Source organism: Aptenodytes patagonicus, chromosome 9, assembly GCF_965638725.1.
Source record: "Aptenodytes patagonicus chromosome 9, bAptPat1.pri.cur, whole genome shotgun sequence".
NCBI lineage: Eukaryota > Metazoa > Chordata > Aves > Sphenisciformes > Spheniscidae > Aptenodytes > Aptenodytes patagonicus.
In genome coordinates this window covers 7,821,227-7,965,405 of record NC_134957.1, presented here as the reverse complement: position 1 = coordinate 7,965,405, position 144,179 = coordinate 7,821,227, and the positions used below count along the sequence as shown (strand labels likewise).

At 37.9% G+C, this 144,179-nt stretch overlaps 1 protein-coding gene across 2 annotated transcripts; it reads left to right on the top strand.

The window, feature by feature from the left end:
- The first annotated feature begins 64,992 nt into the window (after window positions 1–64,992).
- KLHL4 (kelch like family member 4) lies at window positions 64,993–115,074 on the top strand. Of its 2 annotated transcripts, XM_076347006.1 has the most exons (11): window positions 64,993–65,720; window positions 91,364–91,537; window positions 91,997–92,133; window positions 95,096–95,292; window positions 98,456–98,668; window positions 99,740–99,926; window positions 106,547–106,771; window positions 108,677–108,839; window positions 111,917–112,129; window positions 113,666–113,837; window positions 114,550–115,074. In XM_076347006.1, the coding sequence occupies exons 1-11, from the start codon at window positions 65,299–65,301 to the stop codon at window positions 114,607–114,609; spliced, it is 2,163 nt and encodes a 720-aa protein (XP_076203121.1). In that variant the 5' UTR covers window positions 64,993–65,298; the 3' UTR covers window positions 114,610–115,074. The 2 variants fall into 2 exon arrangements, with proteins under 2 accessions (XP_076203121.1, XP_076203122.1); XM_076347007.1 differs by lacking the exon at window positions 106,547–106,771.
- The last annotated feature ends 29,105 nt before the right edge of the window (window positions 115,075–144,179 follow it).

Here is a 144,179-nt window from a genome sequence, read left to right as displayed (position 1 = left end):
ATCAGATACGGCCTCTTTTCTTTTCCCTCTACCATGATCATGGCAGGCATTTCTTACCTGTGAGTTTGCAGAGTGCTGCTTGCCTGGCTGCAAAGAAACTGAAAACACCCGTCTCCCCTTTGCCTGTCTTGCATAGAGGCACTTACACGTTCTGCCAAAGCAAACAATGGGAACTACGCTGCCGTGATTTTTGTGGACTACCAGGGGACTTATGAACTTCTTAATGCAGACAAAACTTAATGAGGCACGATGGCTCTGTCTTCAGAAAAATGGGAGGCTTTGCCTGGAGGCAGGACAGTGCCTTCTTTCTGTCTGTGGACAGGACCAGCAGCAGTTCTTGGATAGCAGTCTCTGCTGTGGAATATGATCTGCTGCCAGTTCACCAGTGCATTCAACACTCAGGAAAACCCTCACCATTATTTCAGCATATGTCTTTACTGCTCTGAAAATACAGTTTACCTTTCGAGGGGGGGAATGGAAGCTGATGACAGTGCTGATCTATATTTAAGCCTGAAGGACTCTCCAACGCCTTTTACAATGGAAGCACAAGCCAGTGCAAACCCAACAAGCCATGGCAGTATAACAGAGCCCGAGGTGCTCACACTAGCAACCTCCCAATCAGAACCTTTCAAAATACCTGATGTACACAATTTCCTATACACAAGAGCAGGAAAGAGAGATCTATTGGCAAAAGTGGAAAAATTCTTATGACTTATAAAATCTGGAGATGGAGAGTATGGTGCTGTGCAAATCACCTTTTTAGAAATCGGTATATGTTTTAACAGGAGTTCAAACATTAAAAAGAAAAAAAAAGGAAAAAGGAAAATAAAAGGAAGGGGAAAAAGGAAAGGAAAACTTGAAAATATTTTACCACCCTCTAGTGGCAGAATATGAGATGGACAAGAACAGAAAAGTTTAAAAGTGCGTACATGTATTTCTTCAGCTATCGAGAAGAAATTTTTAAAAAGCCTTTATTTTGTATCTTGCTGAATCATACTAGGTAGCATAAGACACAATATGAAGACAAAACTCACACTGATTTAATTCTTAGACGTACTAGTGTAGAATGCTTCTTACCATGACCTTGAGCTTCTTAAGAAAATTTGTTTAAGATATCATTGACCAATGGGATTATTGAAGATACTTTGAATTTTTCAATTAATATTAACCAATGAAACTGATCCAAATTTTTGAAGCCCATTTTATACTTAACGGAACACAATCTTTATAGCTTGCTTAAGGAACAACACAAAGTTCGGTCAAGTTCATTTTTTTATCAATTTTACACATGCCACTGATTTCAAAACTCCCTAAAATATTTCAGAGCTTAGAAAATTAAAATATGTTTAAGATTAGAAAATACACACATATATGTGTGTCAAAACATAGGGCAATTATATAGACATACGAACCTCACTGAATGTCTGCAAATCTTTCTGTCCCATCCCTAGTTCAGGCAATAGATTCCTAGCAAGTCTGCTAGGATATCAGCTTTTAGCATGATCTTGAGATATTTAAATCAGTTGTTGTGGTGTGGTTTTTTTTTTCCTTTTTTTTTTTTTTTTAATAGGTGGATAGATGGGAGCCTCAAAAACATCTTTTGATCTAACATGAAAGGCTGAAAACACTGGACTATACTGATGTAAATTAACTGAACCAGTACACCCAACATCAAAGCATCTCCATCTGCACCAACATTGTGTCCTCATGCCAATGCTCAGCCAGAAGGTTCCAGGGAAAGGTCTTTCTAAATTGTTAATAATTGAACTACAGGCTGACCTTAGCAAATACTTTCCATAAATCACTGCTACCACACTATTTTTTAAGCTGACCTTTTACAATTTTTAATGTGGCCCCTCCAACAATTAAAATTCATCCGTACTAATTCTTCATCTGATCTAGGTCACTGCTAGGTAGCCATTCAGTTAGCAAATTTGCATCAGACTGTTTTGGATCTTGTCTGAAAATTAGAGATATCTTCAAATGCCTAATCAAGTAGAAGTAAAATAAAACAGAATATTATGCCCCTCCCAGCATCACTAAATGCACCAGTTCTTCACTAGACCAGTGGATGGTGAGTTACTGTGGAACATGGGGAAAACACCCAGCAGTACAGATCTCAAAAAACACAGTATAGCATGCTGCGCAAACATCTGCGCGGCTCTGCCGGAAAGCAACCCAAACCCCAAGAAGTTGACTCCTGCAGAACCAGGTCAGATGTCTGAAAAACCAGAAGATGAAGCCAGTCAAGCTTTCCAGAGTGCTAAGTAGTACAGTACAGACTGAATGGTCTTTGTGGTGCTATTGCAGCTTAGTATAGGGCCTGAGAGAAAAACTCTGGCTAGAACTGAGCTGCCTTGGTGCTACTGGTGTCCAGAAATACATACGACACACAGACACTTGAGATAGTCTTGCATAAAACCTGCTTGCCCTGCAGAGTTTATTAATTTGTCATTCAGCTATGCAAAAACATCTATATCGCTTTCAACCCAGGCTGTGAAATGGCCAAGAAAACAAGTCTTTGCTTCTCTGGGAAAGACCATACTTCCTTTCCTCAAAATGCCACAATGCCCCTGCTTCGGGGGATATTCCACTATCGCTCTCCTTCTGTTGAGACATATGACTACAAACCTGCTCTTCTCACAAGCAGATAAATGTTTCCTCTCAATCACAGTAAACTATGTCTGTCGGCTGCTCATTTCCTCACAGTAGTTCATTGTATATTTTGTATTGAATTGTATTTTTGCATGAAATTTTCTTGCCTAATTTAAAAATGGAAAAAACCCCAAATAAACAAACCACTGAAAAACCCAAGGAAAATCACTAAGCTATTTGATTACTACAGTTTCTTGTTTCTGTTAGTAGCTGCATTTTACAAATAGCTGAATATCTGTACTGAGGAGAACATCAACTATCAGGACATACCTGTAAGAAGTTGACAAAGTCAGTTCTTCTGAGCCTGAACTCCTTCTCTGAAGCTCTCTGGACTTGGCCACTCTGGAAAACAAAGGACAGTTTCTCATTTTGCATCTTTGTTATGCTCTGCCATTCCTCCAACAGCTCCTGCACTTCTGTGACCGGGCCACTGCACACTCACAGGTATCCTTCTATCGTTCCTGACCATCACATTTCCTCACTGACAAGCCATTCAAAACTGATTCACTTTATCACCACTCCTGTCACCTACAGCGTTACAATCTATGTTGTTTCTGCTTCAAATCTATCATTAGAGAAATCTTATATTTTTATGCCATACTTCCTTACCTTCTTACTGTGCTCCCCACCCTCCCTTTTTGGAAACTTCAGTCTTTAACAGAAAATTTTCTTTCAAGAAAATTCAATTAGGTATAATATACTCCTTGGCAAAAAGATACTAGGGAACTTAAAGAGTGAGTACCTTCAATCAACTTCCAAAACAACTACAGAATACTGTATTAACTAGCTACCTGCAGTCAGTGATTACCTGCAGTCTTTAATTTGCTCAAGTCTCTAAAAATTTCTCATTGTTCATATTATACGCAGCATTAACAGAAAGTTGTCTTTTCAAGCAGTTTCTGAACCAATTATACATATGAATTAGTCTGAACTTTTCAACTGAAATTTACTTTTTGGGTCGATTCCACCCTCTATAATCATTAACTATGGAGCAGCGATTGCTAAAGTTCCTGTATCAAGTCCCATGCATTACTGTAATCCAATAATATCACACACACTATTCTAATACAAGCAAAGTACTGTATGTTTTCAAATAGTTCTTTTGCACCTTCAGCTATTTGTAAAATGCAGCTACTAACGGAAATGCGAGACCACAGTAATCTTTGGATCTCAGAAGTATTTGATCCTTTGTAGTCTTATTCCTATTGTAGTCCATGCAACAGCTACAACTTTGATTTTGTACAAACAATTTTTCTGCCACATTTTTTCTGCTCAATCAATCTGTCCTTGTGGAAATGACAACTATCAATTCCACCTGGCTAATATAGATGTGCTTGAGGAAAACAAAAACGTCACTACTTTCAATTACAAGAGCAGAAGATAAACGTCAACTCATTATAGAATACTTAAAGCGTGAGTCTAAACTTACTATGAATTACTTTCTAAATCTAAATGCCAATATTATACTTAGGTTTATTGATTTAGACATATAAACCCATTTACCTTTCTGGATCAGAGTTTGCTTTTCTTTTGTAAGTACCTGGTTACTAAGGCAAGGATAACAGTAGTGGCTTTGGATAATAGAGTTTGCCTCAAGTGTCCGGCTTCATTAGTAGGTGGCAAAAGCCTAGGTTTTTTTTTTTTCAGTTTTTGTGGCATGCAATGCATATAGCACTTCAATGCATGCCAGACCATTTTTATATTTTACATAATGCTCGAGTCTGAAATTAGATGCTGAAACTCCAATTCAAAACAGCACTTTGACATATACAAACAGTAAAGGGACTTAAGAATATGCTTGAAGCTAAACAAGTTCTTCATTGTATTGAGGCTTCAGAGAGGCCCTCTCCAAATTCAGTTAATTGGACAAGAGTTACTGCATCAAAGACAAACCCACACAATGAAGTTCACAATTCTTAGTTAGTCTTTTCCATTCCTTATATAATCGCCTGTTCTGCAAATTCTAATGAGAATCATGTCTCTAAAAAACCAGTTTCTCCCTCCCCTCCCACCCCTTCTGATGCCTCTACTACATGTTCTTGGCTACAGAAATGATGATGGTAAAGGGTCTAACAATTCCCTTTAAAATTTCAGAGATTTTCTCAGTAGCCTGGGAAAACTAAGTTACTTTCCTGAAGATCCACAAACAAAACTTGCTACTAAACTCTGACGTGACCAAAATTTTAAACAATAAGAACCTCAGCAGCAGGCAAAAGGATGAAAGAATAAACTTGAGGAAACCAATAATTAATTAATATCTTCTAAGTAAGACTGATACTCACCAGCAAGTCTCCTTCCCGGAGCTGTCTGTACCCAACACAGCCCTGCCACGATCTAGAGTGCAAACAGGTTCAACCCAGCCCTCAGCCTAAGTGCTGAGCCCACGGCTGCCCCTCAGCTGAATGGCTGCCCAGAGCTGCCCTAACACCTGGCAGAGCTGAAGGAGCAACGTCCTCACTGCTGCTGGCGGGATTACAAATAACACCCTTCACAGCTGCTGGCAGGAAAGCTTGAGGAGCCTTTATCAGGGTAATATTGGGTGCAGGTGTTGGACCGGCAATGGGGCTGCAAGGGCGGCCTCTGTGAGGAGAGGTCAGGGCTGCCCCGTGCCGGACGTGGCCGGTTCTAGCCAGTCCCACCACAGGCCACAGCTGAGCCAGTCGGAGGAGTCGGTGGTGCCTCTGGGAAAGCACGTCTGAGGAAGGGACAACGCTGCCGGGAGCGAGGGGAAAAGTGCGAGGAATGGCCCTGGGAACAGCAAGGCCGGGGAAGGAGGAGGGCGAGGAGTGCTCCAGGCCTGGAGCAGAGATTCCTCCACGGCCTGTGGAGAGACCATGGGGCAGCAGATACCCACGCTGCAGCCCGGAGAGGACCCCATGGCAGAGCAGGTGGATATTTCCTCACCGGAACTCTGGCACAGGGGAAAGGCGTGAGGAGAAAGGAGCAGCAGAGAGGAACTGTTACGGACAGACCACAACCCCTCCCCATTTCCCCTGCACTGCTTGGAGGGTGGGGGGAAGGTAGAAGAGTTGGAAATGAAGGAGTGAAGCTGAGCCTGGGAAAAATGGTGTGTATGTGTGTGAGAGGAAGTGTCATTGTTTCACACTAAGCAAATCTATTTTAGTTGCTGATAAATTAATTTTCCCCAAGTTGAGTCTGGTTTGCCCATGGTGGTTATTAGTAAGCAATCTCCCTGTCTTTAACTTGACCCACAAGTTTTTAATCATATTTTCTCCCCCTGTCATGTTGAGAAGGGGGGAATAAGAGAGCAGCTGGGTGGGTATCTGAAAGCCAGTCAGGTCAACCCACCACACTCAGCTAGGCTTCGCTCCAAGACTTTGGCCCTCTCCCTCTGGCCCTTCTGCACATGGGTGTCAGCAGAGAAGTCATTTGCTGATGCAGCTTCTCTCCATCTGCATCTCCAGATGCTCCAAAATGCCCACCTTCTTCAATAACAAGTGGTAATACTCAGTTTCCTACTTTATATGAAGCATAAGTTCCATGCTTTCTTCTCTAGGGCAACCCGCTTATAAGGGAAGCGGTAGATGATAGAAAGTGCACAACACAGGGCTGCTACATTTTCCCTACCTTGCCTGCTTCCTATTCCCATAAATAGCCTAGGCAAAGAGGGATGAGGAATTAATTTTCATCCCCACAGCACTCGCTACCACATGCTGGAGGATATGTTATATCAGGCAGGTCTCTGGCAGTATCTACTATATTTACACATTTTCCTCAGTCTTTGTTCCCCTTTTTGCCAGAAACACCAAATGATGAGTAAAGCAATGTACATTTGGAGAAGTACTCTGTAACATCTCAGATATTTTAGTTTAGCCAACTTTTCCCCCAAAGGGCAGCACTACCCAGTATAACTGAACAGTGCTGAGGAATCTTAACACATGCACTGCCTTGCTGAATGTCTCAAAGGAACATTTTAATGAGTGTCAACCAGTTTTCATGATCCAGCTCTAAATGTAAACTCATAGGAGACTTAACAGAATGGCATTCAGCTTCTGCTGTGCAATCAGTTGCTGCTTCCTTCTGATATGTTCCTGCCTGCCCAGTAAATTCAGGCACAAACACTTCAAACAGCGGGAACCAAATACTTATGATGGAGATTAAACAAAGAGAGATCGGCACTTTCCTTCTGGAAGTTGTGAGGCAAAGTAGGTTTTCTTTCCTAAATGCTATGGCGCTTTGGTTTTCTTTTCCAATCAGGAAGAAAATTATAGTCTACAAGTAGTAATTAGTGTTTACTCTAGATGTCTACTCTGATTTTTTTTTTTGGCTATTAGGTTTACAACTGACTTCAAAGAATGTTTCCCGATTGAAATCATAACCAACCAAACAGTGAGCAGTAAAAGTGTTATGTTTTGGTTCCTATTACATATTTATGATACCAAATATAATGAATAATTTCAGAGTGGAGATTATCCATGCAAAATGATGTCTTGAAACGTATGGTCTACAGTAGCCAACAGATTATTTGCCATGCTATTGTGCAGTATTTCTAGGCTGGGATGCAGAATCCTCTTTTGCTGTCAAGGTAAAAGGTCTGGAAATAGCAAAAAACTGACCAGTGATCTAAACAGCTGAGATAAGGGCGCATACTGATCAGTATAATGGTAATTCTATCCAACCTGAACCTTCTTTTGACCTTTCGTTTTAGAGGAAAGATAGAACAGAAACATATAGAGGTGATGGTTTTCACCCAGCAGAAAGCTGCTGGAGTTGAGGGTGAGGAGGAAGGGGGATTTCTGCACCTTCATGCACTCTGGCAGGTTATTTACTCTATGCAATAACATGTAGATAACAGAATCATCCAAACCGCTCCTGTGATCTGCTGCTGAGTTAATCTATTTTTGCTTTCACCTTTCTTGCAATGTGAAGAGCTAACAAGCTAATTTAAATTTTGGTGCTCTACAGCCAGCATTTTCATAGAAATAGAATGGGAAAACATCTGACAGCATAAAACACAACTGTGGTGCTATCTGCAAGCACACAGAACAGTCTGGTAAAGAGCACAGATGCTGAGATGTTCTGCAGCCTGTTTCAAGTTCTTGGCTTTGTATATCCTAATCTGGATTTGAGTCAATAATAATTGGGACAATAAGGTCAGGAAGAATAAAGGACAAACCTACAATACTGTATGCTGTATCTGAAAAAAACCCTTTTGATAAAAGAACCTTTTTATGGGTGGGGTTTTAGACACCAGTCATCCAGGATGGGGAGAAAAATGACTTTGTGCACCAGAGTTGTGTAAAGTGACTGCACACTTTGATCCTTGGGTCAGGATCCTCACAGATCTGGAAAACAAAAATGATGGTGAGAAGCAAAACCTATCACTAGTCACATGCACCCTCACTTTCTACATATTTCAGACAATCTGCAAAAGAGAGAGAATCAAGGGAAAAGCATACAGAAATCTTTCAAAACTTTTCAACCAGAATGGCATCTGGTAGAGATTCCTGACCCTGTTTTTTAGCAAGATCTGTGACACTTTCTTTTGGCCCTGGGAGCAAACAAACTTATTGCCAGCTGGCTCTATTTGTGGGAGCTGTGGGAGCTGTCTGCTCACATGGACAAGGATTCCTGTTGAAACTGCTCACTCATTTCTTCCAACTCTCTTGTATGTGAATTGATTAGAATTGGGCTTCACTGGTGACATTCTACACTCACAGCTTTGTTGCTTCTCAGCAGACTAGAATGAACTTACTTTCCCTTATTAGTTTAGTAATACATGATGGTGGAAATGTCTGTGATCATCTCTCCGTGGTTATTCAGGAGAATCTCATATGCTGTGGACATGACAAAGTCTGAACATCTTGATGTGAAGGAACTGCTACTCAAAAAAACCTCTGACCCGAGTCAATTGCTTGTCTGAAGAGACTCCCAAGCTCTGATGAATGTGTTCACTGTGAGTATTCTCATCAGTGGAGGAGGATATAATTGTATATATCTGACACGCTCCTGATACTCTACATCAAAGCTCCAACGAAAAGAATGATAGTTGGGGAGTGATCATTTGCTGAGAAAGTGACAGTCATTCTGACAAGTAAACTGTATAAAGCCACAGCTGCAGGACCCACAGATGAAGGCAGATGATGTCATGAACGCACGCAGCTCCATATGTTCCATCAGAGACTGGCAGGTTTATAACGTAATGGGCTGTCATGTTGAATGGAAGGTGATTAGAGGACCTGTTTAGAGAAAGATAAGTCTTTACAGAAGGATAGCGTATGATCGTCCCAATGAACTCTGTGGACTGAGCCAGAACAGGACATGAATTTTTAGAACTGTGGCACTTTTATTACTGGCCCAAAATGTATAAGTAACAGCAATTAGGGCTCAATTTGCTGAGCTAAATTAAAAAAAAAAAAATCTTTTTTACTTGAATACTTATCATACACAACATGAAATTGCTATGTGATTCATTCAATATTCCATAATCCTATTTTTCAATAAAAGTCATTCTTCAAAGATAACAGTTTCCATTAAAAGGAGTTGCACTCAAATTCTTAATCTGGTAGTGGGAAACTATATAACAGTTAAAGAAGTCAAGAGAAATCCTTATGTTATTGAAGCATTTTCTGTCTAATTATCTGTGCATTTCAAGCATTATTATCGGCGTTTCAGTGCTTTTTACAGAAATCCTGATCAAAACCACCTAAAACTGAACCTACATCTTCAAAATCCCAGCCCAGTACTGATATTCATATTTAGAACAGACCTCTCATATTTGTTAAAAATATAAATAATATTGATAAACATTAAAATTTCATGTGTTACTCTTCTAAATATCTTTGACAGATTTATAGACAATCTAACTCATAAATGGAATTAGGCTCTAAACAAAGTCAGGGACATTACTTCACTCAGGTAAATTTTTTTATCTCAGCATTCTGCTTCCAATACAGATTTTTTTTAAAAGGCCAGAAAAGCGTAAGTACTTCAAAGAGAGATGTTATCCTCCTTATAATTTTCTTCAAATACAGTTATCTTATATTGTATTTTATTTATCATTAAAATATCATTAAAAAAAGCAAATAATCTTTTTCTTGGAAATGTCTTTTCTAAATTAATTTCTAAAATCATGTGAAGACAGCTGCATTCACTATGTAATGAATATTTGTTTGCATTGTTATGAAAATGCTCTATATTACTAATGGTGCACTTATATTTCAAACATAGCACCCCCCAAACCTGTGCAATGAATTATGAAATGATCCAGCAGAGGGACCCCTTCAGTTAAAAACAAAAATCATCCATGACTCAACCCTTGAATCAAAACCCGCAAGGGTTTTATTTAGGCACACGGTCCCAGATAGTGCCTAAATTAGTAAGTCGCACAAAGTGTAGCAATATTTCTGATACAAGACAGAGAGGTTTAGAACATAATAATGAATTCTCTCTTTGTGTTCATACATTTCCAATAAAAAGATGTATAACGTTACTTTGCTATGTGATATTTTAAGAATACCATTCAATTACATATTAGTTGGGCTGACTGGTACCACCATCCCCAAGTTGCTGAAGAACACTCTGTCAATATTAGAGGTAAGAAAATTAGCTAGACAAATCGTATGTTGTTACCTGACAGTAAAATAGGAAACAGTGCTATGGCGGGAGCAGAAATTAACATAAAAAAATGTCTCTTCCTTATTTAAAACATTGCCTTCCTTAGAATTAAACAGGATGTCCATTGGAATTTGTCCAAATGAAAACAATCTCAAACTGAAGTAGCACAGAAGAAATGTCTGAATTCATAAAGCATCCTATAATGATGGAATTGAAGCATGTTGATGACTGGTACTGAAATACATATATTTAGAAAGTACGGTTCTGAAGCAAACACTTCCTTGATGTATCTTTAATTTGAGGGGACATTTTATCAGGGAATGTATCTTCTGCAATAGTTGCCATGGCAGCTTACCCAGTCATGCCGTTGTAGAAACGATTAATTTTTCACTTAACAAGAACTTGGTATTTTATAACTTTCTGCTTTTTATTCTTAGATTCTGTGAACTCCCAGAGTATTATTTCTATCTATTCATAAGTGGTAAAACCTTTGTAACCAATGCTTATTCACACATCAATATGACAAAACCCCATGCTGCTAGAACATTTATTCTAAAAAAAAAGAAAGCAAGCTATGAAATTCTGCTAATGCAAATTCAGAAAAGATAGCTTATTGTGCTGCCTGTTTCACAGTGCCTTACAATGGTCTAAGATATTTATTACATGTAAAATGCCACTTTACAACATGGGCCATGACATAGCTCTGGCATTACATCAAGACTGAAAAGTAAATCAGGTTCCACCCACAACAAATTTAACCAGGTTGTATTTCTTTGGTAAGTACTAATAACACTCAGATATGGTTTTGAGAGACAAAATAGCTGTGGGGAAAAGCATTTTGTTTTATCATCACTATTACTGTTTCATAAATTAGGTTATTTACACATAAAATGTAGTCCGGAATCTGTAACCCCCTTACCTTTAAGGGTATGCCTCTTTCATTAATAGACAAAATTCACAATCCAGCAATTTACTGTGATTAGACAGGAAACCGATGGCAGACTTATCTTTGAACCTATTTATTAATGGTGGTATAAAAAGACCCATTTTTCTGAATGTAACGGTGATATAATAATAATAACAAGACACAAGGAAGCCATTTCCCTGTACACAACATGATACTTTCACTGTGCCCTTTGTCTAAAAATTCATCTCCTTCCCCATCAGGCTGTCTTGAAGCTTCCTTCCTTCTCTCGCTGCAATTCTCACCCATTCCCTTATGTCATCTTAATATCTCAAGTCCTCCTTCAAACATTCTTACACTTTCATGGCCTTGCAACATAAAGTGACTGTCAGGATGTCAGCATAAAGTGATTATATTTTTTTCCATTTTTCATCAATTTTGACGGACGTGTAAAAATTTACCTAGAGTTAAAAAAACATTTGGTGAAAGAATTTTTTAATTAAGTATGCCAAGATGATGGAGAAGTTTATAAATGTGTCAGAATAGCAACATGGAAATAACAGAAAACAGTTTGCAGAGAATTATTTTATGACAGGACAGTATTGATAATTTTTCATGATAAAATTTTCATTTAGTGTTTCAACAAAAGAGACAACTTAAACATTAAAAATAAATGCTCTTCACTATTCACAGGCTATCTTGATCTCTAATTTTCACATTCCTGACACTTTTTGGGTTCTCCTTTTCCCAAGCACTGCTAGAAAGGAATGAAATCCAATTGTATCTACCAGTACATACACAGGATTTTTTTTTCCCCACGTAAGCAATGGGATGATAACTATCATGCTGAAGACAGATGGCAGATGCTAATTTCTACGCAGCTGATATACAGCGAGTTTTTGATCACCCTGTAGGGAAAGAATACAGCAACTTCTAAGTTAGTTTGAAAGCCTCATTAGATGACCTGAATTTGCTGGGCAGAAAGCATATGGTCAGCAAAACTAGAAAGAAATGAAAAGGTATGTGATTACTTTTCCTGACTTCTCAAACCTGCCTATTTGAGTCTATTTGAGTATTTCTACAGAGGTTTCTTACCTAAATATATGTATGAGGTAAGTAAGTAACTGTGAAGTTGAGGAAATCTAAATAGTATATATATATCAATATCTATGTAACTATATATATATAAAACTATATATATTAGAATCTCTGCCCACGTTTCTAATCCTTGAAGCTTTACAGCACTTACAGAGTAATAGTGGCTAAATTCTTAGCATCTTGGGATTACAGAAACTCCTCACTAGTCATTTAAAAATGTTACATTTCTGGAGCACAGGGTTAAAAAGAAAGGGAAGAAAATATAAATTCAGATCTATAGGTCTCTAAAAATATTTCTCATTTTTTAAAGGTTATGGTCTGACTGCACTTCATTGCTGAACACTTCAGATTTGCAGTAGTGCTCAGCTTTACCGCATAGAAAATATATGCCACATGTCATTTACTAAAAACTGAACTCACAGTACATCAATGTGCTTGAAGACCATATCAAACACTGCGGTTCCTGTAGCACAGGTATAACAAATTTAATTCCAAATGCACTTAAATATGGAATATTCTTCCTGTACTTTATCTCTACTATAAAGCTGTCCCTGCTATAAAACATTTATACCAGAACACTACTTTCTCCCTCTCATCAGCAGGTGGCTTCCTTTCTCCTATGTTAAAAGTTCAAGAGCTTAGTCCTACAAGACACCAAGTATTTAAACAAATGGCCTTTATGAACAACTAAAATTTGGTTTAACTAGTAAATAAAAAATGTTAAAACAAATTATTAATACTGGGAAAAAATTGGGGTAGAGGAAGTATGAAATCTCAGAGTTTGTTTCTAAGAGAAGTCAGTTGTAATGTATTGTGTTCCCACAACCTGAGAATCTAAAAGGCAGCTCCGACTCCTTTGGTGTAGGTTCTGTAAAGCACATTTAGCATATTGCTGTAAGATGGATAAACAGTATATTCAGGTAGATGGGCATCAGTACAGAGTCAAGACACAAAGTAATTCTCCCAGCCTACTCAGTAAAGCTTTTGCAGGAATGATTTTGTATATTGCATTTCAGGAGGAACACGGAGAGTGTCTAGATGACAGCAGTGAGATGGATTCAGGTCTACAGTATCTCATAAGTGAGGAAAATGCATGCAAAAAAAGACTGCAAGAATCTGGTTTACTCTACGCTAAAGAAGAGAAGATGTCTCCGAGTCTCAAACACTTCCATGAAGAAAAAGGGAATAATCTACAAATACATAGAGGATGACCAATAAATAATGGGCTTAAATTACAACAAGAAGGATTTATTTAGCCCTTGAGAAAAAATTTCATTGTTAAAGACAGAGAAAACTGTCATGGAAGAGACTGTGGCGTCTCCACTGGAAGACGCTTTTGAGAACAAATCAGACTTCATCCATCAGGAATTGCAGTATTTGATGCCTCCTTTGGTATTCAAGCTTGCTAACCATTCGAGGTGCCCTTTAATCGTACTTTTCAAAATCTGTAAATGGCTCCTTTATGTAAACAACACAAACATCACTGCATTCCCAGCTCAGTAAGAATTTAAAAGTATATGCACACTTGTGTTTGCTCAGCAAACCAAAAATTTTGTATGTTCTCCAGCCATAATCTTTCTCATATCTTACCTCAGTTAATAATACATATCCAAAACACTATGATAAGTAAAGAGAAAGAAAGAAACATGGAAATAGGAGACCATGAATTCACCCAAGGGAACCAGGAAATGATAAATATTTAATGTGTTTTCAAACCAAAATCATGAAATCCAATAGTCGGATGAGCTATCTGTGGAAAGGATATTGATTTTCTTTTTTTCTCTCCCCCCCCCCTTCTTTTTCTATTTTTCAGCTCTGGATATTTATATTTTATTACAATCTAGCTACAAGCTCCTATATAGCAGCCTCTGCATATTAGATCTTTAATGATTGGACTGGCAGCCCTGGTGATTGCTGGAAGTTTTCTTACTAGTGAAATAAGCCAGAAGATAGTGACAACAGCATCACATTATAACAATGCTTCTTGCTATTTTTAGGATCAAAAGCATTCTGAAGACCATTTAAAAAAAAAAAAAAGCTAACTACTGGTAGCACAGATAACAACAGACAAACAATTAACAAGATGAGACAATCATTTAGGGAACCGAAGATGAATAGTGATGAACATGTAGCTGGAATGCTGTGAAGAGGAGGGAACAGGAGCATCTTTGTTGTTTTTACTGGCAATACCTAAGCTGCTGGCTATCTCCAAACTCAACATTCAAAAGAAGTAAGTCATCAAAAACATTAAAAACCCCCGAAGGAAGGGGAACCACCAAAATAGAGAACTATACTGTTCTTTTTTTGTAGTGTCAATCTGTACTGACGTTAAAGTTTGTGTAGTATCAATTATCTATACTACACTACTTCAAATCTAATGGCAAAAGATTTTTTGAAAGCTCAGCTGGAGAGATGAACTTGCTATAAATTATTTTCAATGGTATTGCTTGACTTTTTTTTTTATTTCAATGGCATTTATTTTTCCCCAAAGCAATTTCAACTATTGCCTTACATACCTTTTGTTTAATTTAAAATCAATAAAACAATGGGCATATACTCTTGGTATTCAAAAACAACATTTCTCCTTTGTTTTTACAGCACACAAACCAAACAAAGATCAATACTTTATCTTTCTACACTTGAATAAAAAGGGTAATAAAACAGCAGGCTCACAGTGCTATATAATATTGATTATGGAGCCTTTCAAGATAAATTACTAAGATTTAAAAATAATTCTTGGTAAGCCAGCACTACAGGTTTTTTTATCAGTTGCCACAACAGTTTGGGGGAATATGTGCATCAGTATATGAGCTAAAATACATTACACAAGGTGTGATTCTTTGTAACACTCTTACTGAAAAATGTACTCATAGACCATGTTTAAAAGCGAATATGTTTTACATTTTTTCTGTAGGGGAAAACGATGCAAGTTTCATGATAAAATTCGTTGATGACAGTCCAATAGTCGTGCAATATGTGGAGAATCATTTCTAACAGCACAGATTAGCGTTCATCTGGAGTCAAATCATGGTTATTAGCAGAAGAGAAATTTAGGGGAAAAAAAAAAAAGGTTATTCTGAAGGCATTGCTTCTTTTTTAGAAAAAAACCCCCACTTTTCAAGATACGGCTTTTTGGTGAATATTACAGCACAGTCAAGATCTACCTTAGTATTATCTATAAAGTATGTTTTGGAGAGAAATTTAAGCTAACAAATTTTTATGCATCAGCTTAAAGGGCAACTTTTTATACGTTGTCTTGAAAGAATTGCTTTAACAGATCTTTAAATTTAAAGTTCATTCCAATATGAATGTAGCTCACTTACCAATTTTATTTTCACAGTAAAACTCTAATGAATCATTAGCTGCCATTGAAATATGCACATAAAAACCTAAATTTTAAATGTTGAAAATGTTCAAAGTTATTGAACAGTTTGACTCAGAGGACAATGAGCCTAAACGGAAAATGTTTTTAGCAGACTGGAAGTGGTGGTATATTGCTGAATATTATTCTGTAAAATAAATGAAAGCCGTTATCAAACCTCCTCACTGTAATTCATCTTAACGTGTTCACTGGTCTCCTAAAATACAAATTGCCTACCAATACTGCAGCATAAAATATGTAACATTATACCATGTGCTTTATCTTGATCCTCAAAGGATATTCTTAGTTTACAAAAAAAAATAAGTCCAGTTGTAACTCTCAAGAATTGTTATTTCTTAGCTTTGCAACTATCTTGTAGGAAATCTTTCTGTCATTTCAAGGAGGCTTAAGATTTCTGGAGAAATTTGCTAAGGTATTTAGTAATTTTACTTGAAAACTGGATTCTTCTATTTACACGGGGTAGTGTTGTACTTTGTGCAAAGTCCCATGGCTAAAAAAAAAAATTTCCTGGGTAAATGGCTGTATAATGTGATGATGGCAAAACCTAGCCTACAGTTTTCAAGTTTATAAACTTGGAGGTCAGGTAACTTTTCTTGCTAATTTCTCTGAGATTAGTGCTGCCAACTATTTTGGAGCACATTATCATTTGATTCAAGGGCAAATGGTCTACCTGAGGACTGATACCAGTGCCATAGTAGTCAGAGAGATACCACGCTAGACGGCACCAAGGTTGGCGTGCTCATAACCTGAGTGTACAGCCTCTGCCACGCGTCAGGCTCAGGAAGTCAGATTGTCGCAGCAAGGTGCAGAGCTCCACACTTACCTGCAGGAAGCCGGCAGAGCTCAGCACAACGCTTCTGACTTTACACCGATTCCTTCTCACAGCTCGATGGACACACCAACTATGAGGAATCTTTTTCCACTTTCAAAGGGATTGTGTGACCTTTTTCAAAGTTCACCAGTGCACACTAAGAGTGTCCATAAAAGGAGTAAGTAGCTATGCAATGAAATTTTCCACTTTAGCTAACTGCACACTAACTCCCCCAGACACATATGTCATCGTAATATTCTGAACTGCAATGCAATGTGCAAACGCTTCTCTGACAGAAAGCTTCATGTTCTACCAAGATTTTAACATTTCTTCAAGGTTTTCTCTCAACAGTGAATGTGGGTTCAATCCAGATAAGGATTCCTTAAGTCAAAATCCAAAAGCTTACTCACTTTTTCCTAGCAAACATAAAGACTATACTAAAAAATAGCCAAAAAATATACCCTCCAAAAGGTGAGAGTTTAATAAAAGTCTATGCTGCTTTGAGACTTAAATATAAGTCAATGTTGATATCAAATGAAGGAAAGCAGAATCAAAATTTCCAGATTTCTGGAAAATAAAAATTTGAATAAAAATCAACAAGAATTTAGACATCTAAATCCCAATTTCAAAACTCAATAATTTATGGAATTTAACAGAAACATTAAGAAGGGATTTATGTTATTGATTTTTTGATGCCCAAGCAACAGGAAGTAAGGAATCTAAGCGTCTGGTGCATTCTTCATTCTTTTCCAGTGTAGCATGTGATTAAGAATTTTATTTTTAAAGTATTTACAGAAATGTTTGTTTTTTGTCGTCACTATTGGCTCCTGACTTAAAAAACCAAAGATTTAAATAATATCCACATTTAGAGAAATGAAAATTGAGGGAGACAGACCACATAGCCAGCCATGCTGATTTCCAGCAATTTTCTGTTGCAAAATTCCGTTTACACATGAACCTTTAGAAAGAAAGATGAAAAGAAAGATTCCTCATCTCTGTAGGCTTTTGGATGCGATTTTAGGAAAAAAACAATTATAAGTTCCAGTAAGCTTTTATAGTCCATTTTTGTGTCTGACAATCTTAACTTAAACTAAAGTATCTGGCACCCTGAGCTTGACCAATGGTTAGCTGCTTTTCTTTTTTGATATATGCTTCGCAGAAAGCAGGAGTGAAATTCAAGGCTATATTTATCTTTCTCACCTGGCTATGTTAATCCAGAAGACATTTATGTAAGCAGATAAAAAAAGTCAGAGGTACACACAGTATTCTATCATGTTTCTACTAAAATCACCTCAGCTTCTGAAAAAAACCCACCCTGTACTTTACACAGCATACCACTATTACAGCCCTCACATAGGAAGCAAGGGAAAAGTGCCATCATATTCTCATGGAGAAATTCAGTCATGAGTGCTAATGCTAAATTCTATACAGCTCAGATAGTGTTTAAGGGATCAAAACTAGTTGGATAAATTTTGACAGAACTGTATCCTGATGGAACATGTTTCCAACCAAACTGGAAGCATGCAATAAAAATTAAGTGGAATTTTCTTTCTGAAAACATCCTGTTTCAGCATTTTCCAATTTAAGCATCTCCATTGTTAGTTCCAAAATTGCCACTGGTTTTTCATTCAGTATTATACAATATTAGTTAAAAGATTAAATGAAAATCGAATTAAAATTAAATTAAAGTTAAAATTAGTGAGCCCCCACAGAATAGTAAGGTAACAATTTCTGGAGCGATTTCTGAAATAATTATATTTAGAGTCTGGAAAATTTCCTGCAATCCTAAGTAACTCACAGTGGTAGTGGGCAGGCACAACACAATCTTGAGGCTACATGTTGTTCAGAAAGCAGAAAGTAGAGACCTCAGGAAATGATCCTTGGCAAAGGCGTTGTTTAATGTAGATGCTGAAGGAAGTTAAACGGAAAACATTTATCAGAAATTTCCGTCCAGAGAGGAGATATGCTGTTTTAGGGAAAAATGCAAATATTACTCAGCAGACCAAGGGCAAAGGAAATAGGAAATGGGCTAGAGAGTTCTCTGAAATAATCTGTCACTGAAATGTGAGAAAACATACTCGTGTGTTGGCAATTCTTTTATTTTAAAGCCTTCCACAACTCGAGATCCTTTTGCAGCATTGTGCCATTATCTGAAAGTTGGCTGCTTCCAATTCAAACTTCTTAAAGGTAGGATAAAAAGCTTAATTTAGTTCCTATCTTGACACATCATTTGCATGTTTATTATTTGAGCCTTTGGAATAACTCGTAGGAAAACCATGAGCTTATCATAGAAACAATACATCTTAGAAACATCGTAACAGTTGACTTTGCTGCTTTTTACAGCCTGCAGAGAAACACCAATGATTCAGTCAAAGGCTTTTAGGAGTCTCTAGATAAAAGGGCAGAGTACACCTCTGCGAAGGGTGTCACCGCTGAGCCTGCCGGTGTTCGGACAAGGGGTGGAGCAGTCCTTTTGGTAGCCGATGCAGAGAAGAGGAAACATCCTCCTCGTATGCAACACTAAACTTGTGTCTGGGTAGAGAAAAAGATTGTGCTTTGAACGGTGCATTTTTAACCTTGAAATACTTGACTATACAGGCACTAAATGTCAAGAATGCCTTAATTACAACTGTATATTTTAGATTATGTAGATTATGGTCAACTTCCAAAGAAATTCAACCTCATTAATGATTTAAATTGCAGGTAAAGCTGCTTGTATGAGTGAAGACAAAATATATGCTTATTAACATTTATCTATTGATATTTTTATCATAATATTATTGGTGAAATGAACAGAACAGTAAGTCCTTGAGCAGGGGAATATACTAACAACCCTTCCTTCAGCCATATCTTTTATTCTCCACTTTGATGAAAGAAAAATACTTTCTCAAAGGTAGAAATGAATGTTAGAAATCATAGCTGCTGCAATTAGAGTTGCATTATCTTTTGGACTCCAGTATCCCTGAGTTCTTATTCCACAAAATATTACTGGAATTGTAGTAATGCCCTCAGTTTGACAGATGCTTTCCAGGCTTATCTGAAAACACAGTGGGAAAGAGAGAGAAGTACATGATATGGAATATTCACACTGTTTAATTCCAGATACCAATAATATGAAACAAAACTCTCTAGATGCCTCAGCAGAAAGAGAGGCTCCTCCAGAGGGTGATTTAGGGCAATTAAATTAGGCCCGTTTTTCTGAATTGCACTCGAAAGGCTCATAAAGCTAGGCAAAATGAATATGTCCTACAATATCTGGTATCAAGAACACACAAAAAAATTGCAAGCCAGGAAGAAGCAATACGCTACGAAAATAATCAGCATGATTGCAATCTTGCACTCAACTGGGTGCTTGTCTTTGTATACCTGCTCTCCTGTCTTCATTGTTCACTGTTCATATCTTTTCTCTCACACTACTTTCTGGTTTAAACTACAGTACCATGTGTTCCTCACCATTTCCTTAATTTATAACATAGATAAACAAATGACTTCATCAAGAAGGATTCAACTAGATAGTGTACTCACATGCCTAAATGCTTACAACATTTCTGAAGTAGGCTTTAATTTATTGTACACGAACAGAGGAAGTGGATCTTTATAAAGCATCTCAGTGAGGAAAAAACAGTTTAAAAGTATCTCATTAATAAAGCTTGATAACATCAAGAATGCTAAAGTGACCATGGCCGATGCAGATAAAAGTCACAGTAAAATAGTGAGAATACAACAGAACTGAAGAGCAGGGCATAAGTACAGAAGCAATTTAAGCTCGGTTTTGTTGAAAGAGAAAAGGACAAAGAAATTACGCAAATTAGTTGGGAGATATGATCACATCAGAAAGCACTAAAGACATTCTCAGCAGCTTTGTTTTTATTTCTGTAATTCATTATTCTTCACTTGGTAATACTGGGAGGACTGTGAGGCGTTCCCCGAGTCGTACGGCCGGATCTCTGGGTATGTACCGATTTTGCAGGGCGCGGATGCTCTGCAGTGAGCTCGGCAGCCCTGGCTCCAAGACGCACATCCTGGCGGCTTCTCAAAAGCAGAATCAAGAACCCTGAAGCCCTGAGCCTGCCCGTTGAGCACACTGGGGGACCGACTGGAGTATTACAGTACTGGCTTATTTTCCAACTGTTCCTTTGAAAGGAAACCTGAGCGCACAATAGAGCAGGGCACCGCGTGGTTTCCTCCCGTGCGGAAGCAGGATGCAGCAAAGCATGCCTGGAGACCAGCATGGGGAATGCCTCAAGAACTGCTCTAAAGCATAGACTCAACCTGTATTGCCAACATATACCAATGGCTCCGCCACACCAATAAATGAAAAGGGTGCTGAAGTAATGTGTATATTGCACTTTTTATTAATAGGTAAGTCAAATGGCTTCGCAGGGAGGAAGGAGTTAAGAAAAGGGAGAAGCTGTATACATGAAGAAAATAATCCAGTTACCTCCAAGTTTCCTGACATTTATATCTAATTAGATAGTTCTCTTTTTTTTAAACACTGGGTGTCTGAAAGCTATGTAGGTAGTGATGACAGCTAACTATTCATATGCCTATGTAAAGTGAGATATCAGATTCAGATAAATTTGTCTAGGAGAGTTCATTTAAAAAAAACCAAACACACCACCTTGCTGGTAGTATCAATAAAAAGCACTAATCTTGCCTAATTCTCTTACGCAGTAGAGCTGACTCGCATTGGATTAGGTTTGGGGAATAAGTTTGGGAATATCAAGGGGATGAGGAAGTTTGTAAGCCTCTTACTCTTCCTATAAATACTGCATGGACAACCATAAGGTTTAGGTTCAATTGTAAGAACCACCAGTCTGGTTGTTTATTTTTAAACAGTTCATTATTTCTGCTGTTAACTGTTGGTAGATATATTGTGCCACCCACTGAAAAACAGCCAGTATATTTATTGCTTTTTAGTCCTGCAATTAAGAAAGAGATTTATATATTTTTGTTAAAATCTGAACAATTTCAGACTGTAACAAGAACATATTGCCTTTACTCACACTTAGAGCTTTACTGTCAAAAAACTAATAAACAAACGGAAAACACTCAGCATAGAGCAAGATAATACATCATTTTAAGTACCAATTTCTGCAAATACCACATCTAATAAGTCTTCTGTATTCATATTACATATGATATTCTGTATGCTATATATATTATATACTCTGAGGCAGGAAAACAAGAACTGAGTAACTACATCTCTAACTCTTGGGGAATTGACCATTTTTCATTTGGAGAGCGCCTGTTAACACAATTACAGCCATGCAAAGCAAGGTTCCTTAACACTCTGTCTGTTTTGATGAGATGTAATTGATTTAAACCTGTATGGAGTCAAATATGCTCTCTGTAAATATAGAAGGTCAAAATAGGCAGTGGTGCCAGGACATGTGAAACAACTGGATCCACAAATGTCCATTTTAGAGAACAAGAAACAAGTTACTCCTGGGGCACAGAAGAAATGAGTAATCTCTATATAAAATACACATATGTGATACACAGCTATTATAAAATTCCCAGTTCACCTCCTTTTACAGTACCGTGCTATGCTATAGTGGTACTAAACAAACAACCTTAGAAAACTTCATCCTATAGTTGTCCTGTAATGATATATCTAAAATATTTTTAAAATTACTAAGTGGTGCTAAATTGTCATTGCATCCTACCACTTCATTTTGGACCAAACTGTGCAACACCTATTTTGCACAGTTTAGCAGTACGTACTTTGCCACAGAATATACAAGGATAAAGTAATCCTTAGGGTAACTATGTGTTCAACAGCTGTATTCAAAAGTTTGACTCCATGAGTCTTCAAAACAACCAGATGAGGCTGGATTTAATTATTCAACTTCAATATCAAGAAATATAATTGCATAATCTAAAGTGTGCAACATTTGAATGTTTTGCTCAGAAAAGGAATGGGATTGGCTACTTCTGTTTCTCTTAAGAAAATATGAAGTCTTTACATAAAACCTTGTTTGCTACATGCTGGATAACTATCTTGTCAATTAATAAGACAGTGTCAGTTTTGTTCCATTAGCTGAAGATACTATAAATTACATGTAAAATGTCCAAGGAATAGTAATATCTAGTAATGCCATCCCTTGGAGGCGTTCTGGTTTTTTTTCCTCTCTCTCTCTACACTGCAGTGTAGAGAATTTTTAGACAGAAAGTCCCCAAATTTAGCCCACAGACTGAAGCATAAATACCCAGAAGGGGAAATCAGCTCCATCAAAGTCTGTATGTCATATTATATTTACAACCAGATCCAAGTGTATGATGATTGGTATAACATAATCTAGATCAGGCTCACTGAACAAGGTCAATGGGATGGAAGAATTGGCATCCTTCTCACTTGCTCTTACCAAAGAATATATATGTACATCTGTTATAGCAGCAGATAGTCTGGCCGACACTGTCATTTTTCCCTGTATGCAAATCCAACATAGCACCTTCTCTCAAACACTCTGGAGTGTATACTACAAATAACTCTGTACTATAAATAACCCGCAAAAATATGCATCAAAAAAATTCAGTATCTTAAGGCAGTCTGCTTAGCTTTAATGAAACTCTAGGAATTCTTCAATATATGACTTATTCTCTGAACTGAGCAGTGGGCTAATTTTACTCTGTAACTCTGTGACTCAATTTAAAGATGGCCAGTGCTGGATCAGGACAAATAAAATAAGCAGATAAAGGATGATTAAAGATTACAGCATTTTTAAGGCTCTTTGTAAACTTTACTGTTAAATGATAACAATATTCATAAATGAGTGGATTCAAAAGTCACTGAGAAAGGGATAAACCCCATTAACTCCAGCAATCCTGCAGGTCCTGTTTCTCTGGGCAACCCTGGATTGTCACAGTGTATTTCATGGATCCTTGAAATTACATGTGTAACAATTAAGAATCACAGAATAATTCAGGCTAGAAGGGCCCGCTGGAGGTCCCAGTCCACCTAGCCCAACCTTCCCGTCAAAGCAGGGTCAGATATGAAACAATGAAATTTTAATAAAATAAGATATAGAAAGGCATATAAAAATAACAGGAAAAAGATGACTTTGCAATAGATACTCGCATATCAGATTTTCAGTTAGCAACCTTTAATAATCACTGGCACACATTTAACAAAATTAAGGACAAGAATGTTTTCTCTAAAAAGACTGATGTAAATTTTTTTTTTCTATTTATTTATACTTTATGAGCATAAGAATTGTAAAAGAGAACCAACAGTCTACCTGGTTTGCAGTCTTGCAGAGGAAAGCAATGTGGTATCACATGGTTGAGACTGAGGTATGGAGACATATCTCTTTATGACTTAACTCAGACACATATCAGCAGTCTGGTTTATCAATATTGTAGAAAACAGCTAGACAATATCACATTTTAGATGTGGGCTGAAAAGATCGATCGAAATTTCTACTAGACTGAAATGGTATCCCTGTTCTTTGAACTCCCTCAGGTCATGTGTTTGGGAGAGCAAAACAGTTCGTGATTCTCACAGGCAACCTGGTACAAGAAGGTTTGGTGTGGCTTTATTGTCTGATACGGTTAGATACAAAGGAACATCAACCCCTTCCACCCCCCCAGCAAAATCCACAGAGAAAAGCAAACTGCAGTGCAAATAATATTTCAGCTATTAGTTTAAGGGATTTAAGTCTCTTAATTTTATAAAAATGTTTAAAAAGAAAAATCACATACTAAAAACTTGTGTATTATAATCCAATACTCTCTTTCAGTTCCAATTTTTGCTTCTTTTTCCTGTGCCTACTGTTCATGCTGTCAACATTTCTTTGGTTCATTTTGGTTGTATCAGTATCCTTAGAATTACAAAATGAATGTACTGTATCAAAAAGCCTGAGACATAGAAACTTGTATAGCAGTTTGTATTACACTATGTCAAAATGGGAAGGAACATGTGACCCCGTTATCAACTTGCAATAGCTGATATAACACACATCAAGTCTCTAGAGATACCAGGAGCATATTGAAGCTACTCATGTAATACAAGCAGCAAATCATATGCTAGCGTTCATGAAACAGGGAGCTAGTGATAGTCAAAGAAAGTGGTTTACAGCATGCAAGATAACTTGCAGCAGATAAATAATCCACAACAGCTAAGAACTTTTGTACTTGTGAGGATATCCTATTCAAGTAATTTGAAATACAATTAGATCCTATTTTAATTTCCATGCTTGTTTTGGAAGGCATAATGAAAAAGTATCTTTTAAAAAAATAAGAAATTTGTCCACCTTCCACTTGTGAATGTTGACTTAATCCACACGTCAACAAAGTGCTTTTTCATTTTACATACTTAACTACGCAGTGGGACTTCAGGTTAAACACATTTGAATGCTTTCTGAGGTGAAAATCATGATGATGCATCTATTTATTTCCTTTTCCCTAACTATTTAGTTAAACTAGTTCCTTTTTCTCAGCACTCCACTAACTGTTTTTCATTCAGACTTTACAAAAATCCTTTCCACCCCACTGGCTCAAAACCTTGTCATTCCAAATTACTCGGGACATCACTTCCCTCAACATGCCTCGCTGAACTACTGCAACACCTTTCAGTTTACTGTCTTTCTCCGCTTACCTGGCTCATTCTCTGTATCAGTCTTGCAGAATCTTCCCTCCTTTGTAGCCGCTCCTCCATGGGAACAAACAGCTTGTAGAGGAGCAGAGAAAGAGTAGAGAGCCTGGACAGAAACCTAACATTTTCTGCACACTTCACAGTTTTACAAACTCCTGATGATGGTAAACCATTTGGTACGACTGAAGTGAATGGAGACGATGAGAGCGATTGGCAATGAGTACCTAACTATATGACAGTGTTAGGAAGAAGAAATACTGTAAAGTTGAGCAGAGGTAGAAAACACGTAAGAAGTAATTCTATATAACCCTAGAAAATGTCTGGAGGCTTTTTTTGAAACATGGTTTTCGGTACTTTTTCAGAAATTTTGTTCTTTGCTGACAGCAATATTTTTACAGTTTGGAGCACAGCATTTATTATTCATCTTTTACTCAGTTATTCTGAGTTATTATTCTAAGTTATTCTAAGTTATTCATAGTTGGTTGTTTATTCATCCTGTAAGGATTACAGTCTTTCAGTAAATGTTAAGTAAGAATTTGAATATATAATTTAGTTTCCTGAGTACATATCCAGTACAAAACCTCTGTTAAAGAAAGAAAAACCTGCATGGTTTTAGAGAACAGCGGATCAAAGCTGCCTGTGAAAAGGAATGGTGTCTTAATAAGAGAACAGGGATTGCTTTCCAAAGGCCAGTCTTAATCCTTTCATACAAAATTCATATATGGAAGTAAACTCAGGTCATGCTTCGAATAAGTTATTTCAGCAATTAAGTTATGAAGTCTAACTTGAGCATTTGTCTAAAAATACTAAGCACATGACCATAAAAAGCTTAAAACTGAGTTCCTTTAAATCCTAATGCATTGTGGAGTATTATTTAAGATAGTCAGAAAAAAGGGCCATGAAAAGGAATGTAGTATTGCTGACACAGTTTGATGACAGATATTTTCTGTTTAATATACTGACTTTAAATAATTAATTTTTGAACTGTGATTTTACTGCACTAGAAAAGCTGTACACAAATTGAAATCTCTAACTATGCATAGTGCAAGAGCTCACAAATTCCGTCACAAATGTTTTCAAGACTTACACATAAAGACATTATGGTAGAACTGGAAAACATAGGAAATAAAACTACTATCTGTCTCCATTTCTATTCCTAGTAGCATAAAATCTCCTGCAAGAAGTGAGATCAAATACAAAAGGTGTGCCATGATATAACCTACTAAAGATACTAAATGCTTTAACAGCGAGTTACGAACAATTCTCCTTGGCTCTTGGATGCTTATTCTCATCCTAAAATTGTTTTTTTTAAGCCATTAAGAGATTTTTAGCAGGACTAAGGCTATTTGTAGTATAAAATGTAATAACTCGGCCTCTAGTACTAATGCCATTCTTACAAGCAGTATTTTGGTAAATAGTGTCTCCCGTTCAGTGAGCGTGTAAACCTAAAAAACTAAAAATCAAGCCTAAGGTATGGAAAAGAAACAACCTGCTACTCTATCCATTAAATAAAAGATTTCACTGTAACTACTCCATGAGTTTCTGTTCACACTTTCACTTTTGTCCTATTAGATGCTCCAATTAATAAATGGCAATTTACGGTTTAAAAGAATGGTGTTCTATCACTTTTTTCATACTGTACGTATATGCAGCATTAAACTGATCTTCCACTGATTTCCACTCTCTGCAATGACTTTACACTCAAGCTTCTTTATCTATACGTTTTTCTCATTGAGAATTTAGCTGGTGTTATTAATGTCAGGTAATTATGTTGATAGAGTTTTACCAGTAAAGTGTCTCATCTCAGAATTTTGAAAATTTGTCTTAGTATGTGCTTATACTCTGGAAGGGTAAAGTGCACAATCCTTTAACGGCCTTAGGTATTTGGCTCTATGCATCCAAAGTCAGATAAAAATGATAGTAATTGAGAAGGGATAAAAATGTAGCTGTGTTTCCCTATTCAACAAAAGACAGAAGTAGAAGGAATCTATTTTATATGAAATTTACTTCCTCATAATTTAGAGTTTGGAAACATCTTCATGAAGAAGGGAGATATTTAAGTCCTGTATTGCTTAAATAGATACTGAAAACTATTTTGCTGGTATCTGTTACTGAATTGCTAACAGAGAATTAGCTTCCAAGAGGAATCAAACAGTTGGAGGCCTTATTTGAAAATATAAGAAATAAAAAGTCAGTCATTGTCGTGGTTTAATTTCATTTAAGGAATCTATAAATTTTCCCTCCATGTGAATATCTCAGTGATGCTTCTTTTAAATATATTTTTTTGGAAGCAGTATTTTCTAGATAAGAAATAATAATTACACGTCTTTCATCTGTTTGGTTCATCTGCTCCTACAGTTAATTTCTCCTTCAGCATTTTAATTGACTGTCAGTACTCTTCATGCTGTGGGAAGTGTTAAGTCACAATAGATTTATAAATGTTACAACTGTATTTTAAGAGGGACCAATAGGTTTATTATTATTATTATTATTATTATATTGTAATCGTAAAAGAGCTAGCTTATGTTTAAATGGATTTGTTCAGTTTAGAAAACTCATTGTTTGGAAACAACCTATTTTAATGTCTTTGTGAAACACAATGCAGACCCAGGAAATGGCAGCATGCTTATGAAACCATTACCGCGTGTCCCATGGTTCCTCTCATCTCGTTCGTGCCCTGCTCTGAGAGTTCATTATCATCACACAGAATTAATGTGCTCTGTTCTGCTGAACTCACAACACAATATGCTGAACACAAAGCTCTGTGAACAGCTCATGGCTGAGCTAATAAATCCAGCCTTTCAGCTGTTCCAGTGTTTACGGTGTAAACCCAACCCAACTGTCCCCTTGTCCTTGCTTTGAGAAAGGATATTAAGCATCAATACAACAATAACTTCTAAACCTCATCCCGCTCCTTGGAGATCTTTTTCCCTAAAACGTGCTCCTGCTTTTCTGTAAGCTGTCAGGGTTTCTGTACCTCCTCTAGCCTGGCCTATTTTTAAAAGCCAAACAGAAGTGTCTGTCTCATGCTTCAGTAGACCTTTGTGTTTTTAAAGTCATTGTTGCACAAGCTTACTGTCTCTAGAAGGCTGTACAACAGCTTCCTGACAGCTTGTTTTGAAGAATTTTCTACTTCCTCCAATTTTTTCTCAGCACCTTGGTAGATTTATTTCTTAACTGATTACATTACTATGTAATATAGACACTTCAAACAAAGAAAGTTTCATTAGAAAGACTTACTTTCCACCAAATCTTATACAGCAAAAATTATTACTGTGTTGAAGGAAAGTACAAACCTGGCAACAACTTCTCTACAACTTCTTATCCATCTAGCATTATACACCTTTGAACTTGGAATGATTAACCTAAAACGTGTGAGAATAGACTGCTATTTCTTTCTTGTCAGAGATATATAATTTTTGTAATATAACTGTAATATAGTTTGGGAAAAAAATTGTTTTCAAAATGCAATATATATCTATTTTACTTATGTGAAGTTACTTCTAGAAACTAAGACAAGCTTTTGTATTTGTTCCAAAGGCATTTGTATTATTTAAACAAACATTAACAGCTAGATTATAATTTTTATGTGTTTTAAAAAACCCTCCAAGTTGATCTCACAGTGTTTCGTATTTAGAGAATCACGTAATCCTCAAGAAACTGTGTTTATAAATGAGGGTACAGTTATTAAGATGAAGCATCTACTGCTTATTGTATTGAAATGCACAGTATAGCTAAAATCTGTTTTTAACTGTCACTGGAATGAAACCAAGAGTACAGTTTGCCTCCTTGTTGCAAATACTAACAAATAGGTACAGATATGTACTTTTTCTTCATTTTATCTCTGTTTTATCCATCTGAAAATGGAATGTCCACCTCTGGTCTTTTTCTTTGGAACGTACGGGGCTAGTGACGCACTTTCTCCTTAAACACTAATGACTGTGAAATATTTCAGTACTACAAATACTGCAGAATGAGAACCATTTATGAGAACCAACTGAAAACCCGGGACCATTCAGTCATTACATCCCCCAGAGGACTTTTGTCCACTATTTCAGTCAGCTTCAACCTCAGAGAACATCCAGCTCCCACACCAGGAGGTGGGCAGAGCTGTGAATGGACCTCCAGGAACCTCCAGTTCAAGAGATCCTTAAATGAAAGGCCTTCATTGACAGATGAAGACCCAAACAAAGATGGTTTCCGGATTTCCAGGATTATTAGTGTTTTTAGTACTATTATCAGGATTAGCAATGCTTCCTCCTGTTTTTCTTTGCACTCTCAGGATTGAAGGAATGGTAGTAAGGGCAAAATTATTTTATTCAGCCAGGAATATCCCCAAAAATAACCTGTTCAAGGACAGAAAATCTGACATTTTCTGCTGATGTCTAACTTAAACAAAGCCATTTAGGAATACTTTGGTCTGGGAACAGACATGGAAGTGGACCCATCAAAATCTCCCCTCACCATTAGGAATTCAACAGACTAAATGAATGCCAGACCATAAGCCTACTAGATGGATGCCTATAGAAAGCCCCAGCAATCAAATAAAAACTATTTCTCAGAGAGCAAAAGAACTGTTCCCCGGACTATGTTTTTGTCACCTGTCCATCTTGGTATGGAAAAAAAAAAAAAAAGATATTGGTGTATGGTGAGTGGAAAAGGGCATGACAAGCAAGACTGAATAAGTCCTGTGAGTACAAGACTGCTAAAATCCTGAAAGCAAGAATGAGAATTGTTTATGATTGGAAACTTTAAGTATTTCTTGAATGAGGTCCATATGAAAATTTGAAAATACGGGTCTCACAAGCCATGAGCTACAAACCTACTTCCCTTCTGAAGGATCTGGTAATGATGATAGTAACTAGGATTATCATCCTGAAATCAGTTGAAACTGGATCTCTTTACACCACGGAACAGATTAATGGTTTGCAGCAGCAAAGTTACTTCTAAACCCCTTCTCTAATTTACATAAAACAATTAATATTCTGAAAGAATGTCGTCTGGTGTATTGGTGGAAATATAATTAACAAAATAAACACAGCATTTACATCAGTATTTGTTCTGATAAACAACAAAATGTGCTGAAGACAATGCTTTTCGAATAAATTGGTATTTGTTTTTTTATGGATGGCATGAGTTGGCCTAAAAGCTTGATTATCATTCAGGATTTTAATTACAGCCATAGCAACAAATGCTTGCAAATTCCAACAATAGCTGTTGAGTTTTTTAGTCTTAATCACTCTTCCCTCACTATAGGGAATATATTTTTAAAATGATTTATTGTTTAAACAGCAATTTACCCGATAGTGCAGGAGATCCCTCAGGAAAATCAATAAAATCTTAACCCTAAGGGACCTGACCAAGGCTGACTAGCAGATAAACTACAGATGCTCAGAACCAAAACCAGTTTAGTATCAAAACCTAAATTTAACTTAAAAAACTCCCATGGTAAACATACTGCCTCTAAAATTCTATCTACTTTAAGCTCTACAGAGGATTAATGGCTTTCTACTCCTGAAAAGCAACAAAAGCCTCTCTCGTTGTCTTAGGCAAACCCACAGAACATTTCACAGTCATGTGCTGTTTTCAGGTCCTTTAAATATCTTTCTTTTGTTGGCATCCATAATGATAATCATTTCCAATACTGTTTGTTCTATATTAAAAACTGCTGAAGTTTAATATTCTCCACTAGAAGTACATTCATAATTAATTTTCTACCAGTTGATACATTTTAACAGTGCTTACAGCATCAATTTTTGGACTCAGCTGAAAGTCATAAAAAATAACAGGAATTCTTGCGTTAGTACTCCAAGCTGTTTTGTTTGCCATCCTTCTGTTTCATTTGGTTTTGTTGTCTTGAACAATGTCATCAACGTAACTAGAAAATGAATTACAAAGAATATTTCTGAAGTCAAGAAGGGAAGGATTTAAAAAATAAAGAAACCCCAGATATTTCCTTTGTTGGGTTGGTTTTTTTTTTTTTAAACTTAAACATGACACATTTGTTGCTTTAGTATGTATTATCCAGCTTGCGCACAGACCTTTCTGTTTGACCTAATTATTTTTTGCCAGAGTATGCATTTATAAAATGTACATGGCTCACACCCAGGGATCTCAGAACTACAAGTTCCTTTTTTTTTTTTGTGCAAGAATTGTTAAACCAATAGCTGTGCACAGTGAAATCTGCCTTGAGTTTCTCTTTTCACTCCATACATTTCAGTCTGAAATTAGACAGAAATGTAAGACTTTTCTCATTTACTTCTGTTCTTACATTATTTTTGGTTTGTCTTATACTGGCCTGCTTTAGAGTTCTTGTTTTATTCACATCTATCTTCAAACTAGTGAGCAACTCCGTAGCAGGATCTGCCACTGTGAGAACATGAGGATGGTCACTGGGGGCGAGACCAAAGGTTTCCTCTCACAGTGACCAAAAGCAGATGTCAGGAAAGCGTGCAACAGCAGAGCAAGCATAGAGCTGAATGTCCCCAGAGCTAGACATGGTTTCTTGTATTTAGTAATCCTAATCATTCTCTCTCTGTAAACTTGTCCGATCTTTCTTTAAGCCTGTGTCAACTTTTAGAACCCCTAACACCCTTTGGTAGGAGTATTACAGTCTAATTCCTTCTCATATAAAAGCCCCACTTCCCTCGTTCTGAATCAGAGCAGCACATAGTATTTGAGAGGGCCACAAAAATGATCGGAGGGATGGAACACCTCTCCTGTGAAGAAAGGCTGTGAGAGTTGGGGTTGTTCAGCCAAAAGAAGAGAAGGCTTCGGGAAGATCTTATTGCAGCCTGTCAGTACTTAAAGGGGGCTTATAAAAAAGATGTCGGCAAACTTTTTAGCAGGGCCTGTTGCGGCAGGACAAGGGGGAATGGCTTTAAACTAAAGGGGGGTAGATTTAGACTAGATCTAAGGAAGAAATTTTTTACACTGAGGGTGGTGAAACACTGGCCCAGGTTGCCCAGAGAGGTGGTGGATGCCCCATCCCTGGAAACATTCCAGGTCAGGCTGGACGGGGCTCTGAGCGACCTGATCTAGTTGAAGCTGTCCCTGCCCACGGCAGGGGGGTTGGACTAGATGACCTTTAGAGGTTCCTTCCAACCAAACTATTCTATGATTCTAAGAAACAAGTGAATCATGAATTCACTCATTGGCAAAATGTTTTCTCCTCTATTTCTTTTCAAATTATTCCCAATTATGTAGAAATGAATATTATTATTAATAAATGTTATAGATTTTATCTTTTTTTTGGTAATTTTTACATTTTCATGCGACTATATTTATAACCCAGGATCTTGCTCCTGGGTAGTAACACACAACTCAGAGCCCATCATTTCATCCATGCATAATTTGACATTTCTCTGTATTGAATCTCATCTGCCATTTTCTTGCGCAGTTACTGAGCTTTGCTGACTTCTTGTTCAAATGTACAATGTTTCACTGTCAGGCCCTGACTTTGCTATCCCGCTACTCAGCATCATCAGGAAATGTTAACAACTTATAATTCAAATCCTTTTCCCAATTGTTATAAATAAGCTGGACAGCAAAGGTCCAAGCACAAAGCCTCACGTTTCCCCCAAGGTTAAAAATGACCTTTTACTCCTACCTCGTTTCCCACTTTAGCCAATTATTTATCCATTTATGGACCGTCCTTCTTATCCCATTGCTGTATAGTTTACTTAAAACATTTGATGATGATCTTTGTCAAAATTTTTTTAGGAATCTATGTAAACTACAGAAACAACAACGTGCTTTATGAACCCATCAAAAAACTCATATGTATTTTGGGTTATAATTTCCCTTCTTCCCAAATACAGCAAATTTATCCATGTGTGTACTAATTCTATTTTTAGAAGTAATACATCTGACAAAAACATGAAATACATAGGCCTGTATTTCCCTGAATCTAGAAGGTCTCAATAAGGCATGAAAAAAATAAAGTCGTCTAACTGTGCAACAGGGAGTGGAGAGTATGACAGATAAGCAGCAAAGCAGCAGACTGACTAATCAGCAGGATGCCTGTAGTCTTGTTATAGACTGACGTAGTTCTCTATAAGACTTCTTCTGTTATTACATACAAGAGGATACGCAGACCAGGAAATATCCAGATGTGACACTTGGAAACAGACAGCAGGAGCTATAAACACATGGATTCAATAATTATTGGTGCTTGTGTGCATGCTTAATATAAGGATATAATGAGTAATCGATCAGAAACTGAGATGCATGATGGATAACAGCAGATAAGAAAATCTGGGAAATGAAGAGCTGTAGCTTGGTTTCTCTGGCTTATGGATGAAGAGTAAGACTTTCAATGCTGTTCATCAGTGACAGTATAATTCTTGCTACCTCAGATGCAATGTCAGATAAATATATTTCCACGGCAAATCCGACCTTGAATCAGGTTCTGCTGTTTTTTAAAGCCTACCGAGGCCTTTCCTTGGAAAAATATTCTGCAAAAAACCTGCCATATTTGAATACATGTTTTAATGATGCTTAATACTGGCATCTAGATACTTTTCAGGACTACAAAAAGAGAGAGAGTTGTTTTCAGTGCTATGATGCCACATATGGGAAAAAAGGTTGTATTAATTCACTACTAAGTGATTTTGGGAGTGTCTTAGAATACCCAACCAGACAAATCCAACTAGAAGTGTTTTTGTTCTGGGCAATTTTAGAAAGCTGTGTTGCCCTCCACTCCCTAGCTACACGGTTAACATTCATTATTTCTTTTCCAGCTTTGTCCCTTACTCTCTACTGACATTTCTATAAGCAGCCAACAGAAAGATTTTCTTTTTTTCTTTTTAGGCATCTTTCCTAAATATCAATTAATGTCGATTTCTATTTAGACATTTGTTTTGAAGAAATCAATACCATTTACATTTTTACTCCAAATGATATTATTGTATTTAAAAATGTCAAAACTTCTACAAGGAATCACTGCTCTATAACAAGATCATTTCTAAAATGTCAGTATTCATCAATGCTTCAGCAAATATGGGCTGGTACAACTATCACAGTTCTAAGTGCTAATGGTTTTGCTAGTATTTGATTACCAAAAAAGTTTCCTTTGGTCATAGGAACTACTAATCTAGAAACACATTTACAAATCATCTCATGTTAATATTCTCTGCCTTGGAGGTATTTGAGCATACTTGCTCAAATCAAATATGTAAAGAAGAACTTAGGAGAACCGTATTCTGTTTATCCTTTCATGTTCATGTGAGCAGGGTTAGGTTCTAATAGCTGAATTTTAAAGAAAACGTTGATGGTCAGAGCTGCTAGCTTTATTAAGATAAAATTACTCCTACTGAAATAGAAGACCTGCTTCTTCTAGTTACAGCCAGTATTTAATTTTTGTACCTTTTAGCCAGTTCTCACTCTATCGTGTGTGCAAATGAAATACAGCTTACATACGTAATTGAATTAACATGAAATTCTCATCAAATAAAAAATTACTTTTAGTCAGACTTCAGAAGAGAGCCCTTGGTAGAAATGCAAAGATAGCGTGTCGAATACTTGCTCTGAAGTACATGAGGTTCTCACTCAAAGTGCTATTTTCTCACCTATCTGAAACTCAGGATTCTCTATCACACAAAAAGATGTCTGACATGTATCTACCCAAATCCTACTAGAACACTACGAACCTCATTTATAATCTTTTCATTTTAGTTTAAAACATGTTCCTGAAGAAAACACTCCCTTTTATCATGCCGGTTTTGCTAAGACTGTGATGTTTCTTTCACCATTTATTATTGAAATTGAATAGCCTACAGATGCATCATAATGAACAGTAGCTATATACAATCTATCTCCAGGCTGTCCAACAAGGTGACACTGAAAGACTTTAATTTTAAGTTGCATAAAATTGTCTTTCTTACTAAGCTGTAAGGTATGAAATGGTTCATGTTTTGACAGCTTATTTAACAGGCTTTGCTAACTTCACAGGCAGTTTTATCTTTGGCCATAAAGCAACGTAACTGGAGACAACCAGTTCCAGAAGGAAGAAAATGACTGAAAAAATGATATAAGAAATAGTAAAAATGCATAGACTATAAAAAGAAAGGAAAAAAAGCTATTTTCTAAAATAAAATAAATCATTTCAAGTTTATGCTTTGCTTTTCCTTCTGCAACAGCTCTAATATTCAATGCAATCTGCTGAACACGCTTGTTATTCTAAGGCACATACCATGACTGTGTCACAATTTTCCTGTCTAATTAAATAGAAACAGCTTTCTGAGTCATATCCAAAGAAGCATTGCAGTCTTGCTAATACACTCTCACATGCGCACGTGCTGGAAAGGCTTTCACTCTAAAATAGCCTTTTATCTATTCTCACGTGGCTAAACATCTCGCATCTCTGTCTGCATTTCTTTTTTGAGAATTCCCCTTTAACCCTTGGTTCAATATTTCATATAGCCTTGAAGATCAACCTTGAACATTTTCTTTCATGGAAAGTTTTGTATTCTGTATATGACTTAAACAGGAGAATTAAGATTTTGACTGGAAAAAAAAAGGACTTGACCAGAAATACTAGTCTATAGCTAAATTAATCCGAAAAGTCTGTTTCCATTGTGCAAGAGGCAGTATTAAAGAAAATGTTTGTTAAAAGACAGGGATAAACATGGAGCTATCTCCATCAGATAAACAGTATATGAAAGAATATCAGTAAGAAATAGTATACTAAGCCACAAAATATTAGACTTACATGTTCAGCCCTGTAATTACTCTTCATGATTAAAAAGCTTTGCTCAAGACTCTTAAAATCTAACTATTCAATTAGCCTGTGTATTTTTATTTTCTCTCTAGTAATATTTCAGAGTTTATGAGAATTTTTCCTGAATGTTTCATGCAAATATAACACTAGGTTGTATTTAAAAAGGTATTCCTATGCATATGTTCTTGAAGTTGTGATGCTTTCATTGTATACACAGTACAGGGATTACTGCAAAAATATCAGCAGAAAAAGGGGGGGGGGGGGGGAAGAAAAGTATAGCTATCAAAATAAATGAAAAAAACCCACTTTAATTTTATTACTGGAGAGAGTTCATTTTATGCAGTGATTATTTAGGAAGAACAAGGAAAAAATATGTGTAGGCCACTTATTGTTTTAAAACTGAAGTTCCCTACAAATTTAAAACACTGCTTTGTACACAGAGTTAATATTTTGGAACAGCTGAGTAGCTTTGATTATACATTAAAGAGAGCAGAACTTTCAAACTGGGTGTTTTTTAATCTGTCCTCCAGGAAGGAAGAATCTGGTACTCAGAACACACCAAATATAACATCTATGTTTGTAGGTACAGTGCCCAGAAATGTTCTCATTAAAAAACAGACCAGAATAGGAAAAGCAGTATTTGTGCCTGCTCTTCATATAAAACTAAGTGGTTAAAGTATTCCCCCCCAGCTGTGATAACCTATTCTATGCTGTTCTTAGCCTGATGCAAAGCCATCTTCCTAGGAAAGGGCTGTATATGATCATCAGATGTTATAATCATGAGATTACAGACTGCTCTCGGGTAAACGCCACTAACCTTCCTGTAGCTGGATCAATGCACAATCAAGTGCATTAAATGGACAAAGAAAGAAGCAAGGCTTGCAGCAGTCATGGTGCTTATCTTGGAGAGGAGATAGACCTTTTCTGCATTTGCCTTATGATTATTTAATAAGATACACATTCTTGGAAAGTGGGTAGGAACCTACATAGCACTTCCAAGAAAAGTGTCCTATCCACTGAATCAGAGAATTACACTTTTCAGTTATGCACTTTCGCTGGCCCAGCATTGATTATTTTCAGTAGTGGAACTGTTTTAACTGGAAGGTATGGGAGACCAAATCTAATCATAGGGATAGAGTATTTTTGCAGGAGAGGAGAAATTGAGAATTCCAATTGATTACCAACTCCAGGCTGTGACTAATTACTTACAGTCTTATATGATATATCCAAGAAAACAGTCTCACACACTAACCAGTGTGGGGAAAGAGTTCATCGGGTAAAACTCTCTCTTAGGTAGCGCTCCATCTGTATGAAAGGCGCACTTTGCAGTCCAAATAATATTTAACAAGAATAGACTTTACCTGAAATGAGGCTGATGATAACTTCCAAGGAACTGCCTTCCTCATAGAAAAATGAGACAGAACAGCAAGAAATGTTCACTAACTGTTCTCTAAATAAGCAAAGCGGGATGGAATGGCAGTTAGAAGGTGTTTGGGTTTTTTTTTCAAACATAATGATGTTTCCATGCTGCATAGCTTCAGAAAACTTATAACAGATTAAATAATTGATCAATTGGCAAAAAATACGTTGACCTTTCTCAGCTAATCAATTCCTTTTCCAAAATAAAAATACTTTTTTTTTAAAACTAAGAACAATTGTATCATACAAAAGGACTGAACCAAAGTTCTAACAACATGGTAGGTTCATGCAAATATCACAGAAAAAAACCCAGATCGGATTCCAAAGCTTAACTTCAATTTGCATCTTTTGTGCAGTTTCCACTCAAAAAGCTCAGTTTCATTGAACAGAGAAAGACTTACTCATTAAGTACCTTCAGGTATGAGAAACTTGGGAAATAAGTGAGACTATTATGAAAAACTACAAAGAAATAATATGGAATCTTTCATATTACCGAGCATCAGTGTTCAAATCCCTCTGCAGCCATTGTCATACATTATGCAAGTGTTATAATGAACTTGTACACAAATGTTAATTAGAAATTTCTTGGAAGTTTTAAGAACAGGAAGTGTTTAGTGAGCTCTGACAAACACTCTGCTAGACACATGTCCTTTTCCTAGCATGACTTACTGACAATTTTTATTCAAATGCAACTGCAGGAGGATCCCTGATACAGGTCAAATTTGGACCACCCTGCTCATGCACTAAAGACTAAAGTTCAGATGTAACTTAAACTGTTACATACAGTTTTATTAGGCTGTGTATGTGGCTGATAGACCTTAAAATCATTTTATATAGATTTCCAAAATATCCATGCCAATCTGTTAGGAAATACCTTTGGCAGTACCACAGTTCCGTTTACCACGGAAAGCTAACTTACAGGAAGCATCAATCACATGACTAACAAAGTCATTTAAAACAAACTGAACTCAGTAACTTCACCGTCACCACAGAGAAAGACAGTTAACTAAACAACATGCTGGACGTACCACTAACTGCTCCATGCTAACTCAGATAGGGACTTATTGCTATTTACCAAAGTTAAATACAAACCTTCTTCCAACTCAGATTTTCAAACTATGTAAGCATGACTTGACCAATGCCTTGCCAATATTTTGCATACATCAGCACTTTACACATTTTTGTATAACCTGCCCATTTTAACATTTGCCTTGGTATCATCTAATTCCTTTACTATGCAAGAGAAAGACATTCCTCTTGAGTTGTCCCATGAGTATTAATTATTCACTAATTTCAGTAAAGATAGAAGTCAGATACCTACCAGATCCAAAGTCTTGCCTACAATTAATTAAGCCTGTGGAAGGGATGTTAAATGCTGTGCTACTGGCTAAATGTTCTCAGCAGCCTATATCCATGTATGCTCGCTGTGCCCACTATTAGTTGTATACCAACCACCATCACCATGAAAGGAAAGAGCTTCAGATATAACTAATATATATATAACTAACTAATATATATAACTAATACAGATATAACTAGCTATATATAACTTTTATTTCCTAGGCTTTTCTTGTTTATGTTTTTTTAAAAAACAAAGACCAAAACTAATCAGAGAGACTACAAATCCCAATAGTCACTTCATATATTTATATCTCTTGCTCACTAAAGTGTAGAGTTTAAAACATGGAGATGGGAAGCAACTCAGGAAGCACTAAGCTGCAGTATCTGTCACCTATTTGCTGCACATACCGGTCACTCTGTTCCAATCCTCTATGTCATGGTAGTATCCTTAGGAAAATTGGTGTCTGCCTGCTGTGTAACCTGGCCTATAGTAATAAGAAAGCTTTGCAGTTAATGTTTGCTTACATTCTGGAAAAAAATCCCTAAAAAAAAAAAAGTGTTTTTGAGGATATAAAGAAACTCGGCATTTCAATTCTAATCACAAAATCACAAAAATGTATAGATCACGTCCACATTTGGATGTAAATATATTTAATAAGAAAGAAATGAACACAAAGAAGAATAACATACATCTATTAAATTTCAAAGCATTGTGTGCCTTAAGTTTTAGCATGTTCTCTGCTTTTAAACACATCTTCTCATAAAGAGCACCAGCGCTTTGAGCCATGTCATTAAGATAAATCTAAATTAACAAATCAATGGATGTGTCGTTAATGCCTAACATGTTAACATAGACTCACTGGTCCAACCAAAAGCAATGGACTTCTTAAGACTGCATGGAGAGAAAAAAGAACAAATTTCATGATCTGTGATTTTAAACAATGGCTGTGCATGTCTGAAAAACTTTAAAATACTGCTGTATTTTTTCCCTCTGCTTACATACTGTATATATTCCTTCACAGACGCACTTAATTGACTGGAACAATTCTACCTGGCTTCAGTGATTTTATAATTTGTCATAACCACCTCACTAGCTGTTGAGGAGACAGACTTCTTCCTCATACTGCCAAAACAATCCTATGAAATATGGTTTGGTTTAATTAAAGTATAATTAATGTCTTGAATTTTAATTACTTCTGCTGTGATCTGGAGATGAAAATATTCTTCTGCCAGAATAATACATTTAATATGAAATGGACACACTTAGTATTAATACCCACTCTTTATCAACTTCAGTAATGAGTTCCTTTGATTGAACAGGCAGCATTTGGAAAAAAAAAAACCCAAAACCTACAGCTTTTCTGCCTGTCAGGATATAAATGTAGTTGCTGAAAATGGAACTTGTTCATTTTACATGGCTTGCAAAAATAAAACTGCAATCTGTTTTTTGAATGCTAAAGGCTATCTATTAGATTTTCCTTTTTATCTGGTGATGTGACTTGGAAAAAATATTTCATGGTTAACAGGCAAGGAATGTTGAGCGACATGTTGACATCAAAATATTTTTGCTAAATGTACATGTTTTAAATTTTAATTCTGTTCTGGAGGGATGTGAGAAAGGAAAATTCCCTACTGAATTAAATACAGAGCACTTTCTGTTTAGAGTAGTGAACCCATGTCAAGTTACTTGGAAAATATGGTGGAAATATTTATTACACAAATTGCTAAGTGTACTCATAATTTGGCTGTAAGACTTCATCATTGTCAAATGTGACACGGTTAACATATGGTTTACTACTGCTGACCAGAATTTAACAGCTGACAAAATACTGGAGCCAGGGGAAAAAAAAAACCCAGTTTATTCAGTGTTTACTAGTTTACCATTAGAGAAGTTTATTTTTTTTCCTTTCTGAGCTTGATAAATATTGTTCATTTAGGAAGAAAAAAACCCCCATACCTTTCAAAGACATTTAATAGCAAGTGACAGAAATGGATGATTCTAAAAAAAAAAAAAATAAAAATCTAAGATCTCTCATAGACACCACCAGTTTTCTGTTGGTGCAGAAAAAACTTTCAGTTTGCTTTTGAAGATTCATGGGGTTTGAGAGGTGCTTAATCCTTTAACATCATAACAACATGAGAGGCAGTTTTAGCTGGAGTAGTTAATTCAGTTTTTTAATTGGCTAAATTTCATGGCTCAAAATTCATTTTGTGAATGGGAAAATATAGCATTTCTACCACTTAAAATGAGTACGGTGTATATAAAGGATTTATAACACACAGTCTCCTCTGTACTAAATCAATGATCTAAAAAAAAAGTGTGCTATTGTTGCCACCACCTTCCTTCCTTTCTTCTCATGCCTTTGTTTCCATTTATGCCTCCCTGGGATTCCTTCACTTACTCCCAGAGGAGAAGGCTTAACAATCAGAGCTAAACCAAACTCAAACAGTGACTATAAACATTAATTCCCCCCAGGTTCAGAATGAAATACCAAGGTATGCAAAAAAAATCTTACACGTTCAGAAAAACAGAACTACAAACATATGCAGTAACGTATGCCTTAAAATGAACAATATATTTATTTTAACTATTGAAATGTTTTTAATTTTTGAAGACAGGAAAACATCTTAACTAGTAGTAGCGTCATTAAAAATCTGGCAAACTAAGTTATCAAATGCTAAATTTATTACAAATACAACAAATGTAGACCTAACATACCCCAGCAGTAATCTACATTAAACCTGAATTACCTCCTGTCTTTAGTAGGAGCTTTCCTTATAGGTACTGAATATATGTGAGAATTGCAAAAATAATTGAAATATTATTGGGTATTTGGTTTAAAACATGAATTTATTCAAACAATGAAATGCAAATATTACACCAAGACACACTCCATCTGCCTTAGTGTGCAAGAGGAAAGTTTTTCTCAGCATTGCTCTCCTCCAAAAGCTGCACCTGAAAATCTTCACTGTGTCAGAGCTGGCTCAGCCCCTCAGCAGCGAAACAACAAAATTCAGTTTTGTTACTCCAAAGATGAGGAGCAGCAGCCTGTGTAGTGAGGGATGGGAACGGGTTGAGTTTGAAGCCAAAAATGAGACCGAGATAGTCCCAGTGCAAAGTAAGAGGCAATTACTGCCTTTCAGCAAGCTTCCCCAGCTCTCGGAGTCACCAACGTAGCTGCACGCAAAGATAGTGACTACAGCAATCCCGGCTTTCCAGAGCTCTCACAGGCCATCTTTCATGGTTATTCTGCTGTCCCAAGCAACCTCAGCCTCTGTGCAGCTGATGACTTTTCCTGTGTCTAAAACTGTCCGTGTCCACAGAATACCAGAACTCAGCACTTGCTTTCATGATTAAATGGAAATGGGGAGTGCTTGCGCAGAGGACACCATCTAACACAGGAGACGGCATTAGAAAGTTGTTTTGCTCATCCCCAATGCAGAGAGAAAGATCTCTGCTCTTTGTCCACTATTGAGATATCCTTCAAGCTGTACAGCTATGAAACTCCCAGACAAAACAGCACATGATGTGCACTGGGTATAGGTCGAGACCTATTGAAACTGTCTACAGAATCTTAAATAGTAAATTTTAAAGGATAAAATAGCTGATGTGTTTTATATGATACTTTACCATACATGCATTCAATTTATTATGAAAGCTGCTGAATTTGGCAGGCTTGCATAGACTCCCATAGGACAGTAAGTCCATTTATTTTTCCATGTATTATTCTATATGATAATCCTCGCTAATACAAAAGACCTCTCCGTTAAGAGAGGCTAAGAGAAGACAAGCTTACTAAGGATTGCTGCTCTCCCTCAGATCGCCAGCTGCCCAGTGGAGCAATGAAGATCCATACATCCAGTTTCCTAACAAGCACAAATGAAATTTATGATAGGGTAGCTTGTAGTTGGTGGGTGAGACACTTCAGCTATGTAGTAAACAGCCAATTTTTGAAATTGTTAAAAAAAGGGGGAAAAAACTGAAAGAAAGGCTGATCTAAGCAATGTGATTTATAACATGCCAGCCCTTGGCTTCTATTTTGGCTGCTTTATTTAATTTAAGAAGCCTTACTGGGTCAGCTAGAGATTCCCTTGACATTAGGTAAGCAGCTCTGAATCAGCTGCTGTTGAGCCCCTCACTTCCAGCATAAATGTTGCAGCACGGTAGCAGTGTTCCGCGGACCGCTGGGACCCCATAGCGGCTTGCCAAATCCAGAGCAGCTTTCAGGCTACTTTAGCTTTCAGCAAGCTCAAAATCCTGCAGCGACAAAGGTGACTTAACTTCTCTGCTTAGCATTGTTTGAGTAGAGCTAAGGTATATCTCTATACCTTAGAGGTATATAAAATTCTATTTTCACGATATCTTCCAGACTACGACTTTAGCAAAAAAAAAAAACCAAAACACCCAAAAACCAAAAAAACAACATTTTTTTCAGATTTTGTCTTTCCTGCAGAATGAAGGATATAAAACTAAGACTACATTAAATACATCCGCTCTTCAATAACTCAGAGAAAATATTCCAATTTTGACGACAAGTGCTATCACTAAGATTTTTAGCTTCCAAGTAGCAGAAGTAAATTGAGAATGAAATTCAGGTGGAATTCATGTTTCATTTGTTTAAAAGTGTGAAATCCAATGCAATTTGCCATGCCTCCTACTATTGCAGTACCTTCGCATCAAAAGTCAATGTTTTGTTTCCATGTCTTGTAAACAGCACCTGTAATCAGAAATTCTGCCAGTAATCCACAGGTTTGGTATCTCTTCTTCTTCAATTTCAAATACATAACATAGCACACTCTCAGCCTTAAGCAGTAATCTTGTGCTAGGTTTGAAACATAAATTCTCAAAACTACTCCTCCACACACAGATCACCCACAAAGTTACTTTAAAATACTGAATTTTTTATATATATAAAACCACATATATGATATGTTATGTAATATATATTGAAGTATATATAAATTATATAAAATATATTATACATATATAAATATTTCAGCTTGTTAGATGTAGAACAGAAAAGTCAAACGATTTAAAAAAAGGTACAATCTTACTGGTAACCCAAGTGACTCCTCTTTTAATCTTGTATTACGGATGAACCATAAAAAGCTTAATGTCATGAGAGGTGTGTTATTGTATTAAACGGTGCCAATAGTAACTAGATCATGAGATAAATAACAAAAGAATTTGTGTAAACATGAATTGAACCTTGTTCATTTCATACCACTGAGTAGAAAAAAACCCCATCCAATCTAAAAAAAAAAATACTGTTTTTTCTTGCTGCCAGCAAGAAAATGTTATTGGAAGCTTTGACGCTTGTGGCAAATAGTATCAGTCATCATTAATTTGAATGAAACTGTCAGTTTTGCATTATTTGACATGCATTTCTAGTTGGGGCTTATTTTCTGTGCACATTTTGACAAGTGTATCACAGTACAAGTATTTGAAAACAAAGAAACAGTTTAGAAAGCAATCATAGAAAGGTGCAGAGCAGTAAGGTATTTGGGCTAACAACCGCTTCACGTGTTCTGTGGAAGTCTGGAAAGTGGAATGCCAAAATAGACACAAATATTTCCAGAGCAATAACAAACATACATACAAGAAAACAGTCCTTGAGGTTTGGAAACCTGAGGGTATTAGCACAAGTCATGTAATTAATTCTATATTTTTTAGGGTTTTTTTGGTGACCAGCACCGTGCTTATTTGTGAAAAAATGTATAGAGAGAACAGATGATACTGAGGACTGCCCATGTTAAAAATTGTCTGGATGAGGATACTTCACTGAAACCAGCTGGCCAGATTTTATAAACATAACTGAGAAGCAGTAGTAAAGGGGTGGCCAACGTGCAACCCTTAAGGCGCATGTAACTGACAGTGTATCTTCCATCCCAGTGTGGCACCCTGAGAGACAGCGACAGCTCTGAGGCTGGTCTGCTGGGCAATCTGCATCTCCTGCTGCCAGAAGAGATTCAGCTGACACAGGCTGCTGAGGCCCGTATCGCTGCGTTACCCTGGCACCTGTGCTAGTTTTATACTACAGTGGGACTACTTCTGCTATTATTTCTCAATGCTGAACAAATTATCCCCTCCATTTGAGTAATAAGATGGTGTTGGTCTTAGCCGTAGGAAGATTTGGGGAGGCAGGCTGTAGATTAGCCTGTTTTCCCGGAAGCCAGCCTAAAGACCTCCTTTTACTCTGAACTGAAGGTCTGCAGTACCTGGCCTGAGGACAACTGTATTGTAACTGGATTCCAGCCTTGACTGCACTTCCTTAAGGACAGCACTTCCCAGACTCAACCAGATCACTACTCTCAATGCAGGAGAGATGAAGATGACAGCATCCTGAATTTGGAGGCTATTCTAGAACAAAATACATAATCATCCTTCTAAATTAAAATGTCTGTGAACCACCTCTGCTCTCTGTAAAACACCCAATAGTTTAACTGAGGTGATGAAAATTCACTATCAAGATAGAGTGTATTCGTTCACCTTTATAAAGGGAAAACTTTTTTTTCTGTTCCCCTCCCCCCTCCCAATAGCTGTTCATATTCTCAAGTCACAGCCTATTTTTGGAAGGGCCTGCTGAACTGTTTCAGGACAGAACACATAATACCCTCTAAGGTTACCTCCAGCATTCAACTGTGGATGAACTGGCAGGAGGTTCAGTAATACAGTGTTAGATAATGGGTTGCCATAGCAACGTTTCTGCCTCTGCCAAATTTTGGAGCTCAAGTTTAAAAGCTGATCTCAAACCAAGGTCTTTTCCAAAAAATCTCTAAGCTCTTATTAAAAAAAGCAAACACACAACCATATTCCTCTCAAAAAATTCCATCCCACAAGAAAGAAGGCAGTCCTTTCTTGGTCATTTACTTCCAGTGCTATTACTCCAGCTCTTCTGACCACAGTGTTGCTTTCTCTTATATTAAAACGTTATATTTCCACTATGAATTTGCCTGACTTCAAATCAAGCATGCAACATTTATACACTTCTATTCCAGCATGCAGAAGATACGAATGCCATTTCTTAGACAAGTAGCAGAGTAAAAGGCAGTTCTTTTACTGTGGCTTTTCAAAGCACCTTCATTCACTGCCCTGCGCAGTCATCTGCAGACCTCAGCACAACTCAAAACAGAAATTTCCAAATAACTAATTTTTCAGTTTCCTGGAGGTTCTGAAAAAGCAGTAGAAATGGTTGCCTTAATTTTATGGAATTTAGGGGAGTGTGAAACAACTCTAGACCGATCAAATAGGTTTTATTATACAGAATGTAAGGCAGTAATGAGTTAAATTTATAATAGGGCTTGAATGTCATTCACAAACTGCAGTGATGGCACAATTCTAGCATTATATTCCAGCTGTTAAAGCATTTGAATTTGGGTTTCCATCTCCCAGCTCTAAGTTCTCAAACAGATAATATATATTTAAACTGCATCACAATGAAAAAACCCCAACAATCTGCAACAACTCAAAAACCCTAAACAGAGAAAGAATGACAGGCGATACAGTACATAAAGGTTTTTTTTCTTAAGAATGTCGATCTCTTTCCACTTGGTCTTCAAAAAGGGCCCACACTTGGAATCAGCTAAAAATAAGAGATGCAGTTTAACAATCACTGGCACTTCAGATAAGAAAGATCTTCATCATCTTCAAAATCCCTCTCAGTGATGGATATGCCTATGGATTTTCTCAAACTGTTCACTGTCAAGCAAATGCAATAATCCCTACATCAACTGGCAAGGCATCAGCAGACCAGAATTTCAATACACACGGTCTGCCTTGCACATCTTGCTTTTTCATGCTCAAAATGAAATGCCCGTGTAGCACCTTTGCACTGTTCAGCAGTTAGAGAATCCTGCAGCACAGACCAGTGTGTCTTAGCTGTGATAAGTAAAGGAGGCAGTTTGTGTTCTCCGAAAAGAGGAGCACAAATCAAAACGCATGTGATGACAAGTCTTCAAAAAGTGTGTTCTACTTCATTCAGAAGGTTTCTCAAAAGCAAAAATACAGAGATTCTGAATCCAGCATTTGCCCTCACCTATTTTTCTCTTTCAGAACATGATGGTTCTGTATCACTAGAGTGTTTCTCTGCAGATAACATCACTATACCAAAGTTACGTAATGGACTACAAATAAATTCAATTTAGTCACAACATGAATCGTGAAATCTTACAAAGCATGAGGAAGCTGCCTTTAACAATTTCATGTTGTGGTATATAAAGCTTTCTCCAAAAGTTTTAGATCATTGAGATCTGTTTGCTGGAAAAGCAGCGTTAACGGGGACAAAAATCATAAAGCACAACAGGTCTGGCTGATTCATGCATAAAGTATAAATCAGATTGCCTCACAAAATATTTTTAAAGAAATATCTTGGGGAAGTATCTTATTCTACGTGGCTTATTATACAAATAACACTGATTAAAAGCAGAATAATTGCTTTGTTTCATCTCTTTCTGCACTAAGTGCACGCATAATTATTGTATGTACTTTCCTAAAGCAAACTGAATCTCCTTCATAAGCTACAAAAAAATCTTCTAAACTACTTAAATCATAAACCTCCCTGATTCTCTGTTGTGCTATGCTTTACACAGGGGTCTTATTTGTACTTCCTATAATTATATGTCTGCACATCTGCAAATGTGTTTATTGTTAGCAGATTATGGCAACACATTTGAATCTTTAGAGGAAAGTTCAAGGATAATGTTCCACACACACAAGCAATACAAAAGAAGACTTTTTAAGACTCGCATTACTCCCTCTGCAGTAATTTTAAGTAATTATCCTGTCTTTAACACCTTAGTAAAAATCTTAGATACTCATAAATTCTAATGACATAGTGGTGTCCACAAGTTTCATTGGTTCCTGCAAGTTTTTGAGCATGTAAGGGCTTTATAGATTCAGATCAGAGAAGAAATGACTTAAAACCTGCTAAAATATGTTCTGGAGTTCAAGCAAAAAAGTCCTTACAGTGTCATTTTAAAAATTAATTCCAGCAAAGAGATCAGTAGAAATTTTAGTAGTTTCATTCACAGCTTTTCAAAGCAAACTCCATCCTACCCCATAACAGACCTCAAATTGTGTCAATTTAGGAAATTCTCTCATTACAGATGCAATCAGCTGCCAGTGTCTCACTGACATTGTATATCAATGTTTTGGGTTTTTTGTTTTTTTTTTTTACAAATACACATAAATTATACACAGTATATTAGTACTTCAGAGAGGCCAATCCTTGGAGAAGGATTGGCTTTGGCATGTAAATGTGGATTGGGAGCAGGGACACTTTTTGGTATAGTCAATACGTTATCTATCCCAAAGTACTTCTTTCCTGGATGATACACATGTATGGACATGGACAATGGTCAGGCCAAATTAATTATTGAGGCAATCTGCTCTCTGGTCCCTGCTTTAATGAGAGAAGAGTCATGGAGAGCATAAAGATAGTTTATATATTGTAAAGCAAAGACAATAGCGAATTACTTTTCCAAGAAATCATGAAAAGATTTCTGAAGAGGTTCTTAGAGCCTTAGATCAGAGACACCGAAAAAATACCCAGTACATCTTATCATTGTAACTTTTAGACCAATACTGTAACATTTTTGTCAGAAAAATCCTAATTTTTTAGACAGATTGCTTTTGCTTATTAGGAATTTAATTGTTTCTTATCTGTAGCTGCACAACCTCCCAGACCTGGTTTTGTGCCTGTACAAGGAGACAAGTGAGAAATTGAAATCTACCCCAAATACTTAAAAATAAGAGGAAGTATGGGAAGTATCTTGTTACCTTTACTTTTATGGCTGATAAAAAAGAGCAAAATATAGTCTATAGTTGTTGAATACATAGTAAGCTTACTTCTCTCTCCCCAAAAGTTTTTTCACAACTATATGTAAGTAATGAGAGCTGTACCATAAACTAGCCAAGAAAGCAAGTCTGAGACTTACAGTCTTGTAGCACAGCTTCAGTAGCACAAATAATCACTTGAAACCGTGTATCCCTGACATTTTAAATTACTATACAACATCTGCAAACCGACAGTCCATGCTATGTAATTAAGAAATAAGAGATGTCTGGCAAGATTTATGGGCTGGGGAGAACCAACTGAAACCTAATAGGTTTTTGACAGGGCTGAAAAAGAATGGACCAAACCTAATAACTATACTCGTGGACCACATCACTTCCTGACTAAGGGATTTCTTTAAAAGTTTTTATATTACATTTATTTGCTTTAAAAACAAGCAATTCAGGAGACTGTCTCAAACTCAAAATGGAAATATTTATATTAGTCAGGCTATTAATGGAACTGTGTGGATTACATAACACAACACAGGAATTTCCACCCAGTTGTGTTCATATTCCTCTGCTAAATTGAAGAGGTGGGAAATGTGCATTCAGCCTGGGGGTAAATATTATAGGAAAAAATATCAAAACTGGCTTTGAGGAAAATTAGGAAGATAGAGAAAATAAAGAATAAAATAAACTGCCTTGAGCTAAAAAAAATAAAGTAAGGAAAGGCTTTAATCATGCTAGGGAATTCAGCATTGAATTCTTTATAGGAATGACAGGACAACTATGCACAAAACAAAAAAAGAAGTAAGTTTAGTTTGCACTTAAAGAAAGCTACCCTGCTGATAGAAAATGTTACTTCAATGCTGTCTCTTTTATAGGGAAATGGATGATCTAGTTCAATTACTTTAAAGCTTGCTGAAGAGAACATAACGTAAGGACAATTTTGCACTGACCTGGACCAGGTGCCTGAGATCTTCCCATTTCAGATTATCTCATTAAAAACTGAGATTGCAGCTCTAATCCATTTTACATCATTTTACACTGCTGACAGAGTATTTTAAATAGGCTTCAACAAAGAATCTGATATTTCTTTTTCGTTTCTTTTTTCCAAGCGTGTTTTTTTAATCCTTGGGCTGAAACAGTTTCAAATCTGTGTCTCGCAGCCCCCCTGGGAGGGCCCGTGCAGCATTTCTAATATGTCTCATTCCCACTAGGCAGGGCCCGTTTGCATGGTGATGGCTTCAGGTGCCACACAAACCGTGTCCAATGGTTTGAAAAGTCTCTAAATTCTGTCCTTCAAACCCACATCCCTCCTTCTGAGAGACTCAGCTGGGATGTGTCCTGCACTGCAAAGCTCTCCATGGGTGTTATGTGCTAACTCACAAAACCTGGGCTGGGCTGAGTATCAGCAGCAGTAGATGAACACTAATTAAAATTTGTAAAGACTAGGACAGACCTATTAGTTTTGCCTCATTCCCTCTTTACTTTTATATTTTGCTGCTGTATATCAGTATCACGTGTGAATAATGTCTCCAAAGAGTTCTGCCAACAGCTATAAAAATGGTGACACAAAGTAAAGCCTATCCTTAAATATCATAGTAGCACCAATTAAAAGTATTAGTTCCCACATGCTGAGAATTAAAATACTGTATTTGTGCTAAATATATACTTCTTTGTCTTGCTAAAATACAGCCAGGCAATGAGCTTCCAGCTTGGTTTTCAGGAGGCAATCTCCTATGATAAAGCCTTCCCGGAGCTTCTACTAACATGTATAGCTAAGGATGCAGCTCTTTTGCAGTTTAGCCCTCAGTCTTGCAAAAGCTGATTTGTGCATCTCGTTTAATGAGTCAACTACATGCTGGCAATGGATGATGTTTGGTACAGATAAATGTTTTTGCAGGATTGGAGAAGCCTCTTTTCCTCACTCCCTGCGGTGGGGGAGCAAGGCCGTTACACACCTGCTGCAAAGGGCAAAAACACTAACACACCTGCTCCGTTTCTACCACATTTGGGCTCCTGATGGGGAATGCTCTTAATGGTTAAGAGCCTAAAATCCTTTCTGACCCTGTGCCTCTGAACAACTTCTGTCACAGGAGCCCACACTGACCCGAACGCTGAAGACTCACTTCTCCTTCTCTGCAGGGTTACTGCACAGCAGGGCCTTCCCTCCTGCCCTGCTTCGTGCTCCAACTATTGTACTTACTTTGGGGACAGAAAAAAGAAAAAATCTAAGTTATCCCTTTCACCCTCCTCGTCAGGTTTCTCTTTCTGTCGCCTTTCCCAGGCTCCCCACAGAGCTCCACGCTTCCCCCGGCGCCATCAGGGCTCTGCTGGGCCTTCCCGGCTCAGGTGTGCCGTGGCTCGGGCCTGTCCCCGCAGGGCCGCCCCAGGCCCAGCCGGACAGGTGGGGGACCCCCAGCTGCTCGGACTCTTTCAAACAGCCTCCAAACATGAGGACAAATGAAGTAGAGGCCTCTGCCGGTCGGTGGTCCCCAGCCCGACCTTGGTCCAGCTGGCTGCCTTAAGCTGCAGGGGCCTGGCAGACTCCAGCAGCAAGGCATCAAAAGCGTTGAGGGGACTGGAGAATTGACTAATGTTGAAATCAGACACATAATAAAAGCTAAAAGGGCAAACCTGAAGTCACGCTAAAGAGTCAGCCCAGTTAGTAATGTATGGTGAGAGCAAGTCGGATACAGACCAAAGAATCTTACCAAGAGGGAACCAGAAAGTATCAGGAAGCTGCAATTTTTCCTGAAGGATGCGCGCCTCGGAGGGGCAGTGTTTTGATTTTACACATTCTTTACTGAAGGAGGAGGAAAAATATTGTCCAGATGTTTACAATATGTTATTAATTGCAGAATGTGTGCAATGTACACAGACTATTACAGATTATCAGAGAATTATAATTCTTCTGTACTCTCAAATTAATTAATTCAATTAATTCAATCAATCCAAAGATCTGTGCCAAAATTAATAGATTAGAATTTTAAATATCTAAAACTGGACTAGAAAAAAATGTGTCATTGCCATCTATACATCTTTAAGTAAGTGCATTTATCTGTCTCCATTTTCAGATGTAAACTATTTTAAGAATGAGACTTACATGAGTTGAACTTTACTTCCAGAAACGCTGGAGATCTTGGAACCACCCCAGTTCAGTATTGATTGTAAGAATTCTGCCAAAGAATTTAAAATGTACTCTGGTCATCAATTTGATTATTAACTGTATATTTTATTTTGCTTTTTTAAACAAGGTTTCCTTCACTAGGCCTTAATGGATACTCCCGGAATAAAAAAAAAACAAACCAACAACCCAGGGTAGAATTAACAAGTTTCTTCAACATTTAATGTTTCATATGAATGTATTATAAGCATATAATTATATATAAAACCTAAAAAGTAAAAGAAAACTGAAAAAAAATAATAACAGTTATATAAAATATTTTGTGCAGTGTTAATCAAAGTATTAACAAAAATAAGATACTTAAAGAATTCTTCACTTTAGAGCTAGGTGAAAAGGCAACTGTAATTTTGCAGGTTGTTGCAGAAAGAAAATAATTCTTATAGTGGTATAAAAAATAGGCAGAGTAATCTTCACCTTTTTATTAAACCTTCTTGGACTCTACCAAATCTGTGAAAAGAATGTGATTAAAGATCCCAATATATAAATGATATGAATCACACAATGGATTTTTAGAATTTCTGTATTGTTTCCTTTAGAGGATAAAATGTGTTATTTTCAAGAGGACTATATGTCCTAGTAATACAGTAATGCCTTTTCTGTGGCATGTTCTTGTTATTGTGTGAGAGGTCTGCAAGCCAGAATGATTAGACTGTGTCAGGCAGAAAAACAATGAGGTGTGTTCCAGCATAAAGAAAGCAATTTCAGAGGGAAAAAAATACCTAAATGGATCAGCAAGACGGAGTTATTAAGTAAGGAGAGGCAAATAGCTTTTCTTTTCCCACTGGTTTCTCCCATAACATTTTCATTAACATGAAACATAAAATTATGAAATAAAGCATTAAAAAAAAAAATCAGCCGCTAACAGTGATTAAGAGGCAATCCCATCTCAAAGCCTTTTCTGTATGTTTCAATGGCTAGCTGAATCTTGTATTTTAAAGCAGTGGAATTTGGTAGGTATATTTTTTCCTGTGATCGTTAATTCCACATTAACACCACCACAATTACAGACTTTGTTCTTTAAAGTCAATTGTACTTTACATTAAAATGGTGATAGCATCTAGTATTCCTAAATGTTCACTGTATCAAGAAAGTGTAAAGCCATCAGCTACTCACTAACAAGAGGTAGTATCAGTAACTTAATTTAGGAAACTCAGTAAGCCAAAATGCCAAACACTGTCACTCTGACTGTATCAAGCACCTTAAAATGTCTTCTAAAGCAAAGTAAAAGTACCTTATGACCCCTGATGTTAAAACTGAGACCTCAAAATGATTTGGTGCAAACAGCCTTTTAAATTGACATAATCAACCGAGAGCATATCTCTTGTTTGTGACATACGCTAAACTATATTAGTTTGGGATGGCACAAGTCACAGCGAATTCATGTTCAAGATTAAGAGATATGAGTCTGGATCAAAGAAGACTATTGATGAAGTTTTGAAAAAACTTAAGACAGCAAAATCTACACTAAATCAAGAGATGGTATTCTCCATCACATCCTTGTCCTGGTCCGTAACCGGATTTTTCAACCATTTTATGCTAAATAATCAGATTTAATGTGTTGGGTTCTGTGCTTCTGTTTCTCTTTCAGCAGGCTGTATTTCTCTCTTCCTTTGGGAATCTGTCATTAATAGGCTTTGCCTCAGAATATGGTATGTTATATTCAGTAATTTGTGCTTTCTGGAGGTTTCATGTTATTCCTCTCTCCCTGAAATTTGCTATCACTTGCAAATTTGGTTACTATGTTGTTTAGTACCTTTTTTATTATTAATGAATATATAAGAAGATAAAACATACTATATTTTACTATCAGTTCTCCAGTTTTCATCTTATGATACAGTACTCATGTAAAACATCTATGGTTTTTCCCCAGAAAATATGAAAACTAAAAATTTCTTACACACCAAAATACAGATGCTGAGCCTGCCTAGTCTAGAAATTGCAAACATGACAGAACCAAAGTTTTTTGCATGAGAAGGATAGGACTTGGATGGTTTAAATGTGGGTTTGTGATTTATGTTCTGGGCTAGCATGACAGAGTAAAAGTGCAGCCTTAAGGCGTCTTGGCAGCTGACAACAGCTAGAGCCAGGCTGAACGACAATAATATTGTGATGTGGATCTGTATGGCTTTTTGTCAAAGTAAAAATTGAGTTATTGTGTGCTTTTACAGGTGACATGACCAAAAGGGTGGTGTTAGGACGCTGGGAGACAGTTTGCTGACAAGGGTATCGGTTTACAGCACTTTTTCAGATGAGCTTTGACTGTGATGCTTGTAATCATATGATTTTAAAAAGTATTCTGTCCCTTGCTTTCTTATGGTATCACAAAGGAGAGATCAAACATCTGGGAAAATTGGTAGGAAAACTGATGACAACTGGGAGGGAAACTGAAGGTAGAAAAAAGCTTGATGGATCATTATGCTACAAAACCCCAACCTTAACAGCCTCAAACTTATTTGCCTTACTTGTAAAAAATTGCATGCTTCCCTGTGTTAATCTAAAGGTAAACCAGATGGTGTACCAGAATGCCTGTTTCCAAACTTGTAGATACAACAAGCCAGCTTGTGTGAACTTAAGTATGTGTCTGTGTTCGGATCAATATAAGTCATTAAGGAGAAAGACTTGAAGTGACTGCCTTAGACCTCTCAAACACCTGCCCCAGGGCAGGTCACTTTTCCATGAATAATCAAAGAGCTCTGTAACCTCTCATGTCAATGATTCAGAGGAGATGCGTGGCCACACGTTCTAAGGATTTTTTATTGACATATATAGCGCCTTTCATGAGCCTCAGAAGACATTTGTGGGATTAAAATCTAAACGCATCTAAGAATCATTACGTTCTACAATGCACAGAAATACAGCTGCCTCAAGGGCCTCCCTCTCTTGAAACTAAAGACAGCAATTATTACTTTTTAAGAGACAATGAACAAGAGTCGCATTCAAAAACTTACCAGAGAAGACTGTCCTTGGGCATAAGTCCTTATTCCGTCAAGGCTTTGAGATGGCATATGATACAGACCTATACTGACAAGTGTCAAATCTAAATACTAGGTTTTGTTGAGGGTATGCCAGATCCTTTCCATACTCTTTAATATCCAATGATAATAATTGGTGGATAAATAAGGGTTGTTATTATCAGTGAAGAAGCAGAAAGTTCAAGTACTTTCTACATGAACATAACTATCATGATCCTTTCACAGCTATGGAATATATGTCATCATATGCTAAAAATCAATGCTTGTTTTGGTACAGTTTGTTACATGTAATAAATGCGATTAAAAGTTGCATCCACCATTCTACCACTTACTGGGTAAGCAGTAGTCATCTTTTACTCAGCACTCAGTAGACCGCATATGGAATACTGCCAAGGTTGCACATCCCCTGCCCCAACAGCACAAGAAAGATATTGATAAACTGAAGTGAGTTCAGCAGAGGGTCACCAAGATGGTTGGAGGCTGAAGCACTTGCCCAAAGAGTAAAGGCTGAGGGAACAGGGCTTGTTCAGCCTGGAGAAGAAACTGTTTCAGCAGCCTCCCAGTGCCTACAGGAAGGTCATCAAGAAGACTGAGCTAGGCTCTTCACAGAGCATGGTAGGAGGAGGAAAGACATCAGGCAGAGCGCATAAATTAAAAAAAGGGAAGTTCAGACCAGTTATAAGAAAAACTTTTTCACTATTAGGACAGTCATGCATTGTAACAGGTTTCCCCGAAGTGTTCTGACGTCCTAGAGGTTTCCAAGAAAAAAGTAGATAAAACCTTGAGTAACCTGCTCTGACCTCATACCTGGCCCTGTGTTGATCAGGAGGTTGGGCTAGAGAGCTCTCGAGGTTCCTTCCAACCAGAAGTATTCTATGACACTATAGCAGAAAAAGGTAAGGATATGCTTTTCTGTGATACAGCCTATCATAGATTTACATAAAAACTATAAATAGTGTTGTTTTGAATATCTCCACAGCTCTCAACAGCACATTGTCACAATCATGTTGTGTAGGTAATTGTTTTCCCTTTTGATTCAGATTATTAGTAAAAGAAATGTTATATGCCAGTTCACATAGGAAGCGGTGTAGAGTTAAGCTGATGGCATCTAATAAAGAAACAATGCAGACATACTTGCATTTGCTTCAATTTCTATTTGTAATAACTGCTTTTGTAAATAGGAAACACTACTATCAAAAAGGAGAATGTCATCTCTCAGTAAAATGGAATTAAAACATACAACAGTTTGTATTTCACAGTATGTAACTACATTTCCAATTGCTTGGTTAGTATATATATTTTTTTTCTGAGAAGCAACATTTTATATGAGCAGTAATGAAGACAAACTATTTAGATCAAAGCTGCCTACCTAGCGTTCAAGGTTATTGCAATACAGGACTAACAAGTTCATTCATGCATGCATCTTGCCAATGACTTGTTTGGATCTGTTTTCTTACAATAGAAATGCTCACCTTACTTCAAACTCTATAAAAAACACTCTTGCAGAAGATAATTAAGGGCCAGTGAAAGAAGAATGAAAATACTTTGTTCTGGAGTACTTGAACTAGTAGGATACTTCAAGAATAAGCAAACAAACCAACCTCCAAATAAAAAAAAACCTCACAAAACAAAACCCGACAGACCCTTTCTGACTCGACAGTAGATACATTAGGGTTCAACTTTGCACTTAGTTCTAGGAGGTGTGACATTTGTGTGTTACGTGGAGTTAACAGGGGAAAAGGGATGTTTCCTGCATTTCTGAATCATAAGACATTTTCCCAAGTACTTTGTGCAGTTTCCAGAAAGCAACATATAAAATATTAAATCACTTATACTGAAAACAAGAGCTTGCTTTCCTCTCGCACTACAAAGGTGTGGCATGTTATGTGGAGATTTATAGTGATGTCAACACATTTCTTTGGCGGGTTCTTATTAACGACTAAGTAGCAGGGAGGGTTGATTTTATTCAGTTCATTTCAGAGGCCAGTGGAGGCAACGAGGCATCTTGTACAAACTACATTAAGCAGGTCAAACTTGTGGTAATGTTTGTAATAAGAAATATTAAGTTTGAGAAAGAAGTGTTGCAGCTTTAAGAGATGAACTTCAAAGACACAGTTCTTACAGAAGGCAGCCTATTACTAGTAGATTAATGCTAGAAGTTACGCTGAAACAGGTAGTAACTAGTGAGAGATTCAAATGAATAAAGCTACTTGCTTGAAACCTTTTAGGAGGAAAGATTTAGAATACTGCATGTGATATATTTATTATCTTCTACACACATAAAATTGATTATATTAGAATAATATAGAATAAGTTTATTGAACCCTCTGACCAAAAAGAAGAGAGACTGTGTCACTGTATCGCTCCTGAACTGAACTTGGATTACTGACGATGGCTTTTACTACCTCCTCAGTTCCTTGAGAGATTATCCTCACATTATTGCAGTAGCTATATGGTTACACCACAGCGTATCACACAGTGACTTGTAACAGCTTTATGCTAATAATAACAAAGCTTGATTGTCAAGATCCCATTCTACTTTAATTTAGGAGCTTGCTTAGGATACAGTAATGTTGTGAACATAGTTTGAATCTATATAGTTTATATTGACTATGAAGTGGAAGATTGATCAGTATGTTGTTGTTCTTAAAGCCGTAAATGGTGCGTGTCATATTTATATCCCAGTTTCCCACTGATTAGTAACAGAACATATGTCATAATGTCTTTTTATACTGTGTTCTCAGTTGGTAAATGACCATAATTATTGGCAGTAGGAAACTGACTGTAAAAAAATTTTCCCCCCTCATTTCTTCTCTTTCTTTTTTGAAATCCAGTTTAAGATTTTTCTATTACAAATACAATCATTAGTTCTGTATTCAGTTGTTTTGATTTTGCATAGAAGAGAATATTTATGTTTTGAATAGTTTTTTTCAATTTTAGGTCATAGATAGGTCTAAGTCATATTTCCCTTCAACAAAGATAAATAAAATAATATAATTTGTTTAAATACTGGCAGAACTTAAAAACAAAGACCTAACCAGCCAGAAAAACAATACCTTTAAATAATTAAATAATTAAATTCAGGCTAGTATCTCTGCAGACTATAAAGTTTTGCTCATACTTAATTAGTAAAAATTGAAAACAGAGCAATAGGAATTTTTATGAAGTCATACACTAAAACACTGGTTTCTGAGACATGCAGAACAAAACATTTCCTAGAAATGTGATTTTTTTCCCTCAAAAGAAAATCAATATCAAGTTTGAAATTTCACCTTGGAAATTTCATAGGGATTTTTTTCATCTTGAGTATATTTAAAGTTATTTTAAGACAAAAGTTGCTTGTTTATCCCACTTGGAAGGATGTTTTCTTAGAAATGGGCTCTTAAAAAGTCAAAATGCACCTATTAGCTTTCTACTCTACATATAATGATATGCAAAGCACCATTTGTACATGCAAAATTACAGATTGCCGCCTTCTGGCTCTGCTAATGCTTCTTGATACTTGGGAGTGTTACTCTTCATGAGGGGCAGTAGTTCTATATAGTTTCTCTTCATAAAAATTCCATGAGTTTATACATGCTCTATATCAAGAAAGTCTGCAGTCTTCATAAGTAGCCAAGGAAGGAGCTGAGAAAAACTGGCCCCAGCATACCTCGTTCCAAACTCTCATACCAGCTGGCAGAGATTTAGAGCAGCCACTGCTTCGGCAGAAGGGAAGTGAGTTTGCAGAAGGGCTGTGTTACAGCTGCACCACGTACCTACAGACTGAAAAGACGGATGCTGCAGACGGGCAGCATGTTTACAGTACCATCTTCCTGGTTAGTGTTGGACAGGACCACAGAATCACAGAATGGATGAGGCTGGAAGGGACCTCCGGAGGCCATCTGGTCCATAGTAAACCTTAAGGGAAAAGAAAAAAGTTAGACAAGATTTTCTAAACTGAGCAGTATATTTAACTGTTCAACACAATATCGCTTAAATAACTGTGCTCTGGAAAGGGCTATGTTTCTGTTTCTCAGATCTCTCAAATAAGGCATCCAGAATAAGTAATAATTTTGGACAATCCTGGCCCTAACCCTTTGCCACCTTTCTTCGTTATTCAAATCTGTTGGCAATTGTCTTTTCTCTCTTATGTGCCTCAGCCCCTGACATCAAATAATAGGTATATTTTGGTGGGTTGAAAAGACTCGTTAGCTTGGGCAACTGACTTAATATTTTTGTGTACAGCAGAAGAACTAGTATGATAAAAGGTTAAATTCCACACTCGCAATAAAGTCATAATTATTACTAAGTTTTTCTACCTCTTCCATTTTACAATGTTGTATTGTGGTCCTTGATTTTACCAGTAGGTAATGAAATAATTAATGTAACAATTGGCTTTTCTTGAGCACAACAGTTTGAAAAATCAAGAAAAATATCTCAAATGTTTCAAAATATTACAAAAATCAGTATGAACTATTTTTATACTACCCTGCACCTATCCACATTTTTTGCATTCTTTTGTATCTTGTTCTTGACCTGTGGCAGGAGTTGCTTTACAAGTCATGTGTTTGAGCTTACTTTTGCTGCAGTAGTGTCATCGCTTTCAAGTCCGTGTTCATGGGAGACCCTTCCCGGCTGGCTGTAAAGTGGATATTTGCTATTTCTTATTTCACTCTAACATTCTGGTTTCATTTTGAGGGTGACAATGTTCTTCCCGTTTAGCAAGATCTTAAGCAGACTTACTTATACCAGGCTTACTTCTCACATTCTTTTTCCCTGGATCTTGTGGAAATGCTGCGATTTTTTTCCCATTTTGGCATACCCCCTTTGTAGGTGGGTTGCAATCTGTAGCACAGTTTCCAGTTATTTGAGGAAGCAATTGCATTTAAATGTGTCAACACTTTCCCTTAAGTGGATGATGTCTACTGCCTCCTTTAGTAGAAAGTATCTAAAGTAACTGATTGTCTTAAACTGATTTGCGTTTGCTGGGATTCAAAGTTTTCTTTTAAAAGAAAGTTGAACTTTCCTGCAGATTTTAAATATAGCTATTTGTTTTTGTTTTTGTCATGTTCCTTTCCATTTAACTTTGACTTCTGTTAATGCTGGTGCTGTGCTATGCAGATGTTTCCTGGAATATCTCTTTTACAAAGGGTGGACTAATGGGAGTTCTCTTGAAGCACTATTTTCAAAACAGTGTAATAAAAATATTCAACTTCTTGTTCTCTTGATCTGGCCTCATATGCAGTGTAAGTACACAGGCTGAGTACACAAACTGTGAAGACCCTGTAGAATACAGTGTTTGGGTAGAGAGCGTACAGCTTTTTTACACAGGACTTTATTTAGTTATCAACAATCTGTACATATGTAGATCTTATTATGATGTTTTCCCCAAATGCAAGCACTGTGGAGTACACAGTACTGATACGAGCTTGTAATTAATTTGACTTTCTAAAAAATGTAATGTCAGAACAGACATCAAATATCTTGAAAAATATGAGAAAACATTCTTAACTTTCTGTGCTTAGCTTGCTTTTTTGATTGTCTCATTCAGCGTATGCAGATTTTTCCTATTTGGGTCCATGAGCTTGGCATTGAAGACCTCTGGTCCAAAGCTATCCTTGACTTTTATCTAATAAAAAAATTCATTTTTTCTGATCTGCCTCACATCCTGCAAAGACCTACTTCATTAGCTCTTGCTAGTAATCTAGTCCTTGCAGTACTCCTGGCTGCAGAGTCTGCAAATGGTAACTTTCATGAATTATTCTACAAGAAAGTTAGATGATTCCTTTTTATTAATCTTTGCTAGGCTTGCGGGAACAGAGAGAGATTTTTCTAATAGGCTTTTCATACAGGCACTGTACTACCAGTTCAGGGCATACAGAAAAAGAATAAGAAATCATTTGCTATGCCTCTTTTGAGAGGAGAATAAACATTACCTAACTGCATGAATATATTCCATTCGCTTAAATTCTCAAAAAAAAAAAAAATTACTAAGTTATTAACTATAAAATCCGGACATTTTGAAATGCATTAGAAAACTCCTTTCCATAAGGTGTTTTGGTGGCAGATGAACATGGGAGGCAGCTGTAGCTAAAAGGCATTTTTGAAGCTTATTTGAAACATGGTTTGTGACAGAAAGAAAATTCTCAATTTCCACTTATAGGTAGTTTATGACAAAAGTAATTTTATAATTTGCTAATTCAAATGTCGTATTAGGTATTTACATTTGTAATCTTAAAATTATTATAAAACCTATTTAGACTCTTACTATTAATACATATCTTTCAAATAATCTGGAAGTTCAGCATGTTTATACAGACCTTTTAAAATAATGCCCGATTTCCTGCTAGATGCCCGTCTACCATCGTATTTAGTGCAATTTCCTAACCTGATCAAAGATCTTCCTCGAAAGATCATACCCATTGAATCGAAAGGAGGTTTTTCAGAGAATAAAGACTTCTTTTTCCTCAAACTACTAGCAAACCTCCTACGGGATGAACAGTTAGAAATCCTCCACAACTGCAGGTGGTACTTAACTGTTTCGCTACCAAACTGGAGTTGAGATTGCTAGAAATGTATCTCTTTTTCATAACTGACAACCACATTAGTTTTACTTGGCTCTACTGTAGCCATTAGATAAACATCTCAAACACTCCCTGGCATGTCCACAGTCACAGAATAACAGGTTGGAAGGGACCTCTGGAGCTCATCTAGTCTGACCACCTGCTCAAAACAAGTCCAGTTAGAGCAGTTACACAGGACCAAGTCCATTTGGCATCTCACTTTCTCTGAGGAAGGAGATGCCACAGCCTCTCTTGGCAACCCCTTCCCACCTCCTTGATCACCCTCATGGGTAGAAAGTTTTTCTTATATCTAATCAGATTTTCCAATGTACCAATATGTGCCTGTTGCCTCTAGTCCTATCACTGGGCACCTCTAAAATAGCCTGGCTCTGTCTTCTCTGTACTCTCCCATCAGGTACCTGAAGGCAGCGATAAGATGCCCCTGAACCTTTTCTTCATAAGGTTGAACAAATCATATTCTAGCAGCCTCCCCTCATCCATCATATGTTCCAGCTGCCTGACCCTCTTGGTGGCCCTGGCTAGACTTGCCGTAGCCCTAGAAAATCCTGTTCTTTGGAGATTTCCAACTGTGAGGGGAAAAAATCATGCTGTTATGGCGGATATTTATCTAAATGAGACCAAACATATTAAATTAGAAATAGTAATAACAGAAAAATCTTATATCTTTTCACATTTAGAAGTTTGAACCCAGTCAGAGATACACCTAAAAATATGTTAGAGATTTATAAAGAAATCATCAAGAAGTAAACGCTCACATTGTATTCAGTTTCAAGGGAACTTAGTTTTCTCGCCAGAAGATGGATCCAAATGATTAAAGGCAGGTATGTGGCATATATATGTATAAACATGGTGCAGCTTTATACCACATACCTGCTTCTAATCATTTCAGACCTGAAGTTTTGGATTATCAAATCGCTTATACTGTCTTAGTACAGCACACTGAAATTTTAGCCAGAATGGTAACAAGCTGTGTGGAAAATAATGTACTTATGCCCTACCTGAAACATATTCTGTGCTGACTCATGCTGACTTTTTGAGCAAGACAGTCTCTTCAGCAAATGTCCAGTTTTACTATTTTAATTTTAGCTAGATACACTTTACATCTGGCAAAACACGTACTGAGTTAGTAGGGAACAGAGTAATTCACAAACAGAAGTACTGTTTGTACATTCTCAAGTAAAATTCAAGGAATATGCTTTTGATGATATCTTGGAAGAAAGGGTGACTTCTGCAAAAGGGATTTAAGGACAGGCAACCAACAGAAGCTTTGTGACATGGTGAAAAAATATGATTAAAAGTATCAGAGTTGTTGCTAAGAGGAACTGACAGAGCTGCTGAGAAAGCTCAATGACCTGATTAAGGCAGTAGAGAGAAACTATGTTCTCTGTCAACCTCTACAAGATTTTATCATAAATTATTTTATTAACTTGGTATATCGACTCCCTCCTTAAAACAGATCTCAGATTGCCATGTAGGCAATCCTGAGGCATATACATAGATACCACTAAGTCTCATTACTTTTATGAAATTGAAAAGAATAACATCCATAGGTGTGTAGGCTGAAGTTGAAAAGTTAAGAAACATTAAATTAAATATTATACAGTTACAATGCAAGAAAAAATACTTGAAACAGTTGTGTCTCCAGAAAATTTCAGATTGTTATAAAAGGTCGTCATTAAAGTGTGAAAACGTCTCACACTGACTTCTGGACATATAATAATCTCTCTTACTCAATGGCCAGCATTTTCATTTATCCATTCACTCCCTATAAATTCTTTTAAATCCCTGAAGTTTGGGAGCAGCTTCTTTATTAGCTTATTTTCTCAACAAGCTTAAATTGAAACCCCCTATTAAACTCACAAACAGGCCTTTATACACCTTCTTCTAAATATTGTCCAACTTCTTAGAAGTTGGACAAGTTTTCTAGTTTGTATCCATTCCTATAACACATAAAATGAAGTCTTTTAAAAAATATGTTCCTTTAAGAACACTTACAGCCTGATATCCTAACACAGAAATCCTTTCATTTCGTTCTCAAGTAAGTATTACAGAACAGAGTTTGTCTTAATGAAGTATTGTTAAACAGGGTATTGCTTTTATAGGGGAGCTGCACGGGTTTGGGATGTCTGTATGTGACGATGCGGCAGCCTTTGCTGTTACGTAAATCGCAGCGCTGGGAAAACAGTGGCAGAGCAGAACGGTTCTTGCATCAGAGCTGCTGAGACCCAGAGCCCGGTGTCTGAGCGTAAGCCAGCCTTTGCTGGATGTTCAGTCGTGACTTTTAACTGAAGCAGCCAAGCCGCCTGCGAGTTCTGACAACTGCTGCGAGAACAGTAACCCGTAGCAGAGGACTGGGGTCAGCGATGGGAGCAATTATGCCAAAGCACTGCAGTAAGCCTTGCCGGGGCTTGTATTTTAGCTCCCACATATAGTTTACTTTTTCATATACGAAAAGATATTTATCTGCAACCAAGTTTTTCTTGTTCTGTCTGTCATGGGCATTTACACTACTATCAAAATCACATGTTAACGTACATTTTATTGCAATAGCTCAGCCTCAGTTCTACATAGCAACAAACCTGCATTGGTTAGGTCTGTTAAGTATCTTTCCTCCACTTCTTCCTTACTGCCTTTTATGGCCAACTCTTTCTCATAGGTTTTCTTTTGTACAAAGTCTTTTCTTTCCCTGTATGAATCTAAACAGTATAATATCTTTCAACTAGTTTACTGTTCTTCACTTGTCCTGTAATTTATCTCACATGCATCCAGTCCATGACACTGCATACCATTTGCCTGAATACCATGAATAGGATAGGAGCTTGACAGCCCAGCATAAAGGCTGGTGATTCCTTAGTCCTGTCCTCTCATTTTGCTTTTTCTTTTCAAAACTCTGCTTCACATTTCTCTGTTTGCATTATATGCAGCCAAAAAAGAAAAGAAAGCAGATTTTAGTGTTTGAAGGTTTAACATCCCCTCGGTAGAGTTTAGAAAAAAAAGAAGAAAAAATCACGGCACAGACAGAGAACAAGGAAGTTTATATGGGAAGGTCTGAAGAGGAGATGTAAGATGTGTTGGAGAGGGATACCCTCCTTTAGTTCTGAATCCTGTTTTACTGACTCTGTGTTACAGCTTTTTTTATTTCTGCATGCTGCTTACAGTTGTATAGATCATCAGGAGCAAACTGTGGAAAATATAACATAAGGAAAAAAATCCAGTCCATTTAATTATTTTCATTATACTTTGTTCATTGTAATGTGTACATTATTTCAAAACACACAGGGAACAGTTCTCACAGCCCTGCCTATTGACGAATGGATGGGAATGAATGTATGTCATCTATTAAATTTGCTGAAAACATGTTACAGTGTACACTATCAAAAGAAAGGTGTTTTCTAAAAAAAAAAATCACACGCGTTTCACCAGCCGTGAGAAATTAAGAGCAGGATGGCAAAGGGTGTTTACACAGGCACTTAGCCAGGAAACAGTGTGTTTTCCACAGATGCAGTCATTCAGGGAGCACATCTCTGATTTTCACGAGCTCCCTCCCTCTGTTCTCATACCTCTGTAATTATATCGAGAAGTCTATCTGTAGGTGAGAAAATACATACAGTTCTGCACAATGAATTCAAACGCTGCCTCTTTCCTCTAGGTGAGTGCTACCACACTGAGGCCATTTGTAGGAATTTTACACAGCAAGATAAACAAATGCAAACCCCTTAAGGAAACACATGAACCGCAGGATAGTTTCACAGTGAACCGTTACCAAAAATCTGTGTGAGGGGACTATAAAAGAATTCTCCATAAATCTTCTGTGAAATGCAGCACTGCTTATTAGCAAGCTTGGTGGAAAACCTCGTGAGATAGAAAGTCTTGTCACTCTATTTGTATGTGCTTTCCTGCATCTTAAGTTGCAGCTTAGGATCCCTTAGGATCATGTGAGGCTAGGTTATATATGAGAGAGCTGTGCTATAGTGCTGTGAGTGTGTAAGCCTAGCAGCTGGGTAGTGTTATGGTTGCTGCTTTCCTGTGCTAAGCTGATTTACTTGTTTAAGGTCTGACCTCATCATCCTGTCAGTATGGATTCCCACCTATACAGTTAGCAGCAGCTTAGCATCGGCTTGAAGAGCTTGCAGTGTATTAATCAGAAGAGAGAGGGAGAGAGCTACCGGTATTTGTTCTTTTGTTGTCTTTTCTTAAGAAGAGGAGTTGAAACACAAGAGATAACAAAGAATCCATTTCCTTTCTCAAAGAATAGGCTTTTGTCTTTTTTTTTTCCTTCCCCCTGAAAAAAATGTCAGTATCTGGAAAGAAAGAGTTTGATGTGAAGCAGATCCTGAGGCTCCGCTGGAGGTGGTTCAGTCACCCCTCGCAAGGCTCCACAGGCACGGGGGGCTGCCATCAGCAGGAAGGATATGAGCACAGAGGGACACCGGTTCAGAACAGGTTGAAGAACCACTCTCGGGACAGAAATGGGCTGAAGAAAAACAACAGTCCTGTCCACCACAATATACTGGCACCCGTGCCAGGTCCAACCCCAGTGCACCACCGATCTATTCAAACCTGGCATCAACAAAATCTCATAGAACAGCTTCGATCAAATGAGGATATTCCCAAAACAAGCACAGAGGAAAACTGTGTCAAAGAAGATTCAAGTAAAACCACACAGGAGTTGCAGATGATCACAGAAGAAAATTCAGATGAATCTGCAGAGAGGTAGGAGTTTTAAAGTCTGCACTTAGAAAGCCATACTTCTATCCAAGTTATTCCCTAAAACTGTCTTTGTTTTTAACCAGAGTTCCTTACTGCATTAGTCTCACTTTATATATGTGCACACCCACACTCAAATGAATAGGAACACATTCACATTAAAAAAATGAACAGGAACATTGTCATGAAATTTTGATCGTTGCTTAGGATACATCATTTCATAACTATTCCATAAAAATAAAATGTGCCAGTTTTTCCAATTTTCTCTATTACAGTTTACAGCATATTATTTTTTTTGTCTTGATTTATTATGTTTAAGTGCAATGAAAAAATGAGCCTTCTGAAATATTGTCCTCATTCTGACTTTATCAATGGGTGCAACTTTGACAAATGGGAACTGCTGGAGGTGCACAGTCTGTGTGGTTGCCATCGGTCTGTCAAATTTCTCACTGCTTTTTTTTACTGCCTTCTTGACAAGTATAATTAACCTTGAACTAAGTGGAAAGGAAGCATCATTACTTGCTTTTTTAAAAGGTTTATATGAAATCACATTACTTTCACAGCTTGTTTAGTATACTGAGACAAATACTTTCTGCAAGGTCAGGTGAAAAAACATTACAGCTATGAGAACTTAAAGGTGTAAGCACAAAGGAAGAGCTATTTTTAAGGTGTTAATACAGAGAACAAAATATTAATGCCAGTTATTTGATTAAGCACGCCTTTCAATTTTTTATGATTTTTTTCAAAATTGTTGTCAGTATTATTAGCTCATCCAGCAACAATTTTACCCCACCTTGGACTCAAATTATGCATTTATAATGTGATTGTTTGCACCATTTGATGAGATTGCCATCAGTCTTTGGGAATAATTTAGGTTTCTTACATTGTATTTAAATACAAATCTATCTTACTTGGAGTTATAGCTTCTCTCAGTAAAAGCAAAGCTTACAGTTTGTGTTTTTTCAGCAGTTATTATTTTTCAAGTTGTACATCTGGTGCAGGGAACATCTGCAGACTGAACAGAAGAAAAATGTATTCCAAGATGTCATTTTGACTACATAAAATCATTACAGAATAAAATCAGTGAGGTAGGAATGTGGTAGTTCTGTATGTTTACTAGTGCACTAGTTTGTAATGTGTAAGAAGCATACTCTTAGTATCACATTTTGAACGACAGTACAAATTTCCTGAAAAAAAATAAAGTAAGTAATTTTAGGCACACCTTAGAAAGAAAGTCAATTTAATTTGAAGAAAAATAAGGAACGTTGCATAATCAGAATAAGATTCTATATCAGGAAAAGAAGAAGGTAAAAAAAGCATAATCTATTCAGCTTGGAAGGTAATAAGCCACTGTCTTCTAAATTAAGATGTGACACGTTCTCCAGCTATATATAAACTTTCTGCTAAGACCTCATGGAGTTTTGTGGCTTCATATTCATTCAAATTTAAGTTCTTCCCTTGAGCTGTTTAAATTTGCAGCTTTTAGAAAAGTTTTGGGAAGGTATATATCTTATAAAATATTGTTACATTCAAATAAATGTATTTTCTGTAAAGTTATCAGTGAAAGCTTTTTATGCATGTTGTAGGTTAAAACCTATCTTAACATACACCTTAAAAGGCTGAATTTGTAAGAAATTGTTTAGAAAGTGACTCATGACTATAAATTTCTCTATAATTAAGATTTTATTTCAAGAAAATAAAATAGATCATTAAAGATACCTTAACATAGCTCCAATTTCTTAAATATGTACCAACAGAAATCATTAGGTAAATCACTGTTCTCTTCCCCTATAGCATCCAGCACAGGCCACACACGAATTAATACGCTAATTGATTGGGTAGAAATGAAATACTGAGAAGAAGAAATAAAGAGAAGCAGCCTTATATCTATATCTATCTATATCTAGTTGCTGGATATATTTTCATCTCTTCAGAGCAATGCCTCATCTTATACCTTTGAAATCATCCTTTTAAAGCATTTTGGGCCTCCTTTTTCTTTAGAAATTCCAAATAGCCACAATCAATTGCAATCAATGGGATCTGCTAGTAATTAACACGTCTGAAAAATCAGGCATTTGCAGAATGCCCTGAGTCCATCTTCTTACACTGTTAGAGCCACTGCATAATGAACTATACAATTATTGCAGCCATATGCTCTTTCACATTCATACCTGAGGACACCAAAGACGATCTCATACAAATTTGCCTTTTATTCCATAAAAGGAATCGTATCTTCAGAGTGGTTGTCTCTAATTTAGTGAGTTTACCTCTGCCTGTAGAAGTCCCATTTTTAGCTGGGCTCTAAAGCAGGACACTGCTACATGTCACTTGGACATTGAAAATCGTAGAAAAGGATAGAAAATCAGGCCAATGCCTCAATCTTGAGCAGACTATGAAAGCGATTTCTACTAGCAGCTTAATGCTTCCTACCAATAAGCTTTGGAAACATGAAAACAATATTCTCAATTTCTTCAGAAAAACTTGAGATGGTTTTTTCTAGAAACCTCAGGACTTAACGCTTTCAGTGATACAGACATAGCACCCTGGGGTCTGATGAAATAAAGCTTGTTTGTTGAGGAGGAAAGGTAAATAAGAAAGTTCCAAACAACAGTTCCATTTTGAATATACTATCATCAATACACTTGTTTCTGCTTTCTTCAATCTTTTTTGGTACTTCTGTACCCAAATTAAATAACGCAAGACCTAAAGAAACCCTTCTGACCTATAGGCTTGTTCCTGAATGATATTCCATGACAAATGACAGACAAAGTAAATGAGGGCTTAAGTGACCAAAACTCATTAGTTTTGTAGTAACAGTAGCCAGTTAAGATGTGACCAACCAATAAATGCTAGGTGCATAACAGATAAATAAATTGCTTATTGGCACAAGGTTAAGTGAAGCCTCCCAGCGTGCCTGGGGACGGTCTTATCCAGTGTTGCTACGGGAATGTACTCAGCAGGTATCAAACAGTCTTCTAGAAGCATCTAAAATGATGGACCTTGACCTGTTGTAAGATCCTTATGGAAGCTGCATCTATAGTTTTGAAAAAAGCTGAACAGTGGACGATACACTTTTCATTGACCTAGTCTGATTCTCACCAAACTACTCCTTGAATGAGGACTGAGGCCTTTTCACAGATGAAAAACAGAAGAACTGACTAAAATCTGAATAGATACCAAGTTATTTTGTTTATTTGTACACTGTATTTCCCATTATAAAATATTATGGTATTACTGGGATAATTACTGGTTAGGAAGCTAAACCTGCAGGTTATGGCTATGCAAATGAAAAGCAAAAACCTTCAAAGATTTTAGGTTTGGCTTAAAGTAGGAGCTTAAGTGAGCTCTGAAAGAATGCAAGGTAAACAAACTGTGAATTGCTTCTGGTTCGGAAGGCGTGGTTGTGGACCTTTGTGCACTTTAGCTAGTTGATGACCATCTCTGATCTCCTCTAACTATCTGGAATCTTTTGAGGTTCAGGCTCCTCCATCAGGGAGACCTTGAAGCAGTTCCATTTCTTTCAAAGAAAGTGATCTGGCAGTGGTCCAGAGGCATCAGCAAAAACTCAGAGGATTTGATTGCTAGATTTTTTTTGACGGTCGACAAAAACTCTGCTCTTGTGTGCAACACATGAACACACACTTGTGCACACAAACTGAAAAGCACTGGTACCTCCTAATTAGAAGAATCCATGATATTGAATTACCTTGATTACTTCCCTTGATAAAGTTTGGACTCACAGGCGTGACTGTATTGACCTTTCAATATGAGCACTATGCCTAGTATTTATTAACATTATGCTACATTGCCACGTCAATTTATGCATGCTTGCTAGGAGATATGTTATGATTCTATAAGTATACTATTGAAGGCCATGTGTGCTGGTAAAGTATGTGTGTACCTTTTTTTCTAGTTGCCCAAAGGCAGTTAGATTTCAATAATGAATGTAGCGTCCATTCATCATTTTTCTCTTACGTATTTTTTCTAATTATATGGCTGAAAAATTGCTGACAAACTCTAGTTTGGTTGACAAACCCTAGTTTTGCTAAAGATACATGCTTTCTAATTTCCCATATGAGACAAAATATATTTCTAATTAATTTTAATAGAATCTTTTGATGTCATAATCCAAGCAGTCGGTACCGACATACATGGAAACAGATATTTGGGAGGAGTATCCTCTTAATTAAGGGAATGCATGTTCTGCAGTGACTATTTATGATGTTCAGTTATTTTGATAGTTCATCTTAAGACATGAAAACTCATCTAATTGTCTTTTTTTTTTTTTTTTTTGTCAGCCATATGGAAATAACTAACAGACCATTTCTCTTACTGTCTCTGGCATATACATATATACACATACATACACATACATGACTATTTTGGATATTATCCCCTATATGAGGGTTTTCCCTGGAGTTCTATTTTTATTTCCAGTAGCAGATAACAGCCTTGGCTCACATTCCAGTGTGAAATAAAGGCACCACAAGGAAAAAAATACCCCTTTAATTGTTGCAGTATCCCAGAAGATATTGAACAGGTGGAAATGAATAAATCAGCGTGCAGTGCCTGACCCCAATTTCTTGCACATACGATGCCATTTTTTTGGTTAGCTAATGTGGCACAGATCAAGGACACATGCTGTCATGTTTCCTTCTGCTGAGCACTTTTCTGGGGAGAGCCATTACGCTACAAGTTCATTATGTCCTCTAAAGTTTGTAACAGATACTCACTGAAATGATGTCTGCTTAATTTTTCAATATAAAAGATCATTTCCAAAAAAGAAAACAGGTGATAATTTTCCTGGTGAAAATGGAACATATGAATTATTCTATGAAACCACTGGTCAAACCAGATTGAGAGGGTTTTTTGCATTAAGAGTACAGTTCTGGGTATCCAAATAAGCAGAGTCCTACCACTGATTCACCAGAATGACTGATAATGAATGACAATGCATCTAGTAAACGGGAGGACTATGATGTATCCTTTGCAGAGAAGATGATAAAGTGCTTCGGAGTAGTATGTCATGACACTATTTTCTGCTCCTGAGTAAGAATTCAGTTTCATGAACCATCTCTGATGCCTAAGGTAAAAGTTTAGAAATGATTATTCCTAATCTCATATAGCAGCAGCCTTTATTTTTAAATGAAAACATTACTGCTCCAATTTTGTTTTCACTGAACTTCCAACATTTTGCAAAAAAGCTTCCAAAAATCTTAACTTTAACAAATAAAAGGTTTGCAAACATAATAAAGAACACTGGACATCTAGTTGGATGGCATGTCAATCCTTCTATGACAAAGTTGGGTCAACTATATTTAGGTGCTTCCTTGGTTATCTGTAGTACAATTTAAGCTCATGATTTCCTTGATCTTTCCCCCATGGATATAGATAGCATATTTTTGCCCTTATTCTTCTTAGTTCCACACTATTCTTCTTTACAGCATTCATTTATATGTTTGAAAATTGCTGTGAGTCTAAAGAGCTGCAATTCTTGCAGTCTATTTTCAGAAGTTCTATGCTAGGCAACTATGATAATTTTCATTGCTCTCCTGACTTGCTCCAGCGTGTCTGTCTGTACTTTCAGTACGGTGGTCAGATCTGGATATGTTCTGGTTAAAGTCTGACAATTCCAGTGTAGGGGGCAGGAATGTCATTCTGACTAAAAATCTGTTTGAATATCCTGCTTAGTGGTGTTTTTTTTTTTTTTTGTCAACAACATTGTGCTATTGCTCATGCCTGGCTTGTGATTCATGTGAAACTTCTGACCCTGTACCAAAGACATGTTCCCTAACCATCTGTACATTTTTGCAGTTATTTGTTCCTAAATACAGTATTTTGCACAAATAAATTCCATCTTATGTTTATCAGATAATGTCTCCAATTTGCTGCGTTAATATTCAGTTCTGATCCTATTTAATGTTTCCAATTTACTGATTTAATATTCAATTCTGAACCTATACTCCAATATACTTGCAGCTCTTCTCAGCTTGGCATGATCTTCAATTGTAATAACGTTCCTATCAAAGCTTTCTCTTTATTTCCTCCTCCCTCCAAGTAATTTAGAAAATTTATAAAAAGTCATAGTGGAACTTCAGTGGAAAGTTCCTTAGGAAGCCAGTTTGATTTAGCTTCCTATTTATCAGTGAACCATTGATAATTACTTTAAAAGTATGATTCCAAACCAGTTTCCCACCCGTTCCATAACGGTTTACTCCAAACAGTACTTCGGGTTGAACTTAGTACTATCTGATGAGAGACAGTCTCAAATAACATTCTCGTGTCCAAGATATAAATGACAACTACTTCTTTTCTGTTCTCTACTACAACCTATTAATGAGGGACTTTAGTTTATTTTGATGTTATTCTTGACAAATTCTTGCTGACTGTTAGCCTTCTCTCTTATTTCTAAGTGCTTAGAAATAATAATGATATTATTTTTACACTGCAGAATTTGGCAAGAAGTAAGAGCTAGGAAAAGTAATTACGTTTCTGTCTTGTGGAGAATTTTGCGGTTTCTTTAATACTTACAACAATGTAATATATACTTCAACAGTGTATTTTAAAAAGATGATTTTATGCCAGTCTGCTATGGGTGACCAAAATGCTTCATTGCTATCTCAGGGACAAGCAAAAACTAATTGTCTTCTAAAGATGACCTTTAACTAAAGGTCAAAATATGAATTTGAAACTGGAGACATTTGAAATGGGTTACTTAAGATGATGTAGCTGATGTCCTCTCAGAAGTGATGCTTGAACAGCTCATGTGGCCTTTCAATGCTTTAGCGCAGTGGAAAAGCAGTTTGCAGCAGGGGAGCGAGGGTGACATTCCAGGCAATGATGGTTGATGGACACCCCATTGGCATCATTGAGATGCTGCATCTGCTAGTGCCAGAGATTACTTTAGTTTTACTTATGAACTGAACAAAGGAACACGTAGCACATGAGATAATTAGTGACATTAAGCTGAATTTTAATAGCATTTTACTGAAATTCACTCACAACTGGTTGAAAAAAGATAGGTGAGAGTAACCGAGAAAAATTTCCTTTGATATCTACTGTTAGCTAAGTGTAGAAAATTTGTGAAGTTATAGTAAGTGGCATCTGATGCAGGATTAAAATCTAAGACGAGAATTACCTTTTGCCCAGAAGTCGATAATTCACAAGGAGGGATAGGCCTTTTTAGGCAACGTGCGAATGTAACGAACAGTGACCAGTGAAGTCATTCTGACTAAACAAATGCTGTTGCCTCATACAAGAGCTCTTGGTACAGAAATTAGAATCAATATGTCTCAAAGGCATCCTCAGCAGATTTTATTCCTACTTTCTCCTTCTATTATGACATCTTATGAGGAACTTGAAAAGGCAAAAGTATGTGAAATTAAAGTGGCTTGAAACAGTTATTAAAAATAAAGGATGAAGTAGGTTTGTATTTTGAAATTAATTTTATATTTAGCCTGTGGAAGGAGTGGATATTTATTGAAAAGATTTTTTTTCATAGCTACATAAGTAGAATCATAGAATAATTTAAGCTGAAAAGGACCTCTGGATGTCATCAAGTCTAACCCCGTCCCCCCACCCCTCACCAAGAAGGCTATAATGAGAAATAATATGACTTATTAAAAACACACAATATTTTACAGGCTTACATTTAACATGCATAGCTTTCAAAGATGGATTATTACAGGCAAGGGGAAAAAAACCCTATTTAATAGTAATATAAGAAACTAGGACAATTCTATTCCTTTCAAAACAATTTCTTTATGATTCAATTATCTTCTCATTTCCACTCCATACAGCTTGCTCTCAGCAAAGATAGCTGTTAAATTACTTTTTAAAAAAGTTATTATTGTTCTTAAAATCACTTCTTAATGTCCTAGAAAAAGTTAAGGAGATGATTAAACACGTGCGACCAATGCAGAGGAGTTTTTACAGACATACTGAACATACGCAATTGTAAAATCAGCAGGAAATCATACGGTTGTTGAAGCATTCTTGGAAAAGGGGGAGAGAGTTTGCTTGATTTGAAAGTTACAGCTAGACAGAGGTCTGAAAGAAATGGACAATTTATTTTCACCATTGTTTTGTGTCTGAATTGTTTACTTTGAACTATTTGAAATACTGTAATGAGGAACATTACTAAAATCTTTCACATTTAAAGAAATAAAGGGATTTGTTTGTTATAGTGAAACAGCTAAGTTAGCCTAATATATACCAATTTAGTTTAGCTCCTTTCATTCTGCTAGAATGAAATAATGATACTATATTTAAAGAATGACTATATCAGGTGATAAGATAAAGAATATGGCTTGTGTATGGCATACCTGTAGGTATGCAGGCTTAATGAATACAAAAATGAAGCTGAAGTACTGTCGGGATTCAGAGAAAGAGCTTAAAGTAAGTATAGGAAATAAACTTTAAAAGTAATCTCTAAAACAAAGCTATAACAAAATCTCCTCCTCTGTGAAATCAGACTCCACCTCAGTGACTCTGTCGTCAGATACAATGGCACGAGAACTTCCCACGCAGCTCTGACAGCAAATCTTCTCCCAGTCCACCCCCTTCCCTCCTTTTCCAAGCAAATGCTTAATAGTCAAAACTCAATTCAAAGCTAATTAAAATAGGTAGAACAAGACCCTAGAGCCTGGCTCTTTCCAGCAATTCTGCCCATCCAATAATTATTAGCGTGAAACATCTTTCACTTCATTCTAGTAAATGTCTCCATTCTATACGATAAGTCAGGATATTTCACTAAAAGTCTGTGTGCTGCTCACAGGTAACAAGGAGAACAAAAAGTATTAAAAGGAACACCCTACCTTGTAGCCATTATTTCATTTGAGGTTGAAATATATGATATGGTATCTAAATGACTACAGTTTAAAAATGTTTTGTCAGGAAATAGGCACTGTATTCTCATGCTGTGTTCTACAGTTGCACAAGGCTGCCTTATTTAGAAATGAAACAGCACATGAAGAGTACATGATTAAAAGTTTGCTTCATTGTTTTCTCAACTAAAACCCATTTAGGCTAAACAAACATTATTGGAAAAGAAAGCAATGTCTGATACCTGGTTCTTTCTTCAGTTTTGCTATATGTCTTTTGAAAATCTTTGGACAAGAATCTAGATATCTTACCTGTCTATTAACATTTCATTTAATCAAATTCAAGCTCTCTCAGCCAGCTTCTAACTTTTTAAATGTATGCCTTTATGACTAATTGCATTAGGATCTGAAAATGAATATCCATGGGTTATGTCTCAGATTTGTTGCTTGCTTCTTATGTAAACTCAGAGAAACCACTTAGCCTCTTGGTATCAGTTTACTCATGTTAAAGATAGCATTTGATACCTATTTTCCTAGGGACACAATAAGAACTGATCAGTGTTTTCAAGTATGAGAATTTGCCTGCAAACTGCTACTAAAATGCAAGGTGGAATGCATGTACAGTATGATTAATGCATTATACTATAGAGTTGCACAGTTTATCTTCTCATTACAATAATGCCACAAAAATCAACGTCTACTACTTTAACTAGAAGTTTCCTGTTACAATAAGCAGTAGAGACCACCAGTATACATATAATAAAAAGTTTTGAACAGTAAACAAAGGGAATACATTTGATAAAGTGGACAGCCACTGTCACCATTTGCTATGCTTCAGTTTACCTGATAAATTAGAAGTCAAGAGGAAGGGAGGCAACCTTGCAAGAAATGAGCATTTTCAAAGCCTGTTCATTTCAATAGAAGTTGAGAAAATGAAGGACCTTTTTGAACTGGGCAAATATAACTTGATTTAAATGGAAATTGTGAGCGAACCACTAAGAAATCCTAGGAGTTGGAGAAAAGCTATTTTAAGCTATTACATATGGTTTGTGTTGCTAGGGAAACCTCTTTTGCAGCATTCATTTAGCACAGATGCTCAGGAAAGCTCTGTGACTCCATGTCATACCATTTCAGAATGCTTCAGAATGTGGCGAAATAGAGATGCACATATACACACATGCAGACAAAAATATCTCTGTAATTTTATCTTAGTCATGTTCTATGTCTTTGGTGGAAGTTAGTTCTTTCCATTTCTGCCATGACCACAGTGATAAATCAAAAGCTTTGTAATTAAAAACCTCTGTTTCCAGACTGAGGATATTTGTTCAAGCATTACCTTCAGTTTTGATCCGTGTGGGTTCATGTTTGAGATAGTCATCTATTTAGAGCAAAAGATTTGCCTTTGCCATATATGTAGTGAAAATGCAAGGAGAAAGACCAGCTCTGGTGACACCATTTCTGGCCCACCCTTTTGACCCTAGGGAAGATGGGACTTGCCAAAACATATCATATAACCTGCTCCATGCAGGCTTCACTGCCACAGTGTTCTGCAGTCTCCCTTTACCTCTTTAGTGCCCAGGTCGGTGACAGCCTGGAAGGCAGCTGCAGTCTGCCATGATCAGAGACACATCTGCCTCTCTGTTGAGCAGGCAGGAGGGCTCGGACCCTGAGCAGGCCACTGAGCATGAAAATGTGTGCTGCCTTGTCTTTTATTTTTCAGAGAGCAACAGCTCCATAAATTTACAAAACATAGGATCTGAATTATTGAAAAATAATTACTTTTTCAAATTTTGCACTACTTCAGTCTCTCAGTTATAAGAGACCTTGTTTATAATTTGGGGAATGGCATATTGTTACCGTATACCGTTATCCCCTCTTGGTGCGCTCTTGGATCCCACTACAAAGAGAGTGCATTCTCACTGTCTATCCAAGCAAGGTACTTCAAAATTGCATTAAAAGAAATGAATTCAGCTATGTGAATTGTAACCCCTGTGCAGGATGGACCTGCAAATACATGCAGAATCACATTTTGGAGACATGGGTACATGCAGTCACATAATCGGTATATAACTAGTCTTATGAGTATGCTGCAAGCTCAGGAAGCAGCTTTTGAGCCTTTTGTTATTGGACCATATGGTATGCCAGGAACCAGTACTTTGAGTACTAAAATTCTAAGGCCTTGAAGTTTTACTTACAATTTAACAATGATTTGTAGTTTGAACCCTCCTCAACAAAATTAAAAACAGCCAACAGAAAATGTTTTTTTAAGAAAACATTTTTTAGAAAGCTAAAAATTAAGCCCGTCTATGGATGTGCTATTGAAGGCATCCCATAATGTGCTATTAAATGCACTTGACTTTCGTTTATTCAGTAAACCAAACAGATACTTGCCGATGAAGAAGAGAATAAATATATACTCTGAACAAAAAATACGGTGTTCTACAGTTTGAAATTATGTTTATAATGGATATATACTGATCTAACCAAACATTAATAACTGTAGAACCCAAACTTGTCAGTATAGCCTATTTGTGAACCATACTGTTATTTACATATCAGAGGGTAATGTAAGAAAAAGAAAGAGATAGCGGGTTAAAGATTTGTAGGGTCTCAGCACTACCAAAATAGGTTTAGGCTAGGTAGGAAAGAAGCAGAAGTTATTCTTGCTACAAAGTAATTTAATTGGAGTAATGAAAAGCATCAGTTATTTTGGACATCACAACTACAGCTTTCTGCAGAAAGTTCTCTATTTTTTCCAATACACTGGAGAATTTTGTGCTTCTTTTCTGGCTCATGAAGTGTAATTCAAAACATATGTAAACACTGAACTACGATTATATCAAGAGTCTTAAACCAAACATACATAAATATCTTTTAGAACAATACTTTGTAAAAAGCATTTAAAGATTAAAACGCTTGTTCTGAGTCATGAGTTTCATGACCGTCTCACAGAGGACATTCACAGAAGATTGCCTCCGGTCTATCCGGCTGGTCATTCAGTTTACAGAAAACTACATATAAAGCCATAATTCCCTCCTGTGCCATTACCTACACCCTCCCAACCCCCCTCTTCTATGTGCTAGTACGGTGGCTTAGGATGGACTTTTGATCTTTCTGTCTGAGATGCTTGACCTAGTAAAATCATCCAGCAGTACAGCCAGCTCAGTCTCTTGATATATCTTGTCATAGTGGATTTACAAGCAGTCGAAGACAGCTTCCTGGGAAGTTACAGCATCGTGATCATGCAGGAGCCAGTCTACTCAATCAGAACACAATGAAGCAGTGAGAAAAGCACAGAAAGGAACAAGATTGTAAGTCAGGAGTAATTTTTTGTCTTAATTTGTTTTTTTCATTCACTTAAAGGATCCCAAATTCATCTATAATAGAAATTTAGAGTGGCTTGGTGTTACAATATGCCAATAAAGTTGCTTAGCATGAAGCTCCCATGGGATGCCACAAAGCAGCAGAGCTCATATGTGCCTCTTACTTCCTCATTCAATATGTGGCTCAATTACTAGTTAGCTGTTTAAAGTTTCCTTATACTTTTTCACTTACTGTTACAGTGAATCCAAACCTGAACTTAACACAGTTAGTAAAAGGACAAAGCCAGGACTGGAAGGACAGTTTAGCCTGTTCAGTAGAGCAGTAAAGCTCTGATATGTTTACTAGCAAGCTACTGAGCTTTTATTCTTCGTCTGGAATCTGGAATGATTTCCTTATATATTTTAAACAATACATCAAGTTGATACCTCATCTTTGAATTTTCACAAGTTGTTTTCTTTTAAGTCTCTACAGTTCCTAAAACATCCTTTGTTGTTCCCCATATGTCAAGCCATTAAGTGGAAAGGCTGTTATTTCACTCTTACTGGCTACTGCTGTCACATCTCATAAATCAATTGATGGTAAAAACCACGAATTTTTACCTTTTCTAATAAGTAGCTTTCAAGCATAACCATGTTTTGAAATAATTTTGGAGAATAACATAGCTGAAATGTGAAATTTCTAGTTTCTAGACTCCTAACTTTCTCATCTGTTACTTTTTTATTCTATAAACTGTTGCTGAAGTCTTTTTGGTTTTCCTATACCCCAAATACTGTCTCTCAAATGCAAGACCAATTTCTAATGTAGATTACTTGGAGGAAAGACTTGCAATATATTAAGGTGATCTGTACACTCATGGCAAGATAGAAAGGTAAGACCCCATCAGAAAAAGGTCCTGACCCAGGAGCAACATAAATATAGTTTCAGCTTTGCCTGTTCAATTTAATACATCAATATTTCACATTGAATTTGGAGGGAACATCAATTTTATTCAATAAAGAGGTGTTCAGCAGACAGTCTCTAGCAAAAGGTGAGCAGGAAAGGTTGACCTACCCTTAAAACATTTGATCTTCTCACTGGTGGAAACATGGTCAGTAGGAACACAGTAGAATGTATGTTGTGATAGTGCACAAAGATTGAACAACAAATAACAGTTTTCTACAGTCATGAGAGAAAACTGTGTGAGAAACTGAGCAACTTCCCAAAAGAGAAGCTAGATCATAATAATTTCCAGAGAGGGGAGAATCAATGCTTTCGGGATGAGCTTAAAACATTTAGATGGTAACAGATAAGTGTTTACACTAATCTACTTAAAGCTTTTTTACCCTCCAGCTGAAATCCTCATTAAGTATATTATTACCTCTTTCCAGTTTTTCAAATTACCAGGCGTCATGGGATCATAAGATCACAGGATAATTTGGGTTGGAAGGGATCTCAGGAGGTCTCTAGCCCAATCCCTGCTCAAAGCAGCTCTAAGGATGGAGACTACATGACCTGGTGAATAGTCTTAAGGCATATCTTGTAGCATATTTGCACTGAAACAATACAGATTGCAAGCAACTTAAATAATCAATTCCTTCTTCAGGTGGCAGAAAACAAACCTAAGCAAAGATTTGCTTTTTCTATCAAGATTAGCTATGATAGCATATTATCACATGCTTCATTTAGTTATTGTTATATTACAACCTCAGCAAAAGTTGTAATACATATTTTATTGAATAAACGTGATAAAATTGCTCTGCTATTTTTTGTAAGCTCACATTATAATGCAATTTTGCCTCCCTCCAACCTAGAATAGTGAATAGTACAGGCACTCGAGGAAAAAATATGTCCTAATAATACAATAAACAATATTTTCCTCAGTTCATATCAGTTCCACTTGTACTTTTCATCCTTTCTTTATTTTTCTTTTGATTTCATATACTACTTTTATTTAGATTTCATGTTTTTATTCCAATTCAATTACTGACGTTGACACAGACCCTGGCTTGTTGGAGCAGTTATCACTGTTATCTGCCGGGATAAATGCGGTCACCAATGGCATCATGAGTACAGGTTTTCTTAAGACATGTTGTCAGAAACAGTGTTAAATATACTTGATACTGTCAAATAAAAGTAGACCTAATAGCCTATCTGTAAAGGTTGTAAAGACAATTCTCTTTCTATCTTACAAAGATGCTGTGGACTCAGGAATAGAGGTTTCCTCAATAAGCAATTATTGTAAGTTGCTGTCTCGAAAACCTACTTTTCTGAGGAGGCATACTAGATGTTCAGTGGACATTAATTTCTGACATTAGCAAAAATGCATATACGAATGAATACTAAGATATTTCTCAGATGTTATAAAAATGAAAGTCAGTGACCAAGGATCAGAGCAGGAGATAAAGCACAATGGTCTACGTAATTTATAACATTTACAATTCCTTCCAGCCTATATGGGAGGGTATTCAGTGTATGTTGTTTTTATTGTACTGACTTCAAAGCAAATCCACTCAATTGAGCCAGATATGAATACAGCAGGCTAAGTTATATGAATATCTTTTTAGACCTAGGTTTGAGTTATGTTCTCTGACACAGAAAACCAGAAGATAAGAACTAGCTGGAGAATACTTTGGTATCGGGATATCTGTACCTATGAACACATAGAAATACTTGGCTATAACAGAGGGAAACACTCTCAGGGTATAATTACACAGTTAAGAAGAGGGAGGAATTGACCATAGATAAAATTACGTAGGTAACAAAACCTCATAGAATAGAAAATTTCAGTCTACCTCCCAGGCGTGCTTTCTATCTGTGAGGCTGGCCATACCTTTATACACATTCCCTCTCACTCTTTTCTAACAAATCTGTAATTATGATAAGCTAAAAGGAAAAGTACAAAACCAAAAAGTCTGAGGATCCCAATGTGAAACAACCTCAGGTCAGTAGTAAGAAGAGTCTAACTAAATAAGTAGGTGATTTTGGTTTTAATCACTTCCTTGTTGTATCCTCTATTAACCCTGAGCTATAGATTAAGAGAGTAATAAACACTCCCTTTCCCCTTAATTTGGAGAGAGAGAAAAATCAGCAGTAGCTTTGAGACAGATCTGTTAAATACTCTTACAGCACACCTGTTTAACAGGGCACGCTGGCTAAATAGGTTAGGAATCAGACATTTTTTTCCATTGCAGTAGTGTTTAGCCTTGAATGAGGTATCCAGCAGATCAGCTGAATCAGGTGAGGAGATATTTTGGAACAGGCCCATAGAATTTTACATTACTGAAGAAATGTCACGTAAAGTGAAGTAAAATTTAAAGTGGTGCCTTCAGCTGAAGTGGGGATTATCACGTTTTCCCATTTAAGTGAAACATGTCTTGCTATTCCTTAGTTAGAATCTAAACAGATAAAAGTAGAAAAGAAAAAGATGCAAAAATTGAAATGGTCATGGCAAGCACAAGAATAGAGTCCCTTTGCCTTTGATGAAGTACAAAAAAGAAGCGAGAAGCATATATTAAGGTATTGTGGTAGTGGTTTGAGTTTTCATAAATCAAGATGTCTTAAAAAACCCTCACAGCAGTATCCGTATCTGATTAGCTGCAAGACTCAGAACGATAGGGGCAAGGATAGTTGCTGTTGAGACTGTTACTCTCTGGCTTTTCAAAATTCTGTTCACTGGAGGCGGAACCACTTCATGTTCTTTTTTTCTTACACTTGTATCTCCCATGCTCCCCTTTGTTCCACTTTTGCCAACAACAGTGAAAAGGGATAGCATAAAGCAGGTCGTCTTCCCCACAATCTCTCCCATCAGGAGTCTTTCTGAAAGGTGCTTAATGAAGTAAGAAACATGGACTTAATTAGTTTCATCTGGCAATAGTCATGCTTGGATTTAAAACAATTTTTTTTTGCCATTGGCTTGTATTTTTTTTTGTGTCCTCTAAATAAAAATGCCACAAGCTCCTGTCCAGCATTTAGTCATTACTTTTCATTTTGTACAGTTTGACAGCTTGAGATAGTGCTATATCATGCCTTCTGGTCACATCATTTTTTGTTCTTTAGAAAGATGTTATTAAATTATCTAACAATGTTATCACTAGCTACAAGAAAGTTGAGCAAGAAGTAGTCAGTCTCACTGAATTTCTCCTTCATGACTTTTGATTTCCCTCCAACATAATCACGTAACATAAACATTGGATTAGAAATCGTGCATTGCAGTGACGACTGCAGAATGCTTCTTGTACTGTTGGAGTCTGTGTTAATCAAGGCAACGAAGTATTCCTCATAGTTTACATTATATCACGTCCTGCATGGTAAATTTCAAAGTACAAGGACTCAGCATTGATTTTCTTGTTTGTCTTAGGAAAAATGAATGTTAATCAAAATATAATTTTGTTTAAAAATGAGTTATACAACTATTTACCGTACCAGACATACAGTATTGCCATGCAGGGAAATACTTCCTTCTTCTGCAGGAAATGGTTGAATCGGCGCATTAGTGGTTAAGCATGCTGGTTCAGAGAAAAGGATAGGCTTTTGGTCGCTATAATAAATAATAACTACAGGTCCTAATCATCACTGGTATAAACAACATCACGGCTAACGTCTTCAGTTTCTATGAAGTTGCTGCTTCCTACGTCAATATTCAACGTAGTATTTTCTAATCAAACTTGTAAGTTAGTTCAAAAACATCTATTGATATTAGTGTATGGAAATTGATTTTATTACTGATGAACCATAGTTATAGAGCAAGAGTCATGTTTTGTAATTCAGTTTTTGTAATTTCCTTATCCTTATATGGCACCTGCTTAACTTTGTGTAGTTATCAAGGTAGTTATAAAGGAATGTCATGCAGGCTTTACATCTGATTAATTCTAAACTAATTTTCAACAGTTACCTGTAATCTCAAAATGTCTACTTTAAAACTTTCTATCTGTGAATAGTAAGATGATAGCTGTTACATACATGCAAAGAAAGAGTAAAAAGTGAATTCAAGTATTTTTTATGATTCGAGAAAAAAGGCACATGGATATTTGAGAGAAGTAGCCCCCACTACGTTTGGCATTATCAGAACAAATGTTAATTTTAAGATGGTAATATACATACTTCTATCTTTTTACCTGAAATGTTTCACTTAGTTATTTTTCTCTATTACATAATGTAAATGAATATGGTGTTAATGCTCCTGGAGGATAATATTCTTGAATAGTGTTTTAAGATGGCGTTAATTTAAATGATTTGTCTGAGACACTCACTTCATCATTGAGTATAGACATATGTCTATCATAATAAAACACTCATAGACGTACAGGCAGTGTGCTCTCCTAACTGATTAGATATTGCTAGAGCTCCGATTTTTAAGAAAGTATCTCATGTTATGGAAGTAAGTGTTCTTAAGTCATGCCGTTATAATGTTTATAGTAAAGTTTCCTATTCAGATTAGTCTGAATCAGGAAGAGAATCATTATGTCAATTGAAAACTCCTACTATATTACAAATTTTAACACTGACAGGTCACTGTGATAAAGTCCCTACTTATACTGTGTAATCCAATGGCCATCAAATTTCAGAAGGAAGATTTGCTGATTTTTGCTCCTACAGTCCTTTTGGTGACTTCAACAATTTAAACCAGCTCATTAGAAACCTCTTTGTTCAGCCTATGAATATTGCACTTTGGGCATCTATCTCAGAGCTGTGGATTTTACTCCCAGTGGAGCTGCACTACCACCCTGAGCCCTTTTGGGAAGGCAGTGTGGGGCACTGCATGGAAAGCCACAGAGGCCAATAGCACTTGCTGCATGGCCTTTCCCAACCTATCATAGAATCATAGAATCATTAAGGCTGGAAAAGACCTCTAAGATCATCGAGTCCAACCGTCAACCCAACACCACCATGTCCCCTAAACCATGTCCCTAAGCGCCACATCTACACGTCTTTTAAATACCTCCAGGGATGGGGACTCAACCACTTCCCTGGGCAGCCTGTTCCAATGTTTCACCACTCTTTCAGTAAAGACATTTTTTCCTCATGTCCAACCTAAACCTCCCCTGGCGCAACTTGAGGCCATTTCCTCTCGTCCTGTCACTTGTTACTTGGGAGAAGAGACCGACCCCCACCTCGCTACAACCTCCTTTCAGGGAGTTGTAGAGAGCGATGAGGTCTCCCCTCAGCCTCCTTTTCTCCAGGCTGAACAACCCCAGTTCCCTCAGCCGCTCCTCATCAGACTTGTTCTCCAGACCCCTCACCAGCCTCGTTGTCCTTCTCTGGACACGCTCCAGCACCTCGACGTCCTTCTTGTCGTGAGGGGCCCAAAACTGAACACAGTATTTGAGGTGCGGCCTCACCAGTGCCGAGTACAGGGGCACGATCACTTCCCTACTCCTGCTGGTCACTCTCTTAAGTCATTCTGACTTAAGAGAACGGAGGCTAGTTGACTCCTAATTTTAACGTCTCTTGAAATTTGTGAATAGGTCTGCAATAAATTGCTGAGCAATTTTCAAAACTGAGCACCAAAACTCAGGAACAAAATCCCATAGACAGTGACTCTTGAATAGGCATTTATAGAATAGTGAAATGTTTAAATGTTTGTCTTCAGCAGTTAAACAAAAATGATTCATGTAGTACTAAAGTGCAACCAAAGGAGATCTGGACCAGATCTTACTGTGCTTTTACACAGTAATAAGTTACAGAAACTACTTTCTATGTACATAGGGGTATCCCATTTCTTAATTATCTGTATAAAGCAAAATGCGAGAATAAAACTCTACTGTAAACACAAGATGCCAATAAAGGAATGCATGAAGCTTTCAACAAACTGTCTCCCTAGTAGCAAAAGATCAACAGCTGAGGGAGTACACATGCTAATAAGAACAATCTGCACTGCAGTGAGCCTGGAAAATAATTTTATAATTAACCTCCTCTGTTAAAAAAATAAATATACAATTTCCAAAGGAAAACAGCTTACTGGGGAGAGTGTTTCGATCTACCCCTCTTTGTAACATGAAATCATGATGTGTCCACAGCTGACACCAGCAGAAAGGGCTGTGTAGTGCTCAGGGGCTCTGCAGTTTGGTTGGAGCCTCTGTTTTCCAGTGGAATTACCCCACCAAATACGTGCTTTCTATTCATAGGAGAATTCAAAATATCCTAACCCAAATTCATCCTGAATATGAATCATAATGGCATTCATCTGTATATTATCATTTCTGAGGGGAAGAACAAAACTCAAAACAGCAACAGTCCTTTCAGTGGTATGCTGAAGCTCCTGTGTTTAATGATATGCACACTTATACCTGTAATCCCAAACGTGAAAAGTTATTTTAACTAATGCCAACTGAGAAAAGTGGCAGGTTTATGTTAATACTAGCAATAAAAAATTATTAAAACCCGACAGTTTCAAGAGCTCCAAGTTCTAAAGGAGCTGTCAATATGAACTTTCAATTTAGATAGGTTAGAAGTCAGCGGTCTCTTCATTAACTTAAATAATTGTACATTTCAGTTGCTTATTTCTTTGTTTGCTACATCATTTTCTGTCCTTGTTACTACCTCAGCAGTCATCAACATATAGTACAATTTTCCGTACTCTTTTGGATCAAAGTTTTTCACTCATACCCTAAAAACTTCAAGACAATCTTTAGCTGTTATATTTACAAATAATAAATAATAAAGGAGACAATTGCAGCAGAAATTTTAAGGCAGAGGTTGGGACAGTTACTGATGTGGCATAATTATATCAGCAATTAGTACAGGTCCATCAACTTTATCATTATTATATCTGTGTTCAGAAATGGCTTCCTAGCTGAAATATTTCTCTCATTTCTCAGCCAGCTGATGTGGTTTCTCTCTAACAGATGCTACGGTCCTATGATTTGACCTAGGAAAACAGCATCTCTCAATCTCCAACCCCACGACACTGCCCAACAGAGGGTCAGAGCTCAAACAGCTGCACAGGAGAGAGTCTGCCCGTGGGGGGGTTGACTGCAGTTTTCTTGAATAAGCAGAAACGAATGAGAGGAAAACAAAAAAAGAAAAAGATGAGTTGCATTGTAAATATTGCTGCACAAACAAACTGAATTGATGAAATTGCAGTTTTGTCTCATGCCTTGTCACCGCCAAAGCACATACAGCGCACCACAGAGCTGAAGTCACATTGGCGTTTTCAGCTATGATAAAGTGCTTAGGGTGTCTGATGTCTCTAACTGGTATCCAGTCTGCTGCTGCTGCTGCTGCTGACTGGTATGACTTACAGTGCAGAGGTAAGGTGATCCAAAATAAAAACCTGCAAGTGACACTGATAATTGAACTGTTATGCGATTAAACTGAATTTCACAAATATTGTAGCGGGCTAATTAGGTACATTCAACAAATATCCAAAAGAGAAGTGGTGACCATAAAAATATAAATAATAGCCTTATCAAGAACAACAAAATTAAAATACTGCATTTCATCACCTGGTTTTCATGCAATATTATGCTTCTAAGCTTCCTTATCACCAGGTTTACTTTCTGGTCTTTGGCCATAGGCACGCTTAATGAGGCACTTTAAGAACATACTGAATTTTAAAAAGGGCATGGCAAATAGATGGCATTTATGTTTTATCACGTTCTAATTAAATAATGTGGAAAATTGAACTTGTCCTTTATATACTGATTAATGAAGAGTGCTGTGCTGATTAATGAAGAGTACTTTATGAAGAGAGAACATAATTCTAACATAATTCAGAAATTTAAAGAATTGTAGGCCTGGAATGAACAACAAAACTCATCACATCAATTCTCCTCACCAAAGAAAAGATGAAATTTTACCTCCACAACACCATTTTTGAGTCACAGCTTGTCTGGGATCTAGTATAATCTAGCTGTTACCTCAGCTGTCATTTCTTAGCCTGTGTTTCATTCAGGTAATTACTCACAAGCAAGTATGAGCAGGTCTTTGAAAAGTAAAAATTTGCCTAAAGTTCAATAAGGACAGGGGCAAAGATGGCTCTCTGAATATAAATTCTGTTCTGAAAAAGTTTGTGACTTGCTATCATATATCGATGTAACAATTAAACCTTATTTCTATCTTACGCTTGTCTGTAATAAAAATATGGAGCAGCATCAGAAGCAGAATTTGCCCGGAATGCATTCAGAACATCGTCTGCCTTTGAAAGTGAATCCCTGATAAATTTTCAAGAGTAGCTATACAAGTTGTTCATATCTCATATTTATTACACTTAAAAAGTGCCATCCTAGCTCGATTTTGAAAATGTCATGTGAAAAAATGTCAGAAGTCATCCAAAAGTCAAGATGTCTTTCTCCCACTAAGCTTTGTTATCTTGTCAAAAAAACCCCAACAAACTGTTATGACATGATTCGTTCTGAACAGCAATGCTGGCTGGTATTTATCTCCTTGTTATCATCTAGATGCTTAATGCTCTTTGATTATTTCTTCAAGTTTTCAGTTTATATTGTCTGTTTCTAAATTTCACGTTGCTTCTTTTTAACAAGGGTACCATATTTTCCCTATCCTTCACAAATCCTTACAGGAAAACTCTGAAATTATTTCACTTGGCTCTCTACCTCAGATGAAATTCCTAGAGCTCAGCTACTTCGGAATCATTTAAATATAGATTTACCTCTGCTCTCTCTAGGCTAATCCATGTTCTTAAACCATTATTACTAATGCTAATGGTGTTAACACAACTCAGCATGCTAGTGAACACTAACACAAAGATGACCTTAAGCAGTTTGGGCTTCTGATTCTTCAGAACAGTTCACTGATAATTTTCCCTCCTGACTGAGTGGAAAACTAATTCCTTGTTCATCATAGGGCTAATGCACTTTTGGAAACTTTTATTACTTGATATTCAGATTTTGTTTGTCCAAACTTGTACGCATTTTATAGAAAACAAATGTTTCTCCATCTTCTACACGCTTCCTTTCTGAGTAGGTCCACATGAACCTTGAGTTCCATTAATGTGGTGTTCTCAACACATTAAGCCATACCACATAGAACAAGATGTGACAGGCAGACATATTCATACTAGCACATTTGCAGCTAGCTTGTCTATCTTTGTTCTACAGTCCACAGCATCCCCTATTATAATTCAAAATAAAGGCATCAGACTCAAGGATATTTTTACTGACTTCTTTCTTCAAGGTACTTTAATCTCTGTCTTTAGTTCACTGATCCCTAGTACTATATTCTGAAGGTCAATATTTGAGTTCTCTGCAGTGATAGTCATACACTAAGGAAAATATATAAATATTTTTTTTTATTTTATTTTTTCCCTTCCATAATATATTATAGCTACCATTTTGAATCAGCTGCTGAAGATAAACCAGCAATTATAATATTAATATTAACAAAACTAATGGAGCACTTTTTTTTGCTCCCAGTATTTTTCAGTCTCTGAAGACCTTTGTCTTTGAATTAATTAATTACGTTAGCGGTATTTCTGCTGTAGATAAAGGTCACTCTGCAAAACGTGAAAAAAGTATCCAGGGCTGAAGGAAATTATTAGACTTTAAGTCCCTTTGTAAATATTTGCAGCTTAAAAATGATTGCTCTACCCACGAACATATACACACTATGGGAAATTATTTCAAGAAACTGGTACTGTGCATTTGCAGTAGGGATGGTTGAGTGTTATTTTAGTTGATTTCTGCAAACTTCAAGGAGAAATGCAATGTAACACTTACTTAAATACAATACTTAGAGTGGATATAATGAATCTGACAAAAGATATTTTTGAAAAAAATAATTTTTTGATAAATGTTAAAGAAAACTCAAGAAGTAAGTAGCAAAACATGAATGTTACAGAGTATGAATTTGGCATCAAGTGGCTGATGCAAAACTAATGAGCACATAATCCAATTTGGCAGCTTCTTCATTTTCAATGAAGCATTGAAGGAAAACAAATAAAAAAAAAAGTCATTAAACTCACTGAGACAAATTAATTTTTGTAAGCTGTAAACTACAAAGGATACACAGTATAGGTGAACTTTGATTTGCCCCTTTTTCTTTAAAAAAAAAAGAAAAGAAAATGCATTTGAAATTGTAATAAAGAACTTCAAAAGAAAGCTAGAGAGTTTATTGCACTGATTTGGTATATCTTAATGTGTTTGCAATTAGTAGTATAATCTGAGATTGCCCAGACAGAAACACACGTGCACATACTGTGCACACGCGCAGTGCACCTGAGGATTTCAAATGCATCAGGTCTGCCGTTTCTCAGGTGACGTATACATACACCTCAGGGCTGACACACCTCAGTTATCCCAGAAATAATGTCTCTCTGCAGACCGTACATGATCTTACATACCCAGTGAGTCTGGCAGGGCCAGGCCTGAATGAATACGTTGAACTCTGGTGCATCTGAAAGGCATCAAATACACTGGGGATCTGAAGGCTTTTGACATACCGGTGCCCAAAAGATGCCATATTCCAAATGGGCTGTGGGATGTCTATAACTGCAGTACAGAAATCCGGAAAACTTCATATTGTTAGATCCTCAGATGGAAAAAAGAGATATTTCTGGAAAAAACCAGGCATACAATAGCCATACCAACCGTGATTTTGTTCTGTACCATTCTGAAAAGCACTGACGTACAGTAACTTGCTTGAATCGCAGAGGGGAAGGAAAAGTCTACTGTGTCTCAATTCTACATTACATTATAATTTGATTTCTAATTATGCCCCTTGAATTCTGATTAGCTAGTTAATGAGGTATGATCTTTGAAAACGTATGCTCTAACTTATCTCTATTTTCTGATATTATTAATTCAACCTGATTTACCCATTTTTATTTCTGTATTTTCTGAACTAGATGTTCAATTGTGAATGTAATCCAATATTCTGCTAAATTTGATATGTTAATTTCATGAAGATATTTTATCTCTCCTAATCATTTATGAATATGCATTAACAGCATCAAAGACAAACAGTAAATTCAGTTAACCAGCTGCCATTATTTCCTATCTGGGCTTGGAAATTTAAAAAACAGGTGCTTTAATTTTAATAATATATGATATAAAACTGAGAAAATGCTTTTCTAAAAAAAATCTGTAACTAAAATAGTTTGAAGATTGCAGCATTTTCAGGATATTTGACATACATGTATGTCAACAAATGCATTACTATTTTACTAAAAACAGATGAATATAAAGATAAGTATTTTTCTAAGTGTTGTGGTTTAACCTCAGTCGGCAACTGAGGACCACACAGCCACTCGCTCCTGAGCACACTCCCAACAGCCCCCCCGGTAGGATGGGGGAGAGAATTGGAAGAGTAAAAGTGAGAAAACTCGTGGGTTGAGATAAAAACAGTTTGATAATTGAAATATAATATAATAATAATAATAATAATAATAATAATAATAATAATAATATTATTATACAAAGCAAGTGATGCACAGTGCAATTGCTCACCACCCGCTGACTGATGCCCAGCCAGTCCCCCAGCAGCAGCCCCCCCGGCCAGCTTTCTCCCAGTTTCTGTACTGACCATGACGTCCCATGGTATGGAATGTCCCTTTGGCCAGTTTGGCTGTGCCCCCTCCCAGCTTCTTGTGCACCTCCAGCCTGCTCAGTCGGTAGAGCACGGGAAGCTGAGAAGTCCTTGACTAGTGTAAGCACTGCTGAGCAACAACTAAAACATCGGCATGTTATCAACATTATTCTCATCCTAAATCCAAAACACAGCACTGTACCAGCTACTAGGAAGGAAATTAACTCTATCCCTGCTGAAACCAGGACACTAAGAATATATCAAAAAGACGTTTCGATCTGCAACATAATCCATATTAACAGGCAGTAAGGAAGGATGCCTTAAAAAAACAGTGAGATAAGAGAAATTGTGTATATCGTTTTTATGGGTATTTCTAAGTGGGACAGCTAACAGAATTCTGGAGTGGGAGGAATATATTTATAATGTACATTTCCATGAAAAGGCAGAGAAATTAGTTTGTCTATTATTTGCATTCAGATTCTAAAGGCTATATAATGTACTGATTTCATCAGCTTTTAGTTTGGTAATTTGTCTAGAATTATATGGTCCTTGTCAAATTGTCTTCTGATTCATTCCCATTTAGTGATGTAGTTTAATGTACAAAGTATGAAGAGAAACAGAAATAAGACCTAAAGACATGTACTTTCCAAAATTTCATACCACAAGATAATTTAGGTATTAGTATCACAAGAAAATAGGCTTGTTTTTTATATATTCTGTTTGTGAATGATCAGGAGGCTGCATTTATCATGTCAGTGCTGTGCAAGCAGTACATCATTGACACAAAACCGATAGGAAGAAAACTCAGTAGCACCACCTACTACAGTTAACTGTAGTAAACTACAGTTTACGTGCAGCCTTATAAATGAAAACTTGCAGATACTAAACAGAAAAAAAATGGAAGAAGGCACAGTAAGACCAGGATCATAAGAGCTTTAGAATTTTAAGCATTCCTGTAATGCCATTTGAACAAAAATTGTATAAAGAACGTAATCAGCATTTATAATGCTACACTCGTCACACTGCCTCTTCCCCTTGCAGGCTGTCAACCACCAGCAGCTCACTGCTTGGAATGAACACCAATGGCTCAGATGAGTATTTCCAGTCTACAAACCATGCAGAGCAAACTTTCCGCAAAATGGAAAATTATCTGCAGCAGAAGCAGCTGTGTGATGTTCTTCTCATAGTCGGAGACCAAAAGATTCCAGCTCACAGGTACATTTCCCAGTAGCGTTTACAGGGCTTCAAAGCCTGAAATTTCCAAATGCTAGGTCAATTTATGCCTACCCTGTTCAGTTATGAAAGAACGGTTACTATAATCAGGACATCAGCTAACAATGGAATGAAATGATGTGATCAACGTTTCATATTCATTATTTCAAATAGAATGAAATTAACATATGAACCATTGATATTGTCCATCTTCCCTTCTTGCTGCTGTCAAGCTATAGTGAGATCAGTGAAGAAAAGCTACACAAACAAGCACTATGGGAGAAAATTAGATTTTTAATTACCCTTTTAACTTTATTGCTTACTGCTATAAGATTTGAACCCTATGGTAAAGATATTGTTTCTATGGCACAAACAATTTATTATACAATAATACTGAATTTCATGCTTGCTATTGAGATTATGAAGTAATTTGCAGTCCTCCTAAAATGCTTTTGTTTCAAGGTTGGTTCTCAGTGCAGTGTCTGATTATTTTGCTGCAATGTTTACCAATGATGTGCGTGAAGCAAAACAAGAGGAGATCAAGATGGAGGGAGTAGACCCTGATGCGCTGAAAGCTTTGGTGCGCTATGCCTACACAGGTAATTCTTCCTCCATGACTCACACCATTATTGTAAAGGAAGATAAAATCTATTCAACGCAGACATAATTGTCGCTTCTTCCATTTCATACTCGTACATAAATACATGCATAAATCATGCATACGTGATCTAAACGTTTCTCTAGAGAGGATGAATAAATATTACTGTTTTATATAATGACTTATTCTAGAAGAGATACAGAAAACTTAACACATAAATTCATATCAGACATCTTTCTCTAACTAGATACAAAGTATTTTAGGAATTTTAATGAGAGAAGAACATATTTTGCCTGTTGTCCACCTCATGTAGTGACACAGAAGAGTTTACTATGAACCTTCCTCTCATTGGTAGCTATAGAAATGGCCTGCCTGGCGGTCAGTTATTTGGCCCACTCAAGGCTCCTGAGTAGGAATAATCAGAGGAAAACAGGAATATGATCACACCCACGAGTAGAGCAACTTTTACCATGAGAAAGTGCCACCACATTCTGAAAGAGGTTTACTTATGTTCTCTTGAAAAATTATAGATTTTATCTTAATGAAATTAAATAATTTATTTTAATACCAGAATGCTGTATATCTACTCTTTCCCTAATTTATTTTCTCCCATTTTCAAGATTTACCCCTGTATTGCTGAATCTGAAACGGTTGAACCAAATAGCCAAAAAGACCAAGTCAGAGAACTGTGAAATCCCTTTCATCTGCTCTATAGTGAACAGGGAAAAATGCTGTAGAACACGACTGCTATTTAATATATATTACAATTAGAAACATCCAGATCATTCAAACTTATGCAGATTCTGGAAGCCTGCACATGCTGGTGTTTGGCAAGCCTCTCAATGCACATGGCAGCTACTCCAGCCAGGAAGGTAAAAGGGAAACACTTTTCCCCCTACCAAGCTGTGCAGTTCTGTGACAAAAAAATGCCCAAATCTCAAAAGGAGAAAATTACTTTCCCAGGAAGTAACAACACTTAACTGACCAGAATAACAACTTTCTGAATTTATGAACATTTGCTCGTAAACTGATCCATCCCCTCAGCTAACAGCTGTTATCAATAACATTCATTAGATCCTTGTCATATGATGTCCCGCATAGGACATTGCTTGTTTGCTTTGGAATGAAATAATACAATTTCAATACTGAGAAGGGGAGGTTGGAAGATGTATCACAGGTATCTATCGAAATTTTTATAGTACTTTAAAAGGGCTTAAAATAATTTTTTTTAAAAAAGATCAAAGTAAAACAAAGACCCCATTATATTGGCGTTAGTATAAATATTAAATGTTAAAATAGGAGACTTCTTTGCTTGCTAGGTCAGGCACTTCATAAATCCGGACTGTTGCTTAAAGACAGAAATCTCAAGAAGGTTAAGCAATCTGCAACCCAGAGCAAAAACATAAGTTTCTATATACAAAATAGACCCTGTTTGTGGGTACAAACAAGGCAATAAATACAGAGGGCCAGAGGGAATGCTGCATAGCCTGTGTAATGCAGTGATATCGTGGCACTGAATTAGCATAGATTACCCGAGGAAATAGATTAGTACGAGCACAAAGAAGCTGGGTGGTGGGCTGCGTATTATCCACGTGTATCTCAAAATCATCCCACTTGATTAAACATCTCTTTCAGCTTACTTAATGCAAAACCATATGAAAGAACATATATAGGACTACAAAAGCAAACGCCAGACTATGAAATAGTGTAAGTTTGCTTGTGAAATCAGGATGCTCTCTTTGCTTTGAGGCATTGTATGGCAATCTTCATTTACAAGAATAGGTACCAATTTTGCTATGCACTCTCATTCAGTAACTATTCTGAGTTGTGTAGTAAAAACCAAACCCAAACATTGCTCTATTCTGCACCCTGCCAGCCCTTCCTCATTTCTTGCAGAAGTTGGAAGGTAATATTTAAGTTACAAAGCAAGGGACATCAGGAAGAGATGGGATTGTGCCAAGTTAAGACTGCTGAAGACTGCTATGGAAAATGGAATTTTCCTACTGCCTCTGTCATAGGTTTTCATATGGTAACAACCAAGCCTCTAAACTGAGTGCTGCTTTTTTCCTAGATAATGAAATATAAATGTGACTTGCAGAGATGGGAGCTATAACTTTCAGAACTGTTTACATATTCTACTGAAATAAATCAGAAGTGAACTTTGGACAAGAAACCTCTTACGGTTCTACTCTGATGATAATTTTGACTGTAATCTCTCAATACCACGCTTCTCCGTGTGTTACATGGAGATGGTGTGTATCATCCTTTCACAGAAGAAGCTGGGAAAAAATTAATGTTTCTGAGGCAATTGGATGTTGTAATGATAACTGGAAAATGCAGTCATAAAAAACCTCCACAGTTCTTTTTTCAGAATAGGATTTTAGCAACTAGGGAATTGATCCATACTCTGAGCAACAAGAATGGAAGATCTTATTAAAATAGCACCCTCCAGTCTATCTATGAACATAACAAAATTCTCACATCAGGTAATAATTTCATTAAAAATTTAAATGCACCACTAGATGATGGAAGAAATCAGGTTTCCTGCACGCACTGCAGGCATTTCCTAGCTTTTGATACTGAAGTTCTTGTGTGTAATATAAACTTAGGATATATATTTTTATGAATTAATATATGAATTTTAGGAAAGGTTTTTCTCTAATCACACCTTTCTTTTTATTTTACTTTTTTTTCAAGCAAAATCAGATCTAATACTGTTAAAGCTCCAATAAAAATGTTCCAATCACTGTATTAAAAAATCCACCAAATCTTTTAAGTCTGTTAAAACATATGTTTAAAGAATCCTTCAGCAAGAAAGGAAAATTAATTTGTGAATCACAGGACACTTCTTTTCAAAATTTTTCAGAGGAGTGGGAATTGGGGAGTGGGAAGATTTCAAGTAATGAAAATACAAAGAAAATGACTGAAAACTTTTTTTTCCCCGCTATATGCAAACCGCACAGGTATTCTAGAGTTAAAGGAAGACACTATAGAAAGTTTGCTAGCTGCAGCTTGTCTTCTCCAGCTATCCCAGGTTATTGAGGTATGCTGCAACTTCCTCATGAAGCAGCTCCATCCTTCCAACTGCCTGGGGATTCGCTCTTTCGGAGATGCTCAGGGCTGCACAGAGCTCCTGAAGGTGGCACACACATACACTATGGTAAGACTAACAGTCTAACTGCTTTGCATTTATAATCTTAACAGCAAGTGTGAATACTCTCCTGGAAAACATAGCGGCTTTGGCGAAGCAGAGCCAGCTGAGCGGGGCTCAGGGCTGCTGCTCTCTCCAAGACTGATGCAGTGGCTCTGCTCTTCCTATGCTGACAGGGTCAGTGCTGTAAAGTCCCTGACACAGGGACATCTCTGCCCAGCTCAGCCTCCAAAGGGAAATTTAAGAACTGTGACTGTTACAGAAGTGTTGGAAAGAGAGAAAAGCAGGCTTAGAAAAACAAATATTCAGTTCTGTTGTTTCCCGTTTCAGAGTTTTGCCTTGTGGAAGGACATGCTTATTGAACTTAAATTTGCAGTATGATTTGTGCGCGTTTCTTCCAAAAATGTAATAGGGCCTTAACGTGGTTAATGGCAATGGCAATGGCGCATTCTTATGCTTTTGATTCAACACAAAGAAAATTCTAAAGCTGATTTTAAGGTGAGACACACATAAAAAGAGACAAAATGAAGAATGTATGGGAAAGATTTGGAATGCTAAAAAGCAGCACATCCCTGACTGGAGCGTAATCCTCCTCTGGCTCAAAGCAAGAAATGAATATTCAGAGCGTGGGAAACAGAGAAGTAAGATAGCTTGCTGTGAAACCAAATCAAGGGATAAATATTCAGGGCAACAAGATGTGCTATAGCAACTTTAAACACAAAAAGAATAGCAACTGCTACAGCTAAATAGGTACAAGAAGAACTACTTGTTAGGAGACACATGGCAGCTTTATGCTTGAAATATTAGCGTAGTATGTCAAAACCAGTTTAGAGGATTCATAATGCTGAGAGCATTCCAGCAAAAGATTGTACACTTCCACATGCTGAAATAAATGAGAGTGGCACGCACAAATTGAGAGCACTGCTTGTGCTCCTTCCTGTCACACTAATGAATGGTTTGTTTAGCAGCAATCTAGATTCCTTTTATATTTTAAAGTTTGAAAAAGGGTATTTAAGATAGAGGTTCACTCAGCCTCTATATAATAGTGTTGTCCTTGCTGCTCCACACCATTTCATACTCAGCCAAAATCAGGAACTTCCCCCCTCCGTTGTTGCCTCTTTCCTTCCACCAGCCCTAGCACATGGGCATCAGCTTTAAGCATTTAATATTCATGGTCCAGATTTCTGCAAAACTGAAATAAAATCATATGGTTAGACATATGATTTTATGATGTCAGACAGTGAGAGCACCTTTTTTGGTTAGATTTTTTTAACCATTTGAATCCTCCAGTCTTCCCTAGGAGTTAGACTTCTACTATTTTTTGAAACTGTGTGTCACAGAAATGACAGTTGGGTCTTTAAGAACACTGTCTAATGTGAAGGATCACAGTGAATCTATGGGACTCAACAGTTCTGTGCACATATAGGCTTTATGCTATGTCTTCCTGAAAACAACAGGGAGCGTTTCCACCTCTAGAACCACCTCCTGTATCTCGCGTGCAACACAGATTGAGAATGCTGCCATGAAAGAAGACCTTCCATGTCATAAAACCACCTACCAAGTTTGCAGCTGCTGACAGTTTAGAGACAGAAGAGGAAACCTGCACCTCTTTGAAATAACCTTAAAGAAAATTTTCTTTTAAACCCTTGAACTGATTTAAAAAAAACTTTGGAGAATAAGAGATCATAACGATGCATACCCACACAAATGTTGTGGAAGAGGATAAATAAAATGTTCTGTTTTGTTTCATGCCAACCTCAACCACTTGAAAATGTGTACCTTAGGGGAAAGTCTATAAAGTCGTACTGTAAATATAGAGACCATTCAAATGAACTAGTAGTATTTAAACATTTTGGGAAGATAATCAGCTATAAACACCACATCCATTCAATAAAAACAGACACAATGGAGACCATCCCCTTCAATTACTTTAGCGGTTGATGCAAAGTATTAACAGTTTCCTGCCTGGCATCTTTTCGTGCAGATAAAGCTTGTTCTGATAAACATCTTGTGCTATATTTGTAACTAAATGAGGACTGGTCTTCCTGTTCCTATTCTTTGAATGTCACAAATATTAAAGCAGGATATGCATAACAGAGTAAAGTTTAACATCCCCTTTAATCACTGATACTTCTATATTTACGTCCTTGGTACTCTTAAAAAGAGTTACAGAAAGCTAAGAAACTACTGAAAACAAATAATACAAATATCAGTTACTAAAATTTCTTCATCTGTCCTATTTCAATCTAGTTCCCAAATAAGATATATTACTTCCAGGTACATAAATGGAAATCAACATTTCAAATACAGACATGAATTCCCACATGCCTTTCTTTGCAAGTAACATAACCCCCCCATCTCTGTTAACAAAATTTCTTTTTTCCTTTGGAATTAGCACAAGCAAGCATACTTAATATATTTTAATATCAATTCTAATATTGTTGGAACTCAACTGTACAGTATATTCTTTTTTGAAAAATAATTCTTTGAAAGATTCTAGGGATTTAATATTCGTGGCCATTTCTGGAGCTGGTGAGTTTTATCATAGCAATAGCTCAAATACTGAGACCCCTTTGTTGGGACTTATCCAATTTTCTATTGCCGAAAAAGTACTGTTAGAACAGTGAGTTTCATTTCCCTTGTTGCGTTTTCTGCTACTAAGTGCGGAGACACACAGTCAACACCTGGCACAGCTCATTGCAAAAGGATTGGAAGGTTTCAGAGTAATTTGCTTAAAACTTTTGAATCTGATTTGTAACAAGTTACATAGTTTATTTGAATGCCGACTTGGCATTCTTAAGATACACATTATATCTTCAAATTGTTTTTCTATTAAGCTGCAGTGTTAAGATCACATTGATGGACAAAACTGTCAGTGGCAAATCCCTTAGACAGGACATACTGACAAGAAACATGACAAACACATCGGTAAGCATGATAGTGTGAAGATGATCATTATTCTTCAGTCCTGCACAAGTAAGGCAGCAAAAAGCAACCAAAATCTCCCTTAAATGGTAGAAGGAGATTCAGTGATCTTTAGAATATATATTGCATTTCCCTATACTGTAGAACAGAACAGGAATGAAATATATGTAAAGCCTACATTGTCTAAGAAAATGTTATTTCAAGGTGTGCAAATCATCAGTGCATTGAAATCTTTTTTTCTTTTTAGGAACACTTCACAGAAGTAATAAAAAATCAGGAATTTCTTTTACTCCCTGCTAATGAAATTGCAAAGCTCTTGTCTAGTGATGACATCAATGTTCCAGATGAAGAAGCCATATTCCAGGCATTAATGATGTGGGTGAGGCATGATTTGCAAAACCGGCAACGGGACTTAGGAATGCTTCTTTCTTATATTAGACTGCCTCTACTTCCACCCCAGGTATGAAAGTGAAGGGCTAACAGTGAACTTAACTACCAACGGAAATGCTTGCCTCAAGCATCATTTAAACAGAGAAAAGAATTCTGTGGAAAGGTTCTGGTTTTGGTTGGGGTTTTTTGGTGTTTTTTTTTTTGCCCCCCCCCCCCCCCCCCCCCAACTGTATAGTAGGTATGTTTATTATTTGTAAAAACAGATGAAAAAAAATCCCATGATGCCAGTGTAATTACCAGGCTCAGAATTACCTCTATAATGTCAGTCTAACGCTATTACAAAAGTACCGTGTTTCTTTGTTGGGTAGCAACGGTAGTAGCGTTCCTCTAATAACACAGCAACTTAGATACCATGCAAAGATATTTATTTACACTTACCAAACTGCAGGACAGATAAGGCACAAAACTTATTTCTGTATTGCCACAAAGGGGTCTAGATTATTGCTGACTATTCTGAACATTGACATTCCTTGTCCTTCAAGACCGTAACAGACACTTCATCAAATAAGTTCCAGAGGTGGACATACTGTTTTATAGTAAGCTGACACTGTTGTATCTGTGTCATAGAGGAATCTATAGATCTCATCGGAAAAGCTTATAGGAATACCAAGACTGTCAGGACACTACATCTACTTCATGGATCTCCATGAGTGAAGCTGCAAATATTCAACTTTGGATTAAGTATCAAAATACTATACACATTTAATTTTAAATATATGCCTCACTTAATATATTCTAATATTCACAGAAATGTCCAGTACTGTATGTTAGATTTGATTTGCTTATACTCCCATCAAAAGGAGTTTTGCATTAAGAGGGTGCAGTACTACATTTGCAATTTTAACCTTTTCTAAAGGTTAAAAGAAAGTTTTTGGAAAAAATAAAGCAAAGAAATCATACTTAAAGACTTTTTTCCCTACCTTTATATTGTTTTGCTTGCATTAAAGCAGAGTTTCCAGCAAAGCTCGAGTGAGAGGTGAACTGAAAATGAGTATTTGTAGCTACAAATACTTTAATTACTAAAGTACATACAATTTTAATGGTTTAGATATACATAAGATCCTCACTTTTCATTTCTTAGTTACTAGCCGATCTAGAAAATAGTCCAATGTTTGCAGACGACCTAGAGTGTCAGAAACTTCTTATGGAGGCTATGAAGTACCATCTTCTACCAGAAAGACGGTCCATGATGCAGAGTCCTCGAACTAAGCCTAGAAAATCTACAGTGGGTGCACTTTATGCTGTAGGAGGTATGGATGCCACTAAAGGTAAGTTCAGAAATTAATTTAATTGTATTAATTAATTGTATTACAGACACCCAAAGAATATATGACAATTATTTAAAGATTTCTGTTAGGAAGACAGCAATTTAGGGATGCAAAAGAGGGGGGGGAAATCACAGAACACAATCCTATGTGTTAGATGTTCTTTCTTCTTGCAAGAATCATATGTTTGTAAATGATATACATACATCTTGAAGTGCAGACTAAAGAAGTTTGATTCAGATGGTGATTTTAAAATTAAGTTTTGTAAGAATTTGTGCGTATAGTTTGACTTTACTAATCAAAAGAAAAAATAATATTCAGAATAATTCAAGATTATTTTAATGTTGTTTTAGAACCCTGTGCTCCATTTTTTGACAAAAGTTAGAAGGCTGGAGAAGTTTTTAAAGAGGAGGAAAATAAAACCAAAATGCATTACTGAATGTCATGGTTTAACCCCAGCTGGCAACTAAGCTCCACACAGCCGCTCGCTCACTCCCTTCACAGTAGGATGGGGGAGAGAATCAGAAGGGTAAAAGTGAGAAAACTCATGGGTTGGGATAAAGACAGTTTCATAGGTAAAGCAAAAGCCACGCCAAAGCAAAACAAGGAATTCATTCACTCTTTCCCATCGGCAGGCAGGTGTTCAGCCATCTCCAGGAAAGCAGGGCTCCATCACATGTAACGGTTGCTTGGGAAGACAAATGCCATCACTCCGAACTTCTTCCCCCAGCTTTATATGCTGAGCATGACGTCATATGGTGTGGAATATCCCTTTGGTCAGGTGGGGTCAGCTGTCCCAGCCATGTCCCCTCCCAACTTCTTGTGCCCCCCCAGCCTGCTCGCTGGTGGGGTGGGGTGAGGAGCAGAAAAGGCCTTGACCCTGTGTCAGCACTGCTCAGCAGTAACTGAAACATCCCTGGGTTATCAACACTGTTTCCAGCACAAATCCAAAACGTAGCCTCATACTAGTGTCTATGAAGAAAATTAACTCTACCCCAGCCAAAACCAGCACATTCTCCACCCCTTATTCTATACATGACATTTACGTCATGCTCAGGTCCCACACTATCCAATACATCCTCATTAACCACCACCCCTCTTCCCATCCTTTGATATAATACACAGATATAATTCCCCTAGTCTATGGACCACCCCTATAAAATGTCTTTAAAATATTCACAAATGTCCACAAAATGTCCACTGAGTTCATTTAGTCCATGACTAGGCTCCGTCTGTTATGGTGGTCACTCGGGACAGGAGAAGTGGTGTGTTGCATGGAGTTACTGGGCACCAAAGCCAGCTCAGGTAGGGTCACTGCTGCACTTTCACTGCTTCTTGTAAGGCTTGTCCTCCATTGCTTCAGGTGGTTCCTCCTATAGTAATTCCCATAACATGCAACTCAAATCATGGGTTACAACAATTTAAAGGTAGATCCATTACAATCTCCACCCCTGGTCCCTTTGGGCCAGGTTATAGAATTTAACATTGCAAAGAACTCTTCTCCTTGCTCCTAGCCTGGCTAGCAACAAGGGGTTCCTGCTATAGTAATTCCCATAACATGCAACTCAGATCCTGGGTTACAACAATTTAAAGGTATTTCCATTGCAATCTCCACCCCTGGTCCCTTTGGACAAGACCACAGGGTTTAACATTGCAATGAACTCCTCCCCTTGCCCCTGCTCCAGCTTGGACTTATCCACAGACTGCAGTCCCTTAGGGATGTACCTGCTCCAAGTGGAGCCTTATGTATGAGCCACAGTCCCTCCAGGGGTACACCTGCTGCGGCGTAGACTTATCCACAGCCACAGTTGCTTTGAGGTGCACTTGTTCCTGCGTGGCCTTATCCATGGGCCACAAATCCTTCAGAGTGGCCTTCAGTGTGGCCTTACCCACAGCCACAGCCACAGCCACAGCCCCTTCAGGAGTGAACCTGCTCCAACATCGCCTCATACACAGCCACTGATGCTTCAAGGTGTACCTGCTGCAGCATGGACTTATCCACAGCCACTGATGCTTCTCCACCATGGACTTACCCTCGGGCCACAATCCCTTCAGAGGTATAGCTGCTTGGCACAGACATAACCACGGCCACAGACACTTTGAGAAGTACCTGCTGTGGTGTAGACTTATTCATGGCCACAGACACTTCAGGGTGTCCTGCTCCCACACGGACTCATCCACCGGTCACAGTCCCTTTGATTCGATTTCACGCTGGAATTCCAGCCTGTCCAGTAAAGCAGCACAGAAACGGCAGCGATGCCCTGGCCATCTGCCAGCCCAGGTGCATCGCCATTGCTGTTATCAAAATGTTCTGAGGCACAGCACAGTAAGACGACAAGCAGCACAGCAGTACAGCAAGCAGTGAAATCAAAAAGCAGCCACTAACGAGCACTAGACTCTAATATACAGTAAGGCAAGCAAGCCCCATGGCAAGCACAGGAGCCTGTCAGTTAATAGCTAAACAGCAATAACAGCTATAAACTCAATCTAACACATTCCAATCAAGCCTGTTGTTATGTTGAACCCTTCGAGCCCCATGTTGGGTGCCAAAAACTACATCTCCTCTGCAGGTCCCTTGACTTTACTTTGTTTTATGGCAAAACCGCCTTTCAGAAGGATTTGGACTATTTTCTTCCCTTTCTCAGAAACTTCTCCTGCTGCGTTGCCCCACACGATGATGTCATCAATGTATTGCAGGTGATCTGGAGCTCCACCCTGTTCCAGTGCAGTCTGGATCAGTCCATGGCAAATGGTAGGGCTGTGTTTCCACCCCTGGGGCAGCCGATTCCAGGTGTACTGGACACCCCTCCAAGTGAAAGCAAACTGTGGCCTGCACTCTGCTGCCAAAGGGATTGAGCAAAACACATTAGCAATATCAACTGTGGCATACCACTTGGCTGCCTTTGACTCCAGTTCGTATTGAAGTTCTAGCATGTCCGGCACGGCAGCACTCAGCGGTGGCGTGACTTCATTTAGGCCATGATAGTCTACTGTTACTCTCCACTCTCCATTAGACTTTCGCACTGGCCATATGGGACTGTTAAAGGGTGAGCGAGTCTTGCTGATCTCTCCTTGGCTCTCCAGTCGACGAATCAGCTTATGGATGGGAATCAGGGAGTCTCGGTTGGTGCAATATTGCTGCCAGTGCACTGTTGTGGTGTCGATTGGCACCTGTTGTTCTTTGACCCTCAGCAACCCCACAACAGAAGGGTCCTCCGAGAGACCGGGCAAGGTGGACAGCTGTTTAATTTCCTGTGTAACTCTTCACTGGCAGAGTATGGGAAGCTGAAAAGTCTTTGACTTAGTATCGAGCTGGCCCTGCCCAGTCAAGACTTTTAGGTACTGCAGAAGGGGATAAATTCCCTGCAGTGCACATAAAAAATACACTGGGGAAGACAGTCTGGGTTATTCCTGCCTGGGGCAAAGGCAAACCCATCTGTGGGATTGCTTTTGCTCAAGGACCTTGATGCACTTGGTGGGTGATGCAGAAGGATGGGGAAGTCCAATGTGTACCTCAAGGGGATTTGATTTTGGGTGAGAATAGCCAATGATTTGAACTGTATGATATTAATTGCTATGTAATATTATATGCCATATCAATGGTATTACAATAAGAATCACCCAGATTAATGAAGAATGAACTTTGATGAAACCAAGCAAAGTGCAGTGATGATGGAACCAGAACTGACTTCAACATGCAACAACCCAACACTGCATATCACCTCTCCTGACCTGAAAGACTATTATGGCAGATGGAACTCAAAATCATCATCCCGCTGCTAGGGGTGGAGAACGTGCTGGGTTTGGTTGGGATGCTTTGTTTTGCTTGCGTGCGCGGCTTTTGCTTTACCTGTTAAACTGTCTTTATCCCAACCCACAAGTTTTCTCACTTTTACTCTTCCGATTCCCTCCCCCATCCCACCGGGGGGCAGTGAGCAAGTGGCTGCGTGGGGCTTAGTTGCTGGCTGGGGTTAAACCACAATGCTGAACTATTGAGAACTCTTAGCTAAAGCTTATCAATCCTCACTATAACAATTCAGATGGAAAGATTTGCACTTTTTCATGAGTGCAACAGTATGTGCAGCTTATTTTCAGGACTTCATACACAAGTTCTTTTTAGGTTTGCATTTGAAAGTTAAATGTTATAAATGTATTCCAGTTTTTATTATTTGATTTTCACACCTGCAATCAGCTTACAGCTTTACACATTACACTATTCTATTTAGTAGACTGTATATTAAATAATTTTCTACAGGAACCTTAGCTTCAAACCCACAGCTTGGAGCCAAAGAACTATAATTAGTTTAAATTCTAGTGACCTGCTGAACAGTATTCATTTTAGCTGTGTGAGTTCACTTTTAATAGAATCACAAAGAAGCTAATCCATTTCATGGTCTGCAAAAAGTTGCTGATGACTGATTTTTCTTATATGAGACATCTTGCAGTACTACCTTACTGTCTCTATACAATCAAATCAAGTACAAAATACACATTCATCACCATCACAACATGAAAACACTCATTCCTAGGACAGTTTAGCAAAATGAAGTTAAACTGTAGCAATTAGTATAGTTTCATTAGCGATACTGATTATTTATGAATTATATGAAACAACCAAGAATTCAAGGTAATCTTTAAACTAACTTCTACCAAAATAAGAATAAAATTTTCTAACAGTTTTTTCTCAGTAAAGGTTATGCAAAGAAAGGGCTATTTCAGTCAACATCTGCACTTCCTGTTGGTGCCTCTTTTACTTATTACCTTGGAATAAAGCCAATTGTTTGAACTTTTGCCTTTTGATGGTTAAGAAGAACAGCACTTCCTCTCCTCCCTGCCGTCCTCTACAGCTCTGACTCATACAATCCAGCACAGGCTCAAAGTAAGATAAAGGAAACGGCACCTAAGAGACTACGATGCACGGGAAGAACGGCTCTGAGAAGGGAGTAACTACCACCTCTGGCAATAATATGCTTTCTATGATAAAGAAAACTCGCAGGGAATGCCAGATTTGGCTTTGTGCTTATCTCAGGTGGTATACGAAGTCAAATCTCAACTTCAAATGATCAAAAGAAGATCAAAGAGCCATTTTTGGGCTGGTATTTTGAAAAATATGAACGTGCCTAAACCACATTAACTTTCAAAACCTACCTTCAAGCCTCTGTAAAAATTACAGCCTACAGGGTGTGTAAGAACACACCGTATACCTTAATGTATTTTTCCTGTTTTTTTAGTTAGTATGCGAGATACTTCCTTTGAAGCTGACAACTTTGGGGCACTCGCATATTAGCATAGAATAAATGAGAAGGAATCAAAGCAAAGAAGAGCAAACAGACTAACAAAATGGAAAGAACAGACAAAGAAATCCAGTTGCTCAGAATAAAAGACGACAGGAAAGGGGAAAAGTAGAATTTCTTTCTTTTATTGCAGATGGGTCTGGTAGTTTCTTTCCCATGCATCCTATGCATCTGGAAAAGCATGGAGAGGAGAGAAAAGATGTCATGAGATAAGCTCTTATTTCACTAAATTTATTGAGTATAGCAGATGATCTCTAGCAGATCTCTAGTCCAAATGCTGCCTTTCTTTTCTGCTTTATTGCATGGCTGTTTTGCTGTTGTAAATCATTCCTTAGCCACTAAGTGCCTATTGTAACTCTCGAAATACTACTTCTCTAGTATCAAATTCCAGTCAAGGAACAGGCAGGAAATTAGCTCGCTTTTTTGCCTCTGGTTGCCTTCAGCTGAGCTGAAGCTGAGCTCCAGGGTGCACTGTATGTGCAACTGCCAATTGCCTCTTCTACCTTGGTTGTTACTCAGCCATCTCCCCACTGTGCTAAATCAGCTCTCAAAGGAGCAATTACGGCTGCTGAGTGACCGACAGGAGCCAGTGCATGCAAAAGTGTCAGTTTTGAACAGCAGAGAGCTAGGGCCGCATGAATTGTTGCAGTAAAAACATTACTAGAAGTTCAGTGACCTGAAAAAAACCTGAAAATACAGCTTATATATTACAACAGACAAGCAGTTATTGCAAGGCAGCTGCAAAGGTGAACCTCAGGGAAGCTACCTGTGGGACGCAAGTGTGTACACACACACAACTCGGCCTTCTGCCTGTCTCCATCATAAAAAGGAAAATATCCAAACTATTCATGAAGATGCATGCCCAAGTCCTAAGTCAAGCAGACACATGGACGCATTTTCCGTTTTTGATATCAGTAATGGTTTAAGCACAAACATGGTTAAAGAGCACATAGTTGTGAAGTACCATATTCATAAGGAGTTAAAAAAAAAAAATCAAAATACCCCAAACCACAACCCCCCTACCTTCATGGTATTTAAATGAGTAACAGATTTAACTTATCTCCAAAATATTCAGTATTAAAAATTTGCTGGCATTTAATTCTGCATCTTCTTGCCACCAGTTTATTCTCATAAATTTGACAATCATATATGCATTCAATGAATGCAGCCTTCTCACTAGGTTCACATTTTGTAACTGAAGTTCTCAGGGAGCCACAGTAAAAGTCCACACGCAGGATTTCAACGTTTTACAATTCAATAATGTTTGACTACTGGCTGCTGGGTACTGATCAGTTCATGGTTATTTCATAATACTTACGTTTTTAACAGGTACCACTACAATTGAAAAATATGACCTTAGGACTAATAGTTGGATACAAATTGGTACCATGAATGGTAGACGATTACAGTTTGGAGTTGCAGTAATTGACAACAAGCTTTATATTGTGGGAGGAAGAGATGGTCTGAAAACTTCTAACATTGTTGAATGTTTCAACCCTATCACCAAAGTTTGGACTATAATGCCTCCTATGTCAACACACAGACATGGCCTAGGTAAGAGGTGCTCTTTCTTTGTAAATACCTTGGATCATCTACAAATGAATTTTGACTGACACAAACACTGTTGACATAACTTTTTAAAGTATTTAATAACGTGGCAATATTTGTAGAAGATATTTTTCAAAGACAAGAGTTGCCTGTTGCCATAATTTTATGACAGTGATATTTATTAGCATTCACCTAACTTGCACTGGTCTTCCAGAGTTAATTTTGCTTTTAGAAAATTCCAAAATATAAACAACAGTGAAAATCATCAACTTTTCATCCAATTTAGTGGTCAAGAGATACATTTGCAATACAATAACAATCTGATTTTCAGGTTTTTTTTAAATTATGACTTAAGTTAAGCCCATAGGTACCAAACACCTCTGAAAATCAGATCAGAGAATTACACTGAAGAAAACATTGCAGTAAGGAAATAAATACAACCTCGCTGATTTTAATGGTGCAATTACAAGAAGTTTTACTGAGCTCTGCCATGGCTTAGTATCTATGGGTCTTTACTGCATAATAATCCTTAATATTATTCACAGTGAATGAATAATATGAATATGAAATCTAGAATTTATTTCTGGAACTATAAAAAATAAGGACAGTTTACAGTTGAGGAGACTGTAAGGGAGGGAATATGATGATTTTGGCATGATTTATATAGCACAGTTCTTATGAAAAAGCTGGCTTCTCTTAAGTTTACAGAAACAGGTATTGCTTGAAGTCATTGGTAAGTTCAAATGACAGAATATTTTTATTTTAATGAATAATAGAGAAAGATTGATCCAGAAGTATTTGGTAAACCTGTGTGGCCTATACCACCTTCTCCACTGCTTGGTGAAAAAAGTATAGTGTAGGGTTCTTACCAGCTAGTCTGTAAAATTTATAAAAGCAAATACTAGTAGGTAGCAAAGGGAAAGAAGACAAAAGAGATAAAATAATTCTCATTGAAGTCTTTATAATTATCAACTGCAGGGGCATAATTCTACCCAGGAAGTAGGTCACAGCGGTAAATTTGAGTGCCCAAAGTTAGGCTTCTGTCTGTGCATCAGCCTCGTTTGCAAAGCTGCCTTACACTTACAGCTCCTATTAACTTCAGTGTGATTTTGTGGAGAGTTAGCACTTTTGAGAAAATCAGGCCATGTATATTTAGGCCTGAAAAGACAGATTTAGAAAACTTTTAAGCAGCCAGAATCAAACATTTTGCCTTACCTAACAAAGGAAGCAAAGAGCGGTGGCAGCAGCAGCTCCCCAGAGGGGAGGCACCAAAGCCCTTCTCTCTGGAGAAGGACAATGACACAGGATATGTCCACACAGAGCTTTGCAGAGACAGCCAAGTTCACTCTCCTGTGCCTCAAGGACAACAGATACAAGCCAGCTCTTATCCAAAAGTCTGTTCCCCTTACAGGCATTAAAATGTTATGGTGCTTTAGCCAGAAGGGACAGCCAGCTACCCACCCGCTCAGGCTTCATGCTGGCAGGACTACAGAGCTTCGGCTGGCTCAGAATAAGGGATAGTTGGTTGGTTTGGCCATATTTTTCATTGCCTGGCTCCATCTTTGCCTTTCTTTGAAAGAATAGCATTGTTTCTCTTTTAGGGGCCCAAATTTGATTCATAAGAAGGTCAACAGAAGTGGAAGAGATAAATGTCCAAGAAGAGAACATCAGAACTAAAGCAGCTTTCCTCTAATCTCTTGGCAAAAGATAATGCTTATTCAGAAAAACACTGTATATGAAGTATTTTATTTATATTTGTTTATTCTGCTAAATGGCAAGGCAGCTTTTAGGTAGTTTAATACCAGCTGAAATTGCTTATCTGCATACAGGAGATTAAAGTATGAAGTTAATACACTACTGGTCACTGAAATGATTAGATACTGTAATTTGTCCCTAATTCTATCTTTTAAGGAGTAGCAATGCTTGAAGGACCAATGTATGCTGTTGGTGGCCACGATGGATGGAGTTACCTTAATACTGTAGAAAGATGGGACCCACAAGCACGGCAATGGAATTACGTTGCTAGTATGTCAACCCCTAGAAGCACTGTAGGGGTTGCAGCATTAAATAGCAAGTATGTCAACAGGAAAAACTCTCTTTGGTTTTTCATTTGCTTCCTTCCTTGGAAATACAGTTTCTTAAATTTTCTTTTCAATCTTATAGTAGTTAATCACCTCAAGAAAACAAAGAGAAAATGTAATGCACAAAAATAAGAAAGAAAAGCTTTTCCTCTGTTGTGTGGTAAATCGTTTGCAAACTTGCAGTCATGTTTTAAACATATTTCAGCCCTTTCAAGTTACAGCAATTTGAAAATGTTATCACATGCATATCAGACCTTTACCTAGAATATAACTTATGGGGATATAAGATCAGCTACTTTAAAAAAATATTCCAAGTTTATGTTTACATTTTAAAATCAATGTGTCTAAGGAAGCACCATTTGGAAGAACTTGTACAGAAACAAAGTCATTCCTCTCATTTTACATCTCCTGCATGCATCTACAACTTTAACATATAAGTTCACAGTCAAGAATAATTTTTAAAAGGTTAAAGGTATATGGTGTGTTCAAGGAAAGGAAGACAAGTTTAATAATTAGGTATGGAATAAACAGCCTTCTATAAGTCTTATCCTACCCAGATTTATTCTGCCCTTCATCTATTGCTTAAATATACTGACATCATGTGTTCACTGTACATTGGTTTTCCCAACAAGATTTTCAAAACTTCTTTAAACATCCTCTTAAGACACTAAAGCCACTCAAGCATTTTTACATGGGAACAGACACATGTATGACTCTAGTGTGTAACCTGTATTGAACAGTGTGTTACAGCTTGTTGTACGTTCCTATTTGAAAGCAGGTGTATTTCAGCATGAGGAAGAACGATTCATAAATTAATGTCCAGCAGAATTCTGTTTTCCTTCTTTAGCAACCTAGTCTGGTGCTGGAAATACAAAAGCCTTGTAAAAGGCCCCAGGTTATGTTGGAGAGCATGGCTCGATCCAATCTTCCTTCTTATTTAGAATAAAATAGAATATTTCAGTTGGAAGGGACCTACAACGGTCATCTAGTCCGGCTGCCTGACCGATTCAGGGCTGACCAAAAGTTAAAGCATGTTATTAAGGGCATTGTCCAAATGCCTCTTAAACACTGACAGGCTTGGGGCATCGACCACCTCTCTAGGAAGCCTGTTTAAATCTGTGGAAATCTCTTAGCAATGACGGTTTGTAGGGGCCAGGAATATTGCAGTTGCAGGCAGACAACTGCAATTATTCTGAAACTTTATCACTGGCTTCCCTGTTCACTTCTTAAATTCCAGAGAAAGAGAAAGAGCAGAAACAAAGATGTCAGCAAACAGATACTTGCAAATGCAAAACTTCTTCACATAAAAGTCAAGGTTTTGCATTCAAACATGACATGATTTTAATCATTAACTCAGAAGTCCAGGAGAGGCAGAACTGCCTGTTTGAGCCCCTGTTGTATCTCAGAGGAAATGTTCTCAGCATAAACTTCACCAGCAACTCCTGCCGGTACCTTCCACAGCGGCATGCAGGAAACCACTCTGTCAAAGAGGAAATCCAGCCTGATCCTGACTCTGTTCTCAATCACTCCCGATACAAGCTGTCTCCAGCCTGGTTTAAATCATGTCTGTTAGTCTAGTGATGTAATTTCTGGCATACTAGGGGAAGCTGAGATCAAATGTCCATCATTTAGTGCTACTGCTGCAGTCTAACCAAGCAGAATGCTTCTCCTTTTCCTGTTTCCCTGTCACGCCGTATTTTTTGCTATTCAACCCCACCAGAAAAGACTTTACGTTTCTGTGGAGCAACACGTTTTGACTAATAAATGGTCTATTGAAAACATCGGTCAATAATGATATATTTGTTCTTTTCCTTAAAGAATAGGAAACACTGCCATGTTTCTAGACACGTTACGGAAAAGAAAAAATCCCAACCAATCTGTATATACAGTGATTTCCACTCTGTGAAAGCTGTGTAAACAAGTAGACTGTATCTAATGGCATGATGTGAAAAGAAAACAAATCAAATCCTCAAGGTTTTTATGGGTCAAGCAACAAACTGCACAGCAGAACTCAAGTCTGTCTTCCACTCACAAACATTAGAAGAGAGCTAGAAATTTTGTATTCTTCTAACAGTAGTCAAGAATTGTCTAGTTACATTATACATCAGAGCAGTCTACAGATTTTTCCAATCACTGGAGAAAAACAGGCACTTCCCAAGCAAAATTCAACGGATCTGTTTTAGGTGACTTACTCTGGACAAGTCCACATGTCCCCTAGGTCTCAATTAGTTGCGCTAAGTAAATTCAGTTTCATGGCAGTAAGTAATAGCCAGGACTTGAAAGGGACCTGAACAGTTGGCGCACTCAACATCTAACCACGTCTGCTATTACATCCAGCATGCATACTATCACAGTCTAGCAGCATCCCAGTTAGCTTGAAATACAAAAGAAATTCAGGCTTTGTAAAATTCGTCGACAAAATGCCACAACCCCCCCCAAGCTTCTTAGCGTGGAGTTCCACCATTTATTCTTACACGCTGTCCCAACATCAGCTGGTTTAAATCTCCAGTTGTTTGCTAAATGCCTTTAGGCTAAACAGACAAGAATACATACCTGTACGGTAACTTCTGTCCAGCAGATTTGCTTAAATACAAACATTGAGGAAAATATATTTAATATATTTTTGACATATTTTTTGATATATAATGATGTTATTAAAGTTCTTTTACATATTAACAGTATAGGAAAAATGCTTAATGCAGTACTAAGATGTCAAATACTCCATAAGCCTGTCACAGGGAATACTACCCATATGTTTCAAACACACGTAGCATCTTTCAATTAAATTCCATCTACAGCTCACATTTAAAGAAACCGACATGCATTTTTAAGCTTAATTTTCATATGTGACTGCTTGAAAATTTACACTGCAAATGAAGAATATAAATTCCTTCATATAGCATACAAAACCCTTTGTGTGAAGAAAGTTCCAGAGTAGCTGTCAGATAGCAAATAATGGGCATAATGACAATCTTAAAGTGGACTGAATGAAGTTAACCAAATAAAATTCCTATGAAAATGAGAGACTAAAGACTGAAATTGTTTGCCTTCTTGTGGGTAATTATCCCAGACTGTATGCTGTTGGTGGACGAGATGGGAGCTCCTGCTTAAAATCAATGGAATGTTTTGACCCGCACACAAACAAGTGGAGTATATGTGCTTCGATGTCCAAGAGAAGAGGTGGCGTTGGTGTTGCAACGTACAATGGGTTTTTATATGCTGTGGGAGGTCACGATGCACCTGCTTCCAACCACTGTTCTCGTCTTTCTGACTGTGTAGAAAGGTAAGGAATTTTTTTTCTTTCTTTTTTTTTTTTTTTACATTCCAGGAAGGAAACATAAAATAATTTATAGCAGCAAGGGAAATCTCTTCACAATTGGAATGTTAAGTTTGTAAAACATATTATGCCTTTTAAAATAATATTTTGAGCAGAATAACTGATTTCCAATGCTCTTGTGATAACAAAACAACTAACCCTCAGAAGCAAGTGCCAAAACCCAGCTTTGGGCTACTCGTGTCATATATTGTAGGAACTAGACACTTTTCAATTGTCTCTTCCTCCAATAATTTAGCTGGTATTGACCAAAAGGTTAAAAATATAATAAATAGCACATACTCAAACAGGCAGTAGTCACTACACAGGTGTTTTCTGATGGAGGAAACTGATAGAAAGAGCCTTGTTTCTGTAAGAAACTATGTTGCTATAGGAAATCAGGCTAAAACATATGGTAAGGGTCTGATTTAGCAAGCAAAAAAACCAGTAAACATGCACCAAAGCAAACTACTTTAGCTTGAATTCACACTTTAAAACTAAATAGCGCATTAATACATTGGCCTAATGATTTTGGTAGCACACAACTTTAAGCAGTGAAATCTTGGCTTTATATCAATTTCTCAAAGTAATTACTTTTCAAAATGAAAATACTGTTTATCTGATCCTTATTTAATCCCATTTTTGTATTCCCCACCGATGAACACAGTTCTTAAGAAAATGCAAATACTGGACATTTATTTTCAGAAACAGAAGTATTGTGTGTCAAATGTTGCTTTGCCACTGTGGTGGCATGTGGCACAATGTAGGAGGAGAAGAGAACACTTGAGCCCTGGGTGAGAAGGGAACATAATGAGTGCGGACAACTCCTCTGGCTGTTTAATGGGCTGTGGGTATCCATTGACACTCTTGAGTCATTTGGGGACGAGAAAGGAAAACTGAGCAAGTATTCAACTCCCTGCTGTGAATAACAACGGCTAAATTTTGTTCTCGGTTAGATAGTGTAAAGCTGGAACTACCCCAGAATTCACTTGAATTTATATTGGAAATTGACTAAGTACGTATCGGAAATCAGCACTGATGTAACATACTGCCACGCATTTTGTGTTACAAACTTTTATCAGCTATATGAGATATTTAAGTTCTTTTACAGATTTTCTGAAAACATTAGTTCTGACAAGAAACAGAAAACAAAAATCTCTATGGAGAAAGAAAAAAGGGTATATTGAAATTAACTTTGCTGAGTTAACTGATGGCCATGCTATCATTCCTTCAGGCCTCATTTATGTTCAAAATGTATTGATTGTTTAATCTGATTGAAATGGAGAGACTGTAATCAAAAAGCAAAAATATGGGCATTTTTCATGTGTTTGAAGACCCCTCTAGTGGCTAAATTAAATATTCAATCACGTTACTCATAATTCTCTACACTAGTTCATTGTGTCAGCTGAACTACAATACAGGAAAAAAGAAGCAAATATCAGTAATTTAAATTTGAAATGCATTTCTACAGTGTATTTTTCTAATTTTGATCATAAAACATCCTAGGTATGATCCTAAAACAGATGCTTGGACAACAGTGGCCCCCTTGAGCGTACCTCGGGATGCTGTTGGAATTTGTCCTCTGGGGGACAGATTATACGCTGTTGGGGGCTATGATGGCCATACGTACCTGGATACTGTGGAGTCCTACGATGCTCAAAACAACGAGTGGACAGAGGTAATAGGAAGAATTACCTAATAAATAATAGGAATTCTTCCTGCAGGTAGGAAGAATTCTGTCTGAATAACGGGCAAAGCAAAAATTATTATGTTGCAAAATTATCACTGTTTTGTGAAAAATGATATATTAGGATGCAGTAATACTGTAGTTGGGCTTGTATAAAATATTGGTTGCCGCTCCTGTGAAATAACTGTATAAAATTTTTCAGACTAAAGGGTGGAGGCAGTGCATGGGCAAGTGAACCAGGTTGCACGAATCATTTTGTGTTGAAGTGCTTAAATTTGCAGTTGTTAGCACTGGCATGTGTTTGTCAGCATTGCCCTCTACTGGAGGCACTTTCAAGTTTTCATATTTATGACCATCACCATTGAGACCAAGAGGAAACATTTAAAACTGTCAAGATCCTTTTGTAGCTACACAGTCCACGTTTTTGGAACACAGGATATGAAGGACTTTTACAAAAGTTAAGAGCAACAGCACCAGTCTACAATCCTGTAACTCTCAGCAGCTGCTAAAGCCTTTTCCCCAAAACCCAAAACTGTTTTCAGAGCCCTAGTTAAATCTAATTTTTTCAGCAGTATGTTAGTTTGAATAAATAAATTGCTTTCCTTTTAATCTGCAAGTAATTTCTTCTAGCCCTATCCATAGAAGTCTACTAAAAATGTTTCCTTCTTCTTCTTTTCTTTTTTTTTTTTTTCCCCTTTTTTAGGAGGTTCCTGTCAATATCGGAAGGGCTGGAGCATGTGTTGTTGTTGTGAAGTTGCCCTGATGACTATAAATACTGTGAAACTAAACTTTGAGTGGAGTTTCATGAAGATAAGAAACATTTCCAGAAAGCAGTACAGACTACACATCTTAGCAGCCCTCCATTATAGAGAATACTTATCTCTGAGCCATTATGCTATTAGAGCACAAAAGGGTCTTCCTGCATTACACAAATCAGAGGATTTTGCATAAGTGAATTATTTTATTATGCCTAATACATAAAAATTCAATGATATGTTTAAATGGTTCAGGTTTGTTACAAAAGTGTGTCTGTTATTTATAAAATGCAGTAGTAAAGTGATAAATGGGTGTATAAGATTTCATAATCAAGCATTGATGGGCCGAGGCCAGTTGTATGAGATTCAACAAGGCCAAGTGCCGGGTCCTGCACTTCGGCCACAACAACCCCCTGCAGCGCTACAGGCTTGGGGAAGAGTGGCTGGAAAGCTGCCCAGCAGAGAAGGACCTGGGGGTGTTGGTCGACAGCCGGCTGAACATGAGCCGGCAGTGTGCCCAGGCGGCCAAGAAGGCCAATGGCATCCTGGCCTGTATCAGAAATAGTGTGGCCAGCAGGAGTAGGGAAGTGATCGTGCCCCTGTACTCGGCCCTGGTGAGGCCGCACCTCGAATACTGTGTTCAGTTTTGGGCCCCTCACGACAAGAAGGACGTCGAGGTGCTGGAGCGTGTCCAGAGAAGGACAACGAGGCTGGTGAGGGGTCTGGAGAACAAGTCTGATGAGGAGCGGCTGAGGGAACTGGGGTTGTTTAGCCTGGAGAAAAGGAGGCTGAGGGGAGACCTCATCGCTCTCTACAACTCCCTGAAAGGAGGTTGTAGCGAGGTGGGGGTCGGTCTCTTCTCCCAAGTAACAAGTGACAGGACGAGAGGAAATGGCCTCAAGTTGCTCCAGGGGAGGTTTAGGTTGGACATGAGGAAAAAATGTCTTTACTGAAAGAGTGGTGAAACATTGGAACAGGCTGCCCAGGGAAGTGGTGGAGTCCCCATCCCTGGAGGTATTTAAAAGACGTGTAGATGTAGTGCTTAGGGACATGGTTTAGTGGTGGACTTGGCAGTGCCAGATTAACTGTTGGACTTGATGATCTTAGAGGTCTTTTCCAACCTAAATGATTCTATTATTCTATGATTCTATAAACTTTTTTCTTTTCTATGTTGGCAGTAATGCTAATGTTTATAAAAAGAGCTTTTCTATTTTAAATAAATGAAAACGAATAAGAAAGAAACACCTTCAACAAAGAACTGCACAGAAGGAAATGTTTGCCCATAAATATCACTGGCAACAGAATATTCTCTGCAGAAGTAACTTAATTTTTATATTCAGAAATTAAATTACTAAATTAACTTTAAAATCAAATCAGCGAAGCATAGAATTTGGTTGCTGTTCAACCTCTGGCATTGCTAGTACTGTGACAAAATACCCATTTTTAGCAGTATATTAAATTGAACAGTGCAAGTTAAGAAATGGTAGGGCTAAGGTATCTTTATGTTATTAAGTATGTGCCAACAGAAAGAAATCTCTTTTGTCAAAACACAATGCTAATATAATTTGCAATCATTTTCACAGTGCATAGATATGTGATATTTTAATGCTGATCAGTGTGTCAGGTTATTCATGCATTTGTCTTTGCCCACTAACCATCTGTCAGTACGCGTTAAACTAATTTGACTATTCTTGGGAAAATCACCATGCATTAAATTTTAAAACAATTATATAATTACATTCCTTGAATATAACTTACAAAATGAAACTTTTATATCATATTGATATGACAATCTTTGACCTCAGCTGAAGATTACCATCTTTCTCTCATGTACAGTAGAAATATGGTAAGAAAACAACCACATCCACTGTGTAATGTTATATACCATTTATATGAGCATGTTTATGTTTTATTTGAAACTAAGGGAATGCTAAGAATCAAGAATAAACAGAAGAAGAATCACCTGAAAACAGCACATAATATTCCACATGCATGATATTTTCTTTTTGTGTGCCAATTTCTAACGAAGGTTTTGATCTGTTTCGCATCAATTTCATTTTTCTGTAATTTCAAATGCTGAAAGTGTATTTTAGAAAAAGAATGTATGTAAGATATTCTATGCTGTAAAGCACAATATTTGGACAGTATCTACTTCAGTGTTTGTTATGTTGTTGTTTTGTCAGTATCAGAAAATTCAGGACAAAGATGAAAATTCTCTGAACGTGTAGACTAACTTTCCTGACAGAATACTGTGTTTTCAGAATTCAGCAATATGCTATTTTAAAAAATTTATAGTATTAATCCTATTGAATGCTTCTAAAGATGAAATCTCATGAGCATATTTATAAAAGGAAAACCATTTTTAACTTTAAAAATCAATTATGCTTATATATAGCATGCTACTTTCAAATAAACTTTACTTTCTCTGCTAAGAAAATTTAGACTGTATTTTAACAACTTTGTGGGTTTTATTTTACATCTTTTCAAGAATAAAAAGCACAGGAGTATCACTCTCATTTTTGTACTCTAAAAGAACAAAAGATCCTGTCTTAGTGTCCTCACTGCATCTGGTCCACATAAACTAATATTTACCTTCCTTCTAGCACTTCTTTTTAGATAAAGGTCATCTTTTTTCTTCCTTCGAGTCAAAAATAGTTACCAATACTGTCATGTCAGGATGCCCTTTCTATGAAGGGGGCTCACACAGCCCAGCCCTTGGCAACCTGGGTTGATTGCCTGCAGAAGGCTGAAAGTACGGTGCATTTTAAGATGATTTCTTTTGGGGCCATTACATGAGGCCCTACAATAGAAACTTATCAGTGTATCAGCTTAGAACTACCTTCATTTAGCTGTGAATTTCTAGATCAACACACAAATCTCTTGCTAGCTTGGTGGGCCAGGAAACAAACTTTGTTTCATGTCTATTTCCATTTTGTATCTATTTTTGTGGAGGGGGAAAAAAACCCCTACCAACCCAAAACAACACAAAGAGCCAAGTAAATGGGAACAACCCCTAAACCAGCTAGCGGGTCATGGGTTAGAGAATTCACATCAGAGGAGGACGGTATTTTTATTTCCCACCAAATCAATAATCTGAAGCAAATGCAAGGGGCTAACCACCAAGCTTGACAGTGAATCTGCATAGTAAGACATATGTGGATGTGAGGTAGATCTTAATTTTCTCTCTCTCTCTCTCACTCCCCCCCCATCCTATAGGAAACCTGTCTGACCACCTACCTAGATCTTTTTGCAGCAAATATTAACTTTAAAACATTAATAATAAAAATACTAACATTTTTGCCCTGTTCATTGCCATCCCTGCTTTGGTCATGCAACAGCCATATGCACTCTTTTATATAAATAAAGACTTGTGTGGATCAGAGGGAGAGGGTCACTATTGCTTATTATTCAGGCTCTGAATCATGCTTTTCTCATGTTCTCCTATAACAGCAGATCACTGTTTCCAGTAACCAGTCTAACCTCATTTATTCTACTCTAGTTTGGAAAGCACTGATATTGAATGCCCATTTTTAAAACTCTAAAATACAAATTATACAAACAATGTGTGACTAATGTCAAGATATGTGCAAGAGGCACATCAGAATAGACACTGATAACCTGGCAATACCAATGGGTCTTTCTCGTAGAGCCTTTGCATGGAATTTGAAGTTTGCTTGGGGTAAAAGAAGGCACAGAGCCTCAAGTGAGAGAAAGCAGGCACGGGTCCTTAGCTAGTAGAGTGGTTTACAAGATATAAAGCTGTATCTAGAAATCTAATCAAGTCTACAGTAAGGAAAGAAAATGAAGACTTGAGCATAGAAGAGGTCAGGTTTGAAGAACAGAAACTGTTGGTGAATACCTTGGCGTAAACACATAGGACCAGCCTTTGAGAGCCGCATGGCTTGCAAACGTTATGACTGCAGAGACGACAAAGAATTCCCCTGCCTTTGTCCCCTCCTTCAGCTTGCCAATTTTATTAAATGCTTTATCAATAAACAAGGCATGAGACACTTAGGAAAAACACCTAGATATAAATAATCCCCTTAAACAGATCTTTAAATATACTACCATTTCCATAGTTTAATAAAGTCTCAAAAAGAGTATTAGAAGAAAATTACACTCTCTTTACTGTTCTCTAAAGAAATTGTGTAATGAGGTTTGCTTATATAAAAAATAGCATAAGAAAGAAAAATTGCAGCATTCTTTTAGCTTGCAGCATGCAGCTACATTTATCAGTTTGATAAATTCAGTAGCTCTTCCTACCATGAACCACAAGCACTGAGACAGAGTATGTCAATATTTGCATGTGCGTGTTATGCGATGAGATGGTCTCCTAATTTCTATGGCAAGGCTGTGGTAACTAGTATTCTTTCTACATTTTAAGTTTAAGGCCATATCTTATTATAGAAACAACACAAAGATAAATACGGGTTAAGGGGAAATGGGAAAAGATGGGAAGGGTATGAAGCAGAGAAAAGTCAGAAAGCAATCTGAATGCGACCTTATAAATTAAAGCGGTCAGCTTGGGGAAGAATGGATTTAAAAACCATATGTGGAGAACTAATTCTGCATCTCCCTCTCCTTGAGTGACAACTCGAACTTCAACCTCTGTCTGAAGAGGAGGTATTGAGAGGTCTGCTATTAAGGTGCCATGGAAAGCAGAAGTGATGAAATATCTGTTTCTTTACACTGAGCACTTTTATGTGCAGCTGTACAGCTGGGAATCAGGTTGTGCACAGGCTGGCGATATAGAAGTTCATTTCAACTTGTAAAGAACAAGAGCAATATTACACACTCACATCCTGAATTAATTTCAAAATAGTCTATTTTAGGGTGAAACAATGACAAGAATTATCATGAGATTAAAATCTTAAGTGCTAGAAAACATCAAAATAAAATTTGAGCAGATACTTGAATTTAAGCAATAAAATAGCACAACTGAATTTTCTAGAGAAAAGAGTTCCTCGGTGTTTTTAGTACTCAAGTTTGTTTTAGTTTTTTTTTCTTCCATATTATATGTACAGCAGTGAAAAATCATGTGAAAGGAAACTAGCGATTCACAAGAGGAAACTGGACACCTAACAGGAAGATAGAAGAAAAGCAAACTGGAGAGAATTTGGAGATGTTTACACATCATTAGGTGAGAGGAAAGGCTAGAGATATTCTCTGATGAGGTGTCATCCCTCCACATTTCCTCTGTTTCTCCAGACATGAGTAGGTGCAATAGTTATGTGGCATCTTTCCTTATGAGGTCCCCTGACAGCTGCACGCACAGCTGGCTCGCTTGCGAAGTGTGAGAGGGAGCCATCCTCTCTTATCTCTGACCTTGTACTGCTCTGTGCTTTTTATCATGACTCTCGCTGGCAGAATGATTATTATTCTTGCTATTTCTTTTTTGCCCAAATCATTGTGTTTTCTTTCTTTTTAAGCCCTGGCCCTTAAATCACCTTTTTCCTCTTTGGACTGGGTGATAATCTCTACGTGAACTGGACCAGCAACGATATTTTATATAATGTAATGTATGGGAAGCAAGGGTAGCACTTACCCCATGAAATCAATTCTGGGAAAGATTGAAGGTTCAGCTTAACCACTGTCATGTCTCTACCTACCAGTAGGAGATATTTAGGCAAAGAGTGTAAAAACCAACTAGCCCAGAAAAATCCCCCCCATTACTTTAGCAATGTCAGTATCAGTAATGCAACTGCATTGCTGGAGCGTTCGTGTTCATAACACAGCTACATGGTAGGAAAGCAGTACTATAGCTATTTACAACTGTCACAGAAAAAATAAATTATTTCCCTGACGCCATAGTAGAAAAAATACATTAAGGGAATGACTTAGGCCCCATTATTTCAACACCCAGATTAGTTAACAGGCTAGTCTCTTTCAGACAGTATCGCCACTAAGCCAATAAGATTCACAGAAATTCGAAGCTTATTTGAGCTACCTAGTCAACTAGCTCATGCCACCACCTTCTCTTTTTTCTCCTTCTTGGTTGAGGAACTTACAAAAACAGCTTTTCTACAGTACATGCTGAATTGGTTGAAGAGTGAAAAGAAATCTTTTAACATGAAAGGAGACAACTGGTTGCTCGTGCCTGGCAGGAACGGGCAGGGTAATTTCCTCGAAGGGAATCAACGAAGTGTGATGTGAGGCTAATCCTATCTCTTTCTACAGGTATATTTCTGTACGTGGTTATTCCATGATGTAATTTTTTTACTTCCCATCTGACCCTAGACTCATTCAGAGATGGGGTGCATGCTAAATACCTGGGCTTCAGTATCTGACTCCTCAAAAGCAAAATCCTGCACTGAAATTAATTCATTTTCCCTGACCCTGGACATCATAAAAATTGCATGCTGAATAAACTGCAATGAATTTATTTGTACATTTCAGCATGGGTCCTTCCCATGAGGAAATTTCCTTTTTTTAGTTAGAATTAATTCCTGGACAGATTAAACTCAACCTCTGTAACAGTCACCACTGACGTAGTATTTATAAAAGAGTTTGTATGCCAAGAGTACCTACAGTTGATATTTGAGCCTCACCTATTATTCCCCATCTCCTCTGACAAGGAAAGGGGGGAATTTTATCAGAACAGAAATCCTTTCACTGCCACTTCCCCTCAGAAGGATGAAGGTCTGCTTTTTTCACAGTAAAACTATATTCTTTTTATCTTTAAGATCTCTGCTGACCTCATCTCTTGCCAAAGGAACCTGACAACAAAATGCTACATTCAACCGTTCCGACTTTTCAACAAAGCTCTGCTACCTCATTCACACACAGAGTCATTAAAGGTTACACACTTTCTCTTCCTCATGCCCACATCCCTGAGGACTTTTTTTCTCCATCACAATTCTACATACACAAAAAGAATTAAAAACTCTGTTCTCTCGCACATGAATAATCATGTTTATGGAGTGTACAGAAGAGGAAGGCACTAACTTCACATTATCAAGATTTGGCAGAGCTGAAGGAGGAGGTGGAAAGGTTGAGGAGTATCCGGGAGTGTGAGAGGGAGATAGATTGGTGGAGCCGCACCCTACCATCCCTGAGGCAGAGGCAGCAGAAGGAGGCTCCGCGAGAAGCAGAGGACCCCCTGCCTTCTTGCCACCAGGTAGAAGGAGGGGACCTAAGCGACGGGGGGGGATGGAAACGGGTCCCTGCTCGGCGTGCCAGGCAAACCCCTGCCCGGCCTCCCTCACCTTCCCGGTTGCCTTTACACAACAGATATGGGGCCCTGGAACTTGAGGGCGAGGCAAGCGAGGACGTAGATGAAGGTCCATCCGGGGGGTCGCCTAGGGTGAGGCAGTCAGCCCCACGCATTACGACTGCCGCTGCTAAGAAAAAAAGAGGGTAATTGTCATAGGCGATTCCCTTCTGAGGGGAACAGAGGGCCCGATATGCCGACCAGACCCGTCCCACAGGGAAGTCTGCTGCCTCCCTGGGGCCCGGGTCAGAGACATCACTAGGAAGCTCCCTGGTTTGGTACGGCCTTCTGATTACTACCCGCTGCTGGTTATACAGGCTGGCAGTGATGAGGTTGTGGAGAGAAGTCCTGCAGCGATCAAAAGGGACTTCAGGGCACTGGGGCGACTGGTTCAAGGATCGGGAGCACAGGTAGTGTTTTCCTCTATCCCTGCAGTGGCAGGGAAGGATACCGAAAGGAGCAGGAAAACACACCTGATCAACGCGTGGCTCAGGGGCTGGTGCCGTCGGAGGAATTTTGGCTTTTTTGATCATGGGGAGGTTTACATGGCACCGGGCCTGCTGGTGACAGACGGAGTCCAGCTGTCTCACAAGGGAAAAAGGATCATGGCTCATGAATTGGCAGGGCTCATTGAGAGGGCTTTAAACTAGGTTCGAAGGGGGAAGGGGATAAAACCAGGCTCGCTAGAGATGAGCCTAGGGGTGGCGTGCCGATGCCGGGGGCGAAATCGATAGCCCAGCTCAAGTGCATATACACCAATGCACGCAGCATGGGCGGCAAGCAGGAGGAGCTGGAAGCCATTGTGCAGCGGGAGAGATATGACTTAGTCGCCCTCACAGAAACATGGTGGGGTGACTCTCATGACTGGAGTGCTGCAATGGATGGCTACAGACTCTTCAGAAGGGACAGGCGAGGAAGGAGAGGCGGTGGGGTGGCCCTGTATGTTAGGGAGTGTTTTGATTGTATAGAGCTCAATGATTGTGATGATGGTACGGTTGAGTGTCTATGGGTAAGGATGAGGGGGAAGGCCAACGAGGCAGATATCCTGCTGGGAGTCTGTTATAGACCACCCAACCAGGATGAAGGGGCGGATGAAGTGTTCTATAAGCGGCTGGCACAAGTCTCTCAATCGCTAGCCCTTGTTCTCGTGGGGGACTTCAACTTCCCGGATGTCTGCTGGAAATACAACACGGCAGAGAGGAAGCAGTCTAGGAGGTTCCTGGAGTGTGTGGAAGACAACTTCCTGACACAGCTGGTAAGGGAGCCTACCAGGGGAGGTGCCTCGCTCGACCTGCTGTTTACCAACAGAGAAGGACTGGTGGGAGATGTGGTGGTCGGAGGCCGTCTTGGGCTTAGCGACCATGAAATGATAGAATTCTCGCTTCTTGGTGAAGTAAGGAGGGGGGGCAGCAAAACTGCAACCATGGACTTCTGGAGGGCGGACTTTGGCCTGTTCAGGATGCTGGTTGAGAGAGTCCCGTGGGAGACGGTCCTGAAGGGCAAAGGGGTCCAGGAAGGCTGGACGATCTTCAAGAAGGAAGTCTTAAAGGCGCAGGAGCAGGCTGTCCCTGTACGCCGTAAGAAGAATGGGCGGAGAAGACGACCGGCCTGGCTGAACGGGGAGCTGTTGCTGGGACTCAGGAAAAAAAGGAGAGTTTACCGCTTGTGGAAGAAGGGGCAGGCGACTCAAGAAGAGTACAGGGATCTCGTTAGGTCGTGCAGAGAGGAAATGAGAAAGGCAAAAGCCCAGCTAGAACGCAATCTGGCCGCTGTCGTTAAAGACAACAAAAAAAGTTTTTACAAATATATTAATGACAAGAAGAGAGCCAAGGAGAATCTCCATCCTTTATTGGATGCAAGGGGGAACATTGTCACTGAGGATGAGGAAAAGGCTGAGGTACTCAATGCCTTCTTTGCCTCAGTCTTTAACAGGCAGACCAGTTATCCTCAGGGTACTCGGCCCCCCGAGCTGGAAGACGGGGACGGCGAGCAGGATGAACCCCCCGTAATCCAGGAGGAAGCAGTCAATGACCTGCTATGCCACCTGGACACTCACAAGTCTATGGGGCCGGATGGGATCCACCCGAGAGTGCTGAGGGAGCTGGCGGAGGTGCTCGCCAAGCCGCTCTCCATCATTTATCAGCAGTCCTGGTTAACGGGGGAGGTTCCGGAAGACTGGAGGCTTGCCAATGTGACGCCCATCCACAAGAAGGGCCGGAAGGAGGATCCGGGGAACTACAGGCCTGTCAGCCTGACCTCGGTGCCGGGGAAGATTATGGAGCGGCTCATCTTGAGGGCGCTCACAAGGCATGAGCGGGACAACCAGGGGATCCGTCCTAGCCAGCACGGGTTCATGAGAGGCAGGTCCTGCTTGACCAACCTGATCTCCTTCTATGACCAGGTGACCCGCCTAGTGGATGAGGGAAAGGCTGTGGATGTGGTCTACCTGGACTTCAGCAAGGCCTCTGACACTGTCTCCCACAGCATTCTCCTAGAGAAGCTGGCGGCTCACGGCTTAGACAGGTGGACTCTGCGCTGGGTCAAAAACTGGCTGGACGGCCGGGCCCAGAGAGTTGTGGTGAATGGAGTTACATCCAGTTGGCGGCCGGTCACAAGCGGTGTTCCCCAGGGCTCAGTACTGGGGCCGGTCTTGTTTAATATCTTTATTGATGATCTGGATGAGGGGATTGAGTGCACCCTCAGTAAGTTTGCAGACGACACCAAGTTGGGTGGGAGTGTTGATCTGCTCGAGGGTAGGAAGGCTCTGCAGAGGGACCTGGACAGGCTGGATGGATGGGCCCAGGCCAACTGTATGAGGTTCAACAAGGCCAAGTGCCGGGTCCTGCACTTCGGCCACAACAACCCCCTGCAGCGCTACAGGCTTGGGGAAGAGTGGCTGGAAAGCTGCCCAGCAGAGAAGGACCTGGGGGTGTTGGTCGACAGCCGGCTGAACATGAGCCGGCAGTGTGCCCAGGCGGCCAAGAAGGCCAATGGCATCCTGGCCTGTATCAGAAATAGTGTGGCCAGTAGGAGTAGGGAAGTGATCGTGCCCCTGTACTCGGCCCTGGTGAGGCCGCACCTCGAATACTGTGTTCAGTTTTGGGCCCCTCACTACAAGAAGGACGTTGAGGTGCTGGAGCGTGTCCAGAGAAGGGCAACGAGGCTGGTGAGAGGTCTGGAGCACAAGTCTTATGAGGAGCGGCTGAGGGAACTGGGACTGTTCAGCCTGGAGAAAAGGAGGCTGAGGGGAGACCTCATCGCTCTCTACAACTACCTGAAAGGAAGTTGTAGCGAGGTGGGTGTTGGTCTTTTCTCCGAAGTAACAAGCGATAGGACGAGAGGAAATGGCCTCAAGTTGCGGCAGGTGAGGTTTAGATTGGATGTAAGGAAAAATTTCTTTACTGAAAGAGTGGTGAAACATTGGAACAGGCTGCCCAGGGAAGTGGTGGAGTCCCCATCCCTGGAGGTATTTAAAAGACGTGTAGATGAGGCGCTTAGGGACATGGTTTAGTGGGCCTGGTGGTGTTGGGTTGACGGTTGGACTCGATGATCTTAGAGGTCTTTTCCAACCTCAATGATTCTATGATTCTATGATTCTATGATTCTATGATTTTCACAAGCCAACCATATATGACTAAGAAGAAAATATATCTGCCACTTACTGCTTGGACAACTCATTTGGGAAAGACTGTCCAGGGAATGATCTTTTAAATATGGTATTTTAAGTACAGATTAATACCTATACCATATTTATGGTATAGAGTAATATTTTATACTTAATGATAGAAAAGCTATATGTGAAAGTGTGTTTGCATGTTACTCCAGCAGGAAGTTTAATACAAGATGCTTTCAGTTCCACTTGTCCTTTTTGGTGAGAGAATGAATCTGTTTTAATCAAACTCAATGTCCAAAAAAGTCTCAATTTACAGGAATTGTTAAGAAAATACTCTAAGATTTAGCCCAAATTATTTCAGCATTTTGAAAGTTACAAAAAATGTTGAGGAATGGGGAGTGGATATGAAGACTAGGACAATTTTGGGCAAGACTGTGTGAGATTGGATACAAAACCAAAATATCATCTAGGTGACTGTAAGAATTTTGGCTTTCAAGGCAGGATTTCTCCATCTTATATTTACTTTTTGTTATCCCTTCTTTTGTCTGTAACTTATGTCGCGTTCGCTGGTCCGTTGGAGAGGCAGCCTCTCACATTCTCTTCTTCATTAGATGTAGGCAGAAAAATGTATAGAAAAGAAAAAAAAAAAAAAAACAACCCACCCTTGGTACATAGATGAAGTAATAAATCAGAGTGCCTTTGAATTGTCAGATGACACATTGACGTTCTGTTACCAGGTTGTTGCTTTACCTTCTGTTCCATAGACAAACTTGGTAAAAGGAGACTGTCCCTTTCCCTGACTAAATTTCACAACAGAAGTTGAGTAAATGCCAGTAAATTACAACGAGTAAAAGTCACAACAATCAACAGAAAGCCATCTAACTTTAACTGCAGTCATCTGAAACCGAGATGTCCTCTGTTCTCCGTCCTTTGAGAGTGAAGCATCCTTCAAAACAATTACATGACTGATATACGCATTATTATCAAAATAACACACTTGTAAGGCTTTCGTCTCTAACCAGGTTTTCTCTTCTGGAAATATACCTTTTTTCTGAACTTTACAGTTTTGTATGCATATTGTTTTCAGTTTTTATGTATATGAGGCCACCTGAGGTAATTTCCTTGTATGAGTTTTCTGGTTTTTTTGCTCTCAGTTTTCTATATCCCTTCAATTTGTGTGCACTTAAACTGCTACCCTTTGGCCACATCATTTTCAACCTTTAAAGCATCATACGCATCTCTCTATTTTATTGTAAAATAGATTATTATAAAAACATTGCAATATCCCTGTAACGTATTGCCAAATACATAGCCCGGAAAACATTTTCTGATATTAAGAGCAACACAGAAAATATGAAGAAAAATAACATAGGCAAAAATAGAGTATAATTTTTCATTTCTTGCATAAAACAGTTTTGCTAAACCACAACCTCAACGGATCAGTGCTGAATGTCTTAGAATTACAGAAACCAAGGACTGAATAGCCTACTATCAAAGCTTATAGGAACTTTGTCGGCGTTCCTTCAATCTGTGCAGTAACATGAGATCTTTTTATCAACAGGGTCACACATACTTCATTTTCTGCATAAGATTTTCTCATGGTGAATTTCCTTAGTTACCTGATGTTTGTCAGTGAATTTTTCAGTCCGGGAAGACATGAACCTGTTAAACACAGACCCTCTTCTTAATAATCCGAGTCCTCTTCCTCAGCAAACTGGATACAAGTTTGCTCATAATCCAGTGCTTGAAAAGTCAGGTATTGAATACTGAGGTTTTCTCATATTGCTTGAGTGTACAATGAGACCACTGCAGCTCATGAATTCATTTAGGCTTAACGGTTTGCAATGCAGGGTTTGCTCAGAAGATGGTGCTATGTGACAATTTTTAGAGAATCCTGGCTCTTACTAAGACACTATGAAGCTACCTTGTAGCAATATTTATCCTTTAAATGGAAATAAACTCTTCTCTATTTCATAATCTCAAGATCCTACTACATTATTTAGTGAAACTGTCTTCCATTCCTACACTTTCACCACTTGCACAAACACACACGCTGCTGACCTTTTAAGACCAATTTTGGAATCAAAGTTAAAAAGTTACAGCAAAGCATCTTTCATAAATATTTCCAATGCAACAGTTGGTATCCCTGGCCCTGTGCCTGTCCCGTGGTTTTGGCACATTGGAAAAGCTGCTTGTTTTTTCTTTTGCTGAGCACAAACAATGAAAACCCTTTCTTTAGTTGCAAAGGCTCAACATGAAAAGCCAATGACATATGGACAGACTGACGAAGAGAAGCCAGTATTTTCCCGTTGGCCCATTAGCCCACATCAACTAGCCAGCTAGCCCACATCACCTTTCCCTGACTTAACCCAAACACATTTAAGATGCAGTCCCTGAGTTGGGGTATAATCCATACATCTCTGCCTTTTCTAAAAGGGACATGTTTTCTAAGCAAGACAAGTCCATAGATGTTAAGACCACAAATATAATATAAAGTGTTTTTTCTTCTGTTTCCCCATTTTCCATATTAGGAGACTAATAAAGGGGACAGAGATGAATACAACGTGCTTTACGCGAAAGATAAGGAGACTTCACATAATCCTAATATTTCTTTCTACAGGGTATAAAGCAGGGCATCATCCCTCCTCTGTAGCAGTGAGCAGAGTGACTGCTCCCAGATCTCGGATGCAGCATTTCCAGGATTCTCCAACAGTCTTGTCTCATCTAACCTCTCTGTAAAACTACTGTACTGCAACTTGCTTTTATATATACAAATTATTTCTCCCTATCACCTAGAATTAATATACAATTCAATGATATTACTTCTGGAATTCAGAAAGATGTTTTGAAGCACAACAAAAAAAATACAGCTTATGAATTATTTCTTTCAGAAAACAGAGACCAGTTTACAATCAGATTTATACAGTTTATAAGACAGCTTTAAATAAAAATAAAATAAAAAAAATGTTGAGGAAAGTGAAGTATAACACCACTTGAAAATTACCCTTTACTCTGCCATGCTTTAATCAAAGGGATAACCGTTCACTGCTGACTGACCTGCCCTGTCAACTCCAGATAAGCCTGAGCTCAGAGATTTTTTACTATACTCTGTCTAGGCAAGTTAAAACACCATAAATGTATTAATAATCTGTTATGAACCACCAGTATTATATGGCAAAGTTTGCTTTTGCTGTTTTAGGACACCCCTCCCCCCCAAAAAAAACCCCAAACAAACATTGCCTCAATAATTACAACCGTGGGGCAAAAGAAACCCCAAAAGGACTTGATTTCTGAGTGTCCTGGTTTCGGCCGGAATAGAGTTAATTTCCTTCCTAGCAGCTGGTACAGTGCTGTGGTTTGGATTTAGGATGAGAATCATGTTGACAACACACCGATGTTTTAGTTGTTGCTCAGCAGTGCTTACACTAGTCAAGGACTTCTCAGCTTCCCATGCTCTACCGACTGAGCAGGCTGGAGGTGCACGAGAAGCTGGGAGGGGGCACAGCCAGGACAGCTGACCCCAACTGGCCAAAGGGACATTCCATACCATGGGACGTCATGCTCAGTACAGAAACTGGGGAAAGCTGGCCGGGGGGGCCGCTGCTCGGGGACTGGCTGGGCATGGGTTGGCGTGTGGTGAGCGATTGCATTGCTTATTTTTCCTGGGTTTTGTTCCTCTCTTTCTCTCTCTTGTTGTTTGCCTTTTCATTACAATTTATTATTATTATATTTTATTACAATTATTAAACTGTTCTTATCTCAACCCACGAGTTTTCTTACTTTTACTCTTCCGATTCTCTCCCCGATCCCTCCGGAGTGGGGGAGGGTGAGCGAGCGGCTGTGTGGTGCTTCGTTGCCGACTGGGGTTAAACCACGACAGTCCTTTTTGGCGCCTAAGGTGGGACCCAAAGGGTCGAGATAATGACAGATCTGACCAGAGTGTCAGTTAAAATAAATTTGTTATAAGCATTCATTATATTAGTTTAATAGTCGCTGTTCACAATGTTCTATTATTTGTTTGCATGGTTGTATTATGTAAATCCTTACTTGCAGTATGTATTCCCTGTGGTGCTGTTTATCACTTCTGGGACATGGGTCAGGATTATCATTTTGCTGTACTGTGTAACATCAGCTTATGATATGATAATATTACTAGTAAAAAGACTAATTTGGTATTTGTATTTGGTATCGCTGTCATCTCCGTACCTCGGACGCCATCTCTCGGAAATTATTAATAATGACACTCTTCACCTTTTCTCCTCAGAGAACCAATTTATGGGGAAGACAGAGGGGGACGTTTTCCCCCATTCTTTCACCTTCCCTTTCTCCTTCAGGCTAGTTACACCAGCTCCCAAGAATTTTGAATATCCTTGGGATGTTCAAGCCAGCATGTTCCTATTGCTATGTCTCCTGAATGGGTTTCAGGTCTTGCTAAGGTTAAACAACTGTTTAAGAATACCACCCAGAGATCTGCCCCGAGGCTGGACAGTTATGAGTGGCAGGGTGTGTGGGATAGTATGGGCAAGTACCTAGGACAGTGGGCGCCCCCAGTCTTTTGGAACTTCACCCCTGAACAAGCGCAGAAGCCTGAAATACTAGTAAAGTATCTGGAAAAATATGCTGTCACCCTGGCAAGTCCAGAGAGACACAGATCACTGCAATGTGCTGGGGCCTGGCCCATGCCTACCGAGTCCTGTTCAACACTATTCAGGACCTTCAAGGGGAAGAGAAGGTCTCTGCATCTGATGACAAAATGACAGGCACTGGGGCTACTCCAACCCCAGCAACAGGCATTGCGGCTAAACTAGAGAACCAACCTGTGCCGGTATCGGTCGCCCTTATACACAAGAAGAAATGTTGGAAAAGAAAGTCAGCTCATTTAGTAAGGGATGATGAAAAAGCAGGGCCATCACAAGGAGAGGAGAAGGAAGAGGAAGAACTCGTAAATGAGGCAGAAACCACCTGATCCCTACCCCTGAGTGAGCTGCGAGTTTGCTTTCACTTGGAGGGGTGTCCAGCACACCTGGAATCGGCTGCCCCAGGGGTGGAAACACAGCCCCACCATTTGCCATGGACTGATCCAGACTGCACTGGCACAGGGTGAAGCTCCAGATCACCTGCAATACATTGATGACATCATCGTGTGGGGCAACACAGCAGGAGAAGTTTTTGAGAAAGGGAAGAAAATAGTCCAAATCCTGCTGAAAGCTGCTTTTGCCATAAAACAAAGTAAGGTCAAGGGACCTGCAGAGGAGATCCAGTTTTTAGGAATAAAATGGCAAGATGGATGTCGTCAGATCCCAGTGGATGTGATCAACAAAATAACAGCCATGTCTCCACCAACTAGCAAAAAGGAAACACAAGCTTTCTTAGGTGTTGTGGGTTTTTGGAGAATGCATATTCCAAATTACAGTCTGATTGTAAACCCTCTCTATCAAGTGACCTGGAAGAAACACGATTTCAAATGGGGCCCTGAGCAACGACAAGCCTTTGAACAAATTAAACGGGAGATAGTTCATGCAGTGTCCCTGGGGCCAGTCTGGGCAGGACAAGATGTAAACAATGTCCTTTACACCACAGCTGGGGAGAATGGCCCTACCTGCAGCCTCTGGCAGAAAGCACCAGGGGAGACCTCGAGGTTGACCCCTAGGGTTTTGGAGTCGGGGATACAGAGGATCCAAGGCCCGCTATACTCCAACTGAAAAAGAGATATTGGCAGCATACGAAGGGGTTCGAGCTGCTTCAGAAGTGATCGGCACTGAAGCACAGCTCCTCCTGGCACCCCGACTGCCGGTGCTGGGCTGGATGTTCAGAGGGAGGGTCCCCTGTACACATCATGCAGCTGATACTACATGGATTAAGTGGGTCGCACTGATCACACAACGGGCTTGAATGGGAAACCCCAGTTGCCCAGGAATCCTGGAAGTGATCATGGACTGGCCAGAGGGCAAAGATTTTGGAATATTGCCAGAGGAGGAGGTGACGCGTGCTGAAGAGGCCCCACTGTATAATAAACTGCCAGAAAATGAGAAGCAACATGCCCTGTTCACCGATGGGTCCTGTCGTCTTGTGGGAAAGCATCGGGGGTGGAAGGCTGCTGTATGGAGTCCTATGCGACAAGTCGCAGAAACTGCTGAAGGAGAAGGTGAATCAAGTCAGTTTGCAGAGGTGAGAGCCATCCAGCTGGCTTTAGACATTGCTGAACAAGACAAGTGGCCAGTGCTCTGCCTCTATACCGACTCATGGATGGTGGCAAATGCCCTGTGGGGGTCGTTCCAGAAATGGAAACAGAGCAGCCAGCAGCGCAGAGGCAAACCCATCTGGGCTGCCACATAGAGCCCATAGAGATGGGCTCATGATCGAGGGGTGGACGTGACCGTGGACACTATTGCACAGGTTAGCCATGAAGGTGAAACATGCGCTGCGATCAAGCAAGCCAAGGGGTTAAAGCCTCTTTGGTATGGAGGACGATGGTTGAAATAAATATGGGGAGGCCTGGCAGATCGATTATGTCACACTCCCACAAACCCGCCAAGGCAAGCGCCATGTGCTGACAATGGTGGAGGCAACCACCGGATGGCTGGAAACCTATCCTGTGTCCCGTGCCACTGCCCGGAACACTGTCCTGGGCCTTGAAAAGCAAATCCTATGGCGACATGGCACCCCAGAAAGAATTGAGTCAGACAATGGGACTCATTTCCAAAACAACCTCATAGACACCTGGGCCAAAGAGCATGGCATTGAGTGGGTGTATCACATCCCCTGTCATGCACCAGCCGCTGGGAAAATCGAATGATACAATGGACTGTTAAAGACTACGCTGAGAGCAATGGGTGGCGGGACGTTCAAACATTGGGACACTCATTTAGCAAAGGCCACCTGTTAAGTCAGCACTAGGGGATCTGCCAATCAAGCTGACCCTGCCCAGTCAAGACTTTTACTGTAGAAGGGGATAAAGTCCCTGCAGTGCACATAAAAAATACGCTGGGGAAGACAGTCTGGGTTATTCCTGGCTGGGGCAAAGGCAAACCCATCCGTGGGATTGCTTTTGCTCAAGGACCTGGGTGCACTTGGTGGGTGATGCGGGAGGATGGGGAATTCTGATGTGTACCTCAAGGGGATTGGATTTTGGGTGAAAATAGCCAGTGAACTGAACTGTATGATGGTAATTGCTATATAATACTGTGTGTTATCACTTCTATGGTTGCTATATGCCGTATCAACAGTATTACAGTAAGAATCACCCAGATTAATGAAGAATGAACTTTGATGAAACCGAACAAAGTGCAGCGGTGATGGAACCAGAACTGGCTTCAGCATGCAGCAACGCAACACCACACACCATCTCTCCTGCCCTGAAGGACTGTTATGACAGATGGAGCCCAAAGTCATTGACTGAATGAACTAAATGGACATTTTATAGGGATGACCCACAGACTAAGGGAATGATATCTGTGCATATATATGAAAATACAGGAAAAGTGGTGATGATTAATTGGAATGTATTGGAAAGTGTGGGACCTGGGCATGACGTAGATAGTATAGAATAAGGGGTGGGTACCATCTACGTGATGTGTACATGCAGTAGAGATGAAAAGAGATCCAATAATCCAAATGGATTCAATGCCTCAGCTTCCCAAACTGCTCAGTCTCCAACCGGTCTCTTTGAAAAGCTAGAGCTAATATTTGGATGGAACTGTTTACATTAACAGTCTCTGTCACTGTCTTTCCCTCCCTCCCTCTCATCACCAACCAGGATCTTTCTTCCAATTTCTTCCAAAATTTGGAAGCATCATTTCCCTAGAGAATGGCTAGGCTATTCTACCCATTACCTGCTCTTCTATTCTCACAGACCTTTTAAAAATAAATATCCTGCCCTCAAATTCCCCAAACCTCTACATGCCAATTGTCTGGACTTTCCTACCTTTGATTTTTTCCTTCGAAAGATTTAGTTCAATAGTTATGTGACAGTGCTTACATGTAAAATCATGCAAGATAAAATAATGCCAGTTGTCAAGAAAGCAGTCCAAGTAGGAACAGTTTTAATTTCAAGCATTCAAATGTAAGTTAATCTTTCTTAAAATAAAGATAAAATCAGCACTTCTAGATGAAAAAAAGGCCTATGTGTACAACTACTGAACAACTGATGATAATTGAAAAACCACATTCTGCCCAAGACATTTCTGATAAGCATTGATTATCAAAGACCTCATTAGTTTCTTTCACTCTACACTGTTTGTATTGAACAATAGTAAATAAAAAGTCTTGTGATGATTGTGTCTTTACAACTTTAAGTATTACACTGATACTCAGAAAAACATGTGCTTGTCAGAGTCACAGTTGGGAAAAACAGTTCGCCATATAAAGAAAAATTCATTTTAATCACACTCAGTAATCAGATTCTTTTGTGAAAAAAGGGGCCCGCAGCTGCTAGATGGAATCAAACACACTTTAAAAATAAAGAAAAATCACTGTGGCATGTTTTTCCCAAGCAACATTGTACACACTTCATTAACAATATTCTATAAAAAATGAGAAACATTGGAGAGAATAGGTCAGGAGCCAAAACAGACACTAAAGAGTAGGAAACATACCAAAAAGAAAACTAGAGGGAATAGATTAGAAGAACCTGAGGAACCTCTCAAACTCCATTGCACCTTTTAAGTACAATAAAATACAACATAAAAATCTCATTTGATGATTTACTACACTGAAGTAAAGGGACCATGAGGCAAAGCAGAAGCAATGAAGCTGTAAGAGTATTCAAGAGTATTCATTACAGACTGATTTCCTGTTTTCTTCCTGCCAACTAAATAATTTTGTCAGATCAGAAAGCAATGTGGTGTTTGGAATCTGTTTCACTCTATACTTAGTATCTCAGAGATGAAAATTGTATATATATTCGTATTTCAATTATCTGGCATGCAGACATAGCAATGGAGTTAAAATTCATAGTGATTAAACGCCAAGAGGTTTTTATTTCATTCAGCAACAGAGGATTTAAGGGCCTTAACTGCTCTTGATTAAAAAACAACAAAATCCAAAATGTGATAGAATTTTCTTAAATTTTAAACATCAGCCTCAGCTTCTGTGAATTTCACTTTACGTATACTTTATTTGTCTGTTAGCTCCTTATATTTGTTCTCTTTTGTGCACAGGCAAGCCTTTTTCTTTTTTTTCTTCACTAGGTTGTCATCACAAAGCCCTTATAATTCTCTCAGGACTGTCAAGTTTGTTCAGCCCTCAAAAGACAGATATAATGCAAGTTCCACTACATATGTTGGCATCTTGTCATAAACATACTGTAACTAGAGATGAAAGTAAACTTTTGCTACAGTTATTTCAGGAATATTGTTTGGAAAGTGATTCAATAATTGTCACTATCTTGAAAGCTTTACAGTCCCATAATTTATTTATATAAGGTTTTTTTATATTCCCAGGGAATACAATCTTGAACTGTCTTTATGTAGTCTGATCACTTATTTTCCCTCATAGTAACTACTGAGGCAACCCACTTTTTCCCACGTAGTACATGTTCATGTCATCTCAAAATGGTTGGCAAAATGGCATTAGAGTAAACAGACATACAAGAGAAGAATTTGTTATGAGCCCCACAGTATCTCACATCCAGCCTTGGCCAATGGAGGATGCTTTAAAGAAAGATAAAAAGTTAACTAGGAATCAAAATATTGTCAATTTGTTTCTAAATGTACTGCAGTTACATGTTTTATTCTCAAATTCTCATTTAAGAACAGACACTTGTAAGGGTATAAACACAGGATTTTGCAGAATTGTGCTTGGATATTGATTGATAATTACAAATGACAAGTTGTTGATTTGAGCGTGCAACTAACTTCGTGTTTTTCAGATGCTAGAGTTACAGGCTTCCAGAGGAAACGGTTGAGTACCTCAGAATAAAAAAAAAAAACAAACAAAAAACCAAAACCAACCAGCCACCAAAAAAACCAATGCCCCCCCCAAACCAGTCTGTAATAAAATACTGCATTCAACATCTTTCCCTATTATTTCCCAGGTGCACATTTTGGAGACGCAACATCAGCTACATCAAATACTGCACTTGAGCACAATGAATGAGCAACAGTGCAATGTGATAGATGTAATTCCTCCAAAGGAAAACGGAAAACAACTTCTTAAAAGCAACAGTTAAAAGCACTTTTTTATACCTTACATATTGCTAGAATCAGGACTTAAAGGGTCATTGCAACAATGTAAAAGTGATTTGCAAATTAAAATATACTTTCTATGCACTGTATTAAAAGTTTCTCTTTTCCGCTGCTAAAAGTTTATTGGTTCTTCTGTTACAAACTGCTGTTAAGTAAAATAAATCCAAGCTCTATGGTTCATGGAGAAATAAATCTCTATTACTCTATTATAGACATCATACCGTGCCTTACCCTTTTGGTAAACAGATTTTATTTTCTAAGTTTCATGACCTATGAAAAGTACAGATGCACTTCATAAAACAATAACTTGATTTTAAAATAAAGTACCTGGCAGACATGTATTCTAATGTGGTGACTTTTTTATTTTTTTGCAACCTACTGCCAGTCCCATGACTAGACATTGCAGTAGTAAAATAAGGAATTTATTTGTTTTTTTATTTATTTTATTTCTCAGTTTTTCAAGATCTAACCCACCAAGAAGATAAACTTGTTATTACTATGACTGGAATTGATTACAGACCAAAACTCTGCTCCCATATCTAAGGAGATACGTGGCCCACGTTTCCAGGTTTGAGATATGAGTTGATTGTAGGTGTTAATTATAACCAATACTAAAATGTGTCATCTTTACTTCTGTAAAAAAGTTATCTACCCGTTTCTGTATAGATTAGCTGATAAGAATAGGAGAAGGTTGTTTGGTTTCTGTGGTTGTGAACCCCGTTCATGACGATTGAAGTTTTGTGTTGTCCTTCTGTGGGGTGCAGGCTAATTCTTCAGTCTAATTTCTGTTATTACGCAATGAAAACATGCAAATTCAGTGTCTTCCTGAAACGTCTCATTAACTTCGGAAAACTTGAGATACTTACTAGTTTCATATCGGTGCTTTTGAATCATAAACTGAAACAAGCAGAGCTCATCTGACATGGAAGTTTCTAACTGAACTGAAACCAAAGACTAAATACTAAAGAAACCAAATACTGAAGAAACGCATCTTTCTTTAAAATGGTCGTGTACCAAGTACATACCCAAACTGCGTGTAGTTGGTGCCATTTCCCAGAGTTTGCCTCACGGAAATTGAGCGTATGGTAACACAATGAACTTTTCTGCCCCTAGCCAGCCTTTCTTCCAAACACGAGAAACTAAGTCAACAAAAACACTCTTCCAGTAGCAGTGTTAAAAGACCTACTAGTTTTATTAGAGCCCATACCAGTAATGATATTGTTGAAAATAATGATGTGTATGAGAGATGAGGCTGAATGAAAGAAAAAGGGAGGAACCAATAAAGCAAAATTAATGAACTGAAACAAATGCACTCCAGGTGATAAATTACCTGTATGATGTGCATATGCATACCTATACATATGACAGTATATACCAGTGACTGCATGGCACATTTTACCATGAATGTTTCTTCTTTGTTCTATTTACTACTCCAGCATTTTAAACCCTCACCATTTCTCTACTATGACTTCCTCCTCCTCTTTTCAACACTCTCTTGAGCTAAACATATAGTGTCATAGTTTCCATATGGATATGGAAGAGTAATATAAATGTATTTTTGAATCTTGAAAAACTGATAATTGGATGCTATAGTTCAGTTTCCTGATTTTTTTGAAGTTAGTTTCTTTGTATTCTGATTAAGATATTTTCTTCGATTTCGGGAATTTCTCCCCTTCTGCAGTTTTCATAGGAAGCGAGTGGACATTACAAGAGGTTAAAAGAAGTATATTACTTCTCACAATCAGTCATCAGCTTTTTTAACCAATATCAAGAGCCAAAAAACAGTGGGGAGAATAAAACCTCTTTTAAAAAACTGTGTGAACTCCTAAATTAATATTATAGGCCTCCGAAATTGTGACTGCCAAAGGAACAGAAAAGGGAAACTCAGCCTCCCACTGTGGAGAACTGACAAGGATCAAACAAGAACAAACAAGCAAACAAATTATTTGAGAAGAATCAACAAACACAAAAATATGATACGCCTTTTGACTTCTAATCTTTCATTAAACAATACTAGAATAATCAATCATTCAAGCGGAGATAATGAACTCTATGACTGAAACCATTCAATAAAAGCAAGAAAGCACTTACTATATTCTGTAACCCTTCTGAATGAATGACCTTGGGATTTGCTTGCATTTCACTCTTAGGAAAGGTTTGTACTGCATTAAACATTATATCTTTAAAACTCCTTACAACTTGAAACTCCTGGCATTTCGTCTCTGTCTGGTGGCATGCACAACAGTCTTGTAACTCAGTACAGACAAATTCTATTTTTAGTCTCCCGCAGGTGATATCTCAGAAAGTCACACAGTCTAGCCAGTATATCTGTAATGCCACTCCAAGCTATTTTTACAAAGCAAATCAATTTTTAAATATGGTATTGAATTACAATATCTGTAATTTAATTTCGACTTGACAAACATACCATAAACAGCAGGCTGTTTGGCTGATAACATAAAGGAAGAGAGAGGAAAAAAACTGCATTTGAACACAAGAGAAACTGAGGTTTGGATTATATAGAAAATTCAAAATAAGTCTGAAGCAGCATTTTAAATGAAGGAAACAAAGGTACACCATATCCCTGACTGCACATCCATTACTTTTATGTTTTTTAAAAGTTTAAAAGCTTGTTTTGTGTCTCAAAAGTAACAGATTTAGCAGCAGGAAATGATATTACTGGGGAAAAAATAGATGTATACAGTTCTTACAAAAGGGAAGTACTGTCTGTGTATGGTAATTTTACAGTGGACTCCTATTTTTTTGAGGGAGGGAAGTGGTCACCATTGACTCAAAATGCTAACGAGGAAAGGGATTTGGTTGGAAAGATAACTCATTAAAACTTGATATGCTAATTAGGATACTGAAATGCATAACAATTTTAAGAAAAAGTGGTTTTTTCTACTGCATATTTATTTATTTGGACTGACTTCCAGTAACTGGATAACGATGGTATAACTTACTAAATTCATGCTGTCATGAAAACTTTGTCATAGTTAATAAATGAAATTACTTTTAGTTACCTGTTAATAGGAAAAGTATTACTATGACACCGGGCTATGATTCTAAGCATATGATTTATTTATTTATTTTCATACCTGCTAAGAGATAGAATGGCCACTGGACTTCAGTAGCCTTTTGTTTTGAAAAGAGAAATGAATAATGATTACTGCCACAAGGCAGTAGAAACTTCAGGACTGCAAAACACTCAAATTCTTTCAGGGAAATTCTTCAGTTGTCCTCATCACTGCTATGCTCTGACACTGTATGGTACAAGCATACAGTCTTTATGATCTTAAACAGAAGGAAGGGACAAGAGGAGATGTTTTCATGACTTCTAAATAAGGGGGAGAAAACAACACGACGACTCAAATGGGAAATGAGTCATGGTGGTGTTCTGCACTATTTACCAACAGTCGAGGGGAGGGTTCTGCACCATTCATCTTCAACATTCAGACTGCATCATAAGATAGAGAGCTACTAAGGAAAGCTAAAACCTCTATTATAAGATGGCTACCTGCTTTAAACTGTTAAAAATACATGCAATTTGTAAAGCTCAAAACAATAAATTGTTTCTAGCACAACCTTGTGGTTTAGACATCCCTAGAAAAAAATTCTTCCATCAAATGACTTTATAAATCAACACACCAATCATCTGGGAAAAGCAAATAAATCAATGGTTTCATTCTAAAACACTTCTGAAAGGTAAAAGTTTGAAAAGGTCAGATAATGCTAAAGTTTACCTTTACAGTCACAATTAAGGAGTTTCTCAGCACTGTTGGTTATTCAGGCTGAGCTTAGCTATATCAGTTCAGAACAGCTGAAGACTTGGTGCAATGAGCTTCTTTGCAGAACAAAGACTACATACCATTGTGAGAGCAGCAAACCACTGCTCTGAAAGAGTTGTGTGCTTCAATATACAGGCATAAGCAGTACTTAAAAACTGCTTGTCTTTTTAAATTCTGTGAATGATTTGGGGTGCCTATAATCCATAGCCTTTAATTACTGATAGCGCAGATCAGGATGGAGAGCTGGATGTGAATGATCAGTTCTTAGAGGCTCTTGGGAAAAATTGAGAAAGTTCAAGAAAGGCCACATTGGTCTTCACATTTGTTTTACTACGTCTGCAGCGCCAACAGGGCCGTAATGAAGGTGCTTGGGGACTGCATTTAGGTCTGCTGCAATCTAATGACACCGGTGGGAATGCAGGAGAAAAGGAGCCAAACCTGTCCTCTCTACAAAAGATACAAAGACGTGTCAGACAAAGCTGGCCCAAGGCATACTGAAACCTTAATTTGTTAGCTAGCACCAATTAGTGGCAGATAAAGGTTTGTATAATCAATGAAACAAACATTAAGAAAGGTGATATTTGTATCTTATGCAGGCTGTCCCGGAATAGAGAGAGGGGGGAATCACAGAACCGCTGAAGTTGGAAGAGACCTTTGGAGTTTGCTGCCCTGCTCAAAGCGTGGTCAACTAGAGCAGGTTGCCGTGCCCAGTCAGGTTCTGAATATCTGCAAGGATGGAGATGACACAACCACTCTGGGCAACCTGTTCCTGTGCTTGATCATTCTCTCTAAAATACATATGAAAAAACTTCTGTGTTGTATGGCCATGTCCCTGAGCAACCCGATCTAATTTCAAAGTTAGGTCTACTTTGAGAGTCTGTGACATGAAGCGTTCCGTTATTGCATTATTGTTTTTTCAGAACAATTCTTGCATTGGACATGAAAACTTTTTTTTTTTGGTACAAAACTTGCTGTCTCCGTGCATACTTGGAAAGCATAGGAGAAGTTCTGGACTTTAAAGACCAACATACTTACCTGGAAATTTCGTAGGGCTGGCAAGGAGCTGTAGCTCCTGGCTCAAAGGTAAAAGCAAAGTGCTCTAATCTTACTCTTTCAGAGTCTTTACTTCAGAAAAGCAGCAGAGTATCTAAGTTTCAGACATAACTACATCAAGACATTAAAAAAAAAAGTCCTATTTTAAAGAATTTTCACACTCCACTGAATGTTTCTTTGGTCTTGATCAGCATTAAAAACATTACAGCCTACAAGGAAAGGAACACTCACAGTTCAGTGGTGTCATATCGTGATGTCATGCTGTGATGCTACAGGTTTTAATACAAGTGCCAGAAAGTACCAATAAGCTGTAACGTTAGTTAAAGTAAAATCGGTAGGATCTAACCTCTGAGGTACTAACCTTATAAGTGGGCATACATAACTGGACAGAAAGGTTGGAGCAAGTTTAGTAGCTAACTCTAAATTAATGCCTCCCCGTCCTTCTGTATTAGGATTGCTCCTTTTGTACACGACAACAATAACAAAATCACAATACCTTTTAAATAAACTTATAATTTATTCTTCGGTACATGAAATTCTGTTAGGTTTTCAAGTTTGTCTTCACAAGGAAGGGCAAATATTTTTCCGAAATCCCATGAAACAGAAAATGTATTAGCACACGTAACCTTAAAGGGGGGTTACTGAAGCATTAATTGTTATTTGTATATTTGTAGCATTTCTTTCTCTTACTCTATGCCTATTACACAGAAATATAATTGCAGCTTAATAGACTTCTTATGAATAGTATAATTTATATAACGTATCATTTTTAATGTAGACTGAGGTTACTTTTAAAAAAAAGGTAAATTAAACATTTTAAAGAGTAAAGATTGTAAGCAAATGGAAACATAATTCAAAGCTGGAGAAGAGTTATGCTGCTTGTTGGAAACCGAAAAGTACTAATTTGCATTTCTGTAATCATTAATAGGGGTTATGAGGTGTCAATTATGTTCCATGTGTGACCTTTTTAGTTTCTAGGTAATGTACCTCAATTAATTGTCTGTGGCATCATAAAGCACCTTTTTCACTGCACCATGACTATGAAAAGCTATAAAATTCTTCCTCTGCAGCTGAAGTATGAAATGCACAACTGACCTTAGCACTTAGAAGTAGCTCACTGATGCTAATGCAGACCTTCTATTGGCATAAATTACAATGCAGTCAAAATTTGAGTGCTCGGCTAATGCTTTCATAGTTCATGGTAGATTTTTGTAAAGTCACAGAAATGACCATGCTTTGAAATTTCTGTTTCAGTCCTCTGTCGAACTGCACATTGAGAATTCTGCTTTAATGGAACTGAATAAGCTGCTTTAAATTTCAATATAGACGTTGCTATGAAAGGCGAAACTATGATTCAGTTACACCGTTCCTTTCTTAGGAATATAAATCAACCAAAAATCTTGATATTGACAGGCATTACGACCACAGATTGGTGAACAAAATCAGATGGGTGTCATGCAATGTTTTCTACCCAAGAGCCTTATGCTGTAAATATGATGTGTAAATGTAATGTGTGAATTAAAATCTGTCATTTATTCATTCAGTATTTTGCAAACATTCATATGAACACATTTTCATATGCATTTTTTCCATTTTTCAAAAATAACCCAACAAACTTAAATTAAAATTATTGAAGCAAGAAAAATAGTTTTTCAGCTTTCAAAGTTATTCACTTGCAAAATCATACAGAAGAAAGAAGAGGAAATAAAAGAGGGGATGGAGAAAATATAAGAAAATGCTGAGTGGTGAAATTGAATGTTACAGTGGATAAGATGCAAGAAACCTCCATAGTAGATCTGTGTCTGTAGCGGGTGTGTTGGTTACTAGAGGGATGATCTGGGCAGAGGGAGGACCTAAAGTCAGTTCTGCTTTCAAAATGTTTTGTCGTGATTTAAATTCTAGATTGTGATATATTAACATACTCTAGTCGTTAAATGGTAAGGTAATTGAGTAATAGTTTATTTTTTTCTAAAATATTTTTTGAAGCCTGAATTGTAGTTTCACTATCACTTTTAAAAGGAGGACATCGTGAAGAAATGAATAACTATAAAAAAACCTCTGAACTTTCCTCTCCCTGCTCCCCAAACATGTACTACAGAAATGAAAATTGAATCACAAACAGAAAGTAAACTAGATCCAACATAATGTTTTATCTTTCTCAGCTTTCTAAAGCTTCAAATAAATGTTATATGTAAATACATTTTCCAACCTGACAAAGCCAAGGTGTAAGAAATCCTCTAGGACTTCAAGTAAATGTTTTTTGATGCTAACAAAGACTCTATGAATCAATGGTGAGATATCTACTGAAGTTTGTATTTATCTCAAAGATTGCTATTCAAAGCCCACCTGTCAGTAGTAGTTTTATTTTGTTTTCATTAATTATTGACCCACATGTCTCTACACAAAGACAGACACGGCAGAAAATTTATCTCAAGTTTAGAATCATAAAGCGGCTCAACAATTTCATAAAGTATGTACTGACATGCATATAAAGTTGGCATTGCTGGAACTTTTAAAAGAATAAAATTATATTGAGTCAAAGTACAAATATCAACATGTCAAGCAGTTCTATGAAAACTAACGTGCTCAAGCACATCATAAGATTGACCAATATGTACCCAGATTAAAACGGACTTCCCCAAAACACTTCAATTTTTTTCTGACATTTTGACCCTAAGAAATAAAAACAGTTAAAAATGGAGATGATTCCAATATTAAAATTTTCAAAATGTCTAATTTTAGAAGCAATGAAATGTATTTAGCTGCTTTATAAAATGTTGTCTTTGAGTCCTTAACCTACTCAGTCTACGTGAAAAATAGAATATACTCATTGTATATGCAATTTTATGCATATTTCTGAAAAAATGCAGACATACGAAGACAGACTTTTGTCTTTCCTTCCCACATAACAATATTCAGCCAGCTATACTATAAATAGGGAATTCTATTTAGGAATATACCTCAGGCACTCTCAGAACCAGTAGGTGGCTACCATACTAGTAGCTATAACAGGGAGTGAAAGTGCCTTAAGATTTTTCCTATTAAAGCAAGATTTAACAGACACAAACAAAATGTACTTTATGTACTCAAAAACTACCTGCCATTTCACTATAGCATCCTTATTTTGCCTTGCTGGTTCACTGTTATAGCACAACGTGAGCCATGTTGGGCACAAGCTCTCTCTCACTGGTAAATCTTTCTCTATGTAACAAAATTAAGTCTATTTATTCAGTTACTTATGAAACAGAACGTTTCCATGTGTGTCCTGTAATAAATAGTATTGTTGAAACTAAATGATATCAATTCTCATGAAAAAAAGTATATAACTGTATTCAAGAAGATAGCCTATTGATTTAGTGGGCCTGGTATTGACAAAGTTGCTCACTTTGAACAGCTCCAACAACTTACAGACTAACTTTTCCTCCAAAATGCTGCATATGACATTGGAAAATGTCCATTTTTAAAAGGAAATCAGTACAGGTACAGTAAATGATGTGTAAAATTGAGTAGAAAGATCTTCACTTTTTCTCCATATTTATTGTTGCCAACTATTCTCAGAATGGCAAGGGGTTGACAGAGCATTCAGTAGAAGTTTCCATCCATCTGTAGCTTGTTTTCATTAAACAGTGTAATTTTATGTCAAAGGAATTTATGTTCTGTTCTGACATGCATTATAATATATATCTTAGATATAATAAAATGGTTTCTGATCACCAAAGTTTGAGAGATT

Coding starts and splice junctions, on each gene's coding strand:
- KLHL4 (XM_076347006.1), top strand. CDS start 65,299: ATGTCAGTATCTGGAAAGAAAGAGTTTGATGTGAAGCAGATCCTGAGG. Junction 91,538..91,996: donor CAAAAGATTCCAGCTCACAG/GTACATTTCCCA, acceptor TTTTGTTTCAAG/GTTGGTTCTCAGTGCAGTGT. Junction 113,838..114,549: donor AAAACAACGAGTGGACAGAG/GTAATAGGAAGA, acceptor CCCCTTTTTTAG/GAGGTTCCTGTCAATATCGG.